At 36.6% G+C, this 144,179-nt stretch overlaps 1 protein-coding gene across 2 annotated transcripts; it reads right to left on the reverse strand.

Moving 5' to 3' along the window:
* Positions 1–20,769: 20,769 nt before the first annotated feature.
* Positions 20,770–50,362, reverse strand: LOC131072082 (biogenesis of lysosome-related organelles complex 1 subunit 2). 2 transcript variants are annotated; one of them, XM_058008121.2, is made up of 3 exons: positions 50,100–50,362; positions 25,310–25,417; positions 20,770–21,349 (listed from the first exon to the last, which is right to left on the reverse strand). In XM_058008121.2, exons 1-3 carry the CDS (start codon positions 50,208–50,210, stop codon positions 21,080–21,082), a joined length of 489 nt encoding a protein of 162 aa, XP_057864104.2. In that variant the 5' UTR covers positions 50,211–50,362; the 3' UTR covers positions 20,770–21,079. The 2 variants fall into 2 exon arrangements, with proteins under 2 accessions (XP_057864104.2, XP_057864106.1); XM_058008123.2 differs by lacking the exon at positions 25,310–25,417 and having other exon boundaries at positions 50,100–50,358.
* Positions 50,363–144,179: the final 93,817 nt, after the last annotated feature.

Consider the following 144,179-nt stretch of genomic DNA (forward strand, 5'->3'; position numbering starts at 1 on the left):
CTTATCCAATTTTTAAAAAATTTAGTAGTTTAGAAACTAGATTCAGACTATTACAATTCTTATTCTTTTCTTAACTCCTAGTTTTGAGTGCATGACCTTCAAATATCTCTTTGAAGTTCAGGTTTACCTATTTTCAGAAGAAGAAGAAAAGTGGCCACCCAAGTCACTGTCATTTTCTAGGCTATCACTTTATTGCCACCTGCATATGTTCACCTCACGTGAATGATTTTGTTTTAATCTTATTCCTTTCTCAGTTCTTCTACTTTAGGATTTCTGTCAATGAACAAATCTCTGAATTTATCAGAGAACTCGTGATCCATCATAACAAAGTTGAAAGCTCATCTCGATCCCTTTACGTCTTTGGAACATCATCTTTAACTGTCTAATCAATCCTGGGTCGGTAAGTCTATATCTTGTTCATCCTACCTCTCCTGCATGGACTACGACTAACTCTTTCAAAGATCCCTCGTAATTTCATTTTTGAAACCCGACCGCATATCTTACCCATTCTCACAAATCTAACGATCATTGCTTGTTGACTCAACATTTGACCTTCCATCTATATCCGCAGACTCATGAAGTCACGACTAATCAACACCACATCATCTTTTGACCAGACTCCGTCAGTGGCCCCACAATAGGTCTTCCTGATCAGCCTAGGACACGCGGCATCATCTCGTGATGTCGCAGTTTGTAAATTCCTTGTAACTCCCATTGCGAGGATATGGAGGTCGTCAGATCTGAGCAAGCTTTACTGCTTTGCACAATGCCCGTTAAGTCCTTCAAATTTAAATATCGAGCACCTTTTACCTCAGGATATAAGATCGTCGTTCATTTCAAACATATGCAAACCGATGGGACTGTTAGTAGACCGACCTTTACTGCCTAAGAACTGGTAACACTATGCCTCAACTGGCTATACCGCCAACCTATCATTTTCCGCTGAAGACACGTGGCATCATCTCACAATGTCGTGGTCTTTATAATCCGCTTACCTTTTACCATGAGGAAGCGTGAACCGTCAGATTCATTCTATCTTTAACAACCTACCAAAAAATTTAGGACTTTTGGGCTTAGGAAAATTATGGGCATGGGCGCAAATATTTAAAGGGAAACTAGTTATAGGGAAAATTTTGCATGAGCCATAATAAAATCATATTTCACAAACCGGTTGACCACCACTTAATACTTAGGGAATAAAATGGCCCTACTCATGTAATACAACCCTTGGTCTTCTAAGTGGGAAATGTAATAACGAAAAACATCATTGCTAGGTTTTTCTTCACAAAATGTAAAAGGTTTTGATAAACCCTAAACCCTATACTTTAGACCCTGGCAGAGGAGGCAAATAAAACCAGGAAATCAACATTTAAGCTCAAAATTGAAAAATCTTGTGCAATCAATTTTGAGAGCTATCGGTGTCTTAGTATGATTTACTCTTATTTCAACCCTATTAAGAATGTAAACATCAGTATGAAAAGATTCTTTCTAGTAGACATTAGCCAAGTTAGCACCTTTCATCATAGTTCTATCCATCTCAAAAATAGTTCTATTCTTTCTTTCTACCACACCATACTATTGAGGAGTTCTTGGAGTAGAAAGATGTCTGCTAATACCATATTTCTGACAAAAAATTGTCAAATTGATTTGAAGTAAATTCTCCACCTCTATCATATCTCAAACACTTGATTCTAACATCAACTTGATTTTCTACCATTGACTTGAGAACTTTAAATATTTCAAAAGCTTCGGATTTTTCCTTTATAACTCGTGTCATTCTAGAATAATCATCAATGAGTAACATTTCAACATTAAGTTTGCTTGTCCTTGTAGGGCTATATAGATCTATATGAATTATCTCCAATGGATATGTAATAGAATACTCGTTGTTCTTGAAACTTCTCTTTGTCTGCTTCCCTAACTGACATTCCTTGTACACAGTGTCAATAGGCTTGATAATATTTGGTAAATATATTATTGCCTTAAAGTTACTAATCTTTATCATGTTATCAAAGTTAACATGTCCCATCCTCTTATGCCATAACTAGTTTTCATTGCTCTAACTCAGATAACATTGGTTTCCACTCGTGTCCTTTATATAATAAACATTTCCACTTGTCCTAATTCCTTATGGTACCAACTTTCCAATTTTTCCTTTTTTGATCATACATTCAGTATCGGTGAACACAACTTCATAACCTCTATTGAACATTTAACACTTTAAAAACAATGTCTCAAACCTTCTACATAATAAACACCACTAGTTTTATGCTTGACATCAATTGAGATACTTCCTATTCCATAAATTAGTGCATCTTCTTCTCCTACAAATTTCACTGATCCACCATCATACTTCTTCAAAGTGATAAACTTGTCTTTGTCTCTAGTCATGTGATTTGAGCATTCGAAATCGAAGATCCATGATCTTGGTTCAACTTTAGCATCTGGTGTAGTCTTCTCTTTCGATATTTCAGATCTATCCTGATTATTCTCTTCTATAGTTAGGAATAAAGATTCTTCATTCGAGTCTCCAGCATCTTCTTCGACAGATGAATGTGCCTCCATAGAGAAAAAAAAAAATTCTCTTTATATCTATCATTTGTTATTTTCTTAAAATCATGTTTTCTATATCTACTTTTCTTTTCATCATCATCGAATTTTTTGTAGTCCTTTTTAAATATGCATTTATGATCATAATGACCAATTCTTTCATAATTAAATCATTTCAAGGGCAACTTACCTTTGTAGTTTACAGTTCCTCTCTTCAGTCTTCTTACAAAGTTTGCTTCAATCTCATCTAAGTTCTCACTTGTTTCAGGTTCATCTCCTGATATCCTTGATATGTTAAATGAAGTGTCTCTTTGATGGGATTTTATATCTTCCATCTCTCTAATTTTATAGGCAGACAATGTTCTAATAAGCTAATCAATTAAGTAGTTATTCAAGTCATGACATTCTTTAATAGAACACTTCTTCGGTTTGTAGGGTTTGGTCAATGTAAACAAGATCTTTTTTATGACATCACTTTCTTCTAGCACTCTACCAATAGCTTGGATAGCTTTTGCGGTATCATTTACTCTATGTATGTAGCTCTCAACACTTTCATCATCAACCATTTTAAAACCTTTGAATTTATTCTTTAGGTTCAAACATCTTTCTTGTTGGGTCTTCAGATCACCTTCATATGCATAACACACCTTGTTCCAGATTCCCTTATCTTCTTTCATTCATTTCACTTTGCCAAATACTTCATCACTATGACAACTGATAAGTATTGTTCTATATTTTGCATAATCTCTCAGATATCATTCTGCAATTCCTCCAAGTAAGACTCCATTCTTTTTTTCCAGTAAGTAAAGTTTGTTCCATCAAACATAGATGCTTTAACATGAATGTCTTACACCATCTCTAGATCTACCTCAAGTGATTAAACTTTTCAAAGAGGAAACTTGCTCTAATACCAATTGTTGAACACCTAATAGTACTAAGTGGGGGGGTGGGGTGGGGGTGACTCAGTCCAAAATGTCAAAATACATTATTAATAAATAACACTAAATTACTTAGTTATAACACATTAACCATCAGTACATAAGCATCAACCATCAACATATGAACACTATATTTACGTAGAAAACCCAAATAGGGAAAAGCCATAGTGAGAATCTCTCACAATATGAATAAAAATATTTACAATATTTTAGGCTTACTGCCAAGGAGCACCAACACCTAAAGGACTTGCAAAAGTAAGGTGCATAACCTTAGGTAAGATACAAAGAGGACTTGCTCAACTAAAGATCACTTCTTCATGACAAGACACAAACTGTTGCCAAAGGAATCACTATCAGTTCGCAACAAATGAAATAGTTGAATTGAAATTGAGAAGAATTCTCTTGAACATGAAATTATCCTTGAAAACCTAGATTAAGTGACCAATATCATGGAAAACATCTCTGATAATTTTTATTATCACAACACATTGTTGTGCAGAATATATCACCTTCAAAGCTCTTCTCAAACTAACTTCAACACAATCACAAACTCAAATCTTCTTGCAAATCATTTGCATACATTTCTCACACAATTCGCTTCTCATCCACACTACAATTCATCTATCCACACATCTTAAATATGAGATACAACATTGAAATCCTAATTAAGGGTCAGCCAAAATAGAATAAACAATATTACACAAAATAAGCCACCTAGACCTAAAATACTTAAATCAATCCACTCCATGAGAAAGAGGGAATCGAAGCATATTACAATATATCCTTCCATGATTGATCCAACAATATGCACATGCTAACACGTACTCCAAAGTCATTATCAAATGTAACATGTAGAAATAACAACCAATTGGCCACATAACCTCTTCTGATGCAAAATACTCAATGTAGATCTCCACACACCATGGTGAGACCAAAAAAAACATCTCAACGCATCTTTTAACACATATCTGAACCAAAAGGATATGATCCACTAAACCGCAACACAATTAGCAACATATCTAGAGGGAATCAAAAGCTTTTCAAACCATCTTGAATTATAATGATATGAGCAACACCAAAAACATCAACTACAACACAAAACATAATTCCGCAACAACCAAGAGCATATCTGGACAAACATCCATCTGGATAACTAGGTTTGACATCAATGACAACCATACAAGCTAATTCTACCAACAATCTCCAACATGAGAGATATTGCATTGAACTATAAAGATTTAATTTTGATTGTGCTAAAGTGTTGTTTGGTTGTGAATTACAAATCATATTATGTTGTTAAGTTTATCACATGATGGCATCTTTACATCCTTACACATTTAAGTGGGTTTACATGATCATACATTTTTCTCCTCCTCTAATTTATTGCATCATTTATATGCAATAGATTGGAAGGGCAATTTAATTTCACTATTGTTCGTTTGATGAGCATCATTGTAATGAATGGCTCATGATCCTTTCTATTCAAGGTAGTATCCTATTAAGTATCAAGTGTTCTCCCTTATTCTTCTTACTTCTGATTTTTTATTATCAAATTTTTAATTACTTGTAATTTATGCTATTTTAAATGCTATATACATGCTCCTCATTAAAAAATTTGTAGGTTTTGAGATGGAATACCCAAAGCAAGGAGAGTGTACCAAATCAATAACATTGTGTGTATCATTTTATGATTGTAAGTAATTTATTTTTATGTTGATTTCTTGTCTTACTTTTATATTAATCTTCATATTAATTTATATGTAAATCGAAGTGAGGATAAAATATAATGGTGAAAATTGCAAATCTTACCCTTTTCACATCATTGTTTGGTCATCTTAACTAGGTTGTCCTTTATGCAATTACAAGTGTAAAATTGGTCAATTTCAACATAAAATTTTGGAAAATAACCTAAATTCATTTCAATTTCATCTACATACATGCCCAAAGGTTGGTCTTGATTCCTAGTTCATACATATATTATCCTAGGTCAAATATGCATTTGCAGAATTGAACCAATCCAAATCTACATGTGTAAAAATGATGTTAAAACTTGTAAATTCATTTAAATATGGGTCCTCACCAACTCCCTCCAACTATTCATTATGTGCCAACTTAACTACAAAATTTGTTAACTTTTGTGTAAGGGTATTGCTGGTTGAAAATTTTGTACACTTGGGGAATTATACAAAATTGTGGTTTCAACCACAACGTGTGAGTAAAACTCTCCAAATTAAGGGAAGGCTCCCCCTATCTAACTACAACTTTGAAAATAAAATAGGATGGGACAGCAATCTTTCTTCTTCCTTCAAGAAAGACAATATCCTTTTCTCTTCACAAAAGAGGATAGCGATTTGGTATAAATAGCAGTAACCACTTTCAAAATGAAATGAGAGAAAGGAAATGAAGTTTCCTGAAAGCACAAAGACTTTCATCACTTCCTTCGGGACGGGACAACAATATCAAGCTCAAAGACTTGATTATGTGAAATCCTATCTACCCTTTTCTATACTAATGCTATAAAGAACAAATTATAACAGCTCAAAGACTGAAATATCTTATTCTTTTCTACTTAAATGAATGGGAAGTAGTATAATCTCAAAGACATGCAGCTATTTCTCACAAAATCTACTCCTAAATTCTCCTAAGAACAAGTGAAAGCACAAAGACTTACAGCTTTTCTCAACAAAATATTTGTTTAATCTATATTAACCTCAACTACTTGCAGCACAAAGACTGCAAATCAGATGTGATTAAGCTCTTTAAGGAACACTTACAAGAAAGCTAATATAGAACAAAAACTCAAGTATGTAGCACAAAGACTCAAAGTTTGAGCAATTTTCTTCTATTCCTTTCAATTCTTGAATTTACACATGAAAGCTCAAAGACTTCTTTGTTGTAAATTTGACATTGTTTTTGCTTCCTTTCCAAAATATAAAAATTACAATAGACCCCTCAAGTATTTATAGAAGAGGAGCCTTGAGAAAAAGGTGGGAGGATCCTAACTAACTTGAGAGACTCTCTCAACCACCAAGACTTATTCAATAACTAACTAAGACTTATTCCAACTACAGTCCTAATTGAACACAACTTGTAGTTGCCTTACATGTAATTACAAAAGTGCAAGTAATGAGTTAACTTGCATTTTACAAAAATACTTTTACATGTAACTTGTCGAAATGAAAACTACAACTAAAGATTAAAAAAGTGGGAAAATACAACTAAGTGTTGAAAACCACTTAAGCTGCAGCACGTGAAGACACGAATCCTTTAAACTTATGGATGATCATTTGTAGTTCCTCAGGATCCGGTTCATGGGTGTTCTTGGCAACAACCATGGTCTTCACGATAGTATCATGACACCGAAGGAGCGCAGAGTTGTTTTTATCCAAGATGGATTGGATTTCATGCAAAAAGACTTGGTGTTTCATCAACATTTAATTGAAGCGGCCGAGAATTATTTGCTCCTCCATTCATTATGAATCTTCATTTGTAAATCAGCAAGAACTTCTTCTGGAATTAGCTCTCCATCCTAACTTAATATGTTGCAAGAGGCCCTTTCACAATGTGAGACAATATCTCAAAAAACTTCACCCTGGAATCTCTTTGCATCACCGATCTCCTCAATGATGGATTTAAGAACAAGGGCCTTGTTTTCTAGAAGCTCTTCAAATTCCAAGTACATGACCTTGGAAGAGATGATGCCATGCTCCTATAAAACACTCAGCTGTTGTTGGGGCATGGTATGCCAAATTGTCAAACTTTCTTCAACACTTTCCAAATTCTTTTTGAAAGTATCAAAAGTTTGATCCAGTTTCTCCTCAATGGTTTCCAACTTAGACATTATCTAAAAAATGTCTTTCATTACCTGTGCACATAGACCATGAAGTTGATCAACCCATAAATCCAGTGCTTGTACCTTCTGAGCAGCCCTTTCCACTCCACGAATTGATTCTTGGGAACCAGAAGAACCTATGGAGTTACTCCCTTCAGCAGCAAGTTTTGTGATTTTATGAACGGCTGCCATAAGTTGTCAGTTTTCCTCTTCTAGCTTGTCTTTCTTTGCTAGAAGTTCATCACACCTTTGTACCAGCGAAGCTATAGAAAATTGAGCATCATGTTTAATGACCTCATGTGTTTGTTTTCCCAATTCTATCCTTGTAACCTTATAATCAGCAGCTAACATTTCTTCAAGTGGCTTATCTGCAATGGGTTCTACAATTTCAGCTGCCTTCATCTTGTTACTATCAACGGTTACTCTGGAGATAGTATTGGCCTTCTTAGCAACCTTGGATCTAGACTGTTTTAGTTGCTGATAATCAAAGGCATCAGGTGAGATTTCTTGCTTCTTCCTTTTTGGAGTAAAAGATCTAAGCCATGGAGGCAAAGTCATTAAATCCCCTTCAGTAGCAGCTGTAGGCAAAGGAGAAGCAATTTCTGTTTGAATCATCGTGGTCATCCTAGGAGGAATATTTGTTTGGAAAGCGACCACAGTTTGCTCAGTTGCCAATGGGCAAGTAGATTGCCTCATAAACTCTTCAAAATCAGAAGTGGAAGTATCAATTTCTGACAACTGGATGAAAGTAGGAATATCCTCATGAACTTCCAACACACTCTTTTGTTGATGATCAAGAGGTGGCTCTTATGCTAAAATGGGAATAGCATTCTGAGGAGATTCATCCACAAGCAAATTAGGAGGAGAAAGAGGCGTCTCAATAGAAACTGGAGGAATGATCTCATGAGGTGAGTCTAAAACTGGAGACTTAGGAGAATCATCAGATTGATGCCCTTCTTCTAGATTATCCAAATCGATCACCTGAATATGAAATCGTGATTTTTCCTTCCCACGAATTGTCATCTCCTCGGGAGGAAGCACTACTGCCCGACTAACTTGCAACTTGATCCTTGTGCTCAAAGATGATGCACCTTCCTTGTTGTCAACCTGAATCTCAGACTTATGTCCAAGAGGCCCTATAGAATCATCTTCTTTTCCAACCTTGATTTTTATAAGTCTAACAGCATTATTTTTCAGCCATGTGTTTGTGTTAGTCAAGATAGGTTGAAATCTCTCAATGATGGATATGCACTCTTTGTGCGACCATTGGATCAAAGGAAGTGGAGCTTCCTCAACCCTTCGAGAAATTTATTCAGGATCAAGTATGTGTCCATCATCAATCATCCCTTGTGGGATATCCACCAAGTTCAAATCAACAATTTGCTCAATAGTGAGCCTGCAATAATCCATCTTTAGAACTTCGACCTTTGTGCGAAGATCTACCCAGATGTCCTCAATGTGATGCACATGCACAAAGGATTTCTTGATCTTCTCCTTCATACCCCTGTAATCAAAATCAGCTCTAGGTTTAAACCTTTTGAGCTTGATTTCCTGCATTTCAGTCTCCATGGCCTTAGCTTTTACAGATGTGACAAGGGAACACCAGCCAATTTTCAATGGATTTGTGGTAGAGATCCCCATTCTAACCTTGTGTCTAGCAGACTGAAAAGTGTGGACAGCCATGATCTGTCTTCCCAACTCCATAAGAATGATCTTGTCAGTCGGGTATCTAGGAAGCATATATGGCTGACCACCATAGCATCCAATTCTCATATAGGTGAAAGTGGGGAACTGTAGAAACAAACATGCATATTCGCACACCCTTTCCCATGCCTCATCTGATACCCTTTTGTTCCTTGGAGTTCTGTCAAACTGACACATGAAATATCTGAAGAATGCATCTTGGACTCTTCGGAAATGCAGTCTGCTGGGTCTCAAAGGCAACTGATCATAATATTCCCAAACTAGTAGAAAGACCTGGAAAGTGTCTAAGTGAAGCTGCCAAGTATACCAAATATGAGTTCATGTAAAAAGTCATGGTGGAAGGGACTGTTGCAAGTTGTTCGCACAAGGCATCGCTGATGACTTCTCCCCATGATATATGATGTGATTTCCTTATGAACATGATGAATTGGTACATCCATGGCTCAAAGACATTAGAATACTCGAGGCCCATTATCCTGCTAAGAAGGGTTATGGTGTCTCCTATCTCCCATTTGAAATCATAGTGGTACAACTTAGCCCACCTTGAGAAAGAAGCTCATGGCTCTTGGATCCACCTGTTGATATGCCGCTTACAATCTTTTTCCCTTTTCACATAGTAATCAGTTGTACTTTCTTCGGAGATTTCCATGTAAACAGGTGTAGGAGGTATTCTGAAAACCTTCTTGATCGTATCTGCATCAAGACAAATTATTGCCTCACCATCATCATTTTTTATGACTCTTGTCTCTTTGTCAAAATGATGGGCGCAAGCGAGAACAAATTCAGGTTCTAGGGCAGCCACTGGGAAGGAAAACGCGTGATGGATATGGTTGTCCAACAGCCGCTGCATATTATTATCTTGTGGATCTTCCACCCTCTTGACAAACTCTGACATATCCATGTGCCCTATTTCTGTGTCTCTGATACGATCCAAAGGGGAAGAAACTTGGGAAGGTGCCACCTCATTCTGATACTTGTCATACTTGTACTTCATCTTTTTTGGAACCGGAGATGATGGAAAATAAGACATTGATTGGAAACCTGGAATACTGTGATGAAGACTTAAAAGTGTTAAGGCAACATCATAGTCAGCTGCAAATAACATTCTTCCTTCTTAAAATGGGAAAAACTTTGATTCTTGAACTTCACGATTTTGTGAGAGGAAGAGGGAAAATATTTGGAAATGGGAAAATCTTGACTTTGACCAATTTCGGATCTTGGGGAAATTTTTGCAAGTATACAAGTTGGAAAGAGCATACATGCAATCAGATTTTTAAAACCCGAATGCAAGTACACTTGTAAATTTGCAAATGGAGAAATGGATGGAAAATGAGAATTTGACTTGCAAAAAATGACGGAAATGGAAAGTACAGATATCGGAAACATGAATGGATAGAAATGGGAAAATCCGGGAATGTCATTTTCATGAAAATGGGAAGAACTTTTCAACATGTAATCCAGTTTTTAAAACCCGATTTTGAAAGGGGGGGTATTTCACATCTTTTCAACTTGGAATTTCAACCATAAATGGTTAAATTCTTTAACCGTAAGGGAAGAACAAAAATTTCCAGCCAACTTGTAATCAGGATTTAAAATCTCGAATACAAGTAAAGAGGGAAAATGGGGAAGAACAATGCAATTCAAAAATTGCATATCAAGGGGAAAATCTCTCACAAAAACCAATTTTGGGGGGAAGAACAACATATTTACAAAAATACAACTAGAAAGGAAAACTAAGAAAACAAGAAAATAATAAAATGAAACAAGAAAGAAAGGAAAACATACCTTGAATAAAACTGAAAATGTTTCTCCAAAAAAGTAATCAATCTTGGAATGAAGAAGACAAACCAATAAATAGAGAGATTCCAAAATACCAAACCCTAGCCACGTTTTTGCAAAAATGTCTTATGTGGAAAAATGTGGTAGCAAATGCAAGGGAAATGACATGAAAGATGTTTGAATCTCCCTCAACCCTCAACGCCTTATCATTCCAAGCAAAAATGATTCATAACATTGCTGATTCATGGCATTCCAAATGGCAAAAAACGTGGTTTTGGAAAAAACGTGGTTGTTGTTAAAGAGCTAAAAACCAGCAATCTTAACCTCCATGTGGCATGAAAGGTGTTTCAAAATGCATGGAAATAGGAAGGAATCCTAAATGCCTTCCTATTCCAACAAATTCTCCACAAATTTTTGCTAAAAATCCTCAAAAATGTTTTTTCCTTGCAAATCGGGTTTTTTGGAACCAATAACAAATTCGAAATGCATAAAACCATGAAAATCGGGTTTTTTGGAGGATATAACAAGTTTAAAATTTCACTTTTTCAACATGTTAGGCAAAATCGGGATTTTTTGACCAAATAGCAAGTTTAAAATGTCAAAAATGCACTTTACAAGCAAAATCGGGTTTTTGGAGACAAAGTGCAAGTTTTAAAATTGTCACTTTTTCATTCACAAGGCAAAATCGGGATTTTTTTGAGAGAGATGCAAGTTTAAAATCACTTGCAAAGGGGAAATAAAATCCCCACAACAAGTTATAATTTACTTGCACACATATAATGGGGGTTTAAAATCCCTATAACATGTAAAAACCATTAAAGTAGGGGATTTTGGAAAGAACTACAAGTTTACTTGTAACTTAACCAAAAAATCTCTATTTTAACTAAAAACGCCAAAAAACAATAAAAGAAATAAAGGGGAAATTTAAAATAAATTACAAGTTTTCATTTTTTAATAAAGTGCACATGTAATAAGCTAAAAATTTCCCTACAAAGACCAAAACAATGGAAATCATTAAAACTTGCAGTTCAAGGAAAATTCTCCACCTACAGTCAGGGAGAAAAAACCTGAAATTGAAGGAAAGACATAGCAAACGAATCCAGAATGCGACGAAATTTGAAACGTAATTTGAGGATGGGCTGAGGATTAAGACAATCCAAGGATTAGTCGAAATTATTTCTCGAGAAGCGTGCCATAGAGTAAAAATTTTCTTTTTTTTTTACAAAAATTTTATGTAATGGTCCTTCATTTTTTTAAACAAAAATGAGGACAACAGGTTTTATATTTAATGATGAACATTTATTCATTTAAAACCATTGAAAAGACAAAGAACATTATTCGAGCATCACAACATCATCATTTAAACATATAATATGATATTGTAATACCCTAAAATTGGTCATCTAAACCATGGGCCCCTAATCTCGACAACATCACCAAGGTCCTAACCAAAGGCAATTAAATTAATCTTGAGCACATTATTAATTCTTTAATTATCAAAAATCACATGGCAAATCAACTACTCAACATTAATTAAATATTTAATTAATTAATCAAATCATTTCCAAGAATATCATTTTGATCAATTATCCCATTTTAATTTATTAAATATCCTTGCATATTTAATTAAATTAATAAATTTGTCATTCAATCATGCAAAAAGGATTAATTTATTACAAAAGATGAATTAATTTATTACAAAGAGTTGAATTGAAACAAAACAAAAATCAAAAAAAAGAATTGAATTAAGAGAGAAATCAGACTTGAGATATTATTTCTTTTTCTAAATTTAGAACTTGAAATCAGAAAAGCAATTTAATTGAATTATTGAATTATTCTCTAAAATTGGAACTCAAAGCTTTTCAGAAAAAGAAGTTCAATTGCATTGAAAAGACTTTTTTCTTGAATGAATCAAATATGTGCATGGAATTATCTATTTTTATCAGATGTGCATGGAATTAATTTATTATTATTTTCCAATGCAACTTGGACTTCTAATTTGAATGCATTTCAATTAAACTATAATTGGAATCTATCTCAAGGTTAACTCAACCTGATTTCTCAATTATTTTCAATTAATCCTAAATTGAGCTTTTTGTGATTCTTTATAAATTCAGTCTTCAACTCTCATTCCAATTCACCCCAGAGATTTTTGAGAACACGCTTGGAGATTATTATCACGCTAATTTCGCTCTAGAGTCATTAAAATCATTGTGCTTTTTTAGATTACTTACATCCATTTTACATTCATTATTGCTTGCATCCATTGTTGTTTGAATTGGTTATTATTGCTTGAATTATTCATCCATCTTGCATCCATATAGCTTAATATCATATAGATTAAATCCTTCGTCTAGGTGTAGTCTAGTCACTGGTATTGCTTATAAAAATATGAGAGCAATCTTATACTCACATCTTTTAGAAGGCAATTAGTCACTTTGTTATGGTTTATTTCTTATTGATTATTGATTACTAACCATGCATATAATGACTTAATTAAAGTGTTGTGCTTGCAGCTGCAGGTTCACTTTTTCACACACACAGATATTACTATAGCATCATTTTCTTTCAACAACATCTTAGGCATCATTGCATGTTTGCTTGTTGCTTATGAGCCTTTGCAAATAAATTTAAATCAGTGACAAGCATTTGACAAAAGGAGAACAATCCTAGCTTAGCAAGTAACTAAATTGTGTTCATCAACAATGTTATTTTGCATCCACATGCAAACATCATGGTGAAAAAATTATAGATGTCAAAATTAGTGAAATTAAAATTCTTAGGCTAGGTTTAGATTCACACACAAGGTTCAATTCCACAAATATAGACATTGGTTTCATAGTCATGAAAGTCAAACAAACTATTAAACAAAAGATCTATTGATACATAATCGTTCACCAAACCTCATATAGGTTTATAGTAAATTGATTGATTCTTGAAATATAAAATGACAAATTTGTATCAAATTTTATTAAAGGAATATTATTTATTTAATTTAGTGTATTTATCATTTTGAACTCTTTACTTGGTTTCTTTATTATAAAGATAAATTTAAAAGTGTGTTATTTTACAAGCACCAAAATATACTATGCTTCAAGATTTTAAAAGTTAAACATGACGATCTTGTGATTAAGTTTGCCCAATTTTAAAAATGGTGGGATCTACTAATTTTATTACTTTCTATAAATATAGAGAGATAAATCCTAAAATGAATTGTAAAATGTGATTCGTAAATTAGATAATTAGAGTTAATTTGATTATTAATAGCATTATCCCTCAATTCTTTGGTGTATGCTAGGGAATTCATAGAAATTGGGGAAATGGTGATTAATGACCTATAAATGGATGTGGATTTAAACTTCCCTTTGGAATTTCAAAATATTTTCACTATAATAAGATGTTTTGAAGCAAGGGAAGTTACTAGAGGATGAATGTAGTGTAGGTCTTGTGGAATTATAGATTGCAACGTGGAAGGTGATTGAGAATATCTCTTGGCAATGTGTTGTTAGATGATAGGTCATCAATAGTTTTAAAAGCATATAAAAGGGATCAAGTTTTAATTTTTTTTCTCAATGATTTAATTTTGTCATTAAGAAGATGTTTGATTATATTTATAATGTGTTATAACAATATTTTAATTAATAAAATGTTCACTTTTTTAATATGAGAGGAATTGGATAAATCTTACCTACTATGTCAATAAAATTATATGTCCATAGAAATTTAAATTTAAGTTATATGTTGGAAAACACTTAATATCAATTGATGAGTCTAACCCCTCAAACAAATCATTTATGACTTTATTTTTTTATGTTATTGAATTAGTAATAATTATTGGTTGTCAATTGATGTCATGGGAGCTTCACTTATTGAACCTGAGTCATAGCACATGTGTTCATGGCATGCTAAAGAATCCCCCTATTTTCAAAAACTATTGCCCTAAACTCCTTTTTTGTCACCCCTTCCCAATACACAACCAAAATTAAAAGCCCCCCTATTTTCATCAAATATTGTATTTTTTCATAGCCCGAATTCAAAAAACTCCCTACTTTCATCGATAGTATATTGTACCCTCATTTTTGGGATATTAAACCCCCCAATATGAATGCACATGATATAATATTTCCTAGCCAGTGAAGCCCCCGTGATTGTTGTATCATATTTAATATATGCTCTAGAGTTAGTTTTTTATTGTATCTATATTGCCATCCCCACTCCTATGCACGTTGGTAAATATCACACATTCATCAAGATGCAAAAAAAAAAGAATAATGAAAAATGATAATACTTTAAAACACAATTTGAAGTAGAAGAATAAAATTAGACTCACACTAATATTTAAGTAGATGGAAGGCTAATTTTTTTCTTATTTTCAATTTACTATATGCTATTAGGGTTGAGCTAAACCTAAATATTTTAATTTGTTGTATTTTTAGTTTTTATTTTAAATTAACCCTAATGACAATGATCACTAAATCATGTGCCTTGGATGATTGCTCAAAGAGAGAAGAGAGGCCTTCCTCAATCTATTACAAAATCCCATCACTAAGTTAAGGGTGTGTAGATTGCAAGGAAGGGGATTAGAGATTGTGTGGGTTGGGTGAGTTGTTTTCCAATGGCAACTTGGCTACATTTGTTTTGTTGAAATGCTTTTGTGGTAGATATTGCATTGTCATTTCCAAAGGTTCTAGAGCCTTTCAAATCACGTTTTTTATTAAAGTGAGAATTTTAAAAGGGTTGAAACCCTTTTACAAAAAGAGACCACACAATTAAAAGAGAAAGCAAGAAACTAGGATCCCAACCTTTTGCAAAGTTGTCATAAGGCAAGGTGAAATAATCCCAAGGCAAGATATAATATAGTAACAACACTACCCAAAGAGAGGAACAACTACAACCAAGTTGTGAGAAACTACAACAAGTGAATGGAAGAAATGGGACCCTCAAGGTCGCACTTAGACAATATGAAGCCTAGAATGAGTAGGTCTCTTGCCCAATGCTCGAACATGAGTTTGGGGTAGCAATTTAGGAAGACCTTTTTTCTTTCTCCTTACGGTCCAAAAAGACCTAGGAATTTAATGCTCGAACATGAGTTTAGGGTAGCAATTTAGGAAGACCTTCCAAATCATCTTATATTACATTATTATTGTTATTAGCTTTTTCTATTGGTTAGTTATTTTTTTGCTAACGCTTCGATGTAACAAGGTTTTAGGAGCCTATTTTAAAACCTATTTACCCTTTAATAAAAAAATTACAATTAATAACATTGTCCCTCCCACTCATTTTTTAAATCCTACTAAAATTTTTGGTAGAGGTTTAAATCTATAATGGGTCTTTGGCAAATGCATAATAACTACTACTACTTTTCTCATCACTAGACCCTTTTCTCTCGTCTTGGGGGATACTATTTGTGTCATATGATCTCCTTTATTTTTCTAAAATGATTGTATCAATGACAATGTTGTGTTTAAAGTTATTGTGTCTTCACTTGGTTGGGTTTTGTTGGTGTTTGACACAAGTGAGGCAAATATCTATTTGTCCTATGAGGCCACAATTGATGTGGGGATTCCCTTTGATTTTTCTCATCTTTCTCAATGTGGAAAACCTCAACCCCTTTCTTGTTCACTCTCCTCCCTTTCTATGGGTTTTTGACAAGATGTGATTGACAATGACATTTTTAATGCTCATTGAAGCCTAGTTTACAAATTTAATTGCTTATGATATTCTTTCCTAAACTTGCATAAGTATTTTTTGGAGCCTTGAAGGCCTCTCAGTGAAGGCACAATCAAACTTTTTCCTCATGCTAAGAATTTTTTATTCACAATCTTTCGAAGTCTAGAAGACTTGGAGTTGGTACTAGATGATAGGTTGTGGATATGGGATGAGCATTCCCTCTCTCAAAATGTGATTTCCCTCTTTCAACCCTTCGATTGAATCTTTCAATATTATTTCAATTTGGGCGAGGTTACTCCCTCTCCAATTCTAAGAAGTCTCATACTTTAAGGATATCAATAATGCTATTGGTTATTTTCTAAAGATTGATTCAACCACGTGCAACATTGACCACTCTACCTTTCTCATATTTTGGTGGATATCTATATTTTCGAGGTTCTTCATGGGGATGGTGTCTTGATAGTAGAGGATATGTGGTGGATTAAATTGATTGATTATGAAAGCCTATTGTTCCATTATAGACAATGCTTTGCTATCAGACATCTTGCTTTTGATTGTCGTCATTCTCACTGTAGGTTTGTGGGATCAACTACATTGTAACAACATACCCTCCCCAATCATTTGATTGTAAGTGTGTAATGTCCCTCGACATTAATCATTGAATTTAAATATTTCTCTGTGGTCCCCTTTTTTGGCGCCACTGAATTTGAACTATTAAATGTATTTTTTTTTCTTTTGCTTGGCCGACTTACCCTTTGGTGGTAGGGTCAAACTCAATATTTATAGGGATCAAATTTTATTTTTTTTATGAGCATGTGGAATTTGGGAATAATAGTATGTCTGATCTGGAGCGTAGCTGTCTGATCAGAACTCTTAGCTAGTGCGTAGCTTCAACTAAGCAAATTGCCTACTTGTTACTGCCTAATGTCATTTCAGTTACATGTGATGCATTGATTTGGTGTGAATTGTTATTGTGTTTCATTTTTGAGTTGGGTCGAGATTTTTTACAAAGTGAATATCTTGTTTTTGACTCTTTGGTTGATGATGAGTTTCCTTGTCTTGCCCCCTTGTTGGTGGATCATAGTGTGATCTTTGAGGGTCCTCCTAAGGTGGCTTCCCCTAGTGTTGGTGTCGATTAGGTGATTTCATTTTCCCTTTCTAGGACTTTTCTTTCAAATTCAATTCATGCATCTCCTTCGTCTAATTTCATTGCCTTATTGGTGAGATGTGGGAAGTTTATTTTTCTTTCTCAATCTATAGATTTTGTGTAGCATCCAACATCTTCAATTAAAACATTCTTCCTTGTCTTGTGAGATCATTTTTGTTGAGGTGTCAGTTAAGGATTTCCCCCTCTCCATGATTAGTGGATTTAAATAATGGTGTATCTTGGACAATTTTCCCCTCTTCCTAAATCTACTTTGAAATTTCATCCTCGAGGTAAGGGTTTTTGTATTACAAGGATAGGGTTAGACATAGCAGCATTGGTTGTTCTCCAATGTCAACTAGGCTATAGTTGTGTTGTTGAATGACTTGTTTAGTAGTCATTACTTTTTCCATATAAAAGGTTATAGGCCCTTTCAAAACGTGATATTTATCCCTTGATCAAAAAATAATAGTGATTATGAATATGTTTTATGTTTTAGCCCATATTTCATTATGCCACAAGAGATAGATTTTGGATAGGCATATTGCGCACAAATGCCCAAATTTAAAAAACTAAATACATTTTTTGTGGGAATGAAAATGGTGGTAAATCAACTGTTTCAAATGATACCTCACAAAGATGTTAGGGAATGATGTGAAAGCTTGCTAAATTATCCTTTGGATTTGACCAAGCAAGTAAAGTTGTTTCTTGATGCCTACACAGAAGGTAAGTTGAAAAAACCCATAACTACTATATGTTCTTAAACATGGTCTTCTAGTAAGTGTGATGCAACCATTAGTATGGTTGATGAAGAATATCTACTATTAGGTCATAATTGTTCTAATGTCACACCATCTTTGGCACCACTACTACTGATTGTAAAAAAAAATACTATTGGTGAGGTAATGTTGCCTTGCATCCTACAACAAACCTAGGTCTCAGTTAACATTAGAGAACACATTATGAAAGAAAAGTATTCAAGCACATGTAAAGTAAGCAATATCAAATTTTTTATATTAATCGAGCATCTCATTCGGGTCCTAGTTTCAAAACTTTAGCATATGAGAGCATTAGAGTTGGCATCCTAAGAGAAGCAATGTAAAATGTTAGCAAGCTAGTTGTTGAGCATCATAAGTGGTGTGAGATTACAGGTTGTTGCATTATACTCAATCGGTACATTGATAGAAGGAATCATATATTGATCAAGTTTCTTATTGAATTTGATAATGACATGATCTTAAAATCATAAGTGCATTAGATAGAACCAAATCAACCAACTTGTGTTTACTATTTGATGAATCTGTTTTGGATGTTGAGACGAAATATCCTACCCCCTGCAAGATTTGAACTTGTGACCTCTCTTTCAAAAGCATAATTTCTCTACCATTTGGCCAACTCAAGTATATTAAGGTGCACAAGCATCCTACATTATTTTGGAGCTCACAAATTATACATTGAATTAAGTTAAACCTTTGAGGAAATTGGAAAACTTGATTTAGTTAAATCTATGATTCAAAGGGGGAGATCTAACACCAAATCCATACGTAACTACAATGCCAAGCATGATGAAGAGCTTCATTGAAGGAAAGGAGCTTGTGAAACCATGTGCAACAAACTTTGTCACTAATTTATTGACAACACAACATTCGCACCCAAAAGATGAACCTCAAGGTATATTTGCTTCAACAAATTGGATAGTAAGTTGCTCTTCAACACAAATGGTGAAACCACTATTTCACATTGTGTTTTAAAGAGACATGTTGAATAATGCACAAGAGTAAATTTTACAACCTTCAAATAGTGTTCAAAAATTGGTTCATAAAGAAAAATCCCCTATGGGGTATTTTTATGAACCCATTCGTAGATAGGACAAAAAAGGCAATACAACCCAAAATGCAAAATGATGAGTAGAGTCATGCCAATTTGGCAAATCATTGATGATAGATGGAATCACCTAATGCATTGCCGCATCTATACTATAGGGTATTTCTTGAATTCTATATCTATTACAATCCCTCACTCAAGGATGCAAAAATGATAAAAAAAAAAATTACACAGATGCACTTCCACAACAAAGTTTCCATTGAATGCAAAAGGATTATTCTCTAATATATGATGAATGGAATCAAGAAAGATACCATCATTTGATTTTATTTCTCAAAGGAATTCAATCATTAATTCACTAACATATGATCGATTGATAGTTTGCAAATTCTGCATTAAACGGAATTCAATCATTTGGGTTTAGTAATAAATTCTTCCTTTACAACTAATTAATGTTAACATAATGGTGTGAGTAATTTAGCCATGGGGCAAAGTCAAAATGACTTTGTTGGATAGCTATGTAAATTTTAACCTGGTTATGTAATTCTTCTACTTGTAGGCATTCTTGGGGTACATTTGAACATATATATACTCTAAGAAAAGCAACTAATTGAACCAACAAATTCATGGATTTGTCTTCATTCAAAAAAAAAAAAAAATCAAATTAGAAACTTTGCAATTATAACTTACAATATTTTTCTATTTCTCTAGCATACATTAGTATGTTAAGAAATTGTGTGTTCATCATTGCTAAATCGCTAATCTAAGTACTATTGAAGATGGTCAATGAATCTACCTAGATGTAATTGATCCTAATTCAAAATGGATCATGAGTAATAAGGAGCTTACATGAAGTGAAATTTAGATATCTTGAATGATGTTATGGATGATTGTGACCATGCTTACTTGAAGCGATTGTTTGACGTAGGTGCATCAACTTTAATAAACATATCTAGACATTGCTACCTTAAGGTCTATTTGAATTTTGCATTCTCCAGTTTTGTTTTGTACGTGAGTCTATGCCAATAGGTACTCTAAGACTGGAAAACTGACACGAAGAATTTGAGTGTAATTGACAACATCGAATCTTTATTTATGTCTTATAATTGAAGTTTCTTTATTTATGTCTTATAATTGAAGTTTCTCTATTTATGTACTCTATTGACATGACATAATATTTGCCGATTTAAAAAATGCTTTTTATGAATATTTGAGCATCTTTTAATTCATGGTATTTTACCCATTTTAAATCCGTGAAATTTAATTTCATTTGCACTTTCGGTTCTCCTTAATATATATTGCAATATTGCTCTTCTGGATGAACATGGTTTCCAAGAAAATCTTAAGGCAGTGTCTGAAGTTTGCGAGATACATATTTAAAATTTAAGAGCACAACATATCATTTATCTTACATCTACCTAAGAAGACTTGCAGGGCTGTTTTGCAATTCCCCTTATTCTACATCTGCAAATGTCAGATAAGTGCATTCGATTCTTCTAAGTTGTGTCATCAACTCAACCTCAAGCTGCAATATTAAATAAAACAAGAAAATGGTAACCAGCTGGCAGCAATAAAAGATCAATCATACACCTCTTGTAATTAATTAATTGAAATAAGAATTTCGTCATTCTTTTCTTGTCACTTGGGTCGAGATTCAACATATGCAGACCGAACTTTATTCTCCAATGTATAGGTGTACTTGTCGAGCGTAGAAACTACAGCTTCAAGTTCTGTCACTTGTTGATCAATTTCATCTATCTGCTGCATGTATTCGTGGAAATTCTCATTTTTTGTCTTCAATTGCTCAACAAAAACCCGAAGACCTGAAGCGATGTCTCCAAAGTTGTTATATTCATCTGCTGTTCGTAAGTTCATCTTTTCAAGAAGTTCCAACAGATTATTTGTGCCCTGCAGAGACAATCATTTCTTTTAACTCGCATTTGAGTCATTCAAAGAAAATAAATCATATGGAGCATCAATAATTTTGAATGTGCCATCGAGTTTCATGTGCAGGCAGGTATGAGGTCCAAGAATTGACTTGAGCAATATGATAACTAAAAAACAAATGAATGTGAGAGGCAATATGTTTAAATAAACAAACTGAAAGGGGGCTGTCAGTCCATTGAAAGAGAAAACAACAAAACATTTGAAGCAATTCAGATAGCGAAATCATGCATCACTGTGCAAGGAAACTTATTATCAATTGGGTGGTTATATAATTACTTAGAAGTATGATGGTGTTCATTATAATTGAAGACTCCAATAGAAGAAAGACAATATGCAAATGGTTGCCTTTTCATTAAAACAAAAAATTATGGTTTGCAAGAGAAAACCGTGAATAAAAAGAGTTTCATAGAATACTCGAAGCACATTCATTAAATACACATGAAGAAAGTGTTTTCATAAGCAACCCTAGAAATCATAGCCTAGATTTGGACCAACAATCGTTAATACCTCAATAATGTTATAGTGCTTTAATAATTTATGCTTGGGTTTCTTATCAATAGTGCATCGTCTCGCTTTAACATAGGACCAACAAGAGTGAAACAAAACAATCCAGTTAAAGTAACTATTAATTTTAACACTCGAGTAAATTTAATCCAGTATTGAGAAGGATCTAGAGATCCCCGTTCTTCTTGTATTAATTTGCTTTAGATCGTACCCTTTCCATATTATTCTTATGCTCATTTCATTGTCTATGCATTTCTTGTAATTTCTGATCCAATTCCCTAATTTTATCCTTAAAAGTTGTGGTGGTGTCAAGTGACTGGTGTAAGGGTTACAAATCAAAACATTAAATTGAACTGACCCATATCTGTTGATGGAATGTGCAATATTGTTTTAAGCACGCTATGGTAGTTCTCCTTCCCCAACCATTTGTCTACTCACAACATAGATATGATGCAAATGAAGGCCTCCAAAGACAAGCATCCCTCGGCATTTATTACTGTAATTGCATCACTTATTTGCGACTCCAGTCAACTCATCTCCCTAGCTAGTCAAAAGCAGTAATAACATGTCACCTCTTCGCAATCAAACTAATAGGAATAACAATAGCACTGCCTCAGGACACTCGAGAAACAATAAGGCCTTGCAGAGTTGAAGAACTTCACTGAAGCAATCCCTCGCGGGCTTTGATAATTTCATTTTTCTGTGTATTGTAAGGTTCGAGGGCTTTAAGTATCAAATGCTTTGTAATCATAGACAAGCTCAAGTATTTCACAAGAGTTTCCTTGTGGGATTTGAAAACTTCAAAAATAGAAGTTCTTCATACTTCCAAGGGCTTCATTCTTAGAGTTTGAGCACTTCACTACCAATAGTCATTTTAAAGATCAAACTTTCTATGGGAACACCAAAAATGCCAATGCCTCGTTAAATCCAACCATCACTTCACTATGATAAAAGATCTTAAGATTCCATTAATTCATAACTAGCAAATTCATACCAAAAAGGTACGAAACATTCACCCCAGAGAAGTAGAGCAATACCATTAAACGTAAGTTAATTGAGCTTTTATGAGTCTCTATTTAATTTGATCCTAGACAACAGCATTTTTTGCAAGCCAAGCTTACACTTCACAGCATTCAAAATATAGCCATAGTTTCAAACTTGCAGTAACAACTTCCTTGCTGATGTCAGCAGTCAAACATAGGTCAAAAGGTAGTCAAATAAATCTGGTATTTACCTCACTGATGTCATCATATCAGACACTGATTTCATGACAGTCATTTAAGTCCTTTTTCTCCTCCCAGTGACCTCAAATGGTCTTTGAAATAGTCAAGATGTTCCGTGTGCTCCATTTGATGAGATAGTAATAAAGACAGGTTCCATGGTGAATTTAATCAGGTACTAATGAAATCGACGTTATTCCATGATGCATTTGGTGACATAGTAATGAAGTCAACATGTTCCCTGGTGCAGTGGATGAGATACTAATGGAGTATTTATAGAAAGAAGACGATGACATTGCCTTATTCCAAGCTGGCTCAATGAGAAAATGTATAGATTATATATCCTGAAATCCAGATTAGGTAATATTACAAGTCAAGAGTAAGTTTGGATTAGGACAGGAGATTAAGTAGTACGAATAAAAAAGACAGATTCCATGTATAGAATTAGATGCCTTGGATTCTGCAAGGGGTCTGATCTATTTGTTTTCTTCTATATTTACTGCTGCAAGGAAGGTCTGAGGTAAAGGGACTAAGACTTAAAATGATTGCCATGCAGTTTGATCGCAAAAAATGAAAACTTTCCAAATTCTCTCAAATCAGATCACCAGGAGTTTCAAACCAGGTGGATCCAGAAGAAAGCACAAAACATGGTAACTGGGATCATAGAGCTAGCGAATGGCTGAGCCCTATGTTGTAAGCCCAGTGCTTCATCAAGAGCCAGCATTAGAAAGAGAAACATCAAATCAAAGTGTCATTAACTCAGATCATAATCTTTTAAAGTCAAGTGAATAAAAATGATTTTAGGCTCCAATGCAAGGTAGCCCCACACTGCTCCCAAGGACACTAAGATGAAAGTGGCAGCAGGATATTGCTGGTTTCCAAGGGGTGTTTATCACATCAGTCTAGTGAATGAGATCAACATCTCAGACTTCCGTGCTTAAAATAAAGGACATAATCATTTTTTCAAGAGGAGGCCTACTTGATTTACCCTTTTTATGTCATTTGGCACTTGCTTCTACATGGAACAAAAAACTGTCTCTGCTCTTTTTCTGTGGGTCAATGTGGGTTCTATTCCTTCATCCACCATGGAAAATATGTTTTAAAAAGATGAAATTAGGAGGTACATTCCAAGGGTTATACACCATTTTGCTTTTCCATTCCCAATGTCTAACATCTTTGAGGAATAGAATGTTTTCAATTTTATGGACAATGAATTGCAGAGAACAGATAGATGAATAAGGTTGGGGAGAGAATATAAAAATGAAGATGATCCTACCAAGGTGGCCAATTTGATCTCAGAATAAGAGAAAAAAGACGATAATTACAGCAGGAAATTGGTGTCAAGGCTGCTACTATTAAGGAAAGAGTGTCAAAATCATGCCCCACCTAGATGCTGCTATCAATTAATTATCTCAGTGGATTGGTCAGGAAAGCAGGAACTCAATTCATTACCTCTGTTCCTTGTGCCTTGATGCAGAATAGCACTGAGATTTAAGCACATGTGGACAAGGAGATGGAAGAAATGATGGAGTGGCTGGGGGCATATGCTGAGAACATGGCTGCAACAGAACTGGCACGTGATGATGATCTCCACCAAGACACCCTGAAGATCTGAGCAACATCTGATGTATGCATGAACAATCCATCCTGACGAGTGGTTTGTAAACCATTATCCATTGGTTCTGTTGTGGTTTTTCTTTATCTTTGAATTACAAGCATTATTCATTTTCAGCCAATCCTCAATCTATGTATAGGACTGTGGAGCATATGTGAATTAGGATCCTGATCGTTATGTTAACACCACAAATTCCATAAATAGAATCCCACTCCAAATGTTTCAGAACAGGTATGAATGGAATAGATAGTTCCTAAAATTCCATCTGCCAAGTACAGAACTGTTACAAAAATGAAGAAGCTAATAGATTTTCATTTAGGTAAGGACATAGAATAAACCATGTGATACCCTAATATGCAGTTTGATAGCCTGATACCAATTCTACTTCTGCTTCTCATAGATTATCTGGCAATATCTCACATTCTGCTAGAGATGAGATGCAAAAAGATACAAACCCTATGGGTTGATGTCACAAATTCTATCCTAAAAAACCAGATCTGTAACCATTTAAATTGTAATTGAAATATCAGATAACTATTAATTATAGTCAAAAGCTAAGTTACTGGTCTGGCCCCTACAAACCCTGTGTCCCGCTTTGGTCCAGCCCAAGTGTGGGTCCAGGTCTGGGTGGGTCCCGTGTAGCACCTGCGGGTCCGTCTTGTGCCAACTTGAGGTGAATTTGGCGAGTACCTGTGCCAAATGAATTTCGCATTTTTTAAGTTATTTTTACCGTAAAAAGTGCAATTTGCCCCTTAAACTCTAAAATGTGGTATAGAAAACATCCAAAAGGCAAGAGCAAACTCATTTTTCATATTGTGAATGACAAACAAAAATATTATCCTTCATTGCTGAATTTATTTTGTTGCATGCCATTGCATGAATAGAGTTGAAGATTGATTGTTGAATGTTCCAAGCAGGTTGTTGTGCTATTCCTACATATTTGCAATAGTTCGTTTGTTGTCAAGGACATTGTAGGACAAGATTTCTTCAAAAGAAGTAGATTTTTGGTTTTGTTTTCTGCATTTAATAAAAAGCTGAGCTCTCTTGTTTCGTTTTTAAGTTTTTGGTTTGTTTTCATTCTTCTAGGTGTTTATAACACATGCTTAATTTTTTCAAAGGATTTAACTATTAAGTTGTATTTATATATTTTCTTTCAAATGTTTTATTTATTGAACTTGTTGTCTTAGGTATTACAATGGCAACCGGTTCTACCTCCATAAGCCAACCCTGCTTTAAAACAGACCTAGACTGTCCCCTTTTGAATATATGTTGAAATGGTATAGTAGCTTCCAAGTGGTGAAGGTTATGTTTGAATTTGTAGTGAATGTAAAAGTTAGATATTCAAGTTCATACAGTCGAGTGAAAGGCCATTTGTGCAAGATCCCTAGAGAAGGCATAACGTTTTGTCCTATAAAAGATGGAAATAGCATTCCAAACCACAAGTCTTGGCATATATTGAAGAGCAAAAAAAACTAGATCAAGCAGTAAGTCGTAAATCAAATCATCCTTTGTCAAAGAAAGGATCTTGATGGATGAAGCCCCTCCACCACCTTTTCATTTTATTTTTGTTCACACTTGAAGAACAACTTGTGGCCTCTACACATTAGAGATCAACAGGGCCGTTGGAAATGGCATTTCATAACGAGTCTCGAGAGATTGCCAATCAACACACAGCAAGATGTGTCTACGTGAATGGATTGGCATTCAATGTTGTTCGCTGACCATATTGGCAAGAAATGGTGAGATCAATTAATGAGGCTCCAAAAGGATATATGGGCTCAGGTTTTGAAAGGTGTGTAACACCTTATTGGAAAAAGACGTGAAACTCGTAGAAGACTCCTTGAATCCCATAAGAGATTTGTAGGTTAAAACAAGGGTATTTATCATTTCTGATGGGCAAAAAAGATGCAAAAAATCGGCCATTAATCAATGATATTGCAATGTCCCCTAAAGGGGCAATGTTTTTGAGAGCAATGGATTGTGAAGGGGAGGTGAAGAATGGTGCATTTATTGCTAACATTCTTTGTCCAGCCATTGAGGAAGTGGGCCCTCGAAATGTCATGCAAATTAAAATAGTTAATGCCAAAAATTGTAGAGCAGCTAGGTTATGGGTTGAAGAGAGTTATCCACACGTTTTTTGGACACACCTTGTGCCATGCTACAAAAAATTGGCATCAAAATTGATTGGATCAAACAAAGTATAAGCTGAGGCCGAAGAGATCTAAATGTTCATCACTAACCACCATATGTCACAAGGCATATTTAGAACACTCTCAAAATTAGAGCTGTTGAAGGTAAGTTAAGGAATAAATATGTTTCACTTTCGTAAATTTTTTTAAAATTATTTTTCTAATTTTTATTTTTTTTAATTTTGTTTTTCAAACAAGTTGTTGAGATCCATTTTGCCTCCAACACAATTGTGTTGAGGCAACTTGTGAATGTTCATGAGGCACTTTCTAACAAGGTCATTAGCCCAAATTGGTCCATATGGAGGCAATCTGGTACCATAAGGGTAGCAAAGTTTAAACAAATGATCCTAGATGACATTTGGTGGGATCGTGTTGAATATCTCCTCAATCTCACTAAGCCCATATTGAGCATGATTCGTTATACTAACATGAATAGACCTTGTTAGGGTGAGGTATATGACGGCATCAACTCAATGATTGAGAAGATGAAAGTCATCATAAATGCAAAAGAGCAAAGTCCCTAAAGAAAAATTCTTCAAACAACTACACAAAATCATTGAAGAGAGAGGAAACAATATGATTACTCCACTACATCTTCTTGCCTTTGCATTGAGTCCCAAATATTATAGTGCCAAGCTCCTTTTTGTAAGAACAAGAGTTGGCCATATAGAGATGTTGAAATCAGTCAAAGATTACAAGGTAGCACTTCATAGAATATGCATTGATCATGACATGTAGGATGCTGCAAGACTTAAGTTCATGGATTTTGCATGCTCCAGCGTCTTCAGTTTTGATGCTCTTCGGGACAAGTATAAGGCTATGTTTAGTTGGTGGTACTTCCATGGCCAACCATTCACACACCTACTGGTACTTCCATGGCCAACCATTCACACACTTACAACCTCTTGTGATCAAAATTTTATCACAAGTTTTATAAAAAAATCCTTTATCTTTTAAGTTTACTTATATTTTAATTTGTAACTCTTAACTCTCTAATTTTGTCTTACTAGGTTGCCAATTCATTTGCATCTACGAGGAATTGGAGTACATATTCCTTCACCCAGTCAATAAAGCACAATCAGCTACACTCAAAAAAGGCAGAGGACTTTTGGTGTATGTGCATTCAAACTTGCAGCTCCTTACACACAAACAAAGTAGCTACAAGGAAGTGCGATATTGAGCTACACCATATTGACTTGGATGCTTCCATTTCCCATTTATTTGCACTTAATGTTGATGATGATTATGAGCCAACTAGTGAGCATGAGAGTGCTAGTCCCAGTGCTAGTGCTAGTCCTAGTGCTAGTGCCAATGCTAGTGGCACTATTTGTGGTTCTAATTTACCACTACCTACATCATCTAATATGGATGGTGATGATATTTTTGAAAACCCATATGATTTTTTATCAATGATCCCTGATTGTTGACACATGACATTATTATTTTTTAACTTTAATTTATATCATGACATCTGAATTTGACTAATATTTGACTATTAATAAGGTGGTTCTGTTTATTATATAATTATAATATAAGATGTTGTGTGGTGTATTTTGAACTTAATTGCTGCTGCAAATATGTATATATTTCTGATTTTATATGTTTTTGTATGGACAAACCCAAAATGAACCCAACCACCTAAAAAATTTTGACCAAACCCATGAACCATACCCTGGAACCCGAACTAGTACTTCAGTCAAAAGAAACATCACTGTTATAATCTCTATTCTGAAGCCATGCATGAAATTTTCACCAGATATGGCTTCTCAATGGCGCCATTGAGAAAAAAAGACAAGGCTACAAAAGAATTGGCATATAATGATAGCTCCATAAAGACAAACTGAAAATCTGGGCTGCATCCAGTGCATGCATGACCAATCCTTACTGATTAGTAGCTTGCAACCCACTTTTTGTTGGTTTTGATTTGGCTGTTGTTTATCTTTGTATTAAGGGGCATTATGTGTTTTCAACCAATATTTAATCTTATGCTGTTGTTTATCTTTGTATTAAGGGGCATTATGTGTTTTCAACCAATATTTAATCTATGTATAAGATTGTTGGTAGTGATCAAGCAAACTATGAAGTGAAAAGGCAAAAATCATGCCTTGTAAGGATGCTACTATCACTTATGTCATTGATGATCTCAGTGGGTCAGTAAACAAACGAAGAACTCAACTTGTCTCTATTTGTTATGAGTTCAAGCTAAACAACATAGAGATTTATCCAGATGTAGACAAGGAGATGGAAGAAATAGAGGAGTGGCTGGGGGCACAAGCTGAGAACATGACTACAGCAGAACTAGCATGTGATGATAATCTCCGATTCTCCACAAAGGCACTCTGAAGATCTGGGGAACATCCATCACATGAATAATTAATCCATCCTGATAAGTGGTTTGCAAATCACTTTCCATTGGTTCACAGTGCTGTTTTGAGTTTCTGTTGTCTTTGTATTATAGGTATTACGTATTTTCATCCAATTCTCATTCTGTGTGTAAGACTTTAGTGAAATGTCCCCTATTGGTGATGTAGACAGGATGCTCACTCCTACTGGGTTTGCTTGTTCTTGATGTCTCCTTAGGTTGTCTCTTGAACCATCCAATGATTCCACTCTTTCCAACCTTCCAAAGGTTGTAGGGCCCACCCTCACTGACCTTCCCAAGGTCCTTAGACTAAGGTGACCTCCTCTTGTTTAGTGAGTGTCCACACTCCTTATTAGAGACCTTCCTACTCAACACTTTAACCAAGAGCCAACCCTCTCTACCATAGGATCTTCATTACACATGACCAACACACTTAGGGATTATTTTCCTTGGTTGTCCAACCCTAACCCTTCATTTATGGACTTTGGTGTTTACCGGTTTCAAGCTTTAGGACCAATTTGCTCTTTTAGGCCTACTAGGAGACCTAGTCCAATTAGCCCTACTGGTGAGGTATTTTGCACTTATCTGCCCGAAGTCCTGAACACCGGTATGAAGTCTTTTGCTTTTCAGATACCCTTTTGAAAGCTTCATACAATATCACAAAATTGGACATGGGTTTGGTCACTAACCATCCTAACCCTCTTTAGACCTAATTCCTCCTTTTAAGCCTACAAAATAGGGTTTTGCTCAAATGCCTTCACCAGTCCGATTGCTCAAGGATTCTGATGATTGGCTCAAGTCTGTACACCCATGAGGATGTCCAATCCAAATTGGAACCAAATCCATCCAACAGATTTACCCATCTAGGGCCTGTTGTCCATGATCCCCATTGCTTGCCAACTCAACGTGCCAAGCCTAGGGTATGGTGGCAAATCTGGAGTTTAGCCTCCCTTGTCTTAAAAACAAATTAAAAGCATACTTTACAAGGCCTCCTAGCATTCCACAAGGTTTCAGTACAGAGTTCCACCATGGAATGCTAGGTATGAGCCATAGGGTCTTCAAAACCCTTGTTTTAAGGTCTTTAGGACCCGCCTGCAACAAAAAATGACAAAACTTACAAACTATAACACTTCAAAACCTCAAATCACCATGAAATGAAAGGTATGTCTCTGCTCTAACAATTCATGCCTTGGTCTGGGCTTATAAGTCCGTATAGACCGTACGATGTCAATGAAACTCAACTCAACACGCTGAAAACACAATTTTTGAAAGGCTAAACTTGCTTTTCTTCCTTCAAATCTTCAACCAACATTCTCATCAGTTGTCCCAAGCCTTATATCGGTCTTGAGTTGGTTACAAATGTCTTTAACTGAAAAAGACAACCAACTAGCCGTTGGTGTTTGGAAAATGCAAATGTTGCAAAGTTGCTATGAGCAACTTTTGCAACTTTTTAGAACTTTTACATAGTTTGAGCAACGTTTGCCCAAATCAAACCTAGGTCACTTCTAAAGGTTCAAATGACCTTAAAACCTCCTAAACTACATCAAACCATACTATTCTAACACAATACCAACTTATTCTACCAAATGCTCTATCTGGCACCCTTAAGGGCTAATAGACCAACATTGGTCAAACAATAACTCCTAGGGTCCTTCCATCATCTGAGCACTTATTCAAAATCCTATTGACCTTATTACAAACCAAAATCACATGATTCCAAACTCCTGGAACCTACACAACAAAATTGTTCAAATGCCCCTGCACCAATTGGGGTATACCTGATTTTTGCCCAAAAGTAACAATTCCAACAATACAATTTGTTTACAAACAACATTCTCTAACTCAATCATATAATAGCTATTGATCATTAAAGCAAATAAACAATCAACATTAAATGAAATGATGATTAGTATCACCTATTTGGATCTATTCTATAGTTTCACTTCCAACACACAACCATACAAAGGATTGGAGGGGACACATGATAGGGTGCCCAGAAACTGTTTGTCACAACTAAGCCCAAGAGTGCATACATCCAACCAAGACAATTCAACCACTTGGCCCACAAGTGGCAGGACCTCCAGCCCATCCAATTTGAGGTGGTGTACTTACATTGTGGGAACCGGTCTGTTGCCTCTCCCAAACATGTTTCCTTAACAACCTCATGTATGATTGCTTGTAGAAAAATAAATTGATTAGTTTATTAACTCTAAGAATTTATATAGATTTTATAATTCAAATTAAAAAATAAAACCAATATTCATAATAGATATAATAGACAATAGATATGACTACACTTTCATACCAAATACTTGCTAGAATCAAAGGCAGCCTTCCCTGTACGAGGATTACGTATATAAATGAAATCTGATCTGATTTGATGCCTTCCTTGAAGTGAATATCTGCCTTATATATCCCCCAAGAGAGGATGAAGGGTCATATCCTTTGCCACGATCAGTGTTTCTTCTAATATCTCCACTGCCTCTTCATTAAGGAATCCGTGATGTTTATGTTGAAGGCAACCATCTTATGCATTGGTTTATTTAAGGCAACTATTCTTAATAAATTGCCGATTCATGTGTGGATGCTTCTTGTTCGAAACAAAGGAAAGAATATCATGGGACAATTAATTCCTTTGAGTAACTATTGGGCTTCTGAATTTGTTTATTATTTTTTTTCTTCTTGCTTAAGGACGGGTGTGAGAATGTTTTATGGTGGGGACATGACATTTAGGCAGTCAGCCTATTCTGTAATGTCCCCTAATTAGTTATACGTTAAATTAACCTAAATTTGCCCAAATCTAAAATAGGTAATTAAGTTTATGGGAGTACCTTTGTATAATGTTTTCCTACAACACAAAATTAGGGACCACATATGAAGTAATACTTATAACTGAAACATATACTAATGAATTAGATTGAGTGATACAATTCTTTAATGTATTAATTACCATTAGTATTATATTTGTTAGATAAAATCAGATTGTAGGTTAGTTGCCATTCTTTATTATCTAATTCTTAGTGCACTAGGGTAGGCTAGCTGGATAGGGTGTCCAAGAGACCCTCCACCCTAGGCCCAAGAGCAGATGCTACATCCCTCTTGGCTCCATGTGGCAGGTGTTAAGCATCCATCATGGAGTAGCGTACCCAGTGAGGTGGAGTAGCGTACCCAGTGAGGTGTCCTATCACTGTTCCCCCTCATCACAACCACCTCCTCTCTTAAGCCCAAGAGCAGATGCCTCATCCCTCTTGGCTCCATGTGGCAGGGGTTAGGCATCCACTATGGAGTGGCGTACTTAAGAGAGAGTCCCTCATATACAATGAGCCATTTGTGATATTCCAAAGAAGTTATATTCGTTATTTGCCGTGAGTTCAATCTGCTTTCTTTCTGTTTTCCTCCTTCAGTCTCATTCATTAATCGAATCCTCATGCATAACACCAAGAACAAGCATGTTACTGCCTGTAACTTAATAACAGTTCTGATATGATCTAATCGATGGTGTTCTCGCTGGATGCTTTGATTCCTTTCCTTTATATCTCTCAATGTGAGGGAGGAGTCACACCTCTTCATCATGTATGCCCTTTGGCAAGAGACACACCCTTTCATCATTAGCACCCTTTGAAAGAGTGTAACACTTAATTATTTCTGCCCTTTGAAAGGGGCACAATCTTTCACAATCAGATCTGCACTTTTATTTAAATCAGATCTGCACCTCTGATTCTCAAATTGTCCCCCTCTCAAATGAGATTCTCTTCTCCCTTTTTATATCTCATGTTTGAGGGAGTCACAAAATTTCATTCCAAGTCTTTTGACCATTCATTAACTTAATTATATTTAATTTTATATTTTAATTTAAATATTATTTTTGTATTTTAATTTTATTATTATTAAATATTATTAAATCCTATTTCAAGTGGGGACATTACATATTCTTTATTGGGCTGAGAGGAATTTTGGTAGGCAACCATGGCTATCCCAGCACCTGCATGACAATGGCTATTTTAAGATATGGCAAATGTACATATCTTTTTTAGCCCTGACAAACAATACAATCACATAAGCTGATTTTCATATATGATGTCATTAATTCCTCTTTTGTCAACCTTGATGCCTTCTCTTGCGCTAGGGAATAAATCATTCTTGTTTAAGTTGAATATGAAGATAATTGCTTATTTGTCTGGGCTGTAAAAAGGTAGTTGGAGTGGCCTTCTTTTTTCGTTATGGGGATTAGGAATCTTATTGAGATGCACTGTCTTCGTTAAGAGGGAATTTTGTCAATTTGAAGATGTTTTGTGTTTTTCCTTTCGGTACCATTTAAGTATCGCAAATACTTAGAAAATCCATATAGACCATTAGTGTGAAATCTACAAACTCATTGGATGGTTAATTCTCAATTCAATGCATTGTGAATTTGAAAGGCATTAAACTTAATTTTTATGTTTCGGCTTAACACGTATTGTCTAGGAAATGGTTATCTGTTATCTAAAATGTGGCTATGATGCCATATAGTATATTTAATCATAATAGGTTAGCACCATGAGCTATGGTAGATCTATAAGTTGAAGTGTTGCAATTCATAATATTCATAAGATTTATGATCTGCTTCTGTGGTGACATGATCCACATGGAGATGATATCACCACTTCCTTGAGCCTAATTTGGCACGATGATTGTCTAACCATTTTTTAAACACATCTACCAAGCATAAAATACCCTTGTTATTGCAAGGTCCTTGGTTTCATTTTCCATCCATTCTTGTGCAGGTCTGGCTGATTTTCCTTATAGGTAGGTCCTAGTTCCACTCATTGCATGAACAGATGGCTTCCACTAGAATATGGCTTGCCTATGCCAAGAATCACAAAACACCCAGCCAAAAACCTGATCTTTCAAGGGAAAAAATAGATAATAAATCCATGCAAGCAAATTTGTCAGTACTGGAATAGCAGTCAGATGGCCTTAACTCTGAAATCCTTAATGATTAGCAGGTGAGATTTTGACATCTATGCTGATATTAAGTTGAATGCTGATGTCAAGATTTAGCCAGAGTTGATGACGATAATTCATCATCCAAAGGACCAGATCTTCTCTTTTGAAAATAACTCTGCTATTGTTCTTGGCTTGTCACATGGTTGCATCGATGTCCTACTCTTCTCAGCTGACCATTTATAACAGTTTTATTTAGGAAAAGTTGCATTAATTTAATAGTTATCATGTCTACCATTGTTAGATTACCACTGGCTTAATTTTGGTGAATTAGAATATGTATTCATATTTCAATGTCTAGATATACTAAGCTTATTTCAGTGTGCAGGCTTGAGTTTGTAACTTATGTAATTCTTTTTCCTTTACGATATAATTACCCGCATTTCAAATTTTCAACAATGAAAAAAGAAACAATATTGATAATGATTGATGTCCCAATTGCTGTTATAAATTTGAGACTTCCATGGATTGTGATAGGTTATTTCCCTGTAAATTGATTCCACACAATTCCCAGATAAATTATGAAAAACCCTATCGCTTGGTTATAACTTATAACTTACATAACTTAGTATACAAAACCCTGGATGTTTAATGATAGATAATTTTTATCATTGAAAGCTTAGTATTCCAACTCAGAATGCATGAAATTATTCGAAATCCTGGGTAGAAAAAAAAATTGCTATAGCATTTCCAATTGGGATTCCATTGTTGCAGACCTCCCTATTTTCTTCACCTTATTCGCACTGGAAGGAGTTGGAAGTTCCATCTTCTGAACATGCCCCAACTAAGGCTCTGTTAACTTGAAACATTGACTACGAAACAATAGAAGTTTTCCATTGCTTTATGGAAAAGCTTTGTTAGCATTCCAAAATTGAGTGGCATTAGCTACCAAGATGGATTGGAAAAAAAGCTGCCCCATCCATAGAAAAGTCAAAATATAATCTTCAGCCCACTGCTCCTGCACGACCTACCTCTAGCTGAATAATCCAAATTGAGCGAAAAGTAGATATGGCTTATATACCTCAGGCTTCGATGAATTGGCAAGGCTTAGAATTGTTGCAAACATTGTCAAAGGATAGAATCCAAAGATGTAGAAATATGAATAGCATATAAGTTAAACAGAAAATCAATTCCCTTGTCAGCTTCTACAAGGGGGGATCTCATACAACAAATTGATGTCTCGATTGAAAGTGATCTAGACAACTAACTTCAACTCTATCTTTACATTAGGTAAAAAAGAGGCAAGTTTTGAATTGTATCTTTCTTCAAACTTGACTCATTTGAAATTGTAACATGTTCTCAACAAATGTCCTGGTCTTGCAATCCTGGTCCTAAGAATCCCGATACCACTTAATTAACTACCACTTTCATCTTCTCTCAAATGGCTTAATTGTGAAAAATCTGTGACCTTGGAGGATAGGCAATTAACTAAATAAGGGAGACCTTAGTTTCATGGAAGCTTCAATTCATGAAATTTTTTGAAGCCCAAACCTGCGGACCATGTTCTCTTCTCAACTGTTCTTTAAAAACAAGCTACCCAGCATTAAATTACATTTATTTATCTAAGTTACCGGGTTCGGCACTCAGAGCCCAAATACTGGTCCTGGTTCGAGTTGGGTCCCAGTTCGAGTTCGGTTCGCGTCTGGTTCGGTTCAACAACAGTCAGTAAAGTCAATACACCCCCGTTGCAGTTGCCGTCGACGAAAACACTTGTTTGCAGGTTGTCGTCGATGAAAACACCCATTTGCAGTTGCCAACAATAGTTTGCAGTTGATTGTCGATGGAGGGAGAGATAGAGTTGCCGTCGATGAAGGGAGGGATTTGACGAAGAAGGGCGGGCTTCGAACAGTGAAGCCTTCGATAATTAATTGGCCTTCGGTTTATTATTTTACACTTTAAAAGCTTTTCTATAAATTCATAATTCACTGATTTATGATTTTATACACATATTAATAATATATGTTATTATATAATATATTATTATATTATATTATATAATAATATATATTATTATATATATAATAATTATATTATATATTATATTATATATTATGTATAATATATAATATAATATAATAATATTTATATTATATATTATATTATATTATTATATAATATTATATATATAGATAGATAGATAGATAGATATTTTCTATTGTTTTTGTACTAACGAACCCAAACCCATTTTCAAAAATTTGCCATACCAGCGTACCGGTTCTTCAAACCCAAACCGGTGCCCGAACCCGAACCCGGTAACTTAGTTATTTATAGAAGCGGTATGAAAACTGTTCAAAACTTCAAAGCATATTAAATGTACTTAACAATTTTTTCGTTATCACTCACAAGATTTTGAACCCACCCAAAAAATGTTGAATTGGCCCTGACTATGCAAGTTCTGCAATTCTAAGCTAAAGCCCTGACAACTCTGGGTCGATATCAATCAAACTCTAACATTAATGGAAGACATAAAAAATCAAGACTAACTCTTAAAATTACTTTAAAAACATAAAATTTTCTCTATTTTTGAATCCTAAATTTTTTTAAGTTTATGGAGCTCTCTTAGGAAAAATAAATCTGTTGCTGATATAACTCAAATAAGATACTTATCAACTAGTGATAGAATATGCGTTGAAATGGATATAAGGAAAGGCCTTTCTTGGGAAATGCTTTGAGAATTCCAAAATTATCTCCCTCATTTTCTGCTCACAGTGACTAAAAGGAAGAGGGGTTGATACCTGGATTGTTCGGAACACAGAAATAACACTTCATACATATCTTGCCTCCTCCTGGGCACAATTGTTACATAGCAGCTGTTATAGATTATACAGTGCATATATCCAGGTTGGACGTTGTGCCATTCACAGTCTACTTTTCCTGTTGCTTTCCTAGTTCTAAGAGTTGATAGCAGCCGTTCTCAATCCATTGTATTATTCACAATTACTACAATCAAGCCATGTTTGAATGTATCTTATCATACCAAAATGGTTGGACAATTACTCCGTTATTTTGAAGTATAAGACAACAAAGAAAAGACAAAATTCAAAAAAGGGAGAAAAGACACTTCAACTATACTGTACATTATAACTGAACGATATGTTCAATCAAAGATTATAATAGAATAATGTTGGCATCAAACGTTTATATCATCCAATGACTGGATGGATTTATGTGGATAATATAGGAATCGTATCCAGACTTACTTTTCTGTGAAGTAATGGCCAAATTGTTAGACACCCTTTTTTGAAAAGAAAAGGTAAATAGTGAATGGGATTTGTAAATGTTATTCAATTTTCAATTCAAGATGCAAGTTATATTCAAGGTTATCTTTTCTTTCAAGTATATGTTATTTCTTAATATAATAAATCTGATTATTATCTGGTATGTTGCAGATGGAGAAAGAGTATTTATGAATTTCAATGTTCTTCCTACATTTCACCGATCGATATATATATGCAAAAATAGGAGATCAAGCAATACCTTGACCGGTCATGTCTATTAGACATGACCGATCAAGATATTACTTGATCGTGCCTCTTCAAACCGATAATCGGTGTGTATGCATTTAATCATTAAACCCGATACTAATCGGTGTGCAAGCATTTAACATCAAACCTGATACCAATCGGTGTGTAAGCATTTAACATTAAGCCCGATACCAATCAGTGTGTTAGCATTAACAATACGCCCGATACGAATCGGTGTGTTAGCATTAACAATAAACCCGATACCAATCGGTGTTAAACCTGATACCAATCGGTGTCCTATGCATTATGATTAGTAACCGATGTTAATCGGTATATAGACATTAGTTAAGAACCCAATTGTTAATGCAAGGTTATATATCGATCACAGCTAGATCGTATATCATGCACATAATCGATGATAAATATATAATAACTGAATCATGATCATAATCTCATGTGTATATATAAGATAACTGGAGTCTTATCATAGTCTATCGATGACATAGATGATTGAATGAGAGACTTCATTTATCTCTCATTCAATCATTTATCTTACCGAGGCTATCATGTATCAACAGGATTTAACTTATTTTGAAAACCCTTATAAATGAAAAAACAAAAAAATTTGCCACTAATTAGGCTCCAGTTTAGGTCAAACTTTTTTTATAAAATACCCAAACCTAGCAGTATAATTTGCTTAAACAATTAGGCCAATTAAAGTTGATGCAGGGCATCCACGCGGAGCGAGCCCAACTTGAAATTTCAATACTCCTTGAATTAGATTTTGAATGTCATTGCTTGAGTGGAGCCCATAAAAAAAAAACTCTAATTTTCACAAATCAGTTTATGGTTCTGAGTTTTGATTTTCTGGGACTCAATGTGCAGCTAGTGGTATGACAACAGACCTAATTTTAGCAAATGGCTAGGCGGGTGTAAATGCACATTCATGAAGCTGGAAATGAATTTTAAATGACATTTTGATAAGGCATGGATGGGGTTTTTTGGAGGTAGCAATGTGGAGAGGAGGAATTTTGGGAGTGAAGGCGATTGTTTTTAGGAAGAGGGGTTTTAAGAAAAGATAAGAAAAACCCAGATCTTGGAGAAGACAGGGTAGGTGTAGTATTTTTGTTTGAGGATTGAATAATTTATTTTTGTTGCAGGTGTAGGGAGGTATTTACAGCAGAGAATTAGTTGGAGATGTGTGTTTTGAATTCTACAAAGAGTTGATTTTGTTTGTCGCAGGGAGCTGGTGATGTTGAGGAGTGTGATTTGAATAAGAGAATTTCTATAGTTCGTTTCCTATGTGTTCTTGCTGTTGTAAATCAGTTTATTTTTTATTTTGAATGCACATTTCTCAATCTTACAGGCTGTAATTGATGTATACTCAGTTGAGAGGTTGTTGTAATGATTTATTAGTAAATATGGTATAAACATCCCATGAATTCATTGTGCAGATTTTGAATCTGTTTCATTGTTCATTGTGGTATTTGATTTGGGTTGTATAAGGTTGTGTTTGATAGTGATTTTTGTGTGTATTCCCACTGCGTCAGTGATATTAGAGACAGAAGATCTTGAGTGTGCAGGCAAATTCGCCGAAGGGAGGCAGCTTGACCAAGGTTGAGTTTGTGGGTGTCGGGAAAATGAATGCAAGAGGAGTCCCACGTGGTTGGAGTAGAATTGGAGTTAGAGGCAGGGAAAGAGGTGGTAATTTTGTTCATAATGATGATTTTAGAGCCTTAAGAATACAAGTCGAAACCTTACAAGAAGAGATTAGAAGAGGGTTTGCAAGAATAAGAGACCTAGTGAGTGATGAAGAACAAGAGATTTTGGAGACTGTTAGCCAAACAATAGAGCAAAGAGTGTTGTTTATAATTAGGGCCTGGCGGATTCCAATTGCCTTGGGCAACATTGGAATCCGCCTAAGGGGGCCAGCCCCTCCTTCAATATATAGGACCAAGCCCTATATCTTTCGGCCACTCCAAAAGGTCCCCACGCTACACTCACAAAAGTAATTAAAAAAACCCACGCTATACCTTGATAGGGCCGACCCTATCCTCTACACACAAAAAGGAATTAAATAAATTAATGAAATTAATTGGATCAAGCCAACTTGATTAGGAGTGTTTGCTCTCCTATAAATAAGACATTTATCTCTCACAATATAATCAATGTAGTCTGCAAGTAAATGCGAAATATATCCTTCTTGTGCAGCAAACTCCTCTACAAGCAGTAGGTCACAGCGAATATATCCTTCTTGTGCAGCGAACTCCCTTACAAGCAGTAGGTCACAGCGAACTACATGTATGTGCAGATCTAAGTGGTGATCACAGCAAATTCCATGTATGTGCAGATCCAATTAGTGATCACGGTGAACTCCATGAATGTACAGCAGATCTAATTGGTGATTACAAAGACAAGGATCTCTATTGAAGGTTCAAGCAAAGGACTGCAACTAGTTGAAAGGTGCATACACAGCAAGACAAGTTAGAAGGACTGTAAAACATGATCACTGTCAACAAACTAGCTGTGTAGTCTTCTACACCATCTTCCTTGTGACTGCAACTTCTATACTCCAGATAAATGTGTAATTGTCAATTGAATCTAAAACCATAATCAGATCTGAGGATCTTTTCCGGCTGGGTTTTTCCTCCTAGGAGGTTTTCCCAAGGTACCTTTGTCTCGTCTCTTTTGCATTCATTTCTTACTATGCTTAAATCTGAAAACCAATAAATCTAATTAACCTAGTTGGAAACAAATTCTGATTTTCTGAGTATTATCTAATCTGAAAGTGCTAAAATTAACATGGTATCAGAGCTATAGGCTAGATCAAACTTTCAGATTCAGAATTCAGTATTCCTTTATTTTCAGATTGGTGTAGCAATTGCAGGTCAGGTCAATGGGGCTGAAAGTTGAAGATAGGCTTGATGGGAATCTCAATTTTACTGCATGGTAAGTTCAAATCAAGTTGGCTCTAGAGGAAGAAGATCTTCTCCAATTCATAGAAGCGAAAGAGCTAACTGAGCCTACAGATGCAGCCGAGCTAAAACAATTCAAAAAGGATGCTGTCAAGGCCAAGAAGATTCTCATTGATTCAGTCAAAGACCATCTAGTCACCTCTATTACCTCATTTACCACTGCAAGGGAAATGTTCAGTCATCTACAAGGTACATATGAAGTTAACAATCTCAGTAAGGCAATTACTTTAAGACAACAACTACTTAAAATCAAAAATGGCTAAAGAAGATTCTATTATTTCCTACTTTATGAGAATTTCAGAACTAAAGAATCAGCTAGGTTTAATTGGCCATAACATGGAAGACAAAGACCTTGTCATGATTGCCCTAAATGGTCTACCTCACTCATGGGAGTCATTTATCCAAACCATAAGTGGCAGGACTGAGTTACCTACCCTTGATCGCCTTAAGAATGATTGCATCCAAGAAAAGTCTCGCCTCATCACAAGAGGGCAAACCAAAAGTCCCCATGTAGATGATCATCACAAGATTGCAGCTCAATGCAAGAAAGGGGGAAATTGGAAGAAACCTTATCCAAAAAGAAATAGGGAATTCAGACCATTTAGTTCCCAACACCCTTGGAAGAAACGAAGAGATACCTCGCGTGTCCGATGCTTTAGAAGTGACAAATTTGGTCACTATGCTAAAGAATGTCAGAATAACCCTAACCAAAGTGAAGCCAACCTAAATGAAGTCTCAAAACAAAACGATGACTTCTTATTCATCTCCGCTTTATCTAGCAATGTTCCTTCAGATAGCAATACATGGTTGATTGACAGTGGTGCCTCCAAACACATCACAAGTTACTGTGATCACCTTTCAGGCTTAGTAGAAAAGGATACCAGCCTTCACGTGGTAATTGGTGATGACGCTCGTTATTCAGTAAGAGGTTCTGGCTCTACTTCTCTGAATTTAGATTCTAGTATTTCCTTGCACCTCAGTGATATCTTGTTTGTTCCTGGAATTAAAAGAAACCTAATTTCCATTTCTGCTCTAGAAGATAAAGGTTATCAAATTGCATTTTCTGAGGGAAAAGTTCTTGCTTGGCCTCAGAAAGCTAGTTTTAAATCTGCTCGTATAATTGGTCATAGATATGATAGTCTTTATAAGCTCCCTACTAACCCTATTCAAGCCCTCATTAATGAGGCTCTGAAATCGTGTGAGTTATGGCATAGAAAACTTGGACACTTGCATTATCAAGCTCTTCCATCCCTTGAAAAGTTAGTCAAAGGTATGCCTAAACTCAGTCAAATTCATGATAACACTTGTAAAGGTTGTGCTATAGGCAAAAATGTTAAAAGTCCATTTCATAAAAGTGAAAATAGAGCTAGAGACAAACTAGAACTTGTTCACTCTGATTTATGTGGTCCTATGTCTATAACATCTCGTAGTGGATTTCTTTATTACGTAATTTTCATAGTTGATTTTTCTAGGAAAACTTGGATCTACTTCTTGAAATCCAAAGAATCTGATGAAGTCTTAAGTAAATTTAAAGAGTTTAAAGCATTAACTGAAAACTCCTCTGGTAAAATAATTAAATGTTTAAAATCTGACAATGGAGGTGAATACACCTCCGGTAGCTTTTATGATTTTTGTGTTGAATCAGGAATTAAGAGGGAGTTTTGTGTTCCATACAATCCTCAACAAAATGGTGTTGCTGAAAGAAAGAATAGGACTATTGTGGAGGCTACAAAGGCTATGATCCACGATCAAGACTTGCAGACCTTCCTATGGGCTGAGGCTTTTAGAACAGCAGTGTATATCCAGAATAGATGTCCTCATCGTGTTCTAAAGAACATGACCCCAGAAGAAGCCTTCACAGGATCCAAACCAGACATTAGTCACCTCAGAATCTTTGGAAGTCCCGTTTATGTTCATGTGCCCAAGGAAAAGCGATCAAAGTTGGAACCCTCCAGAAAGAAAGGCATGCTAGTCGGGTACAGTGAATCCTCCAAGGCATTCAGGATTTACATCCCGGGTCAAAGGTATGTTGAGGTAAGTAGGGATGTTACATTTGAAGAAGACATTGCTTCTAAGAAATTTAAAGGTTCTTGTGTTATTGATGAAGCTAATGACAATCAAGATATAAATGTTGATACTAACCCTGAGATTCAGAGGGAGCAAGTTGAACCTCCACCTCAAGATGATCATGATGATCCACCAGAACCCATGAATCCCACTGATATTCCTAGTGACATTGTCATTACCAAAAAGAGGCCTCTTTGGGTAAGAAACACCATTCAAAAAGCTAAAAGATTTGCTGCTCCTAGTGGCACCTTCCGTGAAACTAAGAGACCTCAGGTATTCTCCAACTACGTTGATTTGATGTGCAATCTCATTGAAACTGAACCTTGCAATGTTGAAGAAGCTTTGATTCATCATGCCTGGAAGCTTGCTATGGATGAACAATATCAGTCAATCATCAAGAATGATGTGTGGGACATTGTGCCAAGACCCAAAAGTAAATCGGTTGTTTCCTCTAAATGGTTATTTAAAATTAAACATAATGCTGATGGTAGTATTGAAAAATATAAGGCTAGATTTGTAGCTCGTGGTTTTTCTCAAAAGGAAGGCATAGACTATGAAGAAACTTTTGCTCCTGTTGCTAGATATACTTCTATTAGAATGATAATAGCCATTGCTACTGCTAGGGGTTGGAAACTACATCAGATGGATGTTAAGACTGCCTTCCTCAATGGTGTCATTGAGGAAGAAGTCTATATCGAGCAACCTGAGGGTTATGAGAGTCAGGATAGATTAACCCATGTGTGCAGGTTAAAGAAAGCTCTGTATGGCCTTAAACAAGCTCCTCGTGCTTGGTATGAAAGAATTGATAAATACTTGCTAAGTCTAGGCTTTTGTAAAAATGATGCTGACTCTAACATATACTTTAAGGTAGCCAATGATGAAATGCTAATTCTAGTTCTTTAAGTGGATGACTTATTCCTTACTGGTAAAGATGAACTCATTATTAGATGCAAGAAAGAACTAGCTTCAGAATTTGAAATGAAAGATTTAGGTCTAATGCATTATTTTCTAGGTCTAGAAGTATGGCAAAGATCTAATGAAATTTTTCTAAGTCAAGGAAAGTATACTATTGACATTCTGAAAAGATTTAGAATGATGGATTGTAAACCCATGTCTACTCCTATGGAATCTAACTTAAAGAAATTAAGTGTTTCTGCAGCTAACTCTGATTTTGCAGATCCATCCGAGTACCGACAGTTGATTGGATCATTGATGTATCTAGTTAACATTAGACCAGACATATGTTTTGCTGTGAATGCTCTCAGCCAGTTCATGAGCATGCCCAAACATATTCATCTTGTTGCAGCCAAGCATATCCTAAGATACTTGCGAGGCACAGTTGGTTTTGGGCTGAAGTATCCACTTGACAATCCAATAACCTTGGAAGGTTATTTAGATACAGACTGGGCTGGTAGTGTCAAAGACATGAAAAGCACCTCCGGTATTTGTTTTAGCTTAGGATTTGCAGTGATCTCCTGGGCTTGCAGAAAACAATCCTCAGTGGCACTGAGTACTGCTGAAGCTGAGTATATTGCAGCAAGTGTAGCTTCCAGAGAAGCAGTGTGGCTTCGTAGGCTTCTTGCTGGGCTGTTTGGTCAACCATGGACCAGAGTTGTATTAAAATGTCTACCAATCCAGTGTTTCATGACAGGTCAAAACATGTGGAAACCCACTATCATTTTATTCGAGATATGGTGCAAAGAGCTGCTATTCAGTTGAAGTATGTCAGCACTGATGAACAGGTTACAGATATTCTTACCAAGCCTCTATCCAAAGTGAAGTTTGTGTACTTCAAGGACAGACTTGGTATTGTGGAAAATGAAACCCTAATTGAGAGGGAGTCTCAATCTCAGTGATACATTGTGTTGTATCAAACCACCCTCTGCGGGCAATGTAAGGTGGTATTGTAAACTTCTCAGGGAGAAGTATAATTATTAACCATCCTCTGTGGGCAATGTAAGATGGTATTGTAAATGTTAAACCACCCTCTGCAAGCAATGTAAGGTGGTATTGTAAACTTTCAGGGAGAAGTGTAATTAGTAACCATCCTCTGCGAGCAATGTAAGATGATATTGTAAATGTTAAACCATCCTCTGCGGGCAATGTAAGATAGTATTGTAAAACTTCTCAGGGAGAAGTGTAATTGCTAAACCATCCTCTGCGGGCAATGTAAGATGGTATTAGTGTAATTGTTGACCATCCTCTGCGGGCAATGTAAGATGGTAGAAAAGATCCTCTCCACCCTCTGCGGGCAATGCAAGGTGGATTCAGTCTATGCTTGTGTGCAAGACGGAAGATTATGGTTATGATTCTCTGCCCTAATTAAGAGGGAGTGTTGTTTATAATTAGGGCCTAGTGGATTCCAATTGCCTTGGGCAACATTGGAATCCGCCTAAGGGGGCCAGCCCTTTCTTCAATATATAGGACCAAGCCCTATATCTTTCGGCCACTCCAAAAGGTCCCCACGCTACACTCACAAAAGGAATTAAATAAACCCACGCTATACCTTGATAGGGCCGACCCTATCCTCTACACACAAAAAGGAATTAAATAAATTAATGAAATTAATTGGATCAAGCCAACTTGATTAGGAGTGTTTGCTCTCCTATAAATAAGACATTTATCTCTCACAATATAATCAATGTAGTCTGCAAGTAAATGCGAAATATATCCTTCTTGTGCAGCGAACTCCTCTACAAGCAGTAGGTCACAGCAAATATATCCTTCTTGTGCAGCGAACTCCTTTACAAGCAATAGGTCACAGCGAACTACATGTATGTGCAGATCTAAGTGGTGATCACAGCAAATTCCATGTATGTGCAGATCCAATTAGTGATCATAGCGAACTCCATGAATGTACAGCAGATCTAATTGGTGATTACAAAGACAGGGATCTCCATTGAAGGCTCAAGCAAAGGACTGCAACTAGTTGAAAGGTGCATACACAGCAAGACAAGTTAGAAGAACTGTAAAACATGATCACTGTCAACAAACTAGCTGTGTAGTCTTCTACACCATCTTCCTTGTGACTGCAACTTCTATACTCCAGATAAGTGTGTAATTGTCAATTGAATCTAAAACCATAATCAGATCTAAGGATCTTTTCTGGCTGGGTTTTTCCTCCTAGGAGGTTTTCCCAGGGTAACTTTGTCTTGTCTCTTTTGCATTCATTTCTTACTATGCTTAAATCTGAAAAACAATAAATCTAATTAACCTAGTTGGAAACAAATTCTGATTTTCTGAGTATTATCTAATCTGAAAGTGCTAAAATTAACAAAGAGAAGCAGTGGCAGCAGTAGCAAATGACCCATTGCTGATTGCATTATCAAGGATCAAAAAAAAACCCAAGATCAATGTTCCTACATTTAGTGGGAATTTAAATCTAGAAGAATCAGTAGATTGGCTGAATGATATAGAAGAGTATTTTGAGTTTGAGGAAATAAGAGATCCTGATAAAGTGAGGTTTGCTAAAACCAAGCTAAAAGGACATGCTTCAATTTGGTGGAGAGAAGTCCAATTAGAAAGAGGAAGAAAAGGAAAAGAAAGGATCACAAAGTGGGACAAAATGGTGGAAAAAATGAAGAGACAGTTTGTTCCTGTAGACTATGAATTGGATCTACTCAAGAAGATGCAAGGATTGAAACAAGGAGCCAAGACAGTAAAAGAATATATAGAGGAGTTTCACAAAATCCTCATTAGAACCGGGCATGCTGAAGCAACTAAGGAGAAGGTGGCAAGGTACATTATTGGCTTGAGGCCAAGCATACAAGAAGAAATGACTTTGGTGAGAGTCCTTACAATGGAAGATGCATACCAAATTGCCTTAAAAATTGAGGAGAAAATGAACAAAAGATTTGAAAATAATCAGAGAGGAAGAGGCCGAGATGGAAAGAAAGAGGAAAGATCATATGGAGATTGGGATGAGGATTCAAATCAAAAAAACCAGAAATTTGAAGAGCATGGCAATAGTAAAAATCAGAGGGAAGATGATTCCTACCCCCGTGGACAAAATTCCAAAGGAAGAGGAAGATTGAGTAGAGAGTTTGGAAGAGGAAACTACAAGATAACTTGTTATGAATGTGGAGAAGAAGGACATAAAGCATATGAATGTCCAGAACATGGAAACACAAGAAAAGGAAATGAAGGCAAAGCGAGAGTTGCAAACGTTAATGAGGAAGTTGAATCATCACAGTCAAATGAAGCTGAAAGAGGTGAAGTCCTTGTGACAAGAAGGGCATTGGTAAGTGAAGACAATGCACCTAATCAAAGAAAGAACCTATTCAAGACAAAATGCAAGTGTCAAGAAAAGGTATGTAATGTTATCATAGATAATGGGAGTACTGATTATCTCGTTTCCGAAGAGATGGTGCGGAAATTGTAGCTAGAAAGGAGGAGGCATCCGTAAACAAATTTTGGTGAAGTTTAATATTGGAACATATTATGATGAGATAATATGTGATATTATGCCTATGAATGCGTGTCATGTTTTGTTAGTGAGGCCTTGGCAATTTGACAGGAGAGCAATGCATGATGTATATATCAATGCTTACTCATTGATGAAGGATAGAGTGAAACATAAGTTGAAGCCATTGCATGGTGTGATGGAAAAGGTATGTGGCAATACAAGAGTTTGTTTAGTAGATGATATAGATGGCATGAAACATGAACATGTTAGTTTTGCTAAAGCTAACCTAGAAGAAGTTGAGAAGGAAGATTTGCTGAAGCATATTGAAGCGGTTGATGGAGAATGGGAAGAGCTGATTTCAAGTGCGACAAAGGTTGCAGCAGAAGGTAAAGTAAAATCAGATTTTTATATGTTCTTTGAGGTGAATTAGTGTAAAAAGATAGAGAAAATAATTGCAGCAGTTGATAACTTTGATGAAGTCAAATTTGAAAAGCATGATGAGAAGATAAATGAAGTTTCTGGTAAATATTTGGTTGGGAATAGTAGAGACCTTGAATCCTTGTTAGGAAATGAGAAGATTGGGACTTTTGATTGTTTTACTAATGCTATTTTGAATGAAGGAAATTGGATGGCAGCAACATTGTGTCTTTCAGAAGGCACCGAAACAGTGAAAATTCATGGAGGCACAATGGAAAGAGGAAAAACAGGTAAAACAGCAAGGGAGGTAAAGGAAGACATTTGTTTTGATGAAGAGGAAGGTATGAATTTGGTTGTTTATTCTGATTTTGATAGACTATGTTGGTGGGAAATCAGATTTGATACTTTGAATCTTATGAAGGGTGGAAATAGAAGAGCAAGAATGAGAAGGAATGATATTATGAGATTGCAAAAAGAAATGAACAGGAGAATTCCAGTGGACAAAGAAGAGAGATGGATCGAAGATAGGCATAGGGTCTACAAATGTTTCTGAGTTCAACTCAAGAAACATTTTTTTTCTTCCGTGGGTGTCTGATGCAGGGCACCCACAGTGATGCAGGGCACCCACAGTCCTTGAATTAGATTTTGAATGTTATTGCTTGAGGAGTGGAGCCCATAAAAAAAAACTAATTTTGGCAAATCAGTTTACGGTTCTGAGTTTTGATTTTCTGGGACTCAATGTGCAGCTAGTGGTATAACAACAAACCTAATTTTAGCAAATGGCCAGGCAGGTGTAAATGCACATTCATGAAGCTGGAAATGAATTTAAAATGACATTTTGAGAAGGCGTGGGTGGGGTTTTTTGGAGGTAGCAATTTGGAGAGGAGGAGTTTTGGGAGTGAAGGGGATTGTTTTTGAAAGAGGGGTTTAAAGAAAAGATAAGAAAAACCCAGATCTTGGAGAAGACAGGGTAGGTGTAGTATTTTTGTTTAAGGATTGAATAAATTATTTTTGTTGCAGGTGTAGGGAGGTATTTACAGCAGAGAATTGGTTGGAGATGTGTGTTTTGAATTCTACAAAGAGTTGATTTTGTTTGTCGCAGGGAGCTGGTGATGTTGAGGAGTGTGATTTGAATAAGAGAATTTCTATAGTTCATTTCCTATGTGTTCTTGCTGTTGTAAATCAGTTTATTTTTAATTTTGAATGCACATTTCTCAATCTTACAGGCTGTAATTGATGTATTCTCAGTTGAGAGGTTGTTGTAATGATTTATTAGTAAATATGGTATAAACATCTCATGAATTCATTGTGCAAATTTTGAATCTGTTTCATTGTTCAATGTGGTATTTGATTTGGGTTGTATAAGGTTGTCTTTGATAGTGATTTTTGTGTGTATTCCCACTGCATCAAAAGTATAAATCTTTATATCTATTTTTTAATAAATACAATTGAATTGCACAAATATAAGTATTTTTACTCCTTTTTATGCAGATTAATATAATGAGTAAACATATAGATTAGTATGCAGATAAATATATTGAGTAAACATATATCCAAATTAAATGTTACACTGCCACCAGTAAGACAAAGTCACCCATAGATTAAACCTAGTTTAATTGACTTCCAGAAAATTTGAGCATTAGTGAATTACATATTTGTAGAGCATACGATCATTCTAACTAATTGTACTCATCTTCGTTTTTATCCCTCTAATTTCAATACTAAACTTATAAGCTTGAAGCCAGAAAACAACCCTTAACTAGTTGGCTATGGACTCGATGTAAAACAGGACCTATTGCAACCAGAATACAACCCTAAACTACTTGGTCATGGACTCGATGGAAAACAGCACCTATTGTCTTGTGAATGTTTGTTGATGAAAAGGGAAAAAAAAAAAAAGTCATGCTTAGTGACAGAACTCAACCCTAGTTTAGCAGGCTGTGCTCTAGTATAAAGATGATCGGCTTGAGACCCTTTCAAACTTTCTCCCCTGTTAATTATGTGGTTGTGTGATTAACCAGGTCACCATTGAACCAAGACAGATGCAAGTCCTCTTAATAAGTTTTCGCAGACGAAATACACTTTACTTAACTTTTCTTGGCTGAAAATGCTATTTTGTTCAGCAGTGTACTCCCTATTTACCAAACAAAATTAAGAAAATAAAATAACCCGCAAATGACAATGTCCAACCCTCAACAACTAAGAGAACATACCCCTCCCTCTGGCCCAACAATCCCAAGATGATCACGGGCAAATACCAGAATAAATTATTTAAAACTAACACGCGCGTGCTTATACTAATCTGTCAGTGAATTCTTTGTCTTCCCTGTTTGAAATTCAGATTCAATGGATCTATAAAAAAATCGGAGTTCTAACTACTTCAAGAAGAAGAAGAAAATCCCTGCAAAGATCTAAATTTAGAGTAATTTCCAGTGTGGACACAAATTTAAGCGAAACTACACCAGGTTCATTTCCACCTCATGAAAAATGTCTTACTGCTGACGGGCTACCTGGAGCTCGCCCTGAACGAACGACGATACATTTGTGAAGAGATCAAAAAGAGCTTGAGCAAGGGCTTTCTCCTTGTCCTTTTCCTTCTCCTTTCCCTTGTCCGGCTCCATAATTTTGAACAATAAAAGCTCTGCCTTTCACTTTTTAAATCTGCATTTTCAGTGCTTTCATATTTGGAAAATGTTTTGATCTCTCGGATAATGTAGCACAATTACTGGTCTACCTTTCGAGGTGCACTATGTTTTATGGGAACAAGTATTTGATTTTATCTTGTTCATTTTCAGAACATATATGTGAACTATTTTCCCAAGTTATTAGTCCCTATCATATCAATGCTGATCAATATAATCACTTAATTAAATTTGATAGAATATTTAAATTACATCAATTTTCATGTTTTGAAATTAAAAAAATCTAATATTTATACTATAAAAAGTATTATTTATTTCAAATGATATTGGTGGAATCTTTTGAAATCTTATTATAGCCTTCACATAATATAAATGTTTGTCGGTTCTCACAATTAATATTCATCTTCACTTATCACCAAGGTATAGTGTTCTACATGTGATAGGTTAGAAACAAGCATATTCACTTTATATTGTAATGTATAGATTCTAGCATGAGAGTTTGGCATAAATATTAATCATCTTATATACAAATTATTTGAGTCATCACTTTTCACATAATTCTAAATTTAATAAATGCATCCTCCATTATAAATATTTAACATTCTACTCAAAAAAAACTTGTCACATCAAAGTCTTACAAATACATTCTTTGATGTATTATCTTTCACTTTTAGGTGGGTAATTAGTAATTTCAACTTGAAATACCTAAAGCAATTCAAGTTATGATATACATACCTTCCAAGCTCTTAGGAATGAATCTTAACACTTTAGACTATTATATGATCTCCTTCAGTAAATGTCAATATCTAGCATGTTCATCATTCCTATTCAAAAATTATGAAGATGCAAAATCAAGCCTAAGATCTTATGAGAGAAGATCCAGTTGATTCAACGTCGGACAATGAAGTACCTGCAAGAGAAACATGCATGCAAAGCCAAAATAAACAAAACACACACACATGCATTAACAGGTATTTTCCTCCATTGTTCTTCTACCACTCAAGATCTTGTGTTCAAATTCTGGGTGCTCTCAGAAAGCACATGCACAAGAAGATATGGTGGATGGATTTTGAGGATGAGTGCAAGATGATTAAAAGATATGAGATATGAATGTAAAAGTAAACTAGCTAGAATGCGAAAGAAAGAAAAGATGCAAGAGATGCATTGATTTGCTAGATTGCTAGATAGCCTCAAATGAGAGAGGTGTTGGGCTTAAATAGAAGTTCTCCGAGTGGATCCAAGCTGTTGTGGGATGAATATGGGATAATAGGAGATTAGTGGTGTAGGAAGAATGAGTGGTAAGGAGAGAAGATGAGTGGTATTGGAAAATGGTAAGTGGTAAGGAATGATTATTATTTATTTTAAATGCATGGGATGGATAAATAATGAAATATATATTCATTTAATAGATTTAATGAATTAATGATATGGATATATTAATAAAATAATGAAGAATGAATACATTATAATATAGTGAATAATGGATAATGAAAATAATGGAATATGAATATAAATATTAATATAATGAATAGTATAATGGAAAATGAGAAACTAATATTATAATGGATCCACCCTGATGATGATTAGAAAATTAAGGTTTGATAAGAGGACACATTTTAATGGAAATTCATATGTGTCTACATTTTGCCCCTCTTTGAGACAATGCAGCCTGTGGCGTTGTTTCAAAGAAAAACTGATCAACTGATACATGCCCCAGAGATATACTGGTAAGGATGATGATTGATTGGTTATGCCCCCTCAAGAGATTGGTCGAACAGAATGATGGAGATTGATCTCTCGATAGATCACGGGAGAGAAGATTGGATGATTGATATTGCGCAAGTGATTAAGTTGAGATGTACATTTGATGGAAATGCACAATCGATGAGGCGTAATTGAACAATTGATGGAAATGAACAGTGTAGCCAAGTTGATAAGCTGATTAAGCTGATAGGAATTGATGATAGCACAAGATAAGGTGATCCAATTATTGATTGATTAACCCAGGGGGCATTGAGATTGAGAAAAGCAAGTTGATTGATAAAGTGATTAAAGATCCAGAGGCATTCATCAGTTGGATAAGGCATTTGATTGATCTTGCTGCATTGAAAGAATGAAGAAGATGAAGATAGAAATGATGAGAAAGAGAGAAGAAAGGTGAGGAAAGGAGAAAAGTGATGAGACAGAAGAATGATGAGAAAGAGGATATGAAAGGTGATCAAAATTCTGGTGCATTTTTTAAGTGCTTGTATCATCATCGAGCTTATTATAGAAAAAGGATAAAACTCATCTAGATATTAATAAGATCCAAATGAATCATCATACCAATTGCATGAAAGAAAACATATCAGATAGTCAAGGAATGCCCCAGTTCACATGAGCCCCATATATCCTCGATGATCTTAGACAATCATGTCCTAAGACGAGACCTCATATTACTAAGGAACAATCCACAAGCAGCAAGTAGGTGAAGATGCCCCATCCTCGCTTTTCTAGTCAAAGACATCTTGAAAATAAAATCTCTTGTCAAAAACATCCCAGAAAAGCTAAAAGACATGTCACCAAAAAGAAAAACAATCAAAAGATAAAAGCAAACAAACAAACAATATGTTTCATGCCGAATGATTTTTGTTCACAGTTAATGTGTTTGGGTTTATAATTTGATCAGATGTTATGTTTGCTCAATCATAATCTCGTCATGTCATGAGTTCATTGAAGTGCAAAGTGTGTGTGTGTGTGTGTGTGTGTGTGAAAAGTGGACTTGTATCTATATCTAGAATACACAACACTTCAATTAAGTCATTAGATGCATGGTTAGTAAATTAATAAACAATGAATAATAAACCATTACAAAGCGACCTATTGCCTTCTAGTAGATGCGAGTTTAGTCTTGCTCTCAGATTTCATATGCAATACCAGTGACTAGACGACATCTAAACGAAGGATTTAATCTATATGAGCATGAATTCAAGCTAAATGAATGCAAGATTAAGCTAGATATGCAAGATTTAAGCTAGATATGCAAGATTAATCTAACATGATTTAAGCAATATTAAGCTAGATGATTTAATAAATATGCAAGAACTAATATGTAATATCTCAATGCAAAATCTTAGTGAACCTAGAGCAAAAACAACATAATAACAATATGTTCTCCAGGATCCTTGAATGAGAGATGAAGGCATGAATTTATAGAAAATTCAGAAAGAAACCAAAGGTTGAGATCAAATGATGATGAGCGGTCAAGATTTTCCAAGAGGAAGCACAATCCAGGTGAATTGATGTGATTGGCTTCTTTTCTCAGTTTTAAAGGAAATTGAACTAAAATTAAGATAAAATTAGAAAACAATGGTTTATTCTCTATTTCATTCAATTTTAATATTTAAATGTTTTAATTGCTTTCTCTGAGATTATTTATCAATTTTTAATTTGTTTTTCAAGATTATCTCCAATTGATTTCTTTTCCCAAATTTTAATTCTTTTTTTTGTCAATTAATTCCTTTTTGATGATTTAATGGCAAATTGGTTTATTTAATTAAATATGCTAGGATATTCAATAAAACAAATAGGATAATTGTTTAAAAATGATTTACTTGGAATGATCATTTAATTAAATAAATATTTAATTAATATTGGTTGATTAATTTGCCATGTGACATTTAGTGATTTTAGAAATTAATTGTGTGCTCAAGATTAAATTTAATTGCCTTTGGTTAGGACCTTGGTGACGTTGTCGAGACTAGGGGGCCTATGGTTTAGATGATCATTTTTAGGGTATTACATTTGCCCCTCTTTGAATTAATGCGTGAGTAGCGCGTTGGTTCAAAGAATAGTTGATGTCTAGGAGATACCAGTTCTGAACTTGATTGATCACAAACCAGATGAAGAACAAGGTATTCAGTTTGTTTTGATGAAACTGAATAGAGTTGATTAAAGCGAAACCGATCCCGAACTTGATTGAACTAAGACTGATGAAGAGCAAAGATACCGAACTTGAACTTGATTGATCAAGAAGTGGATCTTACCGATCTAGAACTTGATTGAACTAGACACAGTGAGCGAAGATAAAATCAATCTTGAACTTGATGGATTAAGACACAATGAGCAAAAATAAATTGTTCAGCCTGATTCGATGCAATGGAACTGAACACCTGCTTAGCTTGAGTGTGATCAAAGATACTCCTTAAACCCTTGATTGAGTTTAAATGAATAATCAGCTTGATGAAAAGTGATGCAACTGATTAATGTTAAGAGAGTGATTCAGACGAAGACAATGTCAGCTTGATTTGATTGACAAAACTGATATGCCCCTAGAGATTGATTTGATGAAGCTTAGCTGCTCGACTTGTAATGAAGATTTTTGAAAGAAATTCTCGACTTTGAGGTCATGAGTATGCCACCTTGGGAGAGAAATCGAAAGATAGCGAGGGTTGTGCAGTGATTTTAAGCAATTATTTGAGCGATGATAAGTTATTTGAGCACAAAGATTAATGTTGATGATTAAAATTAGAATTAATTTGAGAAATAAATTGAGATTTAGCATTGATTAACGAGAAATTGAGCATAAATTGAAGAAGAGAATGAGTAGTTGATGAAAGTGCTAAGTGGTCTCAATTGTGCAAAATTGACTAGGAGGATGATCTTGGATTTTGATTTCGATCCCAAAAATGGACTTAGGACAGTCGATTTACGAGCTCTTGATTTGATTTCATCATACTTGTGTTGATTGATTATGAGATATTGTTTTATATGCTTTATTCTATATGTATGAATATCTTTTCAGTATAGATGAATGAATGAAAATGGAATATGGATGTTTATTTTTGTTTCTTTTTATGCAAATAAATGAGGAGAATGAGTAACTAGTAATGCAAATGTTTATTTTTTTTCATGCAATAATATGAATGCAAATAATTATAAAATGAAATGTATGGATTTATATAAGATGCTTATGTATGCAGCTAACATCTCAATACACAAGTACTCGATCAGAGAACCGATGATGAAAAAGCGACCACTTAGCTGAGAAAATGACAATGCTTCAAACTCTCATTCAGAAGATAAACAGATCATTGTTATTATGCTGAAATCACTCGAAATGCATAAAATTTAGAATGAATGCAACCTAAACCTAGTCACTAGATTTGGAATGCTTAATTTTCATCACTAAGCGTTTTACAAACATAGCAAGCAGAATAGAGTTCATTTCTTTGCATATGCAATATTAACTATCTTGTCTGCAATGACCCTTTGTTCGTTCATATCCTTGGACAGATTACACATGCATCTAGATTGCACATTAAAGAAATTCCCTCAAATAGACAAAGAAATGACTCCAACCTCCCTGTAGCATACAAATAAGCGGAGTCGAGGTATGTGTGGCGATTTCACCTTGATGTGAAGGCACTTATCATAGACACCCAGCTAATTAGATGTTTCTAGATTATCGGATTCATTCCTACAAGCAGAAAACAAAGAAAAGTATATGCCCCCAATCCTTGCTCCTCTTAGTTAAAATAGACTTCCTCGAGTTACTCAGAGGGAATAATAAGCGAAAGCCAATGTAAAAGACAACACACAAAGAAAATTCCATGCATATCTCAAACAGTTTAGTGATTGTTTCAGTATTGTTTCACTTGTGTACTTAGTGATAAAACTCTTCAATAGTTGGGAGACAGGTGACTGACTTAGAGTGGATGACCGGGTACCACTAACTAAAAGATGACTTGGTTGATACTGCTTAGGACATGTAAATTGCTCAGTCGATTACCCGAAGACTAGGACATTGATCGGTTTCAAGCCATGAGGGTTCCAAAAGAACCAGGATGTCACAAAAGCGACTAAAAGTTATGTACAAGCTAAAGAAAAGATGCAGCATTTTAGTACAAAGAGATAAGACCAACCTGGACAAAATCCAACAACCATACTAATCTATGTCATTATTTTGATTTGATCATTGATAGGAATGTCTGGTTTCAAAGAGTAAGTACCTCGTATAAGACGGATCTGTCTGATTTTGAGTGTACCCTTCCTTGTATAAGACATGTTGATGTTTGATAGAGTTTGATAGATTTATTAACAAGACACGCGATAAGTTTTATTGCAAACTTTGAGACTTTGTATGTGGTTGATTTGGTTTGAAGGATAGTATATGCTTTCTTGCTTTGGTTTTTCAATTTTTTATTTTTTATTTTGTGTTTTTTTATTTTTAGGATTTTTGTTCAGGACATTTTATGATTTTTAGGAGTTTGTTCAAGACATTTTATGATTTTTAGGAGTTTGTTCAGGACATTTTATGATTTTTAGGAGTTTGTTCAGCTATGCCCCCAGTATGCAAGCCTATATGACATGATGATCTGTAGAATGCATGTGGAGACAATGAATTTTTGATATGACCTATGTTAATGCAATATGCATGATGAAGATACATTTCCTATTTGAACAAGGATGACTATGTTTTTTTAGCACTTCGTAATACACCAATTGAATTGGAGGTACAAAACATTTCATAGATAAGTGGTCAATTGATCCTTAAGGTCCCTTGGAACATCCAAATTAACACACTTAGTGACTAGGATTTACAAATGGAGACGCATAAAACTTCCCCATTGGTTCTTGAAACTTTGATCTTCTTTTACCCATGTGAGTGCAAATGAGTTAATTCCCGCTCTCGTGTTCACTAAAGATCCTTAGCATCCTATATGACTAGTTACATGGATTATTCTAACTTTAAAAGTATCTCGAATAGAGTCTCGTTATCAACAAGCTTTTAGAGCTCTGACGAGGTTATAGACTGTAATTTCTCAAATATTGCTCCATTGCCAGCAAGCGTTCATAGCCCTGATGGAGTTACTCACATGTTCCCATAGTCAATCTTTTTGCCGCACTTGTATGCGTGATATTTCAATTATATATCATTGCTCTTTTGCCTGGAGATGAATATTTGGCATAGCACTTTGTCCTTTTTTTTTGCCTTGACTTGTAAGTGACGTGACTATGAAGTGTATACTTGCAGCTACAACACAAAACACTCAATATATCATTACAAGCATGGTTAATGAATTTAAAGCAAAGAAAGATAAAACCATAGCTAAGCGATCTATCGCCTCCTAGTAAATGCGAGTATGAATTTTGCTCTCAGATCTGGTTAGGCAAATTCCAGTGACTTGACTACACGTAGATGGAGGATTTAAATGATAAATGACTCATTTAAGCTAGCAATGATAATGATTAAGCTACATGATTCCATGATTATGCTGGAAAATATGCTAAAATGATGTAATTAAGCTATGATAACAATGCTCAAATGATAAACTAAGAGTTATTATGCCTATAGTAACAATGCCTAAAATGCAAATGAGATGGGATCTATTTATAGGATTTCCAAGGCCAGGGGTGAGGTGGCAGGAATCAATGCTCAAGATTAAGTCTGAAGATATCAATGGTGAAATTGGAGGAGGTTGGAAAAGAGGTTGGATGAAAGGGAACATTTGGAGGTAGGTAGGAGAAGAGGTTGGATGAAAGGGGACAATGTCATCTCCATGGTGACAAGTGTCAAGAAGCTTCTAGAAAGGTTGGATGAAAGGGAACAATGTCATCTCCATGGTGACAAGTGTCAAGGAACTTTGCTCATGAGAGAGCAAGTGTCTAAGGAAAGGGGACATGGTGGTTAGGATGTGCAAGCTAGGATGGGGTTAATTAAACATGGGGTTAGATGGAAGGAGTTAGGTTTAGGAGGGATTAGGTTAGGTGGTTAGAAGTTAGGAGAATTTGAATTAAAAAATTCAAATAATAGGAAAAGGCTAATTAATTTCAACAACTCATAAATTGATTTGTTTTAATTAATTATGGGATTTAGAAGAAATGAATTTGATGATGAATTTGATGGGGGGAATTAATTAATTTGAATTAATTAATTAAAGGGGATTATGAAAATGAACTTATTAAATAAATCCTTAGATTTATTAATAAGTAGATGAAAGGGGGAATTTAATCAAATTACTTAGTGAATTAAATTAAATTAGGAAGGGGGATTAATTAAATAATTGCTTATTTAATTAATTATCTTTAGACCATTTTTAGGCGTATAGATTTTGCCCCTCTTTGAAGCGAGGTGTGATGACGCATTGATTCAAAGAATAATCTCATTTTTGATGATATTGGTTCGATAGGATGCCCCAACTATTGATTGATAAATTCCGATATGATGATGCCCCCTCGGGAGATCAATTGAGATAATTCATCTTTGGAGTTTTTGAATCTTTGCGAAATTGATATCCCGATTAGATTATTGATTTGATTTCTGCAACTGTGGTTGATAAAAATACGAGTTCTACGATCACGGTGATGTGGTTCTTGATTATTGATAAAGCTTGATTGATTTGATCAATAAGATTGAGATTTAGTCTGGTTTCAGGAATGACACCTCCTGTATAAGACAAAGATGATCAAAGTGTCTGGTTTTAGGAACGATATATCCTATATAAGACATGATCAGAACGTCTGGTTTCAGGAAAGATACATCATGTATAAGACATGATAGAATTGATTTAGATGTGATTGATTGATAGAATTGATAAGATTGATTGGATAAAGAACTGATAGTTTGTTGATATCAAGTTGTAGAAAGATGTAGATATGTTGATGTTGATTTTGTTGAGAGGGTAGCATAAGGTTTTCGTTGGGTCGACAATATCTGGAGAGATATGAGTCATCAGTCTGATTACGTATACACTTGTGATAATACCTTGATGATTCTTGTGATAGATTTAACCTTGGATAAAAGGAGCATGCAGGATCCCATGCAAGAATGAAATGCAAGCTTAATGCAAATGAAAATGAAAATGAAAATGCAAATTAAATGCAAAGGTACGAGCGGACCAGTCACTGGATTATTACATTTTGTCATCATTGAGCTTTTTAAAGTATGGGAAGTGAGTGCAAACATTAATGGTATAATTAAATCATGATGACCTAAGCACTGCTTTCCTGAATTTCGATATGGCAAGTTAGCACAAGCATCGAGGTATAATTAAACCAATATGACCTGAGTGTTGCTTGCGTAAAACAAGTTGTATTAACCATTTCAATACACAAATCAGAAATGTCTTCAATGATACTCCGATGATCATGTCCTGAGACAAATTTGCACATATTAATGATTAATTTTCAAACAACAGACATGAAAAATATCATGTTTCTTCCTTGTTCCTCTAGTCAAAGACATCCTGGAGTCACTCAGAAATCATAATAGCAAAAATCAATATAGAAAATAAAAGTTGAACAATCATGTTAAAATCATTATCCAAAAGATAACATCCATTGAAAAGTGTGTGATGTGCTTAGACTGACTTTGTGATAGTTTGATGGTTGATAATTTGATCTCGTATTCAAATGTTGGATATGTCTCAGTTTTCGCTTGATAAGGGTCATTTAATTGTTGTTCTACCTGTTTGATTAAGCTCAAAATGATCAAGAAGTTTTGCCCCCAGCTAAGTGCAATATTTTTCCACAAGCTTAGAAACAAATTCAGTATGATATATCCAATGATCCAAACCATGGCGAGAAGCCACCCGAGATGCCTACATATGTAGAAAGGTTTTATGATGCATATGAACAACGCTGATGGAAAATGAATGAATGTAAGCAGGAAGATGCATGAAATAATAAATGGAAGAGCTAGCTGACAGATAAAGCCCGTTTGCCAGGTTTTCACCATCTGTTTTTATTGCACTTTTTCTCATATTTGATTTTTTGGGGATTTTCTGTTTTTTCACTATTTTTGGATTTTTTTGCTTTTTCTCTATTTTTTTTTCTTTTTTTTTCTTTTTCAGACATAAAACTTCTTCAGATGCATGTTATTGATGGGTTCCTCAAGCTGATCCCCGTCCTGTGTTGATAGTTGATATGCTCCTGACCCAACTATTGTTGTGATCACAAATGGACCTAACTAGTTTGGTTCAAACTTTCCTTTCTTTTCTTGATCTGCCTGGTTGCATGGATTTTCTTTTAGTACTAGTTCCCCTACTTGAAAAATTTGTGGTTTGACCCTGTGATTATAGCTCTGGCACATTCTTTGTTGATATACCTTTAAATGATCAAAGACATTTTGTCTTCGTTCATGGATCAATTCTAACTCTTGTAGTCTAGATACTCATTGTTCTTCATCTGGGATGAGACCTTTTAATGATACTTGTAGAGAAGGTATCTCTACTTCTATTGGTAGTATTGCTTCTGATCCATAAATGAGAGAGAAAGGTGTGGCACCTGTTGGTGTGCGGATACTGGAACAATAGGCCCATAGAGCAGGGTTCAATTGAATATGCCAATCTCTTCCAGCATCATTCACTGTCTTTTTGAGGATTTTCAGAATGGTTTTGTTTGATGCTTTTGCTTGCCCATTTCACTGTGGATAGTAGGGTGTGGAAAATCTGTGTTGGATCTTGAATTTCTCACATAGCTCTTGTACATCTTGATTCTTGAACAGTCGCCCATTATCAGAGATAATGGTCATTGGTATGCCATAGCGACAGATGATGTAATTCAAGATAAATGCAGTAATTTGTTTTCCTATGATATTTATGAGAGGTATTGCCTCAATCCATTTTGTGAAATATTTTGTAGCTACAAGGATGAATTTGTGACCATTAGATGAAGAAGGATTTATCTTTCCTACGAGATCAAGACCCCATTGGCGAAAAGGCCAAGATGTTGCCAAAGCATGAAGTTCTTGTGTTGGTGCATGAATCAAATTCCCATGGATCTGACATTGTTTGCATGTTCTAGCTATATGAAAAGAATCTCGTTCCATAGTCAATCCATAATAGTCCAAGCGTATGAGTGCCACAAATGTCGTTATGGACTTCATGTAAGGCCTTCTCAGATTATTCTTGTTCGAGACATCTTAAAAGAGTACCGTCTAGACCTCGTTTAAATAGGGTATCTGCGACAAGAGTAAAGTGGGAAGATTAGCGAATAAAGTTTCTCTTTTGGTTCTTCGATAAGTCAGGAGGTAGGGTGTTATCTTTCAGGTATGTGTAAGTTTGGCCATAGCGTGGGGAATCATGCCCCACAAGGTGACAAATAATTTGGGAATCAGGACAATTATGAGCAGGGTAAAACGACTCTTCCACCGGGAATTCATAACATTATTGATTTTCCTGTGTCTGAAGTAGAGAAGCAAGTGTAGCCATGGCATCTACTGCTTTGTTGTCATTTCTTAGAATCTACTAAAAATTTATTTCTACAAAGTATTTCTTGATATCATCAACCATCTTTTTATAAGGCATTAACTTTTCGTCATTTGTTAGATAATTGTCATTGATTTGATTGATGACGAGCTGAGAGTCTCCAAAGACTTGAAGTTGTGTAATGTTCCATTCTATAGCCATTTTGATACCTGTAACCAAAGCTTCATATTTTGTGGTGTTGTTGGTGCATGGAAAGCTTAATTTGTATGCTTTTGGAATTGTATGACCTTGTGGTGTGATGAATATAATACTTGCTCTTGATCCGTGTTGTGTTCTATTATTGATGCTTGCTCCTGGACTGATATTCGGGTGATGTATTGTAAGATATGGATCGAACCCTGGAATGTCTGTATATGAACAGGTAAAGCTGATTTGTCATCCTTTGAAGGGTTCCAAATATTTTTGCCTTGCTAGGTCTGATAGAGAAGTTGCTGGATATAGATCAGTTGTGCCAATGATAACTACCTTTGTTGTTTCCATCAGGATAGATGACCTTTCTTGATAAAATTCAAGTAAGGTGTCAAATCTCCCATCTTTCAGCGCCTTGAGGAGGTTTTCATCGTTAGATGCGTCCTTTCTTTTTACTTTTTCCCGACCTAATGTTGCCAATAAATGGTTTTCAGCATTAGACTTGATATTGTTTTCTTTATGTTCACTTTTGCAACTACGAGATTTGACACCCATTTGACTTGAAGATAAGTTGCTGAAATTCTTGGTCAGAGTTGTTGTGGGTTTGATTTCATTAAGATATAAAGATATGGCATGGTCATTAGGAAAGGTATCAATGGCAGTATGTCCTTCATTTTCCCAGTCCATAGGTTGAATTAAGGATAAAGGATCCTCATGTTGAATTATGTCAAAGATATTAGGGGTCATGATAGAGATGTCAAGGCTTTTAGTATGTATTTCCATGTCTAGAATGATACTCTCGTCAGAATGACCTTGTACAAGAAGATCCTGATCATCCTCGGTTAAGTCCATGTCAGCCAAATGTGATTTTGATTCAAGTAGGCTAGTTCCTAACATTTGCCTTGCATACATGTGAACTATATCGACTCCTACATCTTCTTCTTCCCTTTCAATTTCAAGTTGCTCTTGCATGTTTTTCCATGATAGCAAATATTCTTCATTCCCTTGATCTCGTAGCTGCATTTGTTTTTCCATGTTTGACAAAATTGATGCAAATGATTTTTCTTTGGATTGTATGCTTGAATATGTTGCCTCTCTGTTATGTGAAACTATAACTTCTTGAGCTGATTTCAGATTACTACAACACTGCAATGGATTTGAGTCTGTTGATATTGTGATTCGCTGCCCATTATATGGAAATTTTAGGCATTGATGACATGTTGATGTAATAGCTTGTATTTCTTGTATCCAGGGTCCTCCCAAGAGTATGTTATATGGTAGGTCCAAGTCTAGAACTTGACATGCCGTGTCTTTTTGCAAAGGTCCCACGCTGATTGGTAAAATCACAATTCCTTTAGAGGAATGCTCTTCCTCATCATATGCTTTGATTTTTATCTTTTTGGGGGGATCAACTGCATCTTCAGAATAACCTAGAGCACAGACAAGACTCAAAGAGAAAATGTTCAATCCATCTCCCCCATCTATTAGGACATGATTAACGAGCATTTTATGAATGAGGACTTCAATTTGCAAGGGAGCGCTATGGGAATTTTGCAATGAATTAATGCTTGGATATGAAGGAGATGAGATTTGAATAGGATCCTCTGAAATAGGTTTGATGGGTATATTGTTTGGTGAGGATGCTATGGAAGGTTCTTGCAAGCTTTTAAGAAGTGTAGGAATAGATGCCTTTGGAGAATCAATTTGCTTATGCGGGAATGAGCCTTTGCTGGACATAGGTGCACGATTTTTATCTTTCGCAGCCAAATCTTTTAGGGATATCTTTAAGAGTTGCATAAAAGAGTCACCTTTCTTAGGAAATGTATTTGAATCCTTGTTAGGTTTTAACATAGTTGAATTTTGATTTTGAACTTGTTTGATTGCTCTGATATGTTGGCTTGTTATGTCTTCTTCTTGTGTTTTGCTTTGGTATGTCATGTTGTTTCAAATGTTTATGTTTCTATTTCAGGGGTTCGATTGTCCAAAAGTTGTTTTGATAAGTGATCAATTGTCAATGTAAATGTGATAGCCTGATATGACACGAAAAGATGGTTCAAGTGTTTAAAGGTTTGCAAGTTTTTCAATCGTCAGTTTTGGAGTGCAATGATGATGATTTGATAAAAACCAAGTCCAGTAGGAACGATATATCCTACGATGTGGGACAAGATTATCCTTACCAAATGTGTCAGTTTCATGATAAAGGATGATAGATCCTGATGAGAAACTATGTTTGAGTGATCAGTTTACCAAAGAGGGTGATAATGCACTTTGAGATGTTTAGATCTTGAACTTGTTGAGGGTGAGCACTTGAAAATCTTGAGGTGTTTATGTTCTAAAGTCTGATTTCGACAGATGATGACTCGACCAAGCGAACCAAGAAGATAATACATTCACATAATGATAGAGAATAGGTGTTTATGATTACTACAAATTGATCAAGCAAAAATAACAAATCTGAAAAAGGCATGCAAGATACAGCTCTGGACTGGTAGAAATAGAGACTCGTATGACAAATCATATAGCCTCAAACGACAAAAGATACAAACCTATACGAAAAAATGAGATTTTTATGTGAAACAATAGAGGCTCGTACGACAAACTTTTCTGAACCATATGACAAGACAAATACCTCGTACGACAGAGAACAAGACAAAAAAAATGTGTTTGTTTGGTCGAATTTTGATCATTGAATTTTGATGTTTTGCTTATGTTTTCCAGTTTTAGATGTCTGATTTTTTTCAATTTAGGGATGAATACATAACAAACACATGATATGATAAGTAACCACAAACATGCTAAGCCCAAGGAAGTTGGCTGAGGAGAGAAAACCTTTGCTTGCAAGCTTAGGTACACACCCAATAGCTAATCAGAATACGACCGCTGAGTCTAACGTAATGGATTCTCAACGCCATATTATCCGACTCCAAACGCTAATGGAGGCACGATATGGCAAGTATCTTGGGAGAGTTACTACTGTTAGGGTTTCAAGCAGATCCGAAGCAAATATGAACTAATAATTATATGCAGATTTAAATACAAAAGATAAAGAAATAAAACAGGACACAGATAACACAGAGATTTAACGTGGTTCACCCAGAATGGGTTACGTCCACCATACACAGCCATCCAATCTTTCTTATTATCCAGCAAAAATAGTACATCAACCTTACAATTCCTTAAGCATCCCAGCTACTTATAACATGCATTTTTAGGGCAACAAACAAAGTCGACCTTTTTAGGGTTTTATTACAATGTCGGTTTTCATCAACGAAAAACAGCAAAAAAAATTTCCTCGGGGCGGCAAACCCCAGCCTGGCCCCGGACCCCAGCGAGGATACGTGCTGAGTGTACAGTACTTTGCTGATCAGTCGCCACATTTCAAAAATCTCCCACTTGGAGACCGATCAGGCTCCACACTGAACAATCTCCCACTTGGAGACTGATACTACACGACACCACTGTACATGCAATATTTGCTAGATAAAACACTAGGACTCGACTGGTATAAATTCCACAATTATCAATCAAGAAGACCAACAGAAACTGATGAAGAAATCAACTTCTTCTGTGGAACTGCCTTTGTGAACATATCGGCAGGATTCTCACTTGTGTGAATCTTCTCAAGCCGTAACTAACCCTCCTCCAAAACAGTCTGAATGAAGTGGTACCTGAGCTGAATGTGCTTTGTCCTTGAATGAAAAGCAGAGTTCTTTGCAAGATGAATGGCACTCTGGCTATCAGTATACAATGGGATATCCTCCTGTGTTTGACCCAATTCCTCCAGAAAACATTGTAACCAAATCATCTCCTTGCTGGCTTCTGTAGCAGCAACATACTCAGCTTCAGTGGTTGAAAGTGCAACAACCTTTTGCAGCCTAGAAACCCAACTGACTACAGTTCCCCCTATAGTAAAAACATACCCTGTAGTACTCCTCCATGAATCAATATCACCCGCCAGATTAGAGTCAACAAATCCACTTAGAGCAGAATTAGATCCTTTGAAACATAATGTCTTCATAGTAGTTCCTTTCAAATACCGAAGAATCCATTTCACAGCATTCCAATGTTCCATACCCAGATTACTCATAAACCTACTCACAACTCCCACTGCATGTGCAATATCTGGCCTTGTGCATACCATTGCCTACATCAGATTGCCAACAGCTGATGAATACGAGATGTTAGACATTTTATTAACCTCTTCCTGTGCCTTTGGGCACATCTCCTTAGTCAATTTGAAATGACTAGCCAAAGGTGTACTGACTGCTTTTGCATCCTGCATGTTAAATCTTTTCAACACCTTCTTTATATACTCACTTTGGGACAAATTCAAAGTTCTATTTTTTCTGTCCCATGTAATCCTCATACCGAGAATTTGCTTAGCTGCACCCAAATCCTTCATAGCAAATGACCTGGCTAATTTCTATTTAAGATCATTTATATGTTGCATGTTAGACCCAGCAACAAGCATGTCATCAACATAAAGCAACATGATAATATAACTGCCATTATCAAATCTCTTAAAATATACACAATGATCAGAATGACATCTATGATAACCGTGTTCAGCCATGAAACTATCAAATTTTAAATACCATTGTCGGGGTGCTTGCTTTAGGCCATACAGACTTTTCTTCAACCTGCACACCAAGTTCTCCTTACCTTTGACCTCATATCCCTATGGTTGCAACATGTAAATTTCCTCCTCCAAATCTCCATGGAGAAAAGCTATTTTGACATCTAATTGTTCAAGATGTAAATCATCTGCAGCCACAAGACTAAGTACAGTTCTAATTGAAGTCATTTTTACAACTGGAGAAAATATTTCATCATAATCTATACCCTTTTTCTGTGCAAAACCTTTTACCACAAGTCTGCCCTTATATCTTTTCTGACCTCCTTCCTCCTCCTTCAGCCGATAAACCCATTTGTTAGGCAAGGCTCTTTTTTCTGCAAGTAAAGGGACTAAATCCCAAGTCTTATTTTTCATCAAGGAGTCCATCTCCTCTTTCATGCCTAGCTGCCACTGTTGTTTGGCATCCACCTGCATTGCTTCTTCATATTCTTCCGGTTCACCAGAATCCATTAATAAAATATAATACAAAGAAGGAGAAAATCTTTCAGGGGGTCTACTTGTCCTCGTAGAACGTCTAACACTTGCAGGAGTTTGTGGGACAATCTATTGTTGTTGAGCATCAGGTACCTGTGGCATTTCATTTTCAGGAATCTCATCCAACACCACATATTCTTGTTTGTCCTGTTCATGCTTCTTTTCCTGCATCTGTTCTTTATACGTAACCTTCTCATTGAATATAACATCTCTACTTCTAATTATTTTCTTATTTTCAAAATCCCATAATCGATAGCCATATTCATCTATCCCATATCCAATGAAGGTACATTTATGAGATTTAGCATCAAGCTTGGTTCTGTTTTCTTTATCAACATGGACAAAAGCTTCGCAACCAAAAGTTTTTAGAAAAGAATAATTTACCTTTTTACCAGTCCATGCCTCCTCTGGAATACCACCATCCAAAGGGGTTGAAGGTCCTCTATTTATCAAATAGACAGCAGTATGTACAACATCTGCCCAAAAATTTAAGGGCAATCTAGCATGCAATCTCATGCTCCTCGCACGTTCCATGATAGTCCTATTCATTCTCTCTGACACACCATTTTCCTGTGGAGTTCCTGGAATTGTCTTCTGCTTTCAAATCCCATTTAAGGAACAGTAATGTTCAAATGCTTTGTTGCAATACTCACCTCCATTATCCGATCTGAGACACTTCAACTTTTTTCCTGTCTCATTCTCAACCAAAGCTTTCCATTTCTTAAAAGTTTCAAAAACATCTGATTTTTGTTTTAGGAAATATACCCATGTTTTTCTGGTTGAATCATCAATAAAAATAACATAATAACAAGAGCCACCAAGAGATGATACCTGAGCCGGTCCCCATACATCTGAATGTACAAGCTCTAACTTCTCACTCTTCTTCTCTTTCCCAACCTTGAGAAATCTAACTCTTTTCTGTTTACCATAAACACAGTTTTCACAGAACTCTAAATCAATCTTCTTTAGTCCCGGCAATAGATTTTTAGAGTGAAGGATTTTCATCCCTTTCTCACTCATGTGCCCAAGCCTATGGTGCCACATTATCGAATCTGTTCTTGCAACATTTATTGTTGTTGTTCCTGCAATAACTTTATCTGTAGCAGCTAAGGTAGAGTAAGTGTTACCAGTACATAGATATAATGTGCCTACCTTCGCACCTTTAGCTACTAGTAATGATCCTTTAGTGACCTTCCACATACTGTCCGAGAAGGTAACTATGCAACCTTCACTACCTAGTTGCCCTGCAGAAATTAAATTTCTTCTTAAATTAGGAACATGTCTTACCTCCTGCAGAAACCAGTCATTACCATTCTGCAACTTGATCTTTATCTTTCCTTTTCCAACAATTTGACAAGGCTCATCATCACCCAAATATACCTGTCCAAAATCACCTTGAACATAATCTAGAAAATATTTTCTATGGGGTGTAGCATGAAATGAAGCCCCAGAATCTATTACCCAGGAATCATTAACATTATCCAAACATAAGATTAAAGCATCTTGTAAAGTATTACTTGCAATATTAGCTTCCTTACTGTCATTTTCATTTTTGTCTCCTTCTTTGTTTTTCCGATCCCAACAGTCTTTCTTTAGATGACCAGGCTTTCCACAGTACCAGCAATCCTTCTTTCCTCTAGATTAAGAGCGTCCTTTCTTTGACTTCCCTCGTGACTTCTCATTCCCAGGGCCTTTTCCTCTTTCCTTTGATCTTCCTCTGTTCTCCACATTCAAAACACTACCTGATGATGTTGAAGTCTCACCTGTGCTTTTCCTTCACATTTCCTCACTTAGGATAACACCAACAATATCATCAAATACCAAAGTATTTTTACCAGAGACAGAGTTACTTACAGCCATAACCAAGCTATTCCAGCTTTCTGGCAAAGAACATAAAATCAAGAGAGCCCTAACCTCTTCTGCAAAGGTAATTTTTACCGAAGACAATTGACTGGTAATTGTATTAAATTCATTTAAGTGCTCCGCTACAGATCCTCCCTCACTCATTTTCAAATTAAACAAACGCTTCATAAGAAATACCTTATTCGAAGCCGAGGGTTTCTTATACAACTTAGCCAATGTTACCATCAAATCTACAGTCATTTTTGCTTCTATTATATTGAATGCTACAGACGACGCAAGGCACAATCGAATGGATCCCAGTGCCTTTCTATCTAAAATGTCCCACTCTTCATCTGATATTGTGGTTGGTTTCTTTGCCTTTCCTTCCAATGGCTGCCACAAATCCTTTTGATACAGGTAATCCTCCATCTGCATTTTCCATAACTTATAATTCTGGCCGTTAAACTTTTTGACCTTGAATTTGGAATCCTCCTTTGCTCCCACTCAAATCTAAAAGTCCTGCCAATTTACAGAAAACCTCACTCTGATACCAATTGTTAGGGTTTCAAGTAGATCCGAAGCAAATATGAACTAACAATTATATGCAGATTTAAATACGAAAGATAAAGAAATAAAATAGGACACAGATAACACAAAGATTTAATGTGGTTCACCCAGAATGGGTTACGTCCACCATACACAGCCGCCCAATCTTTCTTATTATCCAGCAAAAATAGTACATCAACCTTACAATGCCTTAAGCATCCCAGCCGCTTATAACATGCATTTTTAAGGCAACAAACAAAGTCGGCCTTTTTAGGGTTTTATTACAATGTCAGTTTTCATCAACGAAAAATGGCAAAAAAAATTTCCTTGGGGGCTACCACCCCCGAACCCCTGCCCGGCGCCCAGCCCGACCCCGGACCCCAGCGAGGATACGTGCTGAGTGTACATTACTTTGCTAATCAGTCGCCACATTTCAACAACTACCTCTCTTGCACAAAGATTATCACCCTTTCGGAGGTGAATCAGGTAGCTTCTAATTTAACTGACACTAGTAAAGGATCCGTTTGACGAGTCAGGGTATAATACTCAATTAAGAGGTCTCCCAGCCTTGAAAACCAAGGTTTGCTATACCCGAAGGTATGAAGGAGAGCTATCCCCGAGCACTACTGTTGACTTTATTTTCATCAAATCACATTTATTTTATAGTGGGTTGGATTACTTGGTGTTAGTCGTTCCCACTTAGGTCATTCCCCTCTCACCAACCTTAATGGCTAAGAGTTATTACTCCTCAAGAGGGCAGGCCTGCTAAAGATATGCACTAATGAAAGCAAAGGATGAGTCTAGCTTTCTAATCACCTAAGAAAGGTGAGAGCATACTCGCCTATCATCAAAGACACAAAATACATGATTGTTCATTCCTTTAGCAAAATACAAGTGTTCCTAAAAAAATTTAAGGAATACACAAAGTTTTGTTGAATTCTTTTAGGCAACCTACAAAATAGATCCATTAGTAGTCATTGATGCATTTTGAATTATGTCTTTGACTAGCGTATCTTTGACAATCATTCTGCAGACAAGAGTTAGGTTGCCAAAAATCTCACAAACAAGCCAGGGTTAACATTAGTAAAGCTCGGATTAAAACTTGAAAACCCTAAAATGTAGCTTATTTAAAAATGCAAAGGCAGAGACTCGTATGACATGATTTACCAGCTCGTACAATAAAACTTTAGATCTCGTGTGAATGAAGAAACAGGCTCGTACGACAATTAAGAAGCTTGTACGAATCAGGATGGATTATCGTCTCAGATCATAAAGGTGTTCATACGAGGCTACAAAGGAGCTCGTACGAGTTTTTGATTTTATCCCGAGCAAAGATGAGTGTTGATGAAGCTTGAGAGGCCAAAAATGATGATTCCAGCCCCACGGTGGGCGCCAAAATATCGTGTCTGTGAAGTGTATACCTACAACTGCAACACAAAACACTCAATAGATCATTACAAGCATGGTTAATGAATTTAAAGCAAAGAAAGATAAAACCATAGCTAAGCGATCTATTGCCTCCTAGTAAATGCGAGTATGAATTTTGCTCTCAGATCTGGTTAGGCAAATTCCAGTGACTTGACTACACCTAGATGGAGGATTTAAATGATAAATGATGCATTTAAGCTAGCAATGATAATGATTAAGCTACATGATTCCATGATTATGCTAGAAAATATGCTAAAATGGTGCAAGTAAGCTATGATAACAATGCTCAAATGACAAACTAAGAGTTATTATGCCTATAGTAACAATGCCTAAAATGCAAATGAGATGGGATCTATTTATAGGATTTCCAAGGCCAGGGGTGAGGTGGCAGGAATCAACGCTCAAGATTAAGTCTGAAGATATCAATGGTGAAATTGGAGGAGGTTGGAAAAGAGGTTGAATGAAAGGGAAAATTTGGAGGTAGGTAGGAGAAGAGGTTGGATGAAAGGGGACAATGTCATCTCCATGGTGACAAGTGTCAAGAAGCTTCTAGAAAGGTTGGATGAAAGGGAACAATGTCATCTCCATGGTGACAAGTGTCAAGAAACTTTGCTCATGAGAGAGCAAGTGTCTAGGAAAAGGGACATGGTGGTTAGGATGTGCAAGCTAGGATGGGGTTAATTAAACCCGGGGTTAGACAAAAGGAGTTAGGTTTAGGAGGGGTTAGGTTAGGTAGTTAGAAGTTAGGAGAATTTGAATTTAAAAATTCAAATAATAGGAAAAGGCTAATTAATCTCAACAACTCATAAATTGATTTGTTTTAATTAATTATGGTATTTAGAAGAAATGAATTTGATGATGAGTTTGATGGGGAGAATTAATTAATTAAAGGGGATTATGAAAATGAACTTATTAAATAAATCCTTAGATTTATTAATAAGTAGATGAAAGGGGGAATTTAATCAAATTACTTAGTGAATTTAATTAAATTAGGAAGGGGGATTAATTAAATAATTGCTTATTTAATTAATTATCTTTAGACCATTTTTAGGTGTATACAGTAAGTAATGAAACCTACTTGGGTGTGACAATTACAGCGACACTAAAGTAGAATTTTAGATTTTTCACTAGTCATATGATCAACTAGGTGTCTAGAATGAATTAGAGATTTTATTAATGTGTTTGAGATATAGCAATTGATAGATTTTGGGTTAACAAGTCTCAAATAGTGAAATCACTATCCAACCATAAGTAAAGCGTCGTCATAGGGTGAAGTTGAAAATGAATGACCTTATGACCTCAAGGACTTCATGTCTGAATATTTAAGAAAGGAGATGACCCTTGTTTGTCTTGAATGCAAACAAATGATAAATTTGGACAGTTGTCTTGTTTGATTAATGCTGCTATATGCAAATGCAGAAATTTTGTGAATGTGATGTAGTGCTTTAAATAAAATGATATGCAGTGCAGAAAGAAAATTCTAAACTAACCCAACCTTTAGATATAATATTGTTTAAGGTGCATGTTACTCATAGGGTCAGGGAGTTTTGTGTAGGTAGCTCATTGGTCCAGCATAAAGATTTATTTCCAAGAAGGACTAAGCTATGTGTACATGTCCAACATTTCCAATGTTGATTTCTTTAGTTTTTGGATTTTGTGATAAAACTAGGGTAAAGTCTTATGCAAAGGATTGGATAAGGGGTATGGGAAGATGAAAAAGAGGTGTTGGATAATGAATCAGATATTGAAAGTTTGGTGCATGAGCAAATGGAAACATTTGTGGGATCACCATTGGCACACATCTTGAGGGATGGTGGATTGATGGAGGAAAAGCGGATCTCATATTTTGAGATTTGGATGGAGGAACAATCAGGGATTTTGGGACATAAGGATCCAAAATGGATGAAGGAGGTGATGAAGAAATAGATTTGGAAGGTTTGGATGGAGGAACAACAATCTTGGCTGTGGATTTGGATTTTTCTTTAGACTGTTGTACTTCAAGGAGATGCTTAGGGATCCACATGGTTTTTGATTTTTCATGCTTTTGCAGTTTCTTTGAATGCATTGCTTCTACAAGTGCCTTAGGAACCCATATAGCTTTTGATTTTGCTTTCTTTTGCTCAGTGAGCCTTTGTGTTCTTCTAGATGGATGGAAGGTACGCGAAGATGTGCACCTTTGTTGATCTTGCAAAAGGGATGGAGGAACATAGGGTCCTAAAATGGATGGAAGAGATGAAGGGGAAGGCACGTATTTGGATTTTGGTTTAATAGGGATACCAACATCTTGAGGAATGTCACTGAGGCCATGACCCTTAATATTTTCTTTAACATGGAGGGGTTCTTACTTGTGAAGGTCTACCCCTTTGCGCTTATAAATATTTTGACTTGTAGGATCATGAGAGGGCTTTGTAGGCATGACGGATCTGTGAGGTGAACTTGGAGGATTATGACAAGAAGATGAAGGGATACTTTGATCTTGACATGGAAGAGGACCATTGGATAGAGTAGGAAGGGTGTTTGACTCTTCATTTTGAATAGGATCATTTGAAAAGGTGGAAGAGGCATCATGATCTTGCTTAGGATGCATGCTTTGCTCTTGAGATGGAAGGGGATCATCTTGGAAGAAATGAAAAGGTATAATGGGATCCTCATGGGATAGGGAGGTAAGATCTTTTTCAATCATTAGATGGGATTGAGGAGTTTTGGTGTCTTGATCTTGATTTATGATAGGACTTATTTCTTCATTCTTCAAATTATCCTCCTGGCAAGGAACCACTTCTAAAGAAGGGATAGGATTTTGCGTAGGCGTAGGGGATTCTTGGAAGGTCTCCATATTTTGGTGTGATGGGGAAGCATTTTAAGTGGGAATCTCTAGAGTGGGTATGTTTGGAATTGGAGTGCATGATGGCATAGGATCTGGGATTTTTAAATCTTTAGAGGAACTTGTAGCAATATTGGCATTAACTTGGATTTCCATAGGAGATAGCCCTTGAAAGTAAACATGAGAAGTTTCATTGTTTGAAGGAGATGATATGGATTGTTGCTGAGAATTTTTAGGAGATGAAGGCATCATGGAAAGGATGGAGGCCACATATGGAGCCTTGCTAGACATAGGTTCATGATTTTGATCATGCTTAGAATTAGTTCCTTCTTTTTCTTTAGGTGAGTCATTAGGACCTTCAATTTCAATGACACCATTATCAATGAGATCTTGAATCTTATGTTTTAATTCCATGTAATTCAAAGTCTTATGTTCATTTTGTCTATGATATGCACAATACCTACTCAAAAATTCACATCCCCATGTGGTCTTTTTAGGAAATATGATAAGATTATGCTCAAGAAGCTCTTTGAAAGTCGACTCAATAGATTGCCCCAAAGGTGTAAACTGTCTATCTAGAGGATATTTGGAGGAAATGTCTTTACGTCTTGGTTAAGGTGTCTTGTGAGCTTGTTTGAGATTTGGCTTTTGATTTTCAATTATTTATTGGTCTTTTATTGTCAAATCATATAAATGTTTTAGCATTCCTTGAAGTTTCTCACTCTTGATATCATGCATTTTTTTTTCAAATGGAGTCACTGATATATTTTGTTGGATTTTCATGTCATATATTTCTTTCTTGATATCTTGAATCATTTGAGCCAAGGTAGCCATGGGAATTGGAGCTAAGGTAGCCATTTACAGTTGATAGCGAGAGGTGTTACAGATGTAAAGGTGAGATCAAAGCTAGTTGTTTGTTGAGGCCAGAGGTTGATGTTCAAACTTATGCGGCTGAGATACACTGACTCTGATTTTGAGTCAAGGCTAAGTAGCCTAAGTGATACTTGACAGTGAAGTTTGGACAACATATTGGTTGATTGGATTAGGTTGATTGAGCTAGCTAAGAGGTAACCAACAAAATCGTGCAACACAGCTGTAGAAGGTGCACTACCTAGGTTGTTTATGCTCAGGATTATGATAACTAGTTTTATGCTTGTTGTAGACTGATTTGGGAAAACTTGACTGTTTTGACTGACAAGATTAGGAATTCGTACGACAGATTTTTCAGACCCAGATGATGGTTTAGCTATTTGTAGACGATAAAGACAGTTTTTCCAACAAGTTGTTGCCTGATTTCATATGACAGTTGGGCAGACTCCAAATGATAATCTATTGATTGTGATGTTTATTCATACAATAGACTGTTAGAGATCAGATGACAATTTTTCAGATTCGTACAGGTTTAGCAGAGCCAGATGACAAACTGTTAAGAGAAATGAAGACTCGTAAGACAAGAGGTATGTAGAAGGATGACAATTCAGCAGACTCATATGACAGAGGACTGGACATAGACAAAATTCTAATAGGGAGAGTTTTTTAACGACTGACAAATACCAGTTTTTGAATGCAGACTGATGTTTCGATGACTGACAGAGACCAATATTTGGATACAGACTGAGTTTATCACTGAGTTGTTGATTTGTTTGATTTGTTTTCTCCAATTTCAATATTTCAGTTTTAGTTTCAGGGATGAAAATACAGAAAACATGCAAGATGTATATAATGACTTCAATCATAGCACGCTAACCCTACAGAAGTTGTCTTAGAGAAGAAAACCTTTGCTTGTTGACTTAGGTACACACCAAGTAGCTAATTAGAATATGACTATTGAGTCTCACGCAATGGATTCTCAACGTCATATTAGCCGACTCCAAATGCTAATGGGGGCACGATATGGCAAGTGTCTTGGGAGAGTTACTATCTCTCTTGCACAAAGATTATCCCCCTTTCGGAGGCAAATCAGGTAGCTTCTATCTTATAGTTCTTAGTCAAGAATTTCATTTGAAATTACCCCTTGAAGTCACGCAAGCATGATTGAGGCCTATAGCTTGACAAGGTATTGAAACAAGATGTAGTCACGTAAATGTGATTGAGACTGTGAGGCCCTACAAAATGCTCGATATGAGGGATCTCAAAGAGAAAACTCAAATAATCCCATCCTCTGAGACTTTAATCACCAGAGTCCTATTTATTATAGTGAGTTGGAATGCTCAAGTCTAGCTGTACTCACTTAGGTTGTTCTCATAGGGTGAGTACTTTTTCCCACTGTGACAGGCCCGCTAAAGGTACCCAAATCTCAAAACTTAGAAAAAAGCTTTGAGGGTCTAGATTTCTGATTGTCTGTAAAAGACAAGAGCATACTCTCCTACCTCTCATATTTTTTTGAAAACACAAAAGATAGATTTGTTCTCTAACCAGATAGCAATTTAAGTGCCTAAAAATGAACTTAAAGAATACACGATGTTTGGTTGATTCTCTTTAGGCAACCTGCAAAACCAACGCATCAATAGTCATGTTGTTTTTTATTCTTTGACAAGCGTGTGTTTGATTGATAAATTATTTGACAAGCGTTCTACAAAAAAACTGGTTAGACTGTGAAAGTCTTAGGCAGACAGAAGACAATTCAGGGTTAGCATCAGTATCATCAAAATTTAATTCAAGAAAGACCTTGAAAAGTAATTTGTTTTTCAAAAAATCCTAATCTAACTCCTCCAGCCTGCAAGAAATTGTTAGAAACCTGCAAGAAGAAAAAGTTAGTGAAATATCAAATCTCTTGGTGGGCTTACACAAGCCTAATTTCAAATCTTGGTTACAAATTTTTCACTCCTAATGCTGAAATGCCTTGAAATTTGACTAAGTTTGAAATCTGGAAGATCCTCCAAAAACTAGATTTTGCATTATAACTCTTGGAGGTCCGAAACCCCTCTCAAACGTCCTGACAATATATATGGAATATAACTTTAAGTATAAGTGATATTTCCTTAAAGTATAAGAAAGAGAAAAGAGAAGAGGAAATGTCACTTATACTTAAATGTTATACTCCATATATATTGACCTTCCACAAGCCTAATTTCAAGCAATCTCCTAAAAAAAAACTCTCTATTTTTCATATGACAGAACAATAACTCGTACGAGTATTCTCACCTGACCATATGAGAATTCTCATCGAACCGAATGAGTAAATATTGAAGAAAACAACAAAGCAATTACTCGTATGACTATTCCCACAGAGCCGAATGACAAAACACAGAATCAGATATCCAGAGTAGAAACTCGTACAAGTATTCTCTCTGAACCGCACGATAAAAGACAGGTCTTGGCAGAATGTTGTATGATGAAGGATATATACTCGTACGATATTTCACAAAGGATGTATGGATGAGACCTAAAAGATAAAGAAGTGATTTTGAGGCCGAAGGATTGAATTCTGAGCCCCACGATGGGCGCCAAAAATGTGTGTGTGAAAAGTGGACTTGTATCTGTATCTAGAATATACAACACTTCAATTAAGTCATTAGATGCATGGTTAGTAAATCAATAAACAATGAAGAATAAACCATTACAAAGCGACCTATTGCCTCCGAGTAGATGCGAGTTTAATCTTGATGTCAGATTTCATATGCAATACCAGTGACTAGACAACATCTAAATGAAGGATTTAATCTATATGAGCATGAATTCAAGCTAAATGAATGCAAGATTAAGCTAGATATGCAAGATTAATCTAACATGATTTAAGAAATATTAAACTAGATGATTTAATAAATATGCAAGAACTAATATGTAATATCTCAATACAAAATCTTAGTGAACCTAGAGCAAAAACAACATAATAACAATATGTTCTCCAGGATCCTTCAATGAGAGATGAAGGCTTGAATTTATAGAAAATTCAGAAAGAAACCAAAGGCTGAGATCAAATGATGATGAGTGGTCAAGATTTTCCAAGAGGAAGCACAATCCAGGTGAATTGATGTGATTGGCTACTTTTCTCAGTTTTAAAACAAATTGAACTAAAATTAAGATAATATAAAAAAAAACTAATTTATTCTCTATTTCATTCAATTTTAATATTTAAATGTTTTAATTGCTTTCTCTGAGATTGTTTATCAAATTTTAATTTGTTTTTCAAGATTATCTCCAATTGGTTTCTTTTCTCAAATTTTAATTCTTTTTTTTGTCAATTAATTCCTTTTTGATGATTTAATGGCAAATTGATTTATTTAATTAAAAATGCTAGGATATTCAATAAAACAAATAGGATAATTGTTTAAAAATGATTTACTTGGAATGATCAATCAATTAATTAAATATTTAATTAATATTGGTTGATTAATTTGCCATGTGACATTTAGTGATTTTAGAAATTAATTGTGTGCTCAAGATTAAATTTAATTGCCTTTGGTTAGGACCTTGGTGATGTTGTCGAGACTAGGGGGCCTATGGTTTAGATGCCCATTTTTCAGGTATTACACAAAGCTGCATGCTTGTCTGAAGTGTTTGTCATCGCAATGTTTATTACATATTTTAGGATTTTTATGATTTTTAGGGTTTTATAAATGTTTTATTTTTTAGGGTTTTTCTAGGGCATTTTAGGATTTTTAGAATTTTTTTCAGGACATTTTATGATTTTTATGATTTTTTTCAAGATTTTTTATGATTTTTAAGATTTTTAAGATTTTTTCAGAATATTTTATGATTTTAAAGATTTTTTTAGGACATTTTATGATTTTTTATGATTTTTTAGGACATTTTATGATTTTAATGATTTTTTTAGGACTTTTTGAAATGTTTGCCCCTAGTGTCTAGCAATGCAAAAGGGATTTTGAGTGGATGAATGAATGAATGGGAGAAAAATGGACAAGTTAATGATGGAGAAGGCTTATGAAATTTTCAAGGACTACCTCTCAATATGATAACATGTTTAACCCAAGCACAAAGACCAGATATAGCAATATAAAGAAAGGATATGGTGTAATGAATGTCATGTGATCCAAAAGAATGGACATGTCAAGAGGTTTTTTGCATTTTATGTCCTTAATTTTGATTAAGATCAAGAGATGGGTTTGGATAGAATAAGAAATATTAGAGGGTGGTAATGAAATATAGGAGTTGAAGGGTGCGGATCAGATGCAATAGATAAGACACATGAAGCTTGCAAAGATCCTTAACCTTGTCAAGATCAAAGGTGGAAAAGGGATACATATGTAGGTCGAGTGAATGAGGGATAATGGAGGATGAAGGATAATAGATGGATGTGGTAGATAATATAACATGGATGGAACTTTCCTCTAGTGAAGAGTGCAAGAAATAATTACGCATGATGCCTGTTTACCAAGTTTTCATCATGGCACTTGCCCAAGGTGCCACAAGAAGTGGTTTTCACACATGGACAAATTTATTTTTCTTTACTTTTTCTGATTTTTCAAATTTTCTTTTCTTTTCTTTTCTTTTTCCATTTTTTTAATTTTTTTGGAAGATAATGGATGCATGATAAGAGATGGAAGGACTCCAACGTCTCGCTTCTTTGGATAGTACCCATGGAATTGTTAGGATTCCCACAGATACTGAGAGGGGGGGTGAATTAGTATCTAACCAGTAATGAGTATTTCTTGATTTGAAACATGCAGAACATAAAATAGTAGTATACCGGTATGCAAGAATTAATGCAATAAACAGAATCAGAAACATCCACATGAAAAGAACACCATAACACAAGATGTTTAACGAGGAAACCCAGTGTGGGAAAAACCTCAGTGGGATTTGTGACCCACAATATTCACTCACTAGCCAATAAGAGAATATTACTTACAATAGGGGCCTACACATGCAGGAAGGCCAACTACCTAGAGCTCACTGCTCAATGAGAAGTCACACTGACTTACAATGAGGATTATACTAATCCAATGACTTGTACTGCTTTACAATAGCATCTTCAATGCCAGATTCAGTACCGGTTCTAACTCTGCTCTTTACATATACCCTTGACCTATAATTTACACATTAGGTCTGCCTAATAATTTTCTTTATGCTCGCTACATTACCTCTCTAAATGTCTACAATGATCTCCTTTATATACAAGAGTCATTTTACAATTTGCCAAGTTGGCTTACAATAATAAACAAAATATTACATATCAAAAATCTTGTCGGCCTCTATGCCGGTATACATCTTTTCTTCTGTGTCGGTGTCGGTGCCGGTGCCGGTGCACTGTCTTGCCTGTGTAATGCTTTGCCGGTTTGATGTCTTGCCGGTGCCATAGGATTGCAAAGTTGCCATCAATGAAAAAACCTTCAATCACATACAATGTCTCATTGGAGTGTCCATATGCCAACAATCTCCCCCTTTGGCATTGATGGCAACACTCATGAGAAATTTCAGAAAGTGTCCAAAATGTGTAGTCCAAAAAAAATTTACCAAAAAGAATGTTTACCAAAAATATGAAGGGCTTCCCCTGAGCATATGATTCCTATCTTTGAACTTTCTCATCCTACTACTCCCCCTTTGGCATCAATGACAAAGGTTGTCAAGATGTTAGTAGAGTTTGTAGTTACATCTGTCCATATCCTCAACCCTGTAGTTGGGTAGTTATTATCTGAAAAAGATCGCCCAAAATTAAGTTTATAGTATCCATAAACTTTTTGCTATCTTTTATTGTTGTTTCAGTCCTCTTCACACTACCGGTGAGATGCTGCAATTGCTCTGCCGGTGTTTTATTTCCCTGTGCTAATGCCTCTGAGATTTCCTTCCGCAGAGATGCTAGATAGTCCAATCTTGGACTCAGTTTAGATCTCAAGTGTTTTGCCTTGTTTATTATTCTCTCTTTCTCTCTTTCCCGTTTAAGCAATTCTTCCTTAAAATTTGCTAACTTATCTTCAAAAATAGATAGTGAATCCAGTGAGTTGACAAAATTGTCTGCAAGCTTATTTATCTCATCATGTGTCTTGCTTATTTTCTTGTCAATATCTACAGTCAAGAAGTTTGTTTTGCATGTGTCTTTATACGGATTTTTATATTCTTTCAACAAACTACATAGTTCCGGTAGAAGTGTGTCAAAGTCTCTGTTATACTTCTTTATTTCTTCATCAAATAATTTCTGTTTCTCCTTTTCTACCATATCCTTTACTGATTCTTCCTTTATTTTCTTAATATTTCCAGAAATGTATTTACATAATGTATCCAATTGTCCTAAAGAATCTTTATTATCTATATTACAATCAGGAGCAATTATTTTCAAAATTGGTATTGAATCATCTATTGCTTTATAAGCCTGTGAATTGCAGTCAGTTATTTTCTTAATGGATTAAAGTAATACCTCAGTCACATTAGTTGACTTGAATGTTGATGATGATCCAAGAGTCTGAGTGCCGGTGGAAATAATCATACTTGTATTGACCTCTGGCAGGTTAGTTTGTGTTTGCATTTCTTTTAGCACTGGTTTTCCTGCTTCATTGCTTACCGGTGGCATTGTTTCCTTGTGAGCCTGTTTTGGAGCCTTTAGCTCTATTGGTTTCTCTGTTTGTGCCTTAGATTGCATCTTTTTCCCTGTATCCTCTACCGGTTGCTCTGTATCTCCTGTTATTGGAGGCTCTTTAGCCATATCTGACTTTTTAGTTGTATCTTTATCAACTGTTATGTTGATCTTTTGGGTATCAACATTTACAGTGTATAGGACTTCAGGATTTGGATTGCTATCCTCTACATCCATGCTTTCTGCTGCCGGTTGGTCTTCAATGGTTGTAATTTTCACAGGTGGAGGTAGGTTGTCTTTAACCTTTATGCTTGGAGGTCCACCAACTTTGCCTTTCCCTTTGTCCTTATCCTTCTGATATACCTTAATAGGCTTGGGATTCCTGTATTCTTCTTGTTTTTCCTTTTCAACCGGGAAAATGTCCCAACCATCTTCTGTTTCCTCTGTAACTTTTGTAACTCTTCCTGCCATCAATGAAATATGCCAGTGTGCAGTGGAGAAAACTGTCTGGTTTGCCTGAGCAATCAGATCATCAATTTCCTTTGGAGAGTTTACCGGATATATAGCAAGTAGTTTTTCTATTTTTATTTTCTTGTCTAATTCAATCACTCCTTGCCTTCTGGCCTCAAGTCTTTTGTACAAATCATCAGGAATTTGATTGATTACTTCCATCAAAAACTTTTTGTACATGTCCATATGCAGTATTACACTTTCCTCAACTTGCCCTTTCTCATCAGCAGATAGAGTGTCATAAATTTTCCTTATGTTGTTCAGTTTTCCTTCCTCTATGATCTCATTTAGCAATATGTCTAGAGGTGCCAAGTCAGTTTTTGTCTTTTTCTTTTTCTTAGGAGTTAGCTTCTTTTTAGGTGTGACCTTTGTGACCGGAGATCTCACAGCTTGTTGCTTCTACCTTGTCCTTCTAGGTGAAGGAGTGGTTGCCGGTGAGGGATCTCTTTTCCTAACAACTCTTTTAAAGGTTGTTGGCATGTCACCTTCCGAAGAAGTACCTACCAGTGATAGATGAGCTTCAGGTTGTGGGGTTGCCAACTCATCTTCTGTTATGCCGATTTTCTTTAATACATCTTCCTTAATGGCCTTTGCTTGTCTGGATCCTTTCCTCACAAATGCCTCTACCTTCTTCACTCTTTTCTTGGACTGTATTTGGCTTTCTATGGTTTCAACACTACCAAATACTTCTTCCTTAGGTTCTTTGGGGGCTTCCAGAAGTGCTTTGGCATAAGTTTCAACTATGTGGTCATCTGTCTCATAGCCCATTTCGGTTACCCAGATTGTCCTTGGGATGACTGCTTCCATCCATATTTCATCCTTTTTAATAACAAAGCATATATCATCTTTGTATTTATCTACAATTTTATGAGATAACCTTATCCTTTTCTTCATTTTTGTCTTCAGTGCTTGGAAAAAGTCATGAATGTTGTTTTCATTGTTCTCACCCATGGAATTAAATAGTTCTGTCAATTGCTTTCCTACCAGTATGTCATATCCTAGTTCTTTATATCCTATACCGGGAACCTATTTTGTTATATGAAGCATTAGGCATACTAACAGATTTCCAAATCTGAAAGTTCCTTTCTTATCCTTCTTTATCTTTCCAAGGTTGTCTATCAGTTCATCCTTTAACCATTCACAGATGTCAATTTTTGTATTGTCTGTTATCATATCATAAGCACTCTTAATGCATAAACTTGAAACTGAGTTAAGTCTATTAGCATGAGTGGCTTTGTAACCTAATATCATGCTTATGAATCTCACATTTGTATCCTTTACATCGTTAACCCTTAGAGATCTCTTATTAAATGTTGCACCTGTTAGGTCTATGACTAAATCATTTGAAACCTTCTTGTTTTTGTCTGGTCTTTTACTGGTGGTCGGTAACCCTGTGACAGCCTTTACAGCTTCCTTGGTGATCTTATGAATTGCATCTAACCAGAAAAATTCTCCATGAACTCTGCTTAACACTATCCTAATCACATCCTTAGGAAATTCAGGGATGCCAAGGATTTCTGTTAATCCTAGGGTTTCAATAATCTTGTGTTTAGCTTTAACATTGTTGATATCATCACATATCTCAGTTTTATACATGGTTTTGATTTCCTTGTCTCCTAACTCTTCAATGTTGCAACAGATGTACATTCTAGGGTCTTCAGCATATACAACACCTTTAGGGATTTGAGAAAATGCACCTAAGGTATCATCCTTCTTTGCTATTTCGGGGACTAACTGAAATACGGGCCTAGGTCTTTTAATTACTTCCACAACAGTAGGGTTTGCTATGTATTCAATTGTAGAGGTGGATGCCATGATTAAATACCTTTTTTTTCTGTCTTTGATGGATGATTGCTTGGAGTGTGCTTGCTTCTTGCTCGAAATGCCTTAGCTCGGAATCTTCGCGCTCTCTGAAAGTTTGAAATCACAGTGAAATGAAATGGAGCCAAAACCTTATTTTTATAATGTCTTTTTGCTATCTACCACATTAATTGCATGCTGGTTAAGTATTCACTTAACATTGTTTGCTGGTAATGAGTAATTTTCAACTTCTTATCTCTAAGCAAGGGAATAATAGCATATGTATCATTAGATTGCCAAACCCTCAAGGAAATTTTCTTCAATTAGATGAAGAACTTCCTGCCGGTGGAGCACTGCTCTGTCCTGCCGGTGAAGCATCACTCTGTCCTGCCAGTGAAGCATTTGTTGGTTCTACTAGTGGAGGAGTATTCCCAATATTTAGATCAGCTTTTCTAATCCATTGCTTTGAGAATTTTTGCTTAACCTCTTCAACTTTTTCTTTTCCTTTCAAGCTAGCACTTTTGTTGTCTACCAGTATACCTTTACTTCTACAAAATCTAGCAATATGCCCAATCTTGTTACATGCATAACAAGTTACATTATTTTTCTGAATAGCTTTCCCATAACCTATGCCGGTTTGTGTTCTGCACTGATTAGATAAATGTCCAAATCTTCCACAAACATAACATCTCACATTCATATTGCCGTTTTCAGAGTTATGACCAACTTTGTTGCATTTGGAACATTGATCGGTGGGTGTATTGATATTCTGATAATTCCTAGATTTACATTCATTTGCCCTATGACCATACTTATTACAGTTAAAGCATTTTCCATTGAATTTATATGCATTAGGTGGTCTTACCAGTTTGCTGTGATCCTGAGTATTTGCAGTACTAGAGCTTTCACCAACTTCAAAGCCAATTCCAGAAGTGTCACCTTTAGGTTTTTGATTCTTCAATAGGGTACCAAGTTCTTCTGAGCTTTTCTTGAATTTTTCTTTATGTTGATTTGTAGTTTCCAATTCCCTTTCCAAGATTTCTTTTTGTCTCATTAGTTCATTTGAGTCATTTTGAGTATGCATCAGATCTGTCTTCAACATGTCATTTTCATAGCTAAGTTTTGTGTTCTCATTTGCTGCATCACTTAGCCTTCTGGTCAATTCTTCTTCATTCTTCTTTCTATCCTCAATCTCTTTGCAAAATCTCATAGTCATATCCTGCATTTCATTTTTTGTTATCATGATCTCTTGTTTCAGCTTGCTTATCATATCATTAAGAGATTCCTTTTCATCATTCTCATTTTGCAATTTTTCACAAAGTTCTCTTCTCTTATTTCTTGCAACAGTAAGATTTTCTTGAAGTGCCTGAATGATATCTTGAGCTGCTCTTAAATCATCTTCTAATTTGATATTTTTCAACTTCTCTACATCATAGTCAGTAAGAGCTCCTTCAAGTTGCTTCATCAGATTTTCCATCTTTATCGGTGTCAAGATCTTCCTCAAGCTATTAGGCTTCTGAAAATAGAGGACCAGGCTCTAATACCAATTGTTAGGATTCCCATAGATACTGAGAGGGGGGGGTGAATCAGTATCTAACCAGTAATGAGTATTTCTTGATTTGAAACATGCAGAACATAAAATAGTAGTATACCGGTATGCAAGAATTAATGCAATAAATAGAATCAGAAACATCCACATGAAAAGAACACCATAACACAAGATGTTTAATGAGGAAAACCGGTGTGGGAAAAACCTCAGTGGGATTTGTGACCCACAATATTCACTCACTGGCCAATAAGAGAATATTACTTACAACAGGGGCCTACACATGCAGGAAGGCCAACTGCCTAGAGCTCACTGCTCAATGAGAAGTCACACTGACTTACAATGAGGATTATACTAATCCAATGACTTGTACTGCTTTACAATAGCATCTCCAATGCCAGATTCAGTACCGGTTCTAACTCTGTTCTTTACATATACCTTGACCTATAATTCACACATTAGGTCTGCCTAATAATTTTCTTTATGCTCGCTACATTACCTCTCTAAATGTCTACAATGATCTCCTTTATATACAAGAGTCATTTTACAATTTGCCAAGTCGGCTTACAATAATAAACAAAATATTACATATAAAAAATCCTGTCGGCCTCTATGTCGGTATACATCTTTTCTTCTGTGCCGGTGTCGGTGTCGGTGCCGGTGTAGAGTGATCTTGTTGATGCCGGTGCACTGTCTTGCCTGTGTAATGCTTTGCCGGTATGATGTCTTTCGGATGCCATAGGATTGCAAGGTTGCCATCAATGAAAAAACCTTCAATCACATACAATGTCTCATTGGAGTGTCCATATGCCAACAGGAATATGTTTTGCAATAGACAATGGCTATGAAGGTATGCTCAAAGACATTGGTAGGACGATGAAATGAAACTAGGGTAAATTCTTATGAAAAGGATTGGATAAGAGGGATGGAAGGGTGAAAAAGAGGTGTTGGATGATGGATCATATATTGAAAGGCTGGTGCATGAGTGAATGGAAATGTTGGTGGGATCAACATTGGCACACACCTTGAGGGGTGGTGGAGTGATGGAGGAAAAGTGTATTTGGGATTTTGAGATTTTGAGATTTTGATGGAGGAATGACAATGGAGTTTGGAACATGAGGGCCCAAAATGGATTTGAAAGGTTGGAGAGATTTAGAAGTAGGGATAACAATCTTGGATGCCAACTCGAATTTTTCTTGGGATATTGTGCTTCAAGGAGCCACTTGGGAATCCAATGGTTTTTGACTTTTCTTTCATTTGCAGTTCCTTGGAATGCATTTGTTCTACAATCACCTTAGGAACCCATATGAATTTTGAATTTTCTTTATTTTGTAGTTCCTTAGAACACATTTCTTCTAGAAGCACCTTAGGAACCCATATGGCTTTTGAAATTTCTTTATTTTTCTCAATGGACCTTTGTGGCCTTTTGGATTTTTCTTTTTCTTTTTGGATCATATTTTTCTTTGTTTTGACATGTTGATTAGATGGGACATGTTGATCCTTGAATACATGTGGATTGCTTGACTTATGACTTTTATGCTTGGCATCCAAATTTATTGGAGAGGAAAAGGAATGTGTGGATGGATAGGAATGATATGGAGGCATTTTGAATAGATGGAAGGTGCTCAAGGATGTGTGCCTTTTTTGATCCTACATAAGGGATGGAGGGATATAAAGACCTAAAACGGATGAAAAGGATGAAGTGAAAGGCATATGTTTGGACTTTGGAAAAATGTGGGATTTAGCAGGGATACCAACGTCTGGAAAGTAATATTTTTTGTTGGGACCATGAGCATTATAATTTGCATTAATACATGGTGAGATTTTGACGTACCTTGTTCATGGAGGTCTAACACTTTTGTTTGATAATGCATGCTTTGGAAGATCTTTTTAACAAAGGGTTTCTTCTTACTTTTGATGCTAGAGGAAAGTCCATTTTGAGGTGGAGGTGACTTGCAAGGAATGATAGGATTATGAGAGGGCTTTATACGCATGACAGACTCTTGAGGTAAACTTGGAGGATTGTGACAAGGAGATGAAGGGATTGAACCAACGAAAACTTGCAAGAAAGGTTAACAGGTTAGTTTAAATCCAAAAGATATGAAAAACTCAAATAAATTCATAAACTAACACAAATGTTACCTTGCAAGACCAAAGTCTCTCTTATTCCTCTGATTTGGACACTACTTGAAGTCAAGCATGCGCCCCTACTTGAATTTTTTGGATTGGTCTAATGGTGGGATGTGGATGCCTCTCCAAATTGCACAACAATGGATGAATGTGGATGAGGATGGATGAGCTTCAAGGATGGATTATGGAGTCAAACTAAGGCTATGATATGGATGCTCTTGATGGATTCAAACTCAAAATAGATACATGAAGTTACTTGGATTGTGGATGATGAATGAGGGGATGGAGACCCCAATATATAGAATTGAATAGAGGAAAATGGATGGTCAAGATTGAAGAGGAATGGAGGGCTAGGATTTGAGGAGAGGAGATCACATGGATCAAAGGACAATGACATGACAAGGGGGGTGGAGACCAAGAGATTTGCCATAAAGGCATTTCTTGTCTCCACCCTCCTCAAGGTACATGGGGAAGAGTTCCCAATGCACCTAGGAGGAATAAAAGGAATTAAAAATTCCTTGGGGGATGGACATGGAATTAAAAATTCTTAAGATATTGTGTGCATGGGGATTGGAAAAAGGGAAAAGGAATTTTAAAATTCTTTGGGAAGGTGAGAAGCATGGGAGAATGTGAGATTTTGAAAATCTCACATTCACCAAAAAATGGAGCATTTAAGATGGAAGGTAAGAAGGGGGACAAAGAGGATTTAGCCATAATTGGCTATGGTTGACTTTTGTGCCTAATCATGGGGATTAGGTACTAGCAAAGGATTAGGGGGATTATTTAGAAGAATTAGGTAAGGATTAGGAGCAAGTGGGATTTGTAGGAAGATTTGACTAGGAGAGAGAATGAGTGGGGGGAATTAAAAATTGAAAAATAATGTTAAGAAGATTAAAGGAGTTTCTAGAAGAATTAATTAGACTAATGATAGATTAGGACAGGGTGATTTGCAGGAATCACCTAGATTAATTAGTTAATTGAAATTAATTAATTAAAGGGGGGTTAAGAAGAATTAATTTTTGAGTACTTTAGAGGAAGAAGGGGAAAAATGATTTATTAAATAAATCAATCACTGGACTATAGTGACAATATTAATTAGATTAAATTCAATTAATATTGAGAAGAATAGACTAACACAATTAACAAAATTAATTATGTAGAAGGGTTAAATTAATGAAAAGGTGTCTACATTTTGCCCCTATTCTACGCAACGACAAAATTTGGTGATGGGTAAAAGATAGAAGAAAGAGGATACCCTGACGTAAAGCGCGGGTGGTGTATGCCCCGTCAAGAATTTTTTGGATTTTTTTGGAAAATTAGCAGAAAATTCTCGAAAAGAAGAAAGAAAGAGAGAAATAATAAATGGATGAGAAAGAAAAGAAGAATGAAATGTGAGAAGAGATAGAAGAAAGGGAGAGACGATAGAGCAGGCCCGCGAGGGGGGCCCATATAAGCCACATAGGGCCTAATGAAGGGTCATTGTCACACATAACTATTGGAGCAAATAAGAGCCTACAGAGAAGAAGGAGAGATGGATCGCATACCCACACACGAGCATCACGTAGAGAGGGTTTTTCGACACGAGAGTCCTACCCAGTACGGTCCACCGGTATGTACCTTGAGCCCACCTTGTGATTTGATAGATTTAGGGTAGAATTTAGGAGCTAGAATTAGGCCAAAATTTTAGCAGGGCGGACGCGCTGATCGTCATTTTATCGCGTGAACCCCTAGGTTAGCGCAAGCATTGGTGAATAGCACCAGTGCATGCCGGGATTAGGGGTCTGAAGAGGGGTTTTAGGGTGGGCATACACGTGTGGCACTCCCGCTCGCATTGGTCTAGGTTAGGGTTTAGATTTGGGGTGGGAAAAAAGGGTGTGTGGTGTGAGCGCCCACGTTGATCCAGGTTAGGGGGAGGGAACAAGGGTTTTAGCACGTTCGACTATGGCATGGCATGAGTGCCATGTGTTTGGTGCGTGCGCTAGATGAATCAGCGTGAGCGCTAGGAAAGGCAAATAATGAGGAATTAGGGGGGGGGAGGTGTGGAAGTTAGCGTAGTATGCTTCAGGAATATGATAGGGTAGAATTAGGAAGAAATGATAAAAACTAATGAATTAGTTTGTGTGAATGTAGGTAGACTTAGGACTGCTGACATCAAGAGAGCACTAGTCAATGATGATGCAACTATATAGGTGGTTAGGAGCGGATGCGCTAGAGATATTAGAGCGCACATCGCTATGATGACCGTGTTGGTAGAGAGGTGGGATAGCAGGACCTGCACCTTTCATATGCCCACAGGAGAGGCTACTGTGACATTATTGGATGTATGGAGGATCTTGATCCCCATTCACAGTGTAATTCCTGAGTACAAGTTGGACGCAATGAACTTCTATCTGAGGGAGGTTTGTGAGTGGGATGCACTATCGATGATGGACAGGACACAGATGCACTTGGGGAGGGCGATGGAGATTGGACATATTCCTCATCTGGTGCTCATGATCTGTGGATTTCCTAGTGGACGGGTGATGCCTGACTTGGGAGGGCATGGATTTCCTATTGGATGGAGTAGGTGTGTGTACTATATGGTACATGACTGCACAAAGTATGCATGGGGATCAACGATGCTTGCTTAGTTATATCATGATATGCATTTAGTCGTGTACAAAGATTATGAGAGTCTATTGGTAGGGGCTACCTTGCTTCATGTATGGGCATGGGAGCACATTGCAGTGACCCGACCGCTCGGGGTATAGGACGAGCGACCACGATGACCATATACAGATCGATATAGGGGATTATTGCACTACACACGAATAGGAGCTATATGGTTTTGGCGCTACATTTTTTATGAGCTCATGCAATTTACATGGCGACCATTTTTGGACAGTGAGCGGTGGAGGGGAGACTGGCAGCTGCATTGCACAGGTGTGGAGATGTGGCTTTTTGGTAGGTCTGTGTATGTTATGGAGTACTATGCACCATATAGGGTGGCTCAACAGTTCGGGGAGATACAAGATATAGTGGGTGATATACCATTATACCCACGGATTACACAGGAGGTAGGCTTGTGGGGGCAGACTGTGAGTTCACTTGAGGGGAGGACGTGATGTATTGATGATGATTATGGATGTGTTGTGCTGACCTATTTGTGATGGAGGATGGGTGTTTACATATGCATATGCTTATGATATGTTATTGACACTTTGATTGTTGCAGGATGGATACTTATATATGCATATGTTTATGATATGTTATTGACACTTTGATGGATGCACGATGATTATCTTGTCTTATACGAACTAAATGGATGCATATGTTTTAGGATTTTATGATGTGGATGATGTATGATGCATTATTTTTTGATTTTTTGATGATTTGAGAATGCATAATGTGATTAAATGGATTAATCTATAATGAATATGCACACTATAATGGATGACCTAAATAAAATAAACAATGCAACAAAAATTGGAAATGCAAACTAAGTGACGTGCAATACTAAAAATGAGTAATGCAACAAAAGTTGAAATGTAACCTAAATGATGGACATAAAATGAGTAATGCAACAAATTTTGAAATGCAACCTAAATGATGGACAAAAAATAAATAGTGCAACAAAATTTGAAATTCAACCTAAATGATGTACAAAAAATGAGTAATGCAACAAAATTTGAAATGCAAGCTAAATGATGGACAAAAACTGAGTAATGCAACAAATGAAAGATTAATGCACCAGATAAAAATGAGTAATACACTTATATGAATAATGCAAAATTTGTTTGAGAATATGCCAATAATAATACAATGACCTTTGGTAGGATGGAAGAACATCGGGGGGATAAATTGAAGTCTTCAAGATGTGAAAGGGGGATATGATCAGAAAAAATGAGATGATATGAGATGGGTAGGGATATTTGTTGTGCATAAAATATGGAGAGCCAACCTAGTTTGATATTGCCAAAGGTAGTCTACACCATTGATTATAGGAACCAGGATGTCATGAAAACCCAAGGCGTGGACTGACTCTCAGACAAACAGGTATGCCTTGCACATAATCTTGCAAGTGTTGATAAACACTAATGCAGGGTTGTCGGTACATACAAGGGAAACCTTCAAACATGCCATACCGTAAAAACATGTCCTAGTATACCCCTTTCCACAACATAGCAAGATATAGATTGATCCTGGCAGCCATGGGTAGGAACAGTCATAGGACAAAGTGATGTAAATCAAAGAAGACAAATCAAATCATGCAAACAAAATGCACAAGGCCAACTGACATCTCTTGCCAAGAGTAGGACTTAGGATTCATGGATATACTACCGGATAGGGGAAGGATGTATCCCGATGGGCAGAAGTGACTAATGGATGTGAACACGCAATAAAGTAGCTGGCAAGAAAATGTGTATGCAGATATGACACTTGAATAATGAGACTTGATGGAGTGCACGTGGATGGGCATTTGAATAACATGCCAATCAAGAAGAAGTTTAAGCTCAAGAGTGCGACTTAGTGGGTGAGTGGACGGTTTTCATGCTAGAATGAAAGGGACAACTAGCAGCAGATGGGGGGATGAATGCCATGGTAGAAGGTTTATGTAGTGGTGAGTATGGATATCTGGTGAGTGAGTGGTGGAGATAGAGTTTGTCCTGATAGACGATGAATCTTGATTATTTACCTTGATGCCTTCAAACAGGTTTTCACCAGGGTACTTGCCCATAGTGCCACAAATTAGTTTTCATTGATGGACGAATTGATTTTTTTTTTCGCTTTTTTCATTTTTTTGTATTTTTTATTTTTAGATAATTGGTGGCCTTCTGAGGACTAGGCATAAAATCTCTTCAGGTGCATGATGTTCATAGGCTCATCCAAGGGATCTCCTTTAGGAGTAGCCAACTGATATGCCCTTGATCTATAATTTGTTGTGATTACAAAAGTTCCAAGCCAATTAGGCTCAAACTTGCCCTTATTTTCTCTTTCTTGAAGATTTTTCTGATTTCCCATTAGGACAAGATCACCCACTTCAAATTCTTGGGTTCTGACCTTCTTGTTGTAGCTCAGGCATAGGTGATTTTGATATACCCAGAGATGGTTCAAGACCTTGAGTCGCCTTTCATCCAACAATTCTAGCTCTTGTAGCCTGGCAACTCTATATTCCTCATATGGAAGGATATTCTGTAGTGACACCCTTAGGGATGGGATCTCAATCTCAAGAGGGAGGACTGCTTTAGAGCCAAAGACAAGGGAATATGGAGTGGTGCCCGTGGGTGTGCAGATGGAGGTACGATAAGCCAACAGAGCAAGGTGGAGTTGGAGGTGCCAATCACGACCATCTTCATTGACTGTCTTTTTAAGGATTTTAATTAAGGTTTTATTAGAAGCCTTAGCCTGATCGTTATCTTGTGGGTAATAGGGGGTGGAGAAGCATGTTGGATATCAAACTTCTAACTGAGCTCCTTAACATCTCAATTTTTGAAAGATCTGTCATTATCTGTGATAATAACCTTGGGGATTCCATATTGGTAGATCAAATAGTTCAAAATGAATTTAGAGATTTGTTTGCCAGTGGTGAAGGTAAGAGGGATGGCCTCCACCCACTTGGTGAAGTACTCAGTGGTGGTAATGATGAATTTATGGCCATTAGAGGATGCGGGGTGGATTTTTCAAGCAAGATCGAGCCCACACCGTGAGAAGGGCCAGGGTGTGATAAAAGGTTGCAGATCTTGTGACGAAGCGTGAATCTTGTCGCCATGCTTCTAGAAAGGGATGCATTTCTTCACATAAATGTATGCATCTACTTCTATTGTAGGCTTGTAGTATCCCATTCGCAAAAGTTTTTTAGCCAAAGTAAGACCACTTGAGTGTGCCCCACAGATACCTTTGTGTACTTCATGTAGTGCCCATTCATCCTCTTGTTTGTCTGGACACCTTGGGAGGGAACCATCAAAATGCCTTTTGAATAGGGTGTCTACAAGGATAATGTAACAGGCACAATGACGAATAAAGGTTTGTTGTTGGGTTTTGGTGAGGTGTGGAAGAATGGTGTTATCTCTTAGGTAAGGGAAGGTCTCTTGATACCAAGGGGATTCGGGACCAACGAGTACGCACACCATTTTAGACTTTGGTATATCATATGTCGGTATGAAGAGTTGCGCGACCCAAAACTCACATTTATGACTAGGTGTTGGCATCTAAAGGAGGGAACCAATAGTGGCCATTGCATCAACAACTCTATTATTTGTGGGTGGAATCTGATCAAACTTGATTAATGTAAAGTGTTGCTTAAGATCCTCAACCATACTTTGATAAGAAAGAAGCTTGTCATCTTTTGTTTGGTACTCATCATTGACTTGTTTAATGACAAGTTGGGAATCACCATGGACATGTAATTCCAATATCTTCCATTGGATAGCCAAAAAAAGTCTAGTGATTAGTGCTTCATATTCTGCAATTTTGTTGGTGCATGCAAAGGCTATCTTGTATGATTTAGGGATGCAATCTCCTTGGGGTGTGATCAACAATATGCCTGCCCCCAATCCATTCTAGGTACAAGAACCATCAAAGTATAACTGCCATGTGGAAGATGTAGTGATAGTAATTATGAATTCATCTAGGAATTCTATGAGGATAGGGTGATCACCTGGAAGCAGAGCATCAACTACCTATCACTTGTCCTTTGATTGCTTTTCTATGTGCATATTCGATGTTGAACTACCTGGTCTGCTATCACTTGTCCTTTGATTGCTTTTCTATGTGCATATTCGATGTTGAACTCACTTAGTAACATGACCCATTTAGCAGTTCTTCTAGTGAGAGCAACCTTTGATAAGAGGTACTTGAGAGGGTCGATCTTAGCAATAAATTTTATTTTATTGTTAAGCATGTAATGTCAGAGCTTTTGTGTGTTGAAGACAAGAGCTAAACATGCTCTTTAAATAGGGGTATAATTGAGCTCATACCCTACTAATATGTGACTGATGTAGTATAAAGTATGCTCTTTTCCTTGATCATTTGTCTATGCCAATAATGCCCCTAATGCCACTATAGTAGCTCATATGTACAAAAGGAGTGGTTGTCCTAGAATAGCAGGTATAAGAACCAGAGGTGATGTAAGATATTCCTTGAGTTTCTCGAAAGCCTTTTGACACAGGCAGTCCCATTTGAATTTGGCATCCTTGCGTAATAAGTGTGCAAATGGGTGACATTTGTTCTCAAGATGTGAGATGAAGCGTCTGATGGATTGGAGCTTTCCTTGGAGGCTACACAACTATTTGAGGGTATTTGGGGGAGGCATTTCCATGATAGCTTTCACCTTTGTAGGATCAACCTCTATGCCTCTGCGGGAAACAATGAAACCTAATAGTTTCCCAGATGTGATGCCAAAGGCGCATTTCTTGGGATTTAGGCGCAGTTTATACTTTTCCAATATTTCAAAAATTTGCCTTAGGATAGGGATGTGCTCATGTCTTGTCTTGGAATTTCCTAGGAGATCGTCCACGTAATCCTCCATGATTTTGTGCAAAAGATCATGGAAATTTGTTGTCATTTCTCATTGGTATGTGGCTCCAGCGTTCTTGAGACCAAAAGGCATGACTTGACAACAAAAGGTGCCCCATGGTGTTGTGAATGTTGTTTTGTGTCGGTCTTCCTCTGTGATCCTGATCTTATTGTATCCAAAAAAAATCTATCCATTAGTGATAAAATTTCATGTCCCGCTGTGAGATCTACAATCATGTCTATGTTGGGGAGCGGGAAGTCATCCTTAGGGCAGGATTTATTCAAATCTCAGAAATCTATGCAAATGCGGATGCCCCCAGTAAGTTTGCTGACAGGTACAATATTGGATACCCATTCAAGATAATCTATTGGTTTTATGAATCCAACATCCAACATCTTTTGAAGCTCTATTTTGACGAGGAGTGCAATGTGCTGATGCATCTTGTGTAATTTTTGCTTCACTGGTTTTGCATTTGGATGAACAACGAGATTGTGAACTACTAATTTGTGATCTAGGCCTAACATGTTAGCATATGACTAGGTGAAATTGATCTTTATTTCTGTGAGAAAATTAATAAAGTTATGTTTCTCTTGATCTGACAAGGACTTAATAATGAGCACATTCTTTGGGGTGTCTTCAGTGCCAACATTGACAGTGTACATTTTATCTATTACTAAAGTTGACCTGTCTTGTTATGGAGGAACAATGGTGGGGAGGTCAAGTCCCTCATCCTCAAGCACCTGATCTAGGCTTTCACTTTTGGATACACCCTTTTTTTTTACCTTTTCCTCATCCAAAGGTGCCTCAAGAAGGTTTTCACCTAAGGAATCATGATTTTTCTTTTTATTATCTTTTTTGTGACTATGGGCATTGACCTGACTACCAAAGTATCTATTCTCCTGTAATTGAATCCCATGAACTTTGTTGCAGTCTTCTAAGTTGTGCATAGTCAGGAGAGCTATGAGAGCATTATCATTGACACATATGTCTAAAGTGGGTTTGTCTCATTGGTCTCAGTCTATAAGCTCAGGGTGAACAAGTTGCAACTCATGTGGGGTGAAAGGGATTACGGGGGTGATAGTGTTGACATGGGTGTCAAAGAAGATATCCTCTTTGTACTCAAAAGGGATTTTGTGGAATTCCTCTTCATCAGAGTCTTTGACATCCAAGGAGGGACTTGAAGGGGTACCCGATGAGTTGAGACATTAGCATATTTTTATCCCCAAAACTCTTAATTTTTTCTCATATTTTGATTTACATGATAGTAATGATGTATCAAAAGTTGACTATATGTATTTCAAATGTTAGCCTGAACCTATTGAAACACGTTTTGCCTTTGCCAGTTTATTCCTGCAGCCATGTTATTCATTCCTATTGCCATATTGATTGTCTTAGGCAATATCATGTATGAAATTAATAGATGTCCTGATTAATTAAAATAGATGTGTATGTTCTTGTATGCTATTTATTTTGAATTGTAGGGAATAAAATGATGCTGCAGTGGAAGCTTTCCTATCATGCCAATTGCAGAAAGATATATTCAAGGAGGTGACTGAAAGATCGAATCAACAGAAATATTGATGAATGTAAGGAATGACAGAGGAAAGTAATTGCGCAATGCTTACTAATGTCTTACTCAAGTGGGCATTACTGTTGTAGATACCGCCACGATATGTTATGACTATGGTTTGGTTTAGATCCATATTATTAGTGACTTAACTCCGACTGTTTCCTTTCTTGATTAATTATCTGCCTCTTCTTATCGGCGTGCTCTGTACTGTAGGAAGTAGTTTTTTTCTTTTAAATAAAGGTCTGTATCTCTTTTCGTAGGTTAGAGAAAGAAAAGAGAAGAAGCAGAGCAAAGGATTTTAGAAATAAAGTTACAAGTGTTTTGAGTTTATTTTGATTCTGAACCTTGTAATGACTTTTGAGGAACAATGAATAAAGATATGTTATTCTGAGCACTTAGAGTTGTTTTTGGGAAGCCTGTAAGCACTCACCCAAGGGGGGCCACTTGGTGATTGTTCCTGTGCCTTTGTTAAAATTAGTTTTCTTCTTTAGCTGTAGTAGATGTTCTTGCATTGACTATTCCTACAGCCATTGGAAATAGATCCATTGACTGTTCCTACAACCAAACCAAAACAGAGTAATTCCTGTTTGGCAGCATTGAACTTAGCTAGTATTTCTTGAATGAATTTATGTTAATGTAGAAGTTTTCCTACAGCCTTTCAATAGTTTCAATTCTTGCTTACCCTTTTCCGCATAGATTTTAGTTGCTGCAGTAATGCAGGGTAGCTATCGCAGGAACTTAGTGCATATATAGTGCAGACCCATTTCAAGTATTACATCCTTGGGTTGACAATCAAATGAACACTAGCTATGGAAATAGTAACTTCACAAAGTGAATGTCCAAACTTTGGGTTGAGACTTCAACTAGAGTTATTATTCTTATTGTTGGGTTGAATAGTACCAGTGATAGTGACCTTAAGTATTGGACTATAAACCAAGCCCCTGTTATACTTGTATGAGATGGGCTTTATCGGTGCTTTGATTCCTTTCTCTTCCGGCCCTAGGCCATGTCCTTTATAACCCATCTTATCCACTATGGCTGATGCTTTTGGATACATCTTATTGGGAATCTTTGTTGGTTCTTCATTTTCTTCATGGTACAACCAGGAAGAAACATCTATCTTGAGACTCTCTTCATCAAGTGGTCCCCATTGCTTGAAGGTGGTATTCTTACATTGTATAACAGGTTTTTGATATTTTTTTATTTCTTTGGGCTTGCCAAATGAATTAGGAGACAGGGGGAGATTGCCTATTAATAAGACATCCTCAAGTTTGTATTCTCCACATCCATTGTCTGTGATCTTGATCTTGAGTTTTGTTTGGGATGAGGTGGAGGCAACTTTGGATGCGTCAGATGGAGGAGATGGAGCGGTTTTGTTTAACGGGAAATGGTATGAATGTTTTCCCTCTAAGAGCTTGCAATACTGAAAAAGGTTGTGGATCACCTATGATAGTGATCTCTCTACCATTGAAGGGAAATTAAAGGCATTGATGGTAAGTGGAGGGAACAACTTGAAGGGAATGAATCCACGAGCGGCCAAGGAGAATGTTATAGGGGAGATCAAGATCCAAAACTTGGCAAAGGGTCTGAATTGTAACAGGGCCCACTTGAAGAGGTAAAGTGATCATTCCTTTAGAAACCCTCTCTGCATCATCATAGGCTTTGACTATGATTCGTTCTCATGTATCAAACATGTCCTCAGAAAGCCCCAATTGCTTTATAAACTTATATGTACAAAGATTGAGTCCAAATCCACCATCTATCAAGATGCGTTTAACCTTGTGTTTCTGGATAAGAGCTTCAATATGCAATGGTTTATTATGATCATCGTCTGTGGGAGCATCAGTGGAGGTGAAAACAAGGTGTTGTTGGGCAACAAGATTTCTAATGAGGGCTTGGAATTGGGCAACATTAATGTTGTTGAGGACACATGACTCGAGGAGGGCTTGTTCCAAAATTTCCTTGTGGATAGGGGAGGTCTTGAGGAGCTCTGAGATGGATATTTGTGTGGGGATCTTCCCAAGATGGTCAAGGAGGTCATATCAATGGGTGCATGACATGGGGGGAGGTTTTGGTGGAGGAGGGGCTCCTTGGATAGTTACCCTCCCACGGCAGGTAGTTACATTACAATCAGTCTTAGAGTGGGAAGTGGAAGGTGTGGCGTCTTGAATGACTATTTTAGCAGGATTGGGTTTGCCTTCTGGTTGAGGAGGGGCGAGACTTCCTTGAACAGTGATATATCTAATTTGGGAAGGGAGCAGGTTAGATCCTTGGATAGTGATGACATTGACGTGGTTATCTATAGGCTCAATATAGCCCACCAAGAAGTCAAAGTTGGATATATGATTGGTATACTCATAATTCACAATATTAGATGATGAGGTCTTGCCTTTGTCATGTTTTGGGAAGGGTTCTGGTGTAGGGGTACCTCATTAACACTCCAATCATGACTCTAAGGATGAATACTAGGAACATGGTAGTGTCTTAGTGTGTCTTGTGTTTCATGTGCCCAATAAACCCCACCATGTAAGCCCATGTCATCAATTAGGCCTTTTGATAAGCCAATTGGGACAATGTGGTCAATAGGGGTAGTAGATGGTTTAGTTTTGTATTTGATAGGTTTTAGAAATGTTTTAGGAGTGTTTGGTTGATCCATGTGTGTGGATTCCAACCTTAGCAAGTATGACAATATTTTGTACAAAATTGCAAAATTGCAACTTTTGTAAAATGCAACTTTTGAGTGCAAAAGTGTAACTTTTTGAAATATGGTTGGGGCAAGCCTTTCAATGGCTCCAACCTACTCCAAATTCAGTTGGAAACCATTGGAGAGTTTTATAAGTCTTGTGGACATTATTCCCAAGGTGGATGCTATTGTAATTGGAGTTTGTGAAGCAATAAAACACTAAATACTGCAGTTTTTCCTAGAAATTTTGAGTTTGCAGGAGTTGCACATGCCTATACAAATTGATTTGAATCACACCATCCATGGAGTAGATAGAGGGATGAAATAGATTTTTTTTTTGTGGTGGTCTAAGGTCCTAATTATTCTGGAGTAGTGATAACCCTCTATTCTTCTGACTGCAACCCGGAACTTGAGGGTTTGGAAAGGGTTTTGAACAAAAATGGCCTTATCTTGCATTCTAGTCCACTACAAGACTCTTCCTTTGGAGGGATACAGGATAAGCCTCTATAATTTAAGGTTTTCATGGTTTTTTGTAGGGGAAACTTGGTTGTGTGGAGGAAAAGGCGAATTTAGGTAGGCATCTCTATGTGACTACCTAGGACAAGATCTAGGATAGTCATCATAAAATGTCATAGTGGTGGATTCTAGGTGTGCAAACCTAGAATTGGAGGTTACTCACCATCCCGCACATTCCCATAGAGTTGGTTTTCTATTTTGAGTTCATTGATTGGTATTTGATTTAGAAAATAGGCCTAATTGTCCTTATTAGGTCTCTTTGCCTCTAAAGGGTTCAAACCTTGAAATTGAAAACCTAATCAAACCATTTTGGGGATTTGTAAAACTTCCAAAAGGGTGTCTATAATGGTAATTTTTTTTTATGGGTGTGTGGAAAATTTTGGATTTAGGATCCATTTTATCACAAAATAGGGCTACAAGCCTAGGGGGTAGGTTTCTAAGGGATGTATAAGGAATTGGGGTCAAATCCCAAAACCAATGCTTGGAACAGTTTCTAATGACCATAAATGAACCAAATCCTAATCCCTTAGGAGCAAGGTATCATGGGATGGTTTAGGTTAGGTATTGAGGCATTTACTCACCTTGAGTAGGCCCAAGCCTAGTGAACTTGTGGGTAGTTTCATCGAAGGTGTGGAGTCCTTCCTTGCAGGACCCTTGTGATCAATTGAGGGGTCAAAAGTCTAACCTTGTTTGGGCTTGCCCTTAGGTGTGTGGGTAGGGCTCTGCATCAAGTGGTATCAGAGCACAAGAGTGTTCGTTGGATAGAAGGAGAAGACAAGGTGTCAGAAGAAGAGGGATCCCAAGAGGCGCCTTCAAGAAAGACCAATGTTGAGTTGAATCTCCTGGTGAAGAAGCAGATGGTAGAGAGAAGAGCAGTCAGGGATGAGAATCAGGCCTTGAGAAATGAGATGGACCAGTTGAAGGACAGAGTGGAGAGGGGAGAGGGGAGAGAGAGACTCTGGAGAAGAAGGGGATGAAGAGGAGATCCCTAGGCAGGAAGAGCTAGAGGTTCCTACAGACCAGAGACCCCTAATGAGTGTCCTCAAGTCCATGTAAAGAATAACAATGGATGTGAAGATCGATCTGCCAGTGTTTGCAAGCAAGATGGAGCCTGATATAGTGATGGAGTGGATAGACTCCTTGGACTATTTTTTTGAAAGTGAAGACATACCGAACCACCAGAGGGTGAAGATGGACCAATCCAAAATGAAAGGGGCTGCACTAACTTGGTGGACTTTCATCCAAGATGAGAGGGTGAAAGAGGGAAAGAGAAGAGTGGCTACATGGAAGAGGATGATGGCTTTGGTGAAAGAAGCCTATGTCCCAATGGACTACAATATCCAATTGCATAGGAGGAGACAAAATTTAAAGCATAAGGAGATGGATGTGAGTTCCTATATAGAGGAGCTCATGAAGTTGTGTGTGAGGACCAAGGTGAAAGAGAGTGAAGATGAGAAGGTGATAAGATATCTCAATGGGTTGAGATTTACAATCCAAGAAGATTTGAATCTCCACACCCTGGAGATAGTCCAAAAGTGCTTTCAATTGGCACTCAAGGTGGAAGAGAAGTTGAAGAGAAGACAGGAACAAAATGGAAGAGGTAAGGGGAGACAACAAAGAGGGGAAGATGCCCTTTTAGAGGTAGAGGAAATGGTTTTGGATACCAGGGTGACTCTAACCAAGAAGGCGATAGAGGAGAGAGCAGTTACAACCAAGGAGCGGGCTACAATCCAAGAGGGAACTTTAGGGGTAGAAGACCACCCTCTAGAGGAAGATCCCAAGGTAGAGGACCTCCTAGGTGCTATAACTACAACCAAGAAGGGCACATGGCCAATAGGTGTCTAGAGAAGGCTTCTAGCTCCATGGGAGAAAGGAGAAGCAATTTGGTGCAGGAGTCTGATTGTCAAAGTGTGGTAAGTGCAAACACTTATCAAAGTGTTAATGCTCCTGATAGCTATGGCTATCTTGAAAGAGGAGAGGCTTTGATGATGAGGAGAGCAGTAACCACAATGAAGGTACCTCACAAGGAGCCTACACAAAGGAAGTCTCTTTTCAAAACCACTTTCAAGGCAGGAGGAAAGGTATGCAAGGTCTTGATAGACTCCAGATCCACTAAAAATTTTGTATCACTTGAAATGGTAGAAAAGCTTAAACTTAGAAAGCTGCCTCATCCTTACCCCTAAAAGGTCTCATGGCTCACCCAAGGTCAACAAGTAGTGGTAGAAGAGAAGGCTTGGGTGGAGTTTCAGATTGGATCATACAAGGATAGATTGCTATTTGATATAGCCAAGATGGATGCATGCCATCTCTTGTTTGGGAGACCATGGCAGTATGACTTGAAAACTCATCATGATGGGTTGAGAAACACCTATTCAATCACCAAGGATGGGAAGGTGATAGAACTCTTACCTCTGATAGAGGAAGAGATGGAATCAAAATGGAAGGATTCAAAAGTGTTGATGGTAGAATAAAAACAATTCATGAAGGAGATTGTACAGAAAGGTGTAGTTTGCTATGCCCACATGCCTAGCCCCAAGGTGACGAGGAAAGAGCAGTTTGCAGAAGAGAAAGAAGGAAATAAGCACATAGACCCTGCAGTCAGACAATTACTTGATAAGCATCAAGGCATCATCTCAGATGGAATGCCAATATCCCTACCACCAGTGAGAGACATCAGTCATTGCATAGATCTGATCCCTAGATCTACTCTCCCAAACAAAGTATCCTACAAGCTCACTCTAGACCAGAATGTAGAAATGGCAAGGCAGATTGAAGAGTTGCTTGAATTAGGACTGATTGGCAAGATATTAAGCCCATGTGTAGTACCTGTTGTCCTTGCACCAAGAAAGAAGGAACTTGGAGGCTTTGTACAGACTCAAGGGCCATCAACAAGATAACTATAAGGTATAGGTTCCCAATCCCTAGGATAAAGGATTTGCTTGATTGATTGGGGAGTGTTAAGTATTTCACCAAAATGGATTTAAAAAGTGGATACCATCATATTAGGATAAGGCCAGGGGATGAATGGAAAACAACTTTTAAAACCAATGAGGGGTTGTATGAGTGAAAAGTCATGCCATTTGGGCTATCCAATGCCCCTAGTACCTTTATGAGGTTGATGAATGAAGTCTTGGTGGAATTTATAGGCAAGTTTGTCATAGTATACCTAGATGATATCTTGATCTTCAGTCACACAAGGGAAGAACACCTCAAACACATAGATATGGTTCTCAAGAGGCTACATGAAGAGAAACTAATGATCAATTTGGATAAGTGTTTGTTCATGTAGGAGGAGATCATCTACTTGGGTTTTGTAATCTCACAAGGTGAGTTGAAAATGGACCAAGAGAAGGTGAGTGCTATACTATCTTGGCCAACACCTAAGACCCTAGACCTTATGAAGAGACGTTATTACTAGCCTAAATTGCAAGTAGATGTAAGAAAGTTTGTGGAAACATGTGTAATATGTCAGAAAGCCAAGGGGAATTCCACAAATGCAGGTTTGTATCAGCCTTTACCCATCCCTTCTAGGCCATGGGAGAGAATAAGCATGGAATTTGTGTTGGGTTTGCCTAGGACAAAGAGGGGATTTGACAGTGTCTTTGTAGTGGTGGACAGGTTTAGTAAAATGGCTCATTTCTTGCCATGTAAGACTTCTTGTGATGCATCATATGTTGCAGACCTATTCTTCAAAGAAATAGTCCAGATACATGGATTTCCCCTAAACATTGTTTCAGATAGAGATGTGAAGTTCATAGGTCACTTTTGGAGGACCCTTTGGAAGAAGTTGGGAACTAACCTAGCTTTCTCACCAGCCTACCATCCTCAAATGGATGGGCAAACTGAAGCTGTCAATAGGTCATTGGGAAACCTATTAAGGTGTTTGACAAGGAAACATGGAGAAAAATGGGACAATATACTTTCACAAGAAGAGTTCTCTTACAATGATACTATCAATAGGAATAGGGAAGTCTCCTTTTCAGATTGTCTATGGCATCCACCCAAGGAAGAGCCCATTAGTGTAGATGGTGAAGCTTTTTCATCCCATCAAAGAGGTGCATGACCAAGTAAAGTCTCATCTCCAACAGTCTGCAGTGAAGTATAAGGCTTAGCTGATAAGAAAAAGAGAGATGTATAGTTTAGTGTTGGGGATTTGGTATGGGTACATTTGAAGAAGGAGAGACTCCCAAAAGGCAAATACACCAAGCTCATGCAAAGGAAGATTAGACCATGTCAGATATTGAAGAAATATGGACAAAATGCCTATGAGATCCAACTTCCTCCTGGTCTTGGATTATCACCCATTTTTAATGTGTGTGATCTTACACTTTTCAAAGGTAGTGACAATGAAGGGGAGGAACAAATGCAGGTTGCATCAGACAATGACATTCCAAGGCATGAATCACCTAAGATGAGAAAAGTGTTAGACACTAGAGTCACAAAGAAGAAAAGGAACAAGGAGTAAATTGAGTACTTTGTGGCTTGGCAGGAGAAACCAGACTCTGAGGCAGTTTGGATGATAGATGAACAAATTTCCAACCATGGTACTGATTTACAGACTCTGATCTCAAGTGGGCTTGAGATCTCTTTTCCTGGGGAGTATGGTGTAGGGGAACCTCATCAACACTCCAATCATGACTCTAAGGATGAAAAATAGGAACATGGTAGTGTCTTAGTGTGTCTTGTGTTTCATGTGTCCAATAAACCCCACCATGTAAGCCCATGCCATCAATTAGGCCTTTTGATAAGCCAATTGGGACAATGTGGTCAATAGGGGTAGTAGATGGTTTAGTTTTGTGTTTGATAGGTTTTAGAAATGTTTTAGGAGTGTTTGGTTGATCCATGTGTGTGGATTCCAACCTTAGCAAGTATGACAACATTTTGTGCAAAATTGCAAAATTGCAACTTTTGTAAAATGTAACTTTTGAGTGTAAAAGTGCAACTTTTTGAAATACGGTTGGGGGAAGAATTTCAATGGCTTCAACCTACTCCAAATTCAGTTGGAAACTATTGGATATTTTTATAATCCTTGTGGACATGATTACCAAGGTGTCTTCTATTGTAATTGGAGTTTTTGAAGCAATAAAACACTAAATAATGCAGTTTTTCCCAGAAATTATGAGTTTGTAGGAGTTGCACGTGCTTGTATGGATTGATTTGAATCATACCATCCATGGAGTAGATAGAGGGATGGAATATATTTTTTTGGTGGTGGTATGAGGTCCTAATTGTTCTAGAGTAGTGAGAACCCTCCATTCTTCTGACTGCAACCCAAAAATTAAGGGTTTGGAGAGGGGTTTGAACAAAAATGGCCTTATCTTGCATTCTAGTCCACTAGAAGACTCTTCCTTTGGAGGGATTCATGATAAGCCTATTTAATTTAAGGTTTCATGGTTTTTTTTAGGGGAAAATTGGTTGTGTGGAGGAAAAGGCAAATTTAGGTAGGCATCTCTATGTGACTACCTAGGACAAGATTTATGACAGTCATCATTAAATATCATAGCGGTGGATTCCAGACATGCAACCTTGGAATTGGAGGTTAATCACTATCCCCCACATGCCCATAGATTTTGGTTTTCTAGTTTGAGTTCATTGATTGGTAGTTGCTTTGGAAAATAGGCCTAATTGTCCCTATTAGGTCTCTTTGCCTCTAAAGGGTTCAGCCCTTGAAATTGCAGACTTGATCAAACCATTTTGGGGATCTGTACAAATTCCAAAAGGGTGTCTGAAATGGTAATTTTTTTGTATGGGTGTGTGGAAATTTTTGGAGTTAGGATCCATTTTATCGCAAAATAGGGCTACAAGCCTAGGGCGTATGTTTCTAAGGGAGGTATAAGGAATTGGGGTCTAATCCCAAAACCAATGCTTGGACTAGTTTCTAATGACCATAAATGAACCAAATCCTAAGCCCTTAGGAGAAGGGTGTCATGGGATGGTGTAGGTTAGGTATTGAGGCATTTACTCACCTTAAGTAGGCCCAAGCCTAGTGAACTTGTGGGTAGTTTCATCCAAGGTGTCGAGTCCTTCCTTGCAGGACCCTTATGATAAATTGAGGGGTCATAATTCTAACCTTTTTTGGGCTTGTCCTTAGGTGTGTGGGTAGGGCTCTGCATCAAGTTCCTAGTACATCTTGAGTTTATCGTTATTGTTACCAGATTTTGCTATTGCTACCTCAATATCACCCTTGTAAATGAGATCTTGTATGTAGTTCTTTAGTTTCATACACTTTCGTTTATCATGCACATTCATGCGATGATAATCACAATACTCATTCTCATTGTACCACCTAGGCTTGGGTTGGTTAGGATCAAACGAGCAAGTTATCGTAAAGACAACTACACCAACCTGGACAAGATTTTGGAACACAACCTCAATGGGCTGGACAAGATTTTGGAACACAACCTCAATGGGCTTAGTGAGGGGAGTATACTCCCTTGGGGCCCGATTGTTAGATTGGGGTGGTTGCCCCTAGACTGAGACATTGTTGGGGGGCCTTTGAGATTGATTTGATTGTTTTGTTGACTGTTGAATTGGTGATTAGTGGTGGTGGACTTTGGAGAGGAGGCCATGATCTGGACCCTCTTTGCATTAGTGACACCATGATTGACTGCGTTCTTTTTTTTAGACCAAAACTTTGGTTTATCATTGTGATAAGAGGAGGTATTCTGACATGATTTTTGATAATTATTTAGAGTGCCATCCTCTAACAAGACACGTTCAAGAGCTAGGCCCTTGTCAGTCAACTTTTGGAAAGATTTTATGCACTAAGATGTCAAGGGTTTTGATAGTTAGGGTACCAAAATTTTCTGAAATAATTCTATTTGGTGTTGTTCTGGCATATCCCACTGGAATTTATTGATAAGGTGTCACCACCTCTACAAGAAGTTGGCAAAAGTTTCCCCAGGCCTCTATTTTGTGTTACAAAGGTCCATCATGGAAACAACATTGACAATGTTATAAGCATAGTGGGCCACAAAATTTTCTACTAAGTTCGGAAAGGAGGTGATAGAACCTCTAGGAAGGGATGAGAACCATGCAAGAGCGCCTCCTGTGAGACTCTTAGGGAATAGTCTATGGAGATATAATTCACTATAGGATACTTCTTGGCATAAGATGTGAAACTCACGAACATAGTCTCGGGGGTCCCCCTTACCCTCATACTTTATGAACTTAGGCATCTCAAACCCTAGTGGGTAAGTTGCAACTGATATCGAAGGATCATAAGGACAAGGACAAAATTCCTCAAATGAATAAGGTTTTCTTTTGTTAGTCCCTTCCTTCATGTTTTTCATGTCCTGGATTTCCTTGATTATATCATGTTGCAGGTCTTGGACATGATGGATTGTGTTTTCCCCGAGTATCTGGTGAGTTGTAGAAGGTATACCACCACCACTAATATATTGGTAGGATGAAGAGGCGATAATATGAGACTTGACCAATGTGACGGGGACTTGAGTGATGATTGTTCGTGACCCACAAATTATTGTGACAGGAGGAAGAGAAGTATTGATGAAATTAGCGACATTGTTGAGAGGAATGGAAGGTTGTGGAATAGAGACATGTGGTCGGGTAGAAGAAGATGGCATAGAATAGATGTGATTGGATTGGATAATGGTATAGATGTCAAGAAGGAAGAAGGTTGGATGGAAACCACGCAGATGGATATCGCGAGCACTATTGATTGAGGTTGAATGGCAGTCGCAAAAATGTGAGTAGGAGCAAATTCTCCTTGTGGTTGTTGATCAAGAATGGAACTATCGAAATTAGGGGGAAGGTGAGCTCCATTTTCAATAAGAGTCTTTAGAAGACCACTAGGATTATTTTGGATGAATTTCTCCATCATTTCTTGATTGTATGAATCATCTAAGAATGTTCGCACTTCCAGGGAGAGGTCATCTTGATCAACCATGTTGGGGTCCCCTTGTGGTTGTGGATCTTGAGTGTCAGGTTGCACATTTTACCCTTGCATGGGATCTTGTGTAGGATCTTGATATAGGACACTAATGTCTGGCATGCCATATTGTTGTTCGACCATCTTCTTCTTTTGATATTGAGTTGTGACCATGCAATAATAATCTTAGGAAAATTTGTTGGAAGAAAAGTTTGATGAAAGGACTTAGCTAGGATTTTTTATTTTTGATTTGGTTTGGGTTTGATGAAGTTGGATAATATGATTGATGGGGTCCTTGGATTAAGACAAGAGTTTGATTAAGATTTCCCCTTAGTCCTTGGATGGGGATTTTAGGTGGGGGATGTTGATGAAACCACAACTAAGCTGGGTAAAACTTAGGCCTTAGGATAATGATCAAAGTCTCTTTTTGCTAAGGATTGACTAATGATCCCAAGCAAAATAAAGACATAGGATAGGAGTCTTGATTGACTCAAAAGATGAGGCAAAGGTACTTGCGGGAGATTCTTTCCCAAGAACAAAAGCCCTATGATTAATTGATTAAAGACGAGGTCTAAATAAAACTTCACAAGGTACAGTTTGATTTGATTGAAGGATGATTGATTGGAGGATGATTGATTAAGAATGATTGATTTAGTTGGGGATGATTTGATTGAGGATATGGTTGATTTATGTGCTAAGTCCTTGAAAAATGGTAATGATGAAAGATCAAAGAAAGATGATAGTGATAACTAGAAGAAATTGATGACTAGATTATCCTTGGAATGGAAATGACTCAATAAGTGATAGGTGTTGGCATTTTGATGATTATGTTGTGATTGTCATTGATGGACACACACTTGCTATGAGATCACTTTGAGAATGTATGAATTATTCTCAACCGGTAATTGTTCCAAACCGGTATCATGTTGTAGTCTTTAGACTACTGTTGTTATGCAGAAAGTGTTTATCGATCTCAAGCAGTATAAAGACCCAAGTGGCATAAAGAGATCAAGTGGTTTAAAGATCTCAAACGGAGCGGAGCAAAGGAACCAGAAGCAACATTTATCTTTTTCCCAGTCTTCAATTTTTGTCAACCGATAATCCGTTAAACTGATATTACTCTGAGTCACCAACTGGTAACCGGAAAGTTGGACAAACCGGTGATACTCTGTGATGAATTACCAATTGGTATATTTTTGTGATGAGTTACCATCCACCGACACTTTGACGGTGTTTTTGTGTTGTGTTATCAAATGTGTCTAGATACAATGAACCTAGGAACTTGTAATGAAATCCTATTGGACTAACATGAAATCAGATTCCTTTTTACGACATCATTTCTAGGGTTTTTTATGCGTATGTATGAGAGTAGCTATTAGGTTTTGGTGGATATTTTTTAAGCTCTTGAATGTGTGATCTTAACTGAGAAGATCAAGTCTGTGAGTTGTAATAGAGTAAGGAGTTACTGAAGACTAAAGTAATGTTGAAATGCATTAGCTATGAGCTACAATGGATCTAATCAAGCAGACTGTGCCATTTTCTAGATCATTCACTTGTTGATTACTCACATCTTTGACAATTTCGAAACCCTTAATCGGGTAGGCCCAGAAAAGCCTTTGTAAATCCTCTAACAAGGTGGTTCACATCTGTGGATCTGAAATCCTCTCACAAGGTAGTCTTTAATTGGACTTATCTCCTAACAGAGATTGAGATTCTTAACAGGATCTGTTCTGGTAAAGAACATTGTATGACCTTAACCGGTCTGGTTACTATTCTGCAGATAGTTACTTGTGAGTTTCATCTCACTGTGGTTTTTCCCATTTGGGTTTCCACGTCAAAATCTCTTGTGTTATGGTGATTGTGCTTTTGTGGGTGAATTCATTATTTGCTATTTGGTTTGCATGTGGGTTAACAAATTTGTTTGCTAAACTATTTTACCGGTTTACTACTAGACTATTAAAGTGTTTAAGTACAGTATTTTTTGGTATACTAATTCACCCCCCCTCTTAGTATTCATCAATTGGTATCAGAGCCAACCTTTCTATAAGTCTAACCACTTGGAAAGAGATATGGGGGAATACACTGTGAGGGAACTTACTCATCGACTCACTCAGTATGAGTAAGCCTATGATAAACTTATGGTCAAATATAAGGCCTTTCAGACAAAAAGAAGAGAGCATGCTGAAAAACTGATGAAGCTAACTAAAAATAGTTCTTCTGATGAAGCGGACATGGAAGCCCTAATTCAAGAAGTTGAAAAACTGAATGAGTCCAATGCCAACCCAAGAAGGGAACTTGAAGGCCTAACTATTAGAATGTGTCAAGAGCTTGAGAATCAAAGGAAAGCTAAAGATCTGGTAAAAGAAAAAGATCATGAGATCTCCAAGCTGAAGCAAGAGATCAGTGCACTTACCTCTCGTCTTCATGGAAGCAAAATGGAAAAAGAAGAAGTGCAAGGTGAACTAAACATGGCTATCTCTGAGAATGCAACCTTGAAGGAATCCAATGCTGCCATTTTCAAAGAACTCACTGAGTCAAAGGAAATACTTGCCAAATTCAATAAGAGCTCTGTCAAGCTAGAGCAGAACCTTGAATCAGCTAAACCAGTAAAGAATACCAATGGATTTGGTTTCTCTAAATACGAGGAAGGTGAGACCTCTAGAACAAAAAGTGGAGCATCAAAGAAACAACCGGCATCAAAGGATAAAAGTAAGCAAAAGTTCAAACCTGTTTGCTTTAATTGTCTCAAGGAAGGACACACTGCTAATGTATGTAGAAGTAAGGCTTACAATAATTTTCCTTATTTTCTAAATGATAAGCCTAGATCCAATAGATTCAATGGAAATTGTTATGCATGCAACAAGTTTGGGCATAGAGCATTTGAATGCAGGTCTGTTATGCACAATACCGGAAGGTATCCTCAAAGGAGTCCAGGAGTTTTTCCTGAATCCTCTGAGAACCGGAACCCAAACCAGTTTAATACCTATAGTCATCAGTCAGGTAGTGGTGGCTATCAAGCGGCAACCAGATGGAGAGCAATCTGTGTGATTTGTCATGGTCATGGTCACACTACTGCAACATTTAGAAGGAAGAATGGAAACATGAATAATGGACCTTGGAGAGTACCTGGAATGGTTTACTATCACTGCAACAAACCGGGTCATACAACAAGATTCTGCAGAACAAGAAAGAGTATATCGGATGATATACCGGTCACTCCAGAAGGAAAGATTGATGTTGAAATTGTTTAAGCAGATATCGAGAAAACCTGGAAGAAGAAGCCAGAAGAAGTGATTCAAGTAGAACCGGTTTCTACATCTAGCGTGGAAGTCGTTGAATTGTCAAACTAAGCGTCAAAAAAGCTTAGGGGGAGCAAACGGTGAAATATCACGAAGCCTCGGTTTATACCAGTAAAAGACCTCAACCGGTATGAGATACCTATCAGATTGGTAGAAGACCGAAAATTATATAAGTCAAAATTAGGGTTTACACCCTAATAGTGGAGCATTTATTATGGTAGGTGGAGAATTTGTTTAAAAGGAATTTTCAAATCATTTCTCACTATCATTTTTTGAGCAAAGAAGTTTTCAAGTGTAGAGCGAAGAAAAGTGATTTACATTGCAATTCAAAGAGTTTATCAAAATCCTGAAGAAGAATTTGAAGCAAACATCTGTTGGAGAAGTGTAGAACGCAAAGCGGTATTTCAACAACTGAAGGAGTGTGTAGCGAAGTTCAAATTGTGAAGCCCTAAATTTTGATCTACGAAGGTATTTTTCAAAATTCTTTGTTTATCTTGGCTTCAGCATCACATGCTAGCTCTAGTGCACCCATTGATTCTGTAGACTTCATTCAACGGAAGGCAAAATATAATACCCTATCTCAAATACCCGCTGGTGTTATAGTGGAGGAAGGTATTTATGATTACATTAATTGTAAGATTGAAGATCTAGGATCTCTAATGATCCATTCTTAGTTGAGTTTATTCTGTGGAAAGGACAAAAAGATTAAACCAAAATTCAGCATTCTGGAAAAGAAGAAACTTCACAATGCTGTCTATTTCCTTGAAGAATTTTTAGATGATCACATCCGCATTATTTTGAGCAGAGTACACGGTGATAAAATGTACTTAGAGCGGACACATGATATTACACCAGAAGCAATTCATGCCATCATTGGTTTCTGCAACGTCGGTGAAGTGCTAGCCCTAAGGAAGATCAACAAGATGAAAATGACCAAGCTCACCAGTTCTGTGAGCGATTCACGGGGAATGACTGTCAATTCCATCAAGGATGATCTAGTCAAATATGCGTGTATGGTGATAGGATACCAGATGTTCCACGCTAGCAGAATCAACTTTGTCTCTATTGCAACGGTAAATGCTGCCTACAGGATGATCAAGGAAGATGCATCATTTGATCTGTGCACCGGTATGCAAAGACAACTTCTGTTGAACCTCAAGTCGATCAAATAGGACAATGCCTTGAAATTTAAGTTTGGACATCTATTAGTTGGGTTGTTCTTCTACTTCCAAGGCTATTTTCCAGGAGTAGGTGATATTCAGTGGTCTGTTGACCAACCGGTGACAAAGCAAATCAAGGAAAGCCTACAAGCGGTAGGAAACGGTTATCCGGAAGTGCCGAATAAATATTTTGATGAGTTTAGATGCAAAATGAACCAAAGAGTAAGAATATCCGATGATATTGTCAAAAAGTATGAGGAGGACATCTGCTTCACCATCAATGATGAGTGCATAATGGAGGCAGTTGAGCCTAGACAGGAAGAAGTGGAACCAATGGGATATGAGGTAATGTATGACATGTTAGATGGGTATGCCTCTACCCTAATCACCTCGCCCCTTGATCCAAAGGAAAAGAGAACCGCCACCTATTTGGAAAGGGTTACACCAGTTGAAGAACCCTCAGTAAAGAAGGGAAAGGCAGTACCTTCATCATCGACACCGGTTACCACAACAAGTCCCAAAGTGACCAAGCAGTCACCAGCAAAGAAGAAATTGAAAGCGGCACTTGCCAAAGTCTTTGAGAGGAAGTGGAAGATAAAACGCAATACACCAGACTCAGAGGACACTGTCTCTAAAGAAGAGCCTAAGAAGACTAGGAAAATGAGGAAAAGGACAAAGAGTGAACAATCTGCACCGGTAAATATTGATATTTCCTCTTAAAAACCTTTGACACATTTTCAAAGAACAATTAAGAATATTAGAAGAAAAGTACTTGGTGATTTGAAATAGTTCTTTGATGATTTTAATGATGATGAAAAGAAAGAAGTTGAACAAGAAGTTATTAATTATTTATGTATTAATGATCGGTGGCCATCAGAAATTAAATCTGAGATGCCTGATTCTTTGTATAATTCTTTGGACAACAAGTGGCGCATTTCCATATAAAAGGAACAAGAAATAAGAGAGGAAGTATTTGCACAATACTTTCCTGATGTGCCTAAAATAGAACTGTATGAAGTGGTGGAGAGATATAAGAGCCTCTTCTTCATGAGAAGAAGAAGACTCTTGTTATTGGAAGGAAAAATTCCAAAAGTGGTCAAAGATACCCACTCCCTTGCTCAATCAGTTTTAAGACTGCATGAAGTGGCTGAAGCCAACAGGAAAGCAGAGTAAGAATCGGAAATCACTCAACTGAATGAAGTATACAACAGTGAAGGAGAACCAGTCACCACTCAAATGGAACCGATTGATGTTGATGCCTTAAACGGTGACAATGTTACTCCGGATGCACTAGTAGAAACAGAAGGTCAGGAGAAATAGAAGGAAGACAAGAGAAAACAAGCAGAGGAATAGAAGAAGAAACAGGAGGAAGACAAGAGAAAACAGGCAGAGGAAGAGAAGAAGAAACATGAGAAAGAAAAGACAAAACAGGCAGAATAGGAAAAGAAGAAAGAGGATGAGAAGAAAAAGAAAGAGGAAGAAAAGAGAAAAGAAGAGGAGAATAAGAAACAAGAGGATGAGAAGAAGAAGAAGGAAGTAGAAAAGGAAGAGGAGAAGAGAAAGGAAGAGGAGAAGAGAAAGGAAAAGGAGAAGAAAAAGGAAGAGGAGAAGAGAAAGGAAGAGGAGAAGAAAAAGGAAGAGGAGAAGAAAAAGGATGCGGACGAAGAGAAGCGAAAAGAAGAGGAGAAAAAGAAGGGAGAAGAAGACAAGAAAAAAGCCAAAGAGAAAGAAGAAGTGACACAGAGCACTCAGATGGAGACTCTAAAGGCAACCGATAGTCAAGCCAAACCGGCTGACATTACCAGTCCTATTGATCTCCAGTCTGCAAACAAATCAGAGCTACTACAGAGCATTAAGCTTGCTCAAGAGCGATTGGATGCTCTAAGGAGGAAAAAGGAGGAAGATGTTATCCAAACTGCGGTGGAAACACTCACCAATTTGATACCGGTACAAACCTCCCCAGTACCGATTCCTCACTTGCCAATTAAAGCTTCTATGTACAATTGTGGAAGACCAGGTCCAAAGCCTGGAAGAAGTTGCAGAAACAAATGCCAAAAAGGAGCATGAAAAGGCTCTGAACATTGCCTTGGTGAAGAAGTTGAATGAGCTTCGGTCAGAACTTTAGAAGGCACAAAAGGACATCAAAGATGCAATAGATGAGGGCAATCTACTACTCAGCAAGATTTGTCAACCTCATTTATTCTGTGATGATGTGCTCACTCAGAAGGACAAATTGCAATTTGGTATGCAATCATTTATTAGCACCTTCAAGATGCCATATGATTCCTTCTCCACATATGGACAAACTGCTCACCGGTTTCAACTTCAGTCTGCAAGAATAGAGGCAGAGATAAGCAACCAGACATGTAATTTGTAGGAACTTCAACTGGTCCTACTGCCAAGACTGCAAATTCTTCAGAAATACTATCTAAATCTGGATGCCCTAACGATCACTCAAGAGATGAGTACCTTGGATGCCATGGAAGAGCAGGTTTATCAAATGCAAATGGAGAATGAGTTTGCTACCTCATTGCTTGAATCATGGTCTTTATCCATGAAGACATTTATGCAGGATTTTAAATCAGTTTTTGACAAGTTTCACTCTTTATTGTCATAAACTTTTAAAATCAGTTTTTAATGCTAATGGAACATGGGTTTTTCAACTGTACTTTGTCATTGTTGGCAAAGGGGGAGAAGTATTTTGTATTTAAAATTTTGATGCATGCATTGCATACTTTCTTGTTTATCTCAGTAAGGAAGTAGTATACATTGTATTTTCTGCAAAAGGGATAGTGTATATGCTTAGGGGGAGTAATTTTACTTATGGCATAATTTTATTGCAAAACACTTAGATGTCAAAAATTTTCCTAGTGTTGCCATCAATACCAAAGGGGGAGATTGTTGGCATTTTGATGATTATGTTGTGATTGTCATTGATGGACACACACTTGCTATGGGATCACTTTGAGAATGTATGAATTATGCTCAACTGGTAATTGTTCCAAACCAGTATCATGTTGTAGTCTTTGGACTACTGTTGTTATGCAGAAAGTGTTTACCGATCTCAAGCGGTATAAAGACCCAAGCGACATAGAGAGATCAAGTGGTTTAAGGATCTCAAGCGGAGCCAGAAGCGGTAGTTATCTTTTTCCCAGTCTTCAATTTTTGTCAACCGGTAATCCGTTAAACCGGTATTACTCTGAGTCACCAACCGATAACCAAAAAGTTGGACAAACTGGTAAACTCTGTGATGAGTTACCAACCGATATATTTTTGTGATGAGTTACCATCCACCGACACTTTGACGGTGTTTTTATGCCGTGTTATCAAATGTGTCTAGATACAATGAACCTGGGAACTTGTAATGAAATCCTATTGGACTGATATGAAATCAGTTTCCTTTTTAGGACATCATGTCTAGGGTTTTGTATGCGTATGTATGAGAGTAGCTGTTAGGTTTTGGTGGATATTTTTTAAGCTCTTGAATGTGCGATCTTAACTGAGAAGATCAAGTCTATGAGTTGTAACAAAGTAAGGAGTTACTGAAGACTGACGTAATGCTGAAATGCATTAGCTATGAGCTACAATGGATCTAATCAAGCAGACTATTCCATTTGCTAGATCATTCACTTGTTGATTACTCACATCTTTGACAAGTTAGAAACCCTTAACCGGGTAGGCCCAGAAAAGCCTTTGTAAATCCTCTAACAAGGTGGTTCACATCTGTGGATTTGAAATCCTCACAAGGTAGTCTTTAATCAGACTTATCTCCTAATAGAGATTGAGATTCCTAATAGGATCTGTTTTGGTAAAGAACATTGTATGACCTTAACCGGTCTGACCTTGACCGGTCTGGTTACTATTTTGCAGATAGTTACTTGTGAGTTTCATCTCACTGTGGTTTTTCCCATTTGGGTTTCCACGTCAAAATCTCTTGTGTTATGGTGATTGTGCTTCTGTGGGTGAATGCATTATTTGCTATTTGGTTTGCATGTGTGTTAACCGGTTTGTTTGCTAAACTATTTTACCGGTTTACTGTTAGACTATTAAAGTGTTTAAGTATAATATTTTTTGGTATACTAATTCACCCCCTCCTTTTAGTATTTATCAATAGGTTTGGATGGAAAATTGTATGAGGGAATGTGACCACCTAGATTTTGACAATAACTAGTTTTGAAAGACAAGCCCAATCCTTGGTGTAGGGCATAGACTCTTTGTTCATCACTAGCATCAAACTCTTTGCTATGACCATGAATATAATCGTGGTATCGGTGCAAAAAGGTCCTATGTTTGAGGAAGAGTTTGCGGTTGGTATACCAAAACTTTTGGCATCTAATGAGTTGGGCTTGGGCGAGCTTCTTCTTCTTGATTGGATGATGGATTGACTTCTTGGGGTGCTTGTACAACTTCGGCTTATGAAACATAAGGTGAAGATGTGATGGACTATATATGGACTTTGACTATGCAAGGTGTGAAAATTTGGACTTGAGAATGTTTGACAAATGTGAAAAATGAGGGGATTGTTTATCACTCTACTCTTGGCAAGAAAAAATCAAACATAGAAAACACATTGTCCAAGTGTGACTCAAAGACAATCATTCACCTTCACAACATTTCCTAAGGCAAGAAAGGACAATAGTCATGGATCTCACTTGGTTTCCCAACTACACTTACTCAGAGAGGATACTAAGATGCTTGACCCCACTGGCTCCACCCTCGACACTCACTTATCTGGGGCAGCCAAGCATCAGTTCCCATGAAAAATACCCATGGCGAACTTCGTATCTCTTCTAAGAGTTGTAAAAATGTGAGCGCCTTTGGAGGTCCGACCTCCTGCACCAATGAATAGAAGGTTTTTGGCTTCTAAACACAAGAGTTCTTAGTTAGGGCATCCGTTCATGTAGCCATACATGCAACACTTTACGCTCTATAGTTACAGAAGGCTCCCAGCCTATAGAGGTTGCGCTCTGTAGGGTTTATGGGGAGACATAGTGTCAGTATGGACTAATCAACACACGTTGCTTGTAACTTTTGTCACAAACTAATTTATTTATAGTGGTTCAGAAGAGCTTGGCTTTAGCCCATTACCACTTGGGTCATTCCCCTCTCACCAATGCTTGTGTGGAGTGCCAGGAAAATCGGGAAGGTAGGCCCTCTAAGGGTAAAAACATGCAATCAAAATAAAATAAGACATGGAAAACATGATGTTCATTGACCCTTAAGGAAATGAAATGTGTTGCTAATCTAAGAAGACACTTGTAAATTTTAATGCCCAAAACAAAATGTGTGCTAATCTAGAAATGCATGAAAGATAACTAAACTAGAGAAAAAAAAATGAGTCTTCTCCCAACGTCCTGCAAAACAAACAGTTAGTAATTTCAGTTTCTAGTCTTGGACTGATCGTACAGACCTGCAAAACTCAAAATTTGATCAGAACAGAAAAAACCCTATAGCCACAGCAGACGTGCCGATATATAGGCATGTTGGAATCCAAGAACACTGAGAGGGGGGTGGGGGGTGAATCAGTGTTCTACCAGATTGATCAATTTTAACCTTATTAAAAAATGCATACACCAACCGATATACCGGTACATATATAATTGAAAGAAGTAAAGTAACCAATAATCCAATCACACAAATGAATACCATAACACAGAGATTTATATGTGGAAAAACTCAAAGAGGAAAAATCAAGGTGGGATTTGTGACCCACAATATCAATCCACTGGCCATATGAAGAAATATTACTAAATATAGGGGCCTGAACTTGCAGGAAGACTTATAGCCTAGAGCACACTTCTCAATCACAAAAGGAGCCTCATTGACTACATAAAAATCCAGACTACAATCTAGAGAAATGATTGAACGACAAAAGATAGCATCTTCAATGTCTGAATATAGTTCCAGTTAAGCTCTGTCTCTTCCGGTCTGAAACCCTAAACCCTTACCAGAATAACCCTTACATAAATATCCTCACATACATGATCTCTCTCATATGTTTCGCATCTCCTTTACATTCCATAACCTTACACACACTCATATGATATATCAAAATGATCTAATCAACTGACCTATATACCCTTTATAAATCATCATGCCTTATGTCGACTTACAAAGATAATTACAATATGAATATACATGTAGGTTAGATAACATAAATATATGAATATAAAAAACAATTGTCAATGGTAGATATCCAAATGATGTTGGCCTCCAATATCGATAACATGATTCTAAACCATGTCGGTCTATATTGTCGGTAACCAAAGAAATCTATCCAACCTATCGGTGCTAGTGTCGGTGCCGGTGAAGTGTCTGTGAAGTGTCTGTCAGTACACAACTAAACCAAAATATGAAGCTAGAACATGTTGCCATGTTGTCATCAATGACAACATATTGAAACCAACCAATTGAGTGTCATTTGCCAACAATCTCCCCCTTTGGCATTGATGGCAACACTCATGTGAAAAATGATCATGGTTTCCATTTGTCAGTTTTATCCTGAGCTTGCTCCCCCTGAGATAAACTTCTCCTCCTTTGCTGAATATCCATCTAAACAAAATACTCCATATTTCCAAATGCCAAGAATATATTTTTCACCTATACTCCCCCTTTGACATCAATGCCAAAATTACCAAAAATCGGGACGAAGACTGTACAATGAATATGTCCCAAAATACCTTACCAGAGCTGAATATATTTGAAAATTTCCGGATAGGCCTTCTCCAAAATCTCTAAATAAGTATCCCAACTAGATTTGAAAGTGTCAGAAATAGATATAAGTCCATTTAGCATATGGCAAATGACTCTTTCTTATTAAGCTCTACCGGTGTGGGCTTACTAACCATATCTATACACTCCTTCTTATGTACACTTAATGAATCTAACTGGGGACTCACCAATCCTCTAAGACCTCTGGATCTCCTTATTATTTTATCTGTTTCCCTCTCAAGAGCTAAAACTTGGGCTTCCAAAACCAAAATATGACCATTAATAGATGTAGTCAATGAATTCAATCCATCAAAAGAATCGGCTATACCTGCAATCTCCTCCTAAATATCTTTAATCCTTTTATGTGTCCTAGCTATGAGTAAGCCTATGTTACAACATACTCTATAGATATTAGTACACTTCCTCAAAGAATTATTAATCAATTTCAACTTATCATTAATTTCCTTCCTCTCCGACTTAATCATTTGATCAAATGTAGCTCTCTTTGCCTATGTAAACCTCTCCAGTGCTTGTTGATTTGATATTTGTTGTAAAGGCTGAAAAATCCTTTGAAATGTGTTCTGTGATTGTCTTAAGCTTACTGGATGGGCTTGCTTCATTGTCAAATTTGTACTCTGGGGCAAGTCTATGCAAAACAATGATAGGCTGATCAATAACACCTTTATCCATAGATCCTTCCTTCATCATTTTCTGTGCAGCCATCATCATGAGTTTAGTATAACTCATCTCCGTTATGATTTTCTTTTCAACCTGCAAGGTGTTAATTGACAACAATGATGGACTCACTACCGATTCCCTATCGGATTCCCCTTTCTTCTCCTCTGATGGTTTAACTTTTATAGCTTCCTCACTTGCACCGGTGGCTTTGCCACTTGGTGCAATCTTAGTAACTATTGGTTCCTCCTAGTAACTGTGACCTCATCCTATACAATTTGATTCGGAGGACTATTGTCCTCAATATTAGTAACTTGTACTCTAGCAACCTTTACACTCTCTGATTTTGCTGGTATCTCAATATTTTCTTGTACATTTGTATCTATCGAGGGCTCAATATCCACTATCTTAATGTTTTTCAAAATTGAGGGTGAAGTACCCATAGTACCTTTACCTTTCCCTTCAATCGAGATGTCTGTAGTATCTGTCTTAGGTTCCGGTGAAGTATAAAAACCATGGTTTTCTTCAAACAACTTAACCCATGCCTTGTGAGTCTCCTTGATTATCTCATTGACCCTAACTAACATAAGAATGATTATTCTATGCTTGTTGTTAAACATTTTCCTATCAACAACTTCAAGTGTCTTGTCCATCTCCTTTGGAATATTAGAAACACAAACAGAAAACAACTCTTGAATCTTTATATGCCTATCCCGTTCCATTGCTGATAATCTTCTAGCATCTAAAATGTTATATAACTCTGTCGGTATTTGGTTTTCAATTTCTAACAAGGCTTTCTTGTAAATACCCAAATACAACAAAACTGCTTCCTCTACTTCTCTTTGTTCATCATTATCTAAATGTTCATAATAAAACTGTACATTCTTTAACATACTATCTTTAGTAATTTCATCAACTAACTCTGCACAAGTCTTTGGTGGAATAATAGTTACATTACCAGACTCAATTGCGAGATCAATTTCATTCTTCTTCTTTCTCCTTCCAGTACCAGATGGGGCTGAAGGTGTTTCTTTTGGTGCTCTTTTCTGTGCCGGTCTCCTGATAGTAACTTTCCTAACCGATTACTTCTTAGCTTCTACCTTAGTCTCTTCATTTTTCTTCCTCAATACCCTTTTGAATGCCAAGGGTGTGTCATCATTAGATGCAATTTCTACTTCAATAGGCTCAATGAATATTTTTGGCTCTTTTCTTTTCCTACCTTTCTCTGGAACAACATCAATCAATGCTTTGATATCCTATGAAACTTTTTCAACAAATTTACTTCCATTGACCTCCTGCTTCTCTCTTTTCTTCCGTTTGAACTTAGTTTCAACCTCTTGCTTCTTCTGCTTAGCAGTGCCAAAGGTTTTAACAGATTCATCAATAGGTGCCTCAATTAGCATCTGTGCATAAGCATAAAGAATATGAGCATCAACTTCATAACCCATTTCCTAAATCCAAATCTTCCAGGGCCTTACAACTTCCATCAAAGTTTCATCTTTCTTGACCATGAAGCATATCTCAGTTGAGTACTTCTCAACAATGTGCTTAGGAACCCTCACCCTATAATTCATAGCCTTCTAAAATGATTTAAAGTAACCCCACACTTGTCATCTCTCCGACTGCCCAATGTAGTAATAGACTATTTTAGTTGCCTCCCTACTGGGATATCGAATGCCCATTTTCTCTTCCCAAAATTGAGAGTCTCATTGATAAAAAATAACATTAAACAAATAATTAGGTTTCCATACCAGAATGTTCCCTTCTTTTCTCCTTTGATCTTTCCTAGGTTAATCAACAATTCATCCAACACCCAACCACATAGATCTAGCTTCTCATTCTCCCTCATAATTTTATGAGCTGCATAAATGCAGGAGCTAGAAACATAATTCAGTCGGTTAGACTGATTTACCTTGTAACTGATGACCATGATTTCAAATTTGATATCTGTGTCGGTGATAGTACTAATCCTCATTGATTGCTTATCTGATGTTGCACTGGTGATCTTGTTGACCTGATCATTACAAAATTTCTTCTTGGGACGTTGTCCAACCTGTGGTATACTGATGATGGCCCTGATGGCTTGCTTTGAAATCTTGTATGGTCTATCCAACCAAATAAACTCTCCATGTACTCTGCTTAAAACATACCTAACAATCTCATCTTCAAATTTTGGAATATCTAGAATGCCAGTAAACCCTAGATCCACAATATGTTGGTATTCGGGCTTAATCTTTCCATAATTTCCCATTAATTCATTCATGTGCATGCTCTTAATATCAGTAGTTCCCAAATCCTCAATATGACAGTGAATGTAAGCTCTTACATCTTCAACATACATGACTCCTTCCGGGACATGGGAAAAAGCACCAACCAATCGTCCAGGGTAACAACATGTGGATATCGCTTGAAAATTGGCCTAGGATGGTCCTTGACCTCAACAACAGTAGGATTATCAATAAACATAGGTACAGATGATGATCTTGCTTCCATGATTGAAGATAAATACCTGTGAATAGCTGTCGGTTTAAGACCCTAAAGAACTCTTCCAATCGCTGGTGAAATCACTCAAGATGATATCGATCACACTGATTTGCGTTAGACTTCCTCTGAATCGCTATGAATGCAAAGTGATAAAAAATGAAGTGAATTCGACCTTTTAACCTCCAAGAAACCCTAATCTGTCATTGATATTAATGACTTCCAGTAGAAGATATCGGATCTCGATCAAACATCTCCATGTCGGATAAGCATCTCCAATGTCTGGAACATCTTCCAAAATCTCTTCTCGGGGCATACACAGTATCTTCATGAATTTTTCCTATCCCTAAGATATCTGCCTTAGTTATCAGATGAGTTTCCTACCGGTGCAGGAGCAACCTCCTCTATCGGTTGAGTAACTGGTGCATTTCCATCTATTGATTGTTCTTCTAACTTCCTGACCCATCTCTGGGTATGATCTTGACGGATTTCATTAACCTTCTCTTTCTCTTTCTCATTTGATCCTTCATTATCAACCGGTGAATTTCTGCTTCTATAGAACTTAGCAATATGTCCAACCTCATTACATGCATAACATGTAACATTGTTCTTTTGAATTGCTTTTCTAAAACTGGTGTAATTGCTTGACCTGCACTGATTAGCCATATGTCCAAGTTTTCCACATGCATAACATTTAACATTCATTCTGCAATCTCTTGTCTTATGACCATACTTATTACATTTATAACATTGACCAGGAGCATAATCAAGGTTTTGATTTTCTCTATTTCTGCATTACCTAGCAATGTGACCAATTTATTGCAAATAAAGCATCTACCATTAAATTTATAAGCATTAAATTGCCTTACCGGTGCCTTATGATTTTGACCTTCATTTGCAATACCAAAACTCTATCCTTGTTCAAATCCAAGTCCACTGGAATCTCCATTCTGCCTTTGTCTCTTCAATAACTCATCTAGCTATGCTGAACTAATCTTGAATTTTTATACTCACTTGCAATAGCCAGATCATCTCTCAGAATTATCATTTGTCTATCAAGCTCTTGTTCATTACCCTGGGACTGTACTAAATCAGTTCTCAACATATCATTCTCATGAACCAACCTACCACATTCTTCAAATTTGTTTTTCAGAGATACAACAAGATTTTCTTCCTTTTTCTTCTTGTCTTCAATCTCTTTAGACATCCTCATAGTTATAGCTTGCATTTCATTCCTCGTGACCATGTTTTCCTGACACAGCTTCAAACATTTCTCATTAAGTGCATCTTTCTCTTCATTATCCTTATTCTGCAAAATTTCCTTCCTCCTAGCTTGAACAAATGATGACCTCTCCTTTAGGACAAGAATGAATTCCTGAGCAGAATTCAATTCATCTTGTAACTTCAAGTTCTTCATCCTTTCAACATCATAATCTCCAAGTGCCACCTCAAGTTGCTTCTTCAAACTCATATCCATGGATTCCGGATTCAGGATCTTCCTCAAGCTGTTAAGCTTCCTCTGAGGCACAAGGCTTTGATACCAATTGTTGGAATCCAAGAACACTGAGAAGTGGGGGGGGGTGAATCAGTATTCTACCAGATTGATCGATTTTAACCTTATTAAAACATGCATACACCAACCGGTGTACCGCTACATATAGAATTGAAAGAAGTAAAGCAACCAATAAGCCAATCACACAAATGAGTACCATTTCACAAAGATTTATACATGGAAAACCTCAAAGAGGAAAAACCAAGATGGAATTTGTGACCCACAATATCAATCAACTGACCATATGATATTTTATTAGGGGCCTGAACTTGTAGGAAGGCTTACAGCCTAGAGCACACTGCTCAATCACAAAAGGAGCCTCACTAACTACATAAAAATCTAGACTACAATCTAGAGAAATGATTGAACTGCAAAAGATAGCATCTTCTATGCATGAATACAGTTCCGGTTAAGCTCCGTCTCTTCTGGTCTGAAACCCTAAACCCTTACCGGAATAACCCTTACATAAATATCCTCACATATATGATCTCTCTCATATGTTTCACATCTTCTTTACATTTCATAACCTTACACACACTCATATGATATATCAAAATGATCTAATCAACTGACCTATATGCCCTTTACAAATCACCATGCCTTATGTCGGCTTACAAAGATAATTACAATATGAATATACATGTCGGCTAGATAACATAAATACATGAATATAAAAAACAATTGTCAATGCTGGATCTCCAAATGATGTTGGCCTCCAATACCGATAAGCTGATTCTAAACCATGTCGACCTGTATTGTCGGTAACCAAAGAAATTTATCCAACCTGCCGGTGCCGGTGAAGTGTTTGTGAAGTGCCTACCGATACACAACTAAACCAAATTATGAAGTCAGAACATGTTGCTATGTTGCCATGTTACCATCAATGACAACATATTGAAACCAACCAATTGAGTGTCAATTTCCAACAAGGAAGATGCACTAAAGTGCATGTGTACGTGCCGAAGTAGTGTTTGCCCACTAAAAACAAAAAAAAACACAGAAAATAGAATGTAAATTCTCAAAAACAAAGATTATATCTGAAACAGTCACGCTGAAATAGAATCGCCCGCGTTGAATTGCGAGCATACGCGTTGTAACAAAAGGATTAGTGAGAAACAAAAGAAAAATTACAGAAAGAAATATTTTTTTGGTTTTTTATTGAATTTTTAATTTTGTTTTGTATTTTACATTTAAATTATTAAGATAGAAAGGAATTCTAATCTACTAAAAGGGAAAATTTCCTAGAAAATCGGATGCGTTGAACCTACTTCGGACGCATTGAATGACAATCTACAAAAAAGGTGGGTCAGTAAATTTGAAATTCAAAATAGACGCATTGAAGTGCATGTGCATGCGCCGAAGCAGAGCCACATGCACTGAAGTTGAGGCACACACGCTGATTTGCAGACTCTTGTGCTGATCCGGAACCTATGGCTAAAAATCACAAAAAACCTTCAAAAAATGTTAGATTTCGGGGCCACCGGATGTGCCAAAATGAACCAAGGGAAACTTTCAAGCAAGGTTAGCAGGTTAGTTTAAATCCAAAAGATATTAAAAACTCAAATAAATGCATAAACTAACACAAATATTACTTTGCAAGAGAGGAGTTTCTCTTGTTCCTCTGATTTGGACACTAGTTGAAGTCAAGCATGCGCCCCTACTTGATTTGTTTGGACTGGTCCAATGGTGGGATGTGGATGGCTCTCTGAATTGCACAACAATGGATGAATGTGGATGAGGATGGATGAGATTCAATGATGGATTATGGAGTCAAACTAAGGCTATGATATGGATGCTCTTGATGGATTCAAACTCAAACTAGTAGCATGAAGTTACTTGGATTGTGGATGATGAATGAGGGATGGAGACCCTAATTTATAGAACTGAATAGAGGAAAATGGACGGTCAAGATTGAAGAGGAATGGAGGGCTATGATTTGAGGAGAGGAGATTACATAGATAAAAGGACAATGACATGACAAGGGGGGTGGAGACCAAGAGATTTGCCATAAAGGCATTTCTTGTCTCCACCCTCCTCAAGGTAAATGTGGAAGAGTTCCCAATGCACCTAGGAGGAATAAAAGGAATTAAAAATTCCTAAGATATTGTGTGCATGGGGATTGGAAAAGGGAAAAGGAATTTTAAAATTCCTTGGGAAGGTGATAAGCATGGGAGAATGTGAGATTTTGAAAATCTCACATTCACCCAAAAATGGAGCATTTAAGATGGAAGGTAAGAAGGGGGACAAAGAGGATTTAGCCATAATTGGCTATGGTTGACTTTTGTGCCTAATCATGGGGATTAGGTACTAGCAAGGGATTAGGGGGATTATTTAGAAGAATTAGGCAAGGATAATGAGCAAGTGAGATTTGTAGGAGGATTTGATTAGGAGAGAGAATGAGGGGGAATTAAAAATTGAAGAATAATGTTAAGTAAGATTAAGGGAGTTTCTAAATGAATTAATTAGACTAACGATGGATTAGGACAAGGTGATTTATAGGAATCACCTAGATTAATTAATTAATTAAAAGGGAGATTAAGAAGAATTAATTTTTGAGTACTTTAGAGGAAGAAGGGGAAAATTGATTTATTAAATAAATCAATCACTGGACTATAGTGACAATATTAATTAGATTAAATTCAATTAATATTGAGAAGAATAAAGACTAACACAATTAACTAAATTAATTATGTAGAAGGGTTAAATTAATTAAAATAATTAATTTATGTGTCTACATGGATACTTTGATCTTGACATGGAAGATGATCATTGGATAGAGTAGGAAGGGTGTTGGACTCTTCATTTTGAATAGAATCATTTGAAAAGGTGGAAGAGGCATCATGATCTTTCTTAGGAAGTGGATTAGGAATGGGATTTGGAAGGATGTTTTTCTCTTGAGATAGAAGGGGATCATCTTGGAAGAAATGGAAAGGTATACAAGGATCATCATGGGATTCTAGGGAAATAGGATCTTGATCAACCATTGGACGGGATTGAAAAGTTTTGGTGTCTTGATCTTAATTTATGATAGGACTTGTTTCTTCATTCTTCGGATTATCCTCTTGACATGGAGCCACTTCTAAGGAATTGGTAGGATTCTACATATGCATGGGGGGTTCTTGGAAGTTGTTCATGTTTTTTAATGAAAGGGAAGAATTTTGGATGGAGCCTTCTAGAGTGGGTATGATTGGAATTTGAGTGCATGATGGCATAGGATCTAAGATATCTGAATTGTATAAAGGATTTTTATGAAAAAATGGATTGGCTTGGATTTGTATTATTGATAGCCCTTGAGGGTCAACATGAAAAGTGTCATCATTAAGTTCATTATTTGAAAGAGATGGTATGGATTGTAGTTGAGAAGCTTCAGAAGATGAAGGTGTTAGATAGTTCAAATAACCATAAGACAACTGAGAGTGGGGTGGGGGGTGAATAAGTTGTCAGAGATTACTAGAACATTTAGCAATTAAAACTTTAATATCGGAACCCAAAACATTAATATCAGAACGCTTAAACCAAATACCAAAATAACAGTTAAACCAATTAAGCATAAACAATAATAAGAGAATAAATACCATCCACATGACACCAAGATTTATACGTGGAAAACCTGGTAAAGGGAAAAACCACGGTGGGAAGCCCACCCACAGTCATATAATACTTCTGCAGTAAGTATGTTAATTACAATTGAGGGGCCTGCACTTACAGGAAGGCCAACAAACTAGAGCACACTACTCATCACAAAAGGAGTCTCATTGACTACATAGAAATCCATACTACAATCCGGAAGAATGAATGAATTGCAAAGATAGCATCTCCTATGTCTGAGTACAGTTCTGGTTAAGCTCAATACCAAAGGACTAAATCCTCTTACATAAACCCAATTCGATCTCTAATGATCGACCAAATCCTCTGCCTGAATGATATTACATTATTCGCACATTACATATCCATATCTCATTCCTATATCGTGATGATCTACAATGAGATCTTACATAATATATAAAAACCCTTGACCATAAACAATTAGGTCGGCCACCAGACAATAAGCCAATTGCATAATTACAAAAGATGTCGGCCTTAGACCAAATAAATAGTATCCAACACATAAGACATCCCATAAACACATCGAGAGGTCCAATCCACATGTTACATTAAGCTGGTCCATAACCTAGATCAATCGAGACCCAATATAGGTCCACACGCTAAAGAAATGATCTCCATCTGCCAAGTCTCGAACATGATCACCATCAACATCCTGAATCTCCACCAGAAGCTGAACCAACACCACTTATGGAATTCATCAAAGATCTTCATCAAAAGCTCTGCCAGTAAAACCCTCGCCGGAACTACAAGCCAAGCTTCCAAGCAAGTTGGATAGAATCCGATCACCAAACCAAAACCAATTGATTGAATATGAACATGAGTATCAAGAATAAGCCAATTCCATAACCAAACCATACCGGATCACGCCGGATCCAAACCAACCAGAAACCATTCAACCTACTGGGACCAGAAGGGTGTCAGTAAAGCATCCAAAACAACTAGTGTTGACATCAATGACAAAACATAAATGCACCACATAATAAATTCCTCCAAATGGATAAAAATCTCCCCCTTTGGCATTGATGGCAACACTAGATGTGAAAAACATCTAAGTACCAAGAAATGCCAAATAAGTCTCCCCAAATGGAAGACAACCAACAATTTCCCACATAAAAGGTATATCAATGAAGTTATGAAACAAAGACCAAAATATCCCTATGAATGATATCTTTGTAAAGCTCTGAATTACGCATACGTCTCTCCTCCTAATGTATACAACTCCTTAAGTTTTTCTTTTTCACATCAATATCTTTCCCCCATTGACATCAAAGCCAAAAATCTGACAAAAATATCAAAGAAAAAACATAAACCAATGAATCACAAAGCTAACTACCCCCCTGAGCAGTAGCATCCCCACATCAGTGCTGAGATGAAAAATATCTCTGATAATGCATACCGGACTGATGCCAAAAAACATCAATCAGTTCTCTGTCAGAGGCACAAAAACCCCTAACCTATCTCTCAGGTACTCAAATGGTTATTTAGGCAAAGGTTTAGTGAAAATGTCTGCAATTTGCTCATTAGTGTTCACATAAACCAATCTAACTTCATTTTCTTCCACAGGTTCTCCTTCAAAAAGTTATACTTGATAGATATGTGCTTTGTCTTAGAGTGAAATACCAGATTCTTTGATATGTCAATAGCAACTGAGTTATCATAATGAATAACTACCGGTCCAGTGCAATGCACTTTGATATCCTTCAACATTTGCTTCATCCATAAAACCTGTGTACAGTTAGTAGCAACATCAACATACTCAGATTCAACAGTAGATAAAGAAGTACATGATTGTTTCTTGCTGATCCATGAAACCAACTTCTTTCCAAGAAAGAAAGCTCCACCGAAAGTACTTTTCCGGTCATCAACATCTCCAGCCCAATCAACATTTGTATATGCACATAAGGTAAAGTCATCATCCTTAGGGTACCACAAACCATATTCTAATGTACCTTGCAAGTATCTAAAAATCCTTTTCACCACACTCTGATGATTTTCTCTAGGATCACTCTGAAATCTAGATGCAATGCAAACAACATTCATTATGTCAAGCTTAGTCTGAGTCAAATAAAGTAGACCTCCAATCATAGATTTGTATCTTGTAGGATTTACCGGTGCTGAAACATCTTTCCTTGTCAATTTCTCACTTGTAACCATACGAGTACTTACTGGTTTAGAATCTCCCATACCAAATTTCTTCAACAATTCCCTAGCATACTTAGTTTGACTGATGAAAATACCTTTGTCAGTCTGAGTAATCTGCAAACCTAAGAAAAATTTCATTTCCCCAATCATAGACATTTCAAATTCCTTCTCCATATTTTTAAAAAATTCCATGCACAACTTATCTTCACCTCCAAAAATGATGTCATCAACAAATACTTCAATAATCAGTATATCATCATCAGTGATTTTATAATATAAATTACTATCAGCATTTCCCTTAGTAAAACCAAGCTTCAAAAGATATTTATCCAGCCTTGCATACCAAGCTCTAGGTGCCTATTTCAATCCATATAAAGCTTTCCTTAACCTGGAAACCATGTTTGTATCATCTAAAAGTGAAAAGCCATTAGGTTTCTCAATATAAACTTCCTCATTAAGATCCCCATTAAAAAATGCACACTTAACATCCATCTGATAAACCTTGTAGTTTTTATGGGCAACATAGGCAATAAATAATCTTATAGCTTCAATCCTAGCTATAGGTGCAAAAGTCTCACCATAATCAATTCCTTCCTTTTGAGAATATCCTTTACAAACCGATCTATCCTTATTCTTTACAACTTGACCATCCTCATTCAATTTATTCCTAAAAACCCATTTAGTTCCAATAACATTCTTATTTTTAGGCCGGGGAACCAAAGTTCGTGTGTTATTCTTCTCAATTTGATCTAATTCTTCTTCCATAGTTTTCAACTGGAATATTCATCTTTACATGCTTCAATTACTGATACCGGTTCAACTTGAGAAATTAAACATACCTCATTAGTTGCCAGTCTTCTTCTTGTCATCACTCCATTGTTCTTATCGCCAATGATCTAATCTTCTGAATGATTCAATCTCACATACCTACGAGTCTTCTGACTCTCTATTCCTCTTCCTGGTTCTTCAGTTACTGTAGAATTTTCTGATACTGCCAGATTAAGTGGTTCAACTCTTTGTTCTGGTAAAGGTGCTACCAGTTCAGATATAATCATTTCCATCACCGGTTCCTTCTCATAAACTCTGATTTGACCTCTATTCATCTCATCCACCTTGACATTAGCACTCTCCACAATTCTCTGCAATCTCTTATTATAACATCTATATGCCTTGCTTTCATTAGAATAACCAAGAAATATGCCTTCATCACATCTAGGATCAAATTTTCTAGTGATATCATCTCTCTTGATATAATATTTACTACGAAAGATTCTGAAATACTTAACTGTAGGTTTATTGCCAAACCATAATTCATAAGGTGTCTTACCGCTTTCTCCTTTGATATGTACTCTGTTGAATGTATAAACCTTTGTACTCACTACTTCTCTCCAATAGATATGAGGTAGACTAGCTTCCATCATCATTGTTCTAGCAACATCCAAGATAGTTCAGTTCTTCCTTTCCACAACTCCATTCTGCTAAGGTGTCCGGGGGGCAGAAAATTGTCTTCTTATGACAAGCTTCTCACAAAATTTATTAAACTCACTGGATGTGAATTCTCTAACATGATCTGACCTCAAATATTTAATCTTCAATCTAGTCTCAGTTTCCACTTTAGCCTTAAAGATTTTAAACTTTTCAAATGCTTCTGATTTCTCCCTTAGAAAAGTAACCCACATCATTCTAGAATAATCATCAATGATTAGCATGAAATACCTATCACCTTGAAAATTTTTAACTCTAGCAGGACCACACAAATTAGTATAAGTAAGATCAAGAACATCATTATATTTATCTTGTATACTGCTAAAAGAGGTTCTAACCTATTTACCCATTTGAAATTCTTTACATACTAGATTATAGGGCTTCATAATCTTAGGTATATCTCTAACTATCTTAGTTGAACCGATCTTTACAAAGCAATCAAAATTCACATGACACAACCTTTTATGCCATAGCCAACTCTCATCAATTTGTGCAATCAAACATGTCTTCTCACCAAAATTCAAATGAAATATATTACCTTTTGTCTATGTACCGGTTGCAATCTCCAAACCAGATCTGTTAATGATTTTGCATTTTTCATCCTTGAACTATAATTTAAATCCCTTATCCACCAATTGTCCTACACTCAAAATATTATGCCTTAAACCTTCAACATAATAAACATTATCAATATTGTTCTTACCATCCAATGATATAGTTCCTTTTCCTTTGATCATACATGCTTTGTCATATCCAAATCTAACCAGATCGCCATCAAATTCTTGCAAAGATAGAAACTTCCTTTCATCTCCACTCATATGATGTGAACATCCACTGTCAATTATCCATTCATCCTTGTCTTCAATTTTAGCAGCAAGTTCCTTCTCTTCAGGTACATTCTCTTCCAATGCCAAAACATCTTCCTTGATAGCCAAGAACACCCATTCCTTCCCATTGCCGGAACCACTAGCAGAGTCTTCTATTGGTTCATCATTAGAATCAGTAACACCTTCCTCATCCACTATGTAGCATGATTTGTTTCTATTTTTTCTATTTTTACACTTGTTCTAATATCCAGGGTTAGGCTTAAACAATCTTCTAACTTTTTCTTCAAATCTTGAATTCCTTTCAGGACATCTAGATGCAAAATGACCAATCTTATTACATGCAAAATATTTAAAAGGTGCTTTTCCTTCATACTTACTTCCTACCAGTCCTTTAGGTACTCTTCTAGCAAACATTTCTTCAAGTTTCTCAAACTCATCATCTTCTCTCTTCATATCATTCAATTCCTTTGCATATAAATCTTTCCAGTCTTGGTTACCGGTTGCTGATGCAGATGCATGGAAAGTAGGTTCAAACTTCACATCTCCAGAAGGTCCAAATTCTTCAAGCTCAAAATCAGATAATTTCCCAGCCAAGGTATCTCTGTTGAAATATGTATTAGCCACTGTTCTCAACTCATTAATAGTAGTAGCCTTCATTTTATAAGTCGGTGGTAGGGCTCTCAGAACTTTAGAAACAATTTCATTTTCACTTAGAGTTCCACCACAATATTGAATTCCCATAACAATCTCATTTACCCTTTCCATGAATGCAATAATCATTTCATCTTCTTCCATCTTCAAGTTTTCATATCTCAAGTTTAGCAATCTGCATAGTAGGGTCACCTTAATTAAGAGTCTTCAAATTATCCCATATAGCCTTTCTAGATGATTTGTCAATTAATCCCATTATTTGTTGATCAGAAAGTGCACACAAGAGGGCTTCTCTTGCTCTACAATCATTCTCAAGCTCCTTATCCAAGTATGTAGGAGGAGGATTTCCAGATGCTAGATTATGAGGTGTAACACCATTCTGTGTGATCTCCCAAATCTCCTTACCAAGACATCTCAGATGAGTCTCCATCCAAATCTTCCATACTGTGTAATTTGTTCCATCAAGCCTAGGAATATCTCTCTAAAAGATAGCTCCATATGAACTAGATGAACTTGAACTGATAGCCACCATAGGATCTTTCTCAAGCGGTTAAGCTTTCTGCAAAGAGGACCAGAGCTCTAATACCAATTGTTAGATAGTTCAAATAATCGGAAGACAACTAAGAGAGGGGGGGGGGGGTGAATCAGTTGTCACAGGTTACCAGAACATTTAGCAATTAAAACTTTAATACCAGCACCCAAAACATTAATACCAGAATGCTTAAACCAAATACCAGAATAGTAGTTAAACCAATTAAGCATAAACAATAATCAGAGAATAAATACCATCCACATGACACCAAGATTTATACGTGGAAAACTCGGTAAAGGGAAAAACACGATGGGAAGTCTACCCACAATTAGATAATACTTCTGCAGTAAGTATGTGAATTACAATTGAGGGGCCTGCACTTGCAGGAAGACCAACAACCTAGAGCGCACTGCTCATCACAAAAGGAGTCTCACTGACTACAATCCGAAAGAGTGAATGAACTGCAAAGATAACATCTCCTATACTTGAATATAGTTCTGGTTAAGCTCAATAACAGAGGACTAAATCCTCTTACATAAACCCAATTCGATCTCGAATGATCGACCAAATCCTCCGCCTGAATGATATTATATTATTCGCACATTACATATCCATATCCCATTCCTATATCCTGATGATCTACAATGAGATCTTACATGATATATATATACAAACCCTTGACCATAAACAATCAAGTCAACCACCAGATAATAAACCAATTACATAATTACAAAACATGTCGACCTTAAACCAAACAAATAATATCCAACACATAAGACATCCTGGAAACACATTGAGAGGTCCAATCCACACGTTACATTAAGCTGGTCCATTTCCTAGATCAACCAGGACCCAATATAGGTCCACACGCTAAAGCAATGATCTCCATCTGCCAAGTCTCAAACATGATCACCATCAGCATCCTGAATCTCTACCAGAAGCTACACCAACACCACTTATGCAATTCATCAAATATCTTCATCAAAATATCTATCCTTGAAACTCTCACCTGAACTACAAGTCAAACTTCCAAGCAAGTAGGATAGCATCCAATCACCAACCCAAAACCAACTGATTGAATATGAACATGAGTATCATGAATAAGCCAATTCCATAACCAAACCATATTGGAGCATACTAGATCATGCTGGATCCAAACCAACCAGAAACCACTCAACCTACCGAGACTAGAATGGTGCTAGTAAAGCATCCAAAACAACTAGTGTTAACATGAATGACAAAACATCAATGCAACACATAATCAATTCGTCCAAATGGCCAACAAAATGCATGGTGGAAGAGATGGGGGCTACATGTGGGCCATTTCTAGACACAGGTTCATAATTTTGATCATGCTTGGTAATGACATCTAGTTTCTCCTTAAGTGAATCATTAGGATATTCGATTTCAATCACCATTATCAAGGTCTTGAATTTTATTTTTTTATTCCATGCAATCCGAAGTCTATGTTTGTTATGTCTATGATATGCACAATAATTACTCAAAAATTCACATCCCCATGTGGTCTTGTTAGGCAATATGATAAGATTATGCTCAAGAAGCTCTTTCAAAGCCGACTCAATAGATTGCCCCAAAGGTGTAAACTGTCTAACTAGGGGATACTTAGAGGAATTGCCTTTTTATCTTGGTGAAGGAGTCACGGGATCTTGTAAATATGTCTCTCAAGAGGAGTCATTGATTCCTTGTGTTGGACCTGCATATCATATATTTCTCCCTTGAGATCTTGAATTTGTTGAGCCAAGGTAGCCATGGGAATATGTGATAGTTCTGATCTTTGACTGAGGACAATGTATGAGACTCGAGATGGAATGCAACCCTAAAAATGCATACTCAACTATATGATAGGAAAGTGATGTGCAACTAAACCCTAAATGGGATATGATGTGCAGCTAAACCCTAAATGGGATATGATGATGAATGATGTTTGATGTAAGAACTAAGGATTCTCTCGGTCTGAAAATGTTTTGCAATGTGAGTTTTAACTTGTGCTATGATGAATAGACACAAGGATAAGTGATCAAAGAGAGGGCATGCTATAATAGGAGATGATGAACTCCAAGCGAAATACAAACTCAAAGACACTGATAGGTTCCCTAAATCAAGGAAGATGAACCTCAAGTGATAAGGGAGATTTATGATCAAAAATTGATGTCAGACCTAAGAGGAGAAACCTAAGTGCAAGCAATGTTTTTTGGGTTTTTTTGGATTTTTTATTTTCTAGATTTTGGTATGCAAGTACTAAGGATATGAATAAACGAAGTTTCAATGACAATGTTGTTTTGCAATGTTTTTGTTTTACAACGTGGATGGATACTTGAAAGTTTAGATCAAGGTTTTTGTAAAGTGTTTCAATTTCAAGTGTGGAGTTGATTGTGAAATTTTCTTGTTTGTTTTGCACACACTTAGAAAACATGACAAACATAATGTCTATTTGATTTTGCAATAAAAACACATTCAAGCACAATCCTAAGGCTGGCCAGGACAATAGTTGTTGAATCTCACTTGGGGGTTACCCCGAGCTACACAATTCAAAGCGGATACTTAGATGCTTGACCCCACTGGCTTCACCCTCGACACTCACTTCTCTGGGGCAACCAAGCATAGGTCCCCACGAAAACTCCCCGTGGTGAACTTTGTACCATAAGAATGTGAGCTGCTTCAGAGGTCCGACCTCCTGCGTCAACAACTAGAATGTTTTTGGCTTCTAACACAAAAGGTGTCTAGTAAGGGCATTCATTTGGGTGGGCATAGATCCGACGAATTTAATCATCGCTATGCCATTCCAACACCCGTTGCTTGCAACTTTCGTCACAAACATGTTTGATTATAGTGGCTTCGAAGAGCTTGGCTTTAGCCCGTTGCCACTTTGGTTCGTTCCCTCTCACTTAGCCTTAAGGGCTTCTCGGGAAGCAGGCCCTCTAAAAGGTAAAATGAAAAGAGTCCATTGCTCAAGACACAAGAGACACTGGTTAATATTAAAGCACCAATTAGAGTGTTCGCTAAACTAACAGACAATCGGTTCTGCACCAAATTTCATTAGTAGTTTCAAGAGATGATCTTTGACGAATGAGAATAGATGAATGCCCACGCGAGAGAACCTACGCAAGAATGCAAGCCCAAAATCAATCTCAGAAATCAATACATAATGAACAACTAACTAACAAGTTAATCTAACAAAAAATAATCTAAGATTAATTTCTAACTTAACTAATCTAAAACTAAATTAACTAACTTAAAATCCAAATCCAAGCAAATTTAAGATTTAAACTAAAGAACAAATTGAAATCTAAACTAATTAACTAATTAAAAATCTAAACTAAATAACAAATTAAAAAAATTCTAAACTAATTAAAAAATTTAAAACTAAAAAAACAATTAAAAACTAAATAAAATTCTAATTTAGAAAAAGTAAACTAAAAAAGATTTTAAAAAAAAAAAAGTTAAAAGAAAGTAATGTTAAAACTAAGACTAATCTAAAAAAGAGGAAAATACATAAAAACTAAGAAAACTTAAACCTCAAAATAGACCATGGAATTAAAACAAAAACCTAAGACCACTCAAGCTTTGCAGATTTTGGGTAAATAAAGTATGCAAAATGTGGAGGCCATGTGGAGACAGCGTATAATGACAGCAATGATTTTAGGGTAAAACGTACATGCAAAAACGTATAAGTCTGGATAAGAATGCATTAACTGTCTTTTTTTCCTTTCTTTAGTGCAAAGTGAATCTTTTGACAAATGCAAAGAAGCGTTTAGACAAGGTAGGTTGATGTTTTGCATGCTGCAGCAAAATGTGGAAGCCTATACCAGTACAATAAGTGTTTGATAATGCAGAAATTTAATGCAAATACACGTTACTGTTTTTGGATCTCAAAAGAGATATTGCATAAATCTGAAAGTGTAGACAAGCACACAATCCGTTTGAAATGCAAAATGTGAAAGCAAATATAGGCACATGAAAACAATGAATCATAAACCATGCATGCTAATTGTTTTTCCAAAAAACATGGAGCATAAACAAGTCACAAAACTGTTGAGCAATGGAATGTGCTCTCGCACCCTACAAATGTAAAAGTAAACTAGCTAGAATGCGAAAGAAAGAAAAGATGCAAGAGATGCATTGATTTGCTAGATTGCTAGATGGGTTGGGCTTAAATAGAAGTTCTCCGAATGGATCCAAGCTGTGGGATGAATATGGGATAATAGAAGATTAGTGATGTAGGAAGAATGAGTGGTAAGGAGAGAAGATGAGTGGTATTGGAAAATGGTAAGTGGTAAGGAATGATTATTCTTTATTTTAAATGCATAGGATGAATAAATAATGAAATGTGTATTCATTTAATAGATTTAATGAATTAATGATATGGATATATTAATAAAATAATGAAGAATGAATACATTATAATATAGTGAATAATGGATAATGAAAATAATAGAATGTGGATATAAATATTAATATAATGAATAGTATAATGGAAAATTAAGAAATTAATATTAGAATGGATCCACCCTGATGATGATTAGAAAATTGAGGTTTGATAAAAGGACACATTTTAATGAATTTTTTTATGTGTCTACAAATTCAATTTGCTTTTCTAATTTATCTCAATTTAATGTCAAAATTAATTAGCTAATCAATTACGTTGCAAAGGGGAAACTCCACAAAATTTTGATTTCTTTATAATAGTGAGCTATATGGATTGTTATGTGTTACATTTCTTGAGTTTCATTGCAAGTTTTAGAAGAAATGGATACCCATCTTAATTAATATTTTTTTAACTCCTTTGACTTTTCATTTATCATCTACACTATCGAATATGTTGCAATGATAGAAACTAGTCATGATGCAATAGTTGTTTGTGATTGTATCCAACCAAAATGTGTTAATCGTGAATGGAATGGCTAGAAGAATCTTATGCAACATTTGGTTGGAAATGAATCCAATCCAAACATATTTATTATTGAAAAATCCTAATATCATCATTATTAAAGTTGACAAAAGGAATGTTGTTGTCCTCTTAAACAAGCTTTATTACAACTTAAAAATGTTGGACTACCTCACCAATTATGGAGTTACAAAATATTGTCCCAAAACATCATCTCTAAGATTATGAAAAAAGTCAATACTACTGTAGTATTATAAATTGTACACCTTTAATTAGGGTGTCCAATTTCACACTCTCCTAGCACTCATCTTAGTATTTCCCAATCCTCTATGCATTATAGGACCTTTATTGATTTAAATTAATATTTAATTTAATACTACGAGTCATATTCCACTCTTAAACATCAACACTTTATTAATTAATTGGGCTCTTATTTTTTATTTTTTTGATTGGTAATTGGCCGAAGCCTGAATAGCTTTTGACTAGAGCTATGAACCCCTGGGGACACAGTAGGAGGCCCCATCCCCATTACATATCTTTGAATTATTATTATTATTATGTTTGATTTGATTGACCCCAAGACCTTCCCATCCTATGGAAGGCCAAGAGTCACAACTTAGAGTTCCATTAGATTGACCCCAAGACCTTCCCCATCCTATGGAAGGCCAAGAGTCACAACTTAGAATTCCACTTTAGATGTCCCTATTGGGAGTTGAACTTGGGTCTCCACAGTGACAAACCCAACGTTTTAGCCAGTTAAGCTCAACCCCTTGGACTAATTGGGCTCTTATTTTAGGTGTGCCCTTTATCTCTCATTATTTTAATTTGTTTTAAGTCTTATTGTTGAACACCCAGAATACTAAGAGGGGATGGGTGAATCAATAATCCCTTTAACTTATTAAAACATTTAAACAACCAATGACATAACATTACTTAGCTAAAGAAATAACAAGATAGTAGACAAAAGAGTACACCACATAACACAAAGATTTATACATGGAAAACCCAATATGGGAAAAACCATGGAGAGGGTTAATTCTTAGTAATAAGTAGCTAGTTATAGTAATACAAAACAAGTGGCTCACTACCAAATGGACTCACTATCCAGAATATGATGGTTCACTGTCAAAAAGTGGCTTACAACCAATGATACAAAAAATGAGCTGTTATGATTGCATCTATCGTATGCATGAAATACAATTTCAATGGAGTGTATATTATATATTACAATCGCTATACAAATCACTTTCAAATTCGTTGTTTGATTGCGCATACTATACACCATACCATATGATTAAAAAGATCATCTATCTAAACATGCTAGCTAACTATATTATATACCAATAGGTCTTCGTGAAGTCAGCTCTAATTGGAGTAAAAGATAGGCTCCAAAAATTCTATATAGGCCACACTATATTGATTATATTATTATTGAAGAAGTCGCCCATAATACAAAAAAACATTCCTTCATAACTTGAAATACAAAACATCCAACCTACTGATGATTTTGGAGAGGATTGGACTGAAAATGGTGTGCTGCATTAACTGAGTAAATAGAGTACCTCATTACCAAACCCATAACAAAGTTGTGTAGCATCCTAAAATTGCGACACTTGCAATTTCGACTGCATTTGGGTCTTCACGATGGCAGCGCAACGTTGAACCTGAATGGAGACCCCGAAACCTGTTTACAACACCAAAAACTGCATTTTTTGCACCTTGGCCTGATCCTTCTTTGCACCCTGCTGTCCTGGGAGGTGGGACCATGGCGCCCAGCGCCCTGGTCCCTGGCCCTATTTTGGGCCCGGTCTCTTTTGGGCATTGGGTCTTTAAGTTTGCAATTCGGGAAATAATGCTTCCTGGTCGGCCTAAGGTCGGGAAAATCAGTCTATCAACCCTAATTGACAAGTATATAAACTACATTTCCTCTTCCAAAAAAAGGAGGAAGACATATGTGTGCAAAAGGCGGAAGCGATATTCGAACATTCAAGCATTCAAGTATTCAAGCATTCCTTCAAGCAATTGAGCATTCTAAGTCTCCATTCAAGGCTAGGTGTTGCATTCAAGACAAGGATTCAACCATTGAAGAGGAGATCACTTACAACATACAAAATATAACATTCATTACACCTTCGCATGTAAGAATACAAACATTCTTACAACAAGGTATCAGTACTTGTTTACATTACAAACATTTACATTTACAACATTCTCATTTCTTGGTTAATTCCAAAACCGGGGTTTGACCTAAAGGAAAACCCCTCATCCCTAACCCCCCAATTGTCTTCTCTTTTCTGTGTGTAGGTTGCAGGTACGTGGCTGTAATTGAAGATCTGGAATCCTTGTGCAGAGACGAACAGATCCCCCTTTGTTTCGTGGATTTTTCGGAGGACCGTGTGCACGCCGGGCACCATCGTCCCATCAACTTTCGCTCAAATTTGCAGAACAACATCGTCTCAACATTTTACTGCTAATTCCAGGTCCGCAGCTTCATCCCATATCCCTATCTCTATTTATAAGTGAATCTTTCCTACTTTACATGCATTCCTAGTTCAATCTTTCTATCTACATTCTTTACAAAAGAGGGTATCGTTGCTATCACAACCCCTTGAAACTCATTTAGAATCCAATCTTGCATTGTGTGGGATTGGATCTTCTGGGTTTCAACCCCTCTTTTGAATGTAAAGTCTCTCTTAAGTGAAAACCATCAACCCTAGTGACTCTCCCTTCTCTCTCCTTGGAGATTGGGGAGGGGAGAACAACTAGGGTTCAATTTTTTCGCTTTACATTTTGGTGAACCCGACGTGAACATCCTCATTTTGATTATTCATGGTTAGATCTGAAAATTTTGCTTTCCTAATTATATTTCCATGTTTGATCTTTTGCAAATTTTAGAGGTTGATTGCATAAAAACCCTAAAATTTTCTTTTTAAGTAATTAAACTTGTGAAATGTTTAATTGTTAATGCTTGTTTCAGATCTACCCTTCTATTGCAAATTGTCATTTCATATTTGTGCTTTAATTCTAAAAATTAAGTGGTTAAATGTCAAAACCCTAATTTTTAAGACCTTCTTGATTCAACCTTTGACTGATAATTTCACTAATCAAAACACCTCCAAATCGGCTGTAACTTTGGATTCCGCAACAAAATCACAATATCTTTCATCCCTGAAAATTTGGAAAAAAGTTGCGAGGACCGTGTGCACCCCGAGCGCCATCGTCCCCGACATTTTTTCCGAAATTTCGGGAGCTAGATCTTACTGTATTTTTCTGCTAAAATCCAGAATTTTGGCTGATTTTATCAATTTTAACACTTTCAAAATTAAAGTCAAAGTTGGTCTAGCGATTGCTTGGATTGAGGCTTCTAATCATTCAAAAAATTGTTGAAATTAAAATTCATATCAAAATTGTGTTTCTTACAGTCCTAAATTTGAAAAGTGTGTTGGCATTCATTCAAAATTTCAGTGTTTTATTCAAATTTTTGTAGTTTGTGACTTTTGAAATTAAGTGTTTAATTGTAACAACCTTGATTTCCACTTTCAAATTCGAATTTTGCATGAAATCGAGTCAACTTTTAAATTTCAAAGCCTACATTGCTTTCAGCATTCCCTCTAAAATCATAAAATTCAAAATTTCAGTTTCCCCCTCTTTTTCAAAATTCAAATTTTACATTTTTCAACAATCTTGGTAGGGTTCAATTTTGAGATTGCAACTTTAATTTGGCCTATCTACAGATCGTAAAATCACTCAATTTTTTCAGATTAGCTTTAAAATCGTCATAACTTTCATCCCTGAAAATTTCGAAAAAAGTTGCGAGGACCGTGTGCACTCCGTTCGCCACGGTCCTGGACATTTTTTTCGAAATTTTGGGAGATTGTCTTGATTACATTTAACAGCTTAAATCTAGGAGATTGGCTGATTTTATTGAAATTTGCTACCTCTAAAATTCAAAATCTTCTCTCTCTCTTTAGTGCATGAGTTTTACAACAATAAGTCCAACTTACACTATTCCCATTAGACGAAGCCTTAGAATTAAGTCTTTCCAAGGTGTAATTACCGAGGAGATGGAACCTAATTTGAATGGCCTTTTTAACGAGGACATGGGTAATTCCTCTAATCCTCTTAATGATGAAGAAGCACTCCATGAGGTTTCTGTAGAACAACTTTCAAAATTGGATAACCAATTTGATGATTTTCGACAATGGATGTCTCAAGAATACCCTGATAGTGAAGCTCTTTCATTAGTTGAGGGTCTAAAACGTATGGTTCAAAGTGATAAGAATGGAATTGATATTTTGCGTGGTATTGCACACATTGTGGATTCGAATGTGATGCCGATGAAAAGTTGTGCCGAAACCTTAGGTTATACACAACCTCCTACTCAAGTTAATCATTCTATTCCTTTGACAACTCCTATTGCTAGTATACCTACTTTTACATCAAACATAATGACTACTTCAATACAAGACATTCCTCCTATGATCACTAGTCATGGGGGCAATCCTTCTTCTTCAATCAACCCTCTTCCTTCATTCAATCCGACTTCTTCATTCATTCCTTCAATGAGTGTTCCTATTATATCTCCACAAATAAACATGACGCAAGGGGGCAATTCATTTAACCCTTCCATTCCTCCTTGTAGTGTTCCTCCTTTCCAATCATCTCCTATGACTAACTATCATAGTGTCCCACCACCTTACTCTCTACCTTCTTTCAATAACATAACACCTCCATCACAATCTAACACGTCTAATATGAACTCTTCGACTGAAGCGACCATTAACAATCTTGCACAAACTGTCTCTTCTTTACAGCAACAAATTGCCTCTATGAATCAATCTAAGTTTAGTGTGCCCACATTTGATGTTGCGAGCCCACTTTCTCTTGACATTGTTCGAGCTATCCCCCCTAAACATGTTGAAATTCCGCATTTGGAGCTTTATAATGGTAAGGGTGATCCTTTAACACATGTTAAGACCTTTCAAACAATATGTACTGATTTTGCTTATGACCAAAGGTTGCTTGCAAAACTGTTTACTAGAACATTAAGAGATAAAGCCCTACAATGGTATTGCTCGTTGCCTTCTTATTCTATTACTTCTTTCGAACAACTTGCAAATGCTTTTATTCAACAATTTCAAAACAATATAAGTCCTAAAGTTACTTTGATTGATTTAATGCATTGTAAACAAGATGTTAAAGAAAAAGTGACTGATTTCATTGGTAGATATAAGCATTTGTATGCTCAAATTTCTTTTCCAGTACCTGACAATGATATTCAAAGAATTTTTATTTCTAATTTACAAAAAGATATTAGAGAAAAACTTCTGTTTTCTGAGTTTACTTCTTTCCAACAGTTGTGCGCAACTCTTCACAATTATCAACTGACTGTGAGTCAAATGGAACAAGCAAATCCTATGGCTCTGAGTGATAAGGGTGATAGTAGTCAACAACCATTTGGGAAGTTTAAACCGAACAGAGAGTCCATTAAATTCAATGAAAACATCATCAACAACAATGTGAATGCGACATCAGGTGTGCCTCCTATTTCTAAGTTTTTCAAGAAAGAAACAAAGTTTACTCCTTTGAATGAATCATTGCATAGTATTATGAATAAGTTATTGGAACAAAATGTGCTTACTCTTCCTCCTATAAAGCAAATAGATCTTGCAAAGATTAATTCACCCTATTTTGATAACAAATCTTTTTGTCAATTTCATCGTCATCCTGGGCATGATACTGAAAAATGTTTTGCTTTAAAAGGTAAAATTCAAGATTTGATTGATAATAATACTATCTCTATTTCTGGTGTGAATGATAAAGGCAATACATCCGTAGCTCCTCCTAACCAAAATCTTAAGATTTTTACTGATCCATTACCTTCTCATACCTCTAATGCGATTGATACTAATGATTCCTCTGTCTCACCTGATGATCTTGTGTCTATGACTCCGAATGTGATTAACTTTGTAGAGCAGCAGAAAATCCCTAAAGAACCTTCCATCACCTTTGATTCTATTGAAACTATCAGGGCACCTGATGGTCCTTTATATATAGCTGCAAAAGTCAAGAATACACCTTGCCATGGAGTGCTTATTGATCCTTCTTGTATGGTTAATATCATTACTGAAGAATTTCTTTTTACTTTACAATTGAATCAGGTGATCTATGATGAAACAAATGTGGTTGTGAAACTATTTGATGCATTTTCTTCTCCTGCAATTGGTTCTATTACATTACCTATTGAGGTCCATAACAAATCCCTTGATGTGGACTTTGCTATTATTCCATCATTCGAACAATTTCGTGTGAAGCGAGGCTGTCCTTGGCTGTCTTCCATGAAAGCTATTGCTTCTCCTATTCATAAGTGTTTGAAATTTCCCCATAATGGTGAAGTTGTTACTGTCAATCATAGCCTCTTTAAACTAGCTGAAAGAACTTCTAGCGTTCCTATTGATTATTTTTGGCCTAAACAATCCCAATCTCTTCCACCGCGGAGTGATCATCTTTTCAAATCTTATCAAAAGTGGAAGAAAGATATGATCCTATCTCTAAGTGAACCTAGAACACCAAAACTTGACATTCCTATCGTTCTTGAGAAGGAAGTTCTTCCTTTGAAAGATAAAACTAATGTCTTTCCTCAAGAAGACTCCCAACCCATTCCTATGAATGTGATTATGCCTATATCTAATAAACTTCCTAAAAGTAGACCTATCCCTCCTCGTCATGATGGACTTGGTCTCCTTCCTAAACCAAGTATTCCTCCCTTATATGGAGCAGTTCCTTCTCCTTCCTCTTATGGAGAGAAGAGACCTTCCTCTTCTCCTATTATTCAACCTAAGAGACCACAACCTAAACACCCAAGTGAAAAGGATGAGAACATTCATCCTCCTCAATCTTCTCAACTTCTTACTAAGACTAGACGGAATCATTCTGCACGTGAACACCGACGAAAGTGTCGTCTTAGAGCTCAGGCAGTTGCTTCTCAAACTTTGCAATACCCAAAAACACCTTCAGCTAGTATTATTCCATTTTCTCCTCAGCCGATGATTTAGCCGAAATCTCCTAAACATAAGATGCATGATGGTCTTGATCCTGTGCGAGTTAAAGATCCTATTTTTATAAATCTTGATGATGATATAGATGAAAATGTTATTCATGATGAAAATGTTACTCCTATTCAT

This window comes from Cryptomeria japonica, chromosome 3, assembly GCF_030272615.1.
Source record: "Cryptomeria japonica chromosome 3, Sugi_1.0, whole genome shotgun sequence".
Taxonomy (NCBI): Eukaryota; Viridiplantae; Streptophyta; class Pinopsida; order Cupressales; family Cupressaceae; genus Cryptomeria; species Cryptomeria japonica.

Coding starts and splice junctions, on each gene's coding strand:
- LOC131072082 (XM_058008121.2), bottom strand. CDS start 50,210: ATGGAGCCGGACAAGGGAAAGGAGAAGGAAAAGGACAAGGAGAAAGCC. Junction 25,418..50,099: donor TCGTTCAGGGCGAGCTCCAG/GTAGCCCGTCAG, acceptor CATTTGGCACAG/GTACTCGCCAAATTCACCTC. Junction 21,350..25,309: donor GGACCAAAGCGGGACACAGG/GTTTGTAGGGGC, acceptor TTGTCTCTGCAG/GGCACAAATAATCTGTTGGA.